The 142,393-nt window shown below is 45.0% G+C and overlaps 5 protein-coding genes and 1 non-coding gene across 8 annotated transcripts; 2 read left to right on the forward strand and 4 right to left on the reverse strand.

Annotated features, from left to right (window-relative positions):
* Window positions 1-625: 625 nt before the first annotated feature.
* On the reverse strand, window positions 626-46,727 carry IGF2BP1 (insulin like growth factor 2 mRNA binding protein 1). Of its 2 annotated transcripts, none has more exons than XM_019980658.2 (15): window positions 46,005-46,727; window positions 44,787-44,847; window positions 22,208-22,256; window positions 21,628-21,679; window positions 17,129-17,192; window positions 15,729-16,010; window positions 14,876-15,010; window positions 13,801-13,923; window positions 12,937-13,072; window positions 12,188-12,310; window positions 11,618-11,734; window positions 10,754-10,828; window positions 9,912-10,043; window positions 9,378-9,491; window positions 626-6,339 (listed from the first exon to the last, which is right to left on the reverse strand). In XM_019980658.2, the coding sequence occupies exons 1-15, from the start codon at window positions 46,177-46,179 to the stop codon at window positions 6,247-6,249; spliced, it is 1,731 nt and encodes a 576-aa protein (XP_019836217.2). In that variant the 5' UTR covers window positions 46,180-46,727; the 3' UTR covers window positions 626-6,246. The 2 variants fall into 2 exon arrangements, with proteins under 2 accessions (XP_019836217.2, XP_019836216.2); XM_019980657.2 differs by having other exon boundaries at window positions 11,618-11,737; window positions 46,005-46,726.
* Window positions 46,728-71,024: 24,297 nt separating this feature from the next.
* On the forward strand, window positions 71,025-74,275 carry GIP (gastric inhibitory polypeptide). Its single transcript, XM_019980913.2, has 4 exons — window positions 71,025-71,116; window positions 72,586-72,732; window positions 73,286-73,375; window positions 74,131-74,275. The coding sequence occupies exons 1-4, from the start codon at window positions 71,025-71,027 to the stop codon at window positions 74,273-74,275; spliced, it is 474 nt and encodes a 157-aa protein (XP_019836472.2).
* Window positions 74,276-89,875: 15,600 nt separating this feature from the next.
* SNF8 (SNF8 subunit of ESCRT-II) lies at window positions 89,876-97,775 on the forward strand. The gene is made up of 8 exons (XM_019981065.2): window positions 89,876-90,032; window positions 90,386-90,436; window positions 92,401-92,539; window positions 93,365-93,469; window positions 94,074-94,146; window positions 95,096-95,237; window positions 96,084-96,158; window positions 97,171-97,775. Exons 1-8 carry the CDS (start codon window positions 89,979-89,981, stop codon window positions 97,306-97,308), a joined length of 777 nt encoding a protein of 258 aa, XP_019836624.1. The 5' UTR covers window positions 89,876-89,978; the 3' UTR covers window positions 97,309-97,775.
* On the reverse strand, window positions 95,393-114,024 carry UBE2Z (ubiquitin conjugating enzyme E2 Z). Its single transcript, XM_019981064.2, has 7 exons — window positions 113,597-114,024; window positions 111,390-111,462; window positions 109,251-109,438; window positions 106,846-106,957; window positions 104,346-104,458; window positions 103,211-103,301; window positions 95,393-100,815 (listed from the first exon to the last, which is right to left on the reverse strand). Exons 1-7 carry the CDS (start codon window positions 113,917-113,919, stop codon window positions 100,645-100,647), a joined length of 1,071 nt encoding a protein of 356 aa, XP_019836623.1. The 5' UTR covers window positions 113,920-114,024; the 3' UTR covers window positions 95,393-100,644.
* A 7,179-nt stretch (window positions 114,025-121,203) lies between these two features.
* On the reverse strand, window positions 121,204-123,964 carry ATP5MC1 (ATP synthase membrane subunit c locus 1). 2 transcript variants are annotated; one of them, XM_019981066.2, is made up of 5 exons: window positions 123,816-123,964; window positions 123,254-123,302; window positions 122,282-122,359; window positions 121,726-121,904; window positions 121,204-121,425 (listed from the first exon to the last, which is right to left on the reverse strand). In XM_019981066.2, the coding sequence occupies exons 2-5, from the start codon at window positions 123,290-123,292 to the stop codon at window positions 121,311-121,313; spliced, it is 411 nt and encodes a 136-aa protein (XP_019836625.2). In that variant the 5' UTR covers window positions 123,293-123,302; window positions 123,816-123,964; the 3' UTR covers window positions 121,204-121,310. The 2 variants fall into 2 exon arrangements, with proteins under 2 accessions (XP_019836625.2, XP_019836626.2); XM_019981067.2 differs by having other exon boundaries at window positions 123,788-123,926.
* A 2,750-nt stretch (window positions 123,965-126,714) lies between these two features.
* On the reverse strand, window positions 126,715-126,995 carry LOC139177882 (small nucleolar RNA U89). Its single transcript, XR_011562347.1, has one exon. It is a non-coding gene; the product is annotated as a small nucleolar RNA U89 (small nucleolar RNA).
* Window positions 126,996-142,393: the final 15,398 nt, after the last annotated feature.

Genomic DNA, 142,393 nt, shown 5'->3' on the forward strand with positions numbered 1-142,393 from the left:
AGTCCCCCCTCCAGTCCCCACCAAGTTTTGCCTTCATAAAAATCACTTTCCACTTTCCTAAGTGATGTCTCAGGACTGAACATGATTCACTTTGCCTCAGGAGAAGGGACTCTCTTATTCTGGTTCCTGGGATCAGGATCAACATGTTGGAGTAAGGGGAGGATTCAAGTGGTGGTAGAGAATGTTTATTCCTCCTGCTAACTCATTATCTGCTGAAATTCATTCTGAACACCTTTACACTGCAGTAGGTTACAGAAACTTGACACAAAAGGGTTGCAAGTGCCCCCCGCCCTCGCCCCCACCCTCCACAGGTTGAAACGGTGAGTCCAGACTTCAGCACCGCCACACACACAAAGCCTTTGTTCCGTGGGGCTGAGTGAAGTCACCTGGCTGAGAAGCAACAGGGAGAGCACAGACAGGAACTCACTGACAGGAACAAGGTGCGGGGTGGGGCAAGCCAGGGGGGCAGACTGCAGAAGCTGTACCTGTTAGAATAGCACATTATCTTAGACCAGGTGCAGAAAATTGCCAAAGAGTGAAACTTATTTGTGGGGGAAAAAAAGAGAAATGTTTAGGGAATTAAAACAATCCAGCGGTCACTGGAAAATGTCTCCCTCTTAAGAACTTTTTTTTTTGGCTTTTTTTTTTTTTTTTTAATTTTTTGGAAAGTATTTTTAAGGTAATATTTTTTTTCCTTTGGAAAAAGAAATCTTTTTCCCCCCCTAATCTAAGCAAGTGGAGTTGCCACTACCTAATTTCTCTCTATTGTCTTGCTAAGAGGTAGATAAAACAAAAGTGAAATGGGGCTTCTATGAGGAGGTCCATTAGAGGGTGGGGAGGGGCTGGGATCGCCCAGTGGAACTCCCCGACTACAAAGGCTCCTGACGACCAGAGGACAGGCCCTCGGCCTCTCAGGATAAGGGATCCTGCTCCACCTCCAGAGCCCACCGTCCCTGTGAACACTGGGAAGGGGTAGAGAGGTGGAGAATCTCAGAGAAACCCTGTTGAAGACGTCTTAACTTCGGCTTCCCCAGGCTTCCTGGCTGTGGGGCTGAGTGGCGGGTTCCAGGCCAGGCCCCACATCACACCTCCTGGCAGCCTCCTCCGGTAGAAGACAGGAGGCTGCCCCGCTCTGGTAGGAGACAGGAGGCCCGTCCTCTCCGCCCCCTCTGGTGCAGCAAGATATGGCAGGTGAGAGCAGGGCAGGCTGCAGGGAAGAGGTGAAGCAAGGGTCCCCAGGCCGAAGAAGGCAGAAAGGGGGGCCTAATGACCAGTCCTCTCAACCCAACCAATGAGTATCTAGCAGGTATGCCTATTCCTCAAGGACAAACCTTCTGTGGCACAAGCCTCAGCTCACTCCTCCTGGCTGGGATCCACCCCCTCACTCACCAGTCCCAGCCCTCGTTCTAATCTCACTGTGAGGATTGAGGTAGTTAATCCATTTATACTCGTAGCATCCATCATCTGTGGTTACTCAAAACACATGCCCCGAGGAGCTTCCTGCTATTTCACTTAAGAAAAAAATTCTTTTGTCTCGTCCATCCAGATTCAACCAGACTAAGGCACCAGTAATGGTGCCATCAGACTGTGCCCCCAAGGAGGTGCACAGGGCTGAGGGTCAGGGCTGGGGCTCCGGCCCTCACCCTCTGAATCCACCTTCAGTCATGAGGCCTCCTCCCTGTCCTGTACCCCAATAGAGAAGCCTTATGTATCCAAAAGAAAGAAACTGCAGTTTTCAGCTGGTGTTGCCCTAAGTCTGAATACAAGAGAAAAGCCCTGCCTCTAAATCGCCAAGAGTTTGGAAGGGAAATGGCTTTCTGTCCCCTGGCACCGAGGGTCCTTCTTCCATCTTCCTGCAGTCACAGGGGCAGGCTGTGCTGTCTTCCTCCTACCGGTTTTCAACAAATAGGCTAAGCGAAAGTTGGCATGTTTTGAACATCAAAGCCTCTAGGATCTCCGCATCAACACTTCAGGGGAAGGAGGACCCCCACCCTTGAGTGAGAGAAAGGAGGGAAGGTGGAGTAGAGGCAGAAGCTCGGCGGTCCCTGGGGGCTCTGTGAGGTAGTTACGCGGCACCGCTGTTCCCAGTGTGGCAGAGAGCATGTCTGGGGTGGGAGGAGGGGAAGGCACCCTGGAGAGTTAACTGAGGCCCCTCCTCGTTGCCAGTCTGCCAGGCCTGAAGAGAACTCGCAGTGCTGTCTCTGCAGTGGGGGCGAGGGATGGAGCGCAGCCTCACAGGGAGGAGCCCCAAACCCCTCTCCTTCCCCAAAGTGCAACCGGAGCCAGTGGACCCCTTCTCAGCTCCCTGTGCCTTGGCACGTACCGCCCCCACATCCCCCAGGAGCCTCAGAAGGGAAGGGCCGGGTCTTTTAGCCCATACAGTTCCCAGGACCTCTCCCCCTCTCAGACAGCCCAGGTACGGGTTCAAAGGATGGTTATTGCTTTGATTCAGAGATGGCGTCTCTCACAGCCTGTCTTTGGCACAGGGGAAAATGGACACACAGAGCCAACTGGAGGGCTCCCCTCCAGTGTTCTCTGGGTTTTACATGGGGTCTCTTCTGCCAATCGTGAGGCATAACTTAACAGAATAGCCCCCACCGGGCCCAGAAGCGGAGAGCTCAGGGTAAAGGAAAAGAAGACTGAGAAAGGACCGAGAGGAGCGCAGGAAAGAGTAGAAGGTGATGAAACTCCCTGTCCCTAAAAACGGCTCTCTCCTCCCCAGGCCCCTCTGAGGAGCCAAGTCCACAACCCAAACCGCAAAAGGCAACCAGACCCTCACGGGCCATTGGGTGTCACTGTCAGATGCAGCTTCAAAGTCAGGGAATCAAACCATTTTGGTTTTTTCATGTGTTCCACAGAATTAAAAAATACATCCTAAAAGTGATGGTCTTTTCTTAAAAATATATATGTAGCTCACACACATATCAGAGCACAGAAGTTGTTTTTTAAAAGTCACTCTTTTCAGATCATCCAAATCTCTCAAGTGCATTTCACATTAACTTGTTATCTCACCAAGGATGGGGAAATGGAGGTGATGTGCAGGGGGCGGAGTTGCCCCAAGACCTTGCCCAGAGGTCAAAGGTGGAACCACCAAGACAAGCCCTTTATCCTGCTAAACCTTAACCACCAAACCATATTCCTTTGTTTTCCGGTAGCGTAACTTGCACAATTTTCCTGCTGGGCAAATATCAGCCATGCCGAATCCAGGTTTGACAGTCCCTTGCCACACTCCTGGTCTCTTCTGGGAGCTGAACCAGCCAGAGGGAAAGGATGTGGGCTGCAGGTGTGATGGGAGCAGGATCCCAAGGAAACTGAACACTGCAACAATCACATTTCAGGTACTGTGGGGGGTTTTATTCTGATGGCAGTTTTGAACCAGATATCAAAGCATGCTTGCTGCTGGAAATTCACCTTAAATCACTAAATGGCCGATGTCTGAAGTTATCTGCTTCATTTTGGAATAAAGCATATAGAGCCAGAAATATAAGTTGGGAGACCCTTTTCTGTGGTTTGGACAGGTGGGAAGCTTAATTAAACTGGCCTGGTATCATCTCTAAAGGCTTTCCTGCTTCCTCCTCTTTGGGGCAGATAGTTCTGGGGGTCTACAAAGGAACGTCATGGGAAGAAAGTAACAAGACACCAACGAGGCAGGAACCCGTCCCCAGCTACATTCCCAAATCCCTTGCCCCTCCTTGCCACCCACCATCCTAAATCAAGGATTTGTAAGTGTGGGTCCACTGTTAGAATCAATCATATCAATTGAAAGAAGATGAGGAGACAGAAGGGCCAGTTATCTGTTCGTCCCTTGGTCTACTGATAAAGACCAAAAATGGCAAGATGGGACTGAAATGAATTAAGTCACGATAAATGAAAAGCACTGCACGGCAAGCCGGGTGGACCTCTCTCAGGGCGAGAGGGTGGCTTTGTCTCTTCCACCAATGGAATCTTGGCTCCCATATTTTTAGAGAAGTATACATTTTTTTAAGGGTATGTTTTTTAGTTATTATTTCTCTCCTCGATAAAACGGAGGCAATACTTTAAAATATCTCAACAGCACCACTGGTGGGAAAAAACAACCGGGGTGCCCTTTAACCAAAGGGGGGAGGGGAGACCACAGGCCAGCTGTTGGAGGCTGTTGCTTCGCCCTTGGGGCCACAGCTCTGCTGGGCCTGTCAATCTCATCAGGCAAGGTCTTCCTGGGAGAGGTGGGTGGCTTAGAGATCAGAGCCTGGCCCTGGGCTCTCTCACGCCTGGGCCTTCCCTCTGGGCCCAGCCTCCCTCCAAGGGGCAGCGCCGGCTGCCTTTCCCACAGGGCCTGTTCTCCATAGAGACTTCCTAAAGAGTTACACTGGCTCATGTTGTAAGAAATTATGAAACATAACTTTCTCATTTTTTTCTTTTCATTAAAAAAATAAAATATTCAAGACTATCAGCTTCTCTTTTGCTTTGCTTTTCTTTTTTATATAAAATATCAGCAAGCCGCAAAGAAAAAAAAGATTAAAAAAAAAAAAGAGGTGGGGGGAACAAAAAGGAAAGTAATTGCTGAGGTAACTTCATACCTTGAGGTAGTTTACTTCGCGCACAGCATTACCTGACTGACTCCGCCCACATGTCATGGTTGTCTGGTTGTTACTGTTGTTGCAATGTTGCAAGGAGGGGAGTCCCGAGCATGGGCTCTTCCACACGCAGAGGCCTTCCTCCCTTCCCAGCACACTGGATAGCATTGTCCAAGGCAGCTAAAGTGCACCACCTGGCTAATATGCACTGACGATCAGCACACGAGGAGGGGAGGCCAAACCTCATTTAACTGACGGCTGCTGTCTTCCACGAGGGCTGAACTTAAAATGGGACCTTACTGAGCCTGGAAAATTAATAAATTAAGCTTGTTTACCCTTTTGTGCATAATGCTGCTGGTATTTTGAATTTTGTTTCTTTTAGGCACACATAACATCACACCGACGACTCGTGGAGGCAGAAACCATCAGTTAAATACGCCTCTAGGATAAACACAGAAGCAAATAGTCTCCGATTTACTGAATATTCATAATAGATGCCAAATGATGGACTTCAGCTTTTGCAGGAGCTCAGGGTCGGGTTGCACATCCCACCACCACCAAGGGAACAGTGCCGTGGTGGGGGAGTGCCCCGCAACCCCCGCTTCTGGGAGCCAGCCCTTAGGAAAGCACATGGCCAGCGTGAGGGCACAGTGGCAGCCTTTGGGGCCACTCAAGTCCTCCATGGAACTGAGACTTTATCAAGGGGAGTTAGGCTCCCCTTCCCAGTGCTCGTATCCAATCATTAAAATAGACTTTAAAAAAATATAAAATCTGCCTGAGAATGGCAGGAATCAGGGACAGTACAGTGGTCAGCCCCTGTCCCGCGGAGCAGTCAGTACCACCCATGCGCTCCTGGACACGACGTGGGACTTTCATGGTTAGAGGGACATGAACAGGGCAGGAATCTTGGTGGGGAAGCCCCGACCGTGCGGGCAATTTGAACTGCACCAGTTTCTTAAGGTGGTGATCTGGAATCCATCAGCCACAAGGGCACTCCTTTTAAACGTGGATTACTATATATTTTAATCATCTGTCTCTCCCATTCTTTATTACTCGCTGTTCCTATAGGTTGGTTAGGAAGGGACTGGAATTAATCTACAGATGCCGATGTGTCTTTTCCCTTCGAGTCAATAATATACACAAAGCAATGCATTGGTTCCCACTTTTGCCAGTAGCAGAAAGATGAGCTAACCAGTGTGAATACAGGAAGAGGTTATGTCAGGGCACGAGAATAGAGGTATTTTAATCAATAAACCAAGGAGGAGAAGGCTGGAAGGGCTTTAGGGTCAAGAAGTAAATCATCCTTTGAGATTGATTAAAACACCCCTCTGCATGTTTTAAAAACCTGAAGGAAATTTTATTTCTCTTCCCACTGGGGTCTGACCAACCCTCTCGATGAGACCTGGAGAACTTAAAACAATCCACGTTTAAAAGCACCCTGAGCTAGAATTTCCAAGGTGACACCCTCAGGGATGGGCAGTGTTGGGCCAATTGGTTGGGTGTTTGGGGCTGAGAGATCAGGGTTCCTCACTGGAACAACTTTCTCAAGCACGTGGGCAAACCTGATCTACATCCCGGCCCAAGTGTCCCTGATTCCCGCTCATTCTCAGGCCTGCGGGGGAGATCATGCTCTCGATTTCGGCCTGTTGTCCTTCAGCCGACATGATGGGGGTAGACGTGAAGGGGCTGGTCACTTCCTCCGGGCCTGGGCCTGGTTACTCTGTCCCTTTTGGTGCAGCTGTTTGACTTGGGCCAAGATGTCTCGTATCTTCCGCTGAGCCATCTGCACAGAGAACACGTGAGAGTGAGGACCTTCAAAGGTGGGGAGAGACAGCCCTACTGGGGAGACAGGCCACCGGGGTTTGGATCCTGGCAACAAAGAGATCACATGGGACTTAAAAGAAAGGTAAGAGAAGGCTGAGGGTTACAGTGACAGAAAGTTTCTTTGCCTCTGAGCAGACCCTGAGCACCCACTGGATTCATACAGGGGAATGGAGGAGAAAAGCAGTATAAAGTCATTCATCAGAATTTAAAACATGACCAAGCTGACACACGTTTCTGAACTCAAGGGGGCACTCCCTAAGTTTCCAGGAGTATGTGTTGTCAGGAGGTCAAAAATCAGAAGGCCTTGTCACCAATCACAACTCCACTATGCATTTAAATATCCTGGGAAAGGGGATGAAATGGAATAACCAAAAGGAAGTGAAGTAAGCTCCACCGTGACAGTGGAGAAAACAAAGGACCAGTATCTTTAACTCTTTGCTTCTTAAAAATTTCTTCCCTATGAACAAAAGTTTGGTGAGCGAAACCAACTGTCAACTGTGATTCACTTGACAGAAAAATACTAGAATGTCTGCTTTCCATAAGATGAGTGACTGATTTTCTTGGTTAAAGAGAAAAGTTGGTCTACGTTGGAGAACGAATGTGGAGTCGATATTTTTAAATGTTAATGCCTCCTGTCAGCCCTGTGCGTAATGTTTTACAAAGTTTTTCATTTAGTTCTCATTCTAACCAACAAAAAATACCCCCCTTCAGTATTTAATACATCCTGGCTCTTCTGCATCCCTGAATACATCATTTACTCTCTTAACCTCATGTTCCTCATTTGTACCATGAGGTTGTTATGAGGATGACATGAGTTAATAGAGACCACACAGAATGGTGCCTGGTGTGGCAGGAGCACCCACAAACCTTAAGATAGTTTTTGTGGCTATTCAGTTCAGTCGCTCAGTCGTGTCCGACTCTCTGCGACCCCATGAATCCCAGCACGCCAGGCCTCCCTGTCCATCACCAGCTCCTGGAGTTCACTCCAACTCATGTCCACTGAGTCCATTGAGTTGGTGATGCCATTCATCCTCTGTCGTCCCCTTCTCCTCCTGCCCCCAATCCCTCCCAGCATCAGGGTCTTTTCCAATGAGTCAACTCTTTGCATGAGGTGGCCAAAGTATTGGGAGTTTCAGCCTTAGCATCAGTCCTTCCAACGAACACCCAGGACTGATCTCCTTCAGGATGGACTGGTTGGATGTCCTTGCAGTCCAAGGGACTCTCAAGAGTCTTCTCCAACACCATAGTTCAAAAGCATCAATTCTTCGGCGCTCAGCTTCCTTCACAGTCCAACTCTCACATCCATACTGCTAAGTCACTTCAGTCATGTCCGACCCTGTGCGATCCCACAGACCGCAGCCCACCAGGCTCCCCCGTCCCTGGGATTCTCCAGGCAAGAACACTGGAGTGGGTTGCCATTTCCTTCTCCAATGAATGAAAGTGAAAACTGATAGTGAAGTCGCTCAGTCGTGTCCGATCCTCAGCGACCCCATGGACTGCAGCCCTCCAGGCTCCTCCGTCCATGGGATTTTCCAGGCAAGAGTACTGGAGTGGGTTGCCATTGCCTTCTCCATCACATCCATACATGACCACTGGAAAAACTATAGCCTTGACTAGATGGACCTTTGTTAGCAAAGTAATATCTCTGCTTTTCAATACACTATTTGGTCAGAACTTTTCTTCCAAGGAGTAAGTGTCTTTTAATTTCATAGCTGCAATCACCATCTGCAGTGATTTTGGAGCCCAAGAAAATAAAGTCAGCCACTGTTTCCACTGTTTCCCCATCTATTTCCCATGAAATGATGGGACCAGATGCCATGATCTTCGTTTTCTGAATGTTGAGCTTTAAGCCAACTTTTTCACTCTCCTCTTTCACTTTCAACAAGAGGCTTTTATTTCCTCTTCACTTTCTGCAATAAGGGTGGTATCACCTGCATATCTGAGGTTATTGATATTTCTCCCGGAAATCTTGATTCCAGCTTGTGCTTCCTCCAGCCCAGCATTTCCCATGATGTACTCTGCATAGAAGTTAAATAAGCAGGGTGACAATACACAGACTTGACGTACTCCTTTTCCTACTTGGAACCAGTCTGTTGTTCCATGTCCAGTTCTAACTGTTGCTTCCTGACCTGCATATAGGTTTCTATTAATGGCTCCCAAAGGACTGTCAGAGAAAGTTGCTACGCCACGCTGGGGTCTGGGTTCCTGTTTGGCCCTTGATTTCACAAGCAGCCTCAGGTGGGCCACAAACCTGCTGTGACAGGCTTATCCTCTGGAAATGGAAGCAGTGGCTTCCAATAGCCTTCACAGCCTTCCAGCTCCAACAATAGGGGGTTTTAGGAAAACCCCACTAGTTTCAATCATCCTGTAACCTGAATCTGATATTTGCCCTCCTTTCTAGACTCTGGGGTCAGTCCCAATGCTGGGCACTGCTGACAGGCTCACTGGAAGCAGCACAGAAATGGATGATGAGTGCCAGGATGAGACCAGGAGACTGGAAGAACTGGAAGCAAGGATGGAGCAGTGGTTCTGGGAAAGGTGAAGGAAATGCACTGGAAAAGGGCAACCCATGGTGTTACCCCACAAACAAGACTGGGCAGTGGCTAAGACCCATTTCTCTTCTCCAGTGCAAAAGAGAAGGACCACGTGGTTAGACGACAGCGAAGACTATCAACATATAACATACGACATGTAACGTTAACAGTTACTGTACATAACATATACCCACGAAAATAGTCAAATCATTGTCCCTACAGTCTTTTTTTTTTAATTTTATTTTATTTTTAAACTTTACAATATTGTATTAGTTTTGCCAAATATCGAAATGAATCCACCACAGGTATAAGTCCCTACAGTCTTAAGAGGGAATAAGACATCTACACATCACACCCTATACCTGGAAGAGAAGAGTGACCCAGGCCAGAGGCAGGCAGAGTCCTGCTCCTCTGATCCCCAGGTTCCTGCCACCCTCCTGTGATGGGGGAGTGCCATATGTACCTGGCTGGCATAGAAATGCCCAATTATCTTGACGATGACCTGGTCGTTCTCATCAGGGGTCTGGTCTCTTGGCACCACCACCTCAGCTGCTGTCAAATTTTGCAGCTCATTCACCTGGGGGCAGAGGCGGGAGCAGGACAGATCAGAGAGGTGCTTGAGTGCTGACGGTGTCAAACATGGATGGCAGTGGAGGGAGGGGAAAGAAGTTTAGTCACTAGCTGGTAGAAACTGCAGGATTCAGGAGCTGAGCTTGGAGAGTAGAATCAAGTAAAGGGGCAAAGGGCAAGAACTAAGATTGAGCAGACCTGGAAGATCCCCTGGAGAAGGGAATGGCCACCCACTCCAGTATTCTTTGTCTGGAGAATCTCACGGACAGAGGACCCTGGCACGCTACAGTCCATGTTGCAAAGAGTCAGCACAACCAAGTGATTCACACTCAGAGATCACTCAGGGTGGGGAAGTAGGGGGCCAGGGCAGAGCTTTCAGGTTCAGGGACTAACATCCAGAGCTTTCAACCTGACCCTCATGGCTCACCGTCTTGCCACCTTTGCCAATGACCCGGCCGGCTGCTGACGCTGGCACCCGGATATGGGTCTCCAGCTTTACTTCTTCCTTGGGACCAAAGAAGTTCTCCTCCTTGAGTTTTCCATAAATTCTTCCCTGAGCCTGGGCAAAGGAGGTCTTTGTTATGTTGGCAGTACACATATGTATGACAAAAGGGAAGCTCCCCACGCCCCACTCCCTCGTGAGGGGTAGATCACCACCTAGGACAGGTGACGTGAAAGGTCCACAGCCCTGACCTGTCAACACTCCTTCTGCTCACTTGTAACACTAGGAGGCCTGGGCAAAGTAACTGAATATGAATACATAACTCCCCAGGCGAATACAGTACCTAAATCACAAACCAGACCTAAGGGGTCTGGGAGGCTTGCATGGACTCAGACAAGCAGTGAATGGCAAGTCAAGCCCTGAGTGGCAGCTGGAGGAGTCACTCAGTGGCCGGCTGCTGGTCACTGTACACAGCCTAAGGCTGTCCCCATTCTCCATCCCTCCCTAGACCAGAACAAGTTACTTTATTAGCTCTTTGGCTGTCTGTCAGAAGTCCGAGACCCTAGGAACGTAGCAGGGACATAAAGGAGAGAAGAGCCTTCCTTAGTCATGACAGCAGAGGGCAAGGAGACGGCCTTCCTTTCCGTGTGCCTATTCACTCTCAGGAATCAGAGAGGGAAGGCAATAGAATGCAAGTTGGATGTCAGTCTGAAAGCAGCTGTGCAGCCCCGAATTTACAGGGAAGCTTAAAATCTGATGCAGATTTGCACTCCCACACAAACTTGATTCCCCTGGGTCCTACTCGAAAAAATAATAAAGATCAGAACCTTGAACTGGGCTTCTGGGGGTCCAGTGATGATGACCATACGAACTTTGGAGTCTGGAGTTTCAGGAGGAGCAATCTACAAAGCAAACACTGGTCACAGATAAGCCCTCTATCGCCCTCTCCTCCAGAACCCTACCAACACCCTGCTTCCACTTCCCACTTCTGATGGCCAAGAGAGTGAAGAACAAAGACCCCGCACCCAAGGCTATTGCCCCTGTGCCAAAACTCTTAGGAGGGCACAAGTGCATTTGTTTCTTGACGTTTTCTAAGTAGGGCCTCCCTGCTCACCACCCAGAGGGGTTCAGTTGAGTCCTGCCAAGAGGTACCCCTGGTGGTGGTGGCAGTACAGGGGAACAGACTGATCTCCTAGAGAATCTCTGGGAGCCCTTATTCACCAGAGAACATATACTCCATTTGACCAAAATCCTCAGACCACTAAAACCAGTGGCTTTAGACTTGTGAAATTTAACAAGTATTCGTTCAGGTTCTCCCTGACCAGGGAAGGTGGAAACAGCTAAAATTTACCCAGCAACCACTGTGCACCAAGCACCGAGCTGGGGGCTTTGGCTGCATCATCTCAGATCATTCTCATCACTACTATACTGATGGGGAAATGAAGGCTCAGGTACTACAGCTCAAAAACTGGGATTGAACCCAGGCAGTCTTGCCTGAACTGAAGCTCTCCTGTGCTACGATACCACTTCCTCCCTTAGTCTGAAAGTGAAGTCGAAAGCAAAAGGAACTGGGACCCCACAGGAGAGAGCCCTAACACTAGGCAAATGGGGTGTCTGAGAACAAAGGAGAGGGCGATGGGAGCAGAGCGCCCTCCCACCCTGGGAACCAGAAGGAGAACAGAGCTGGTCACCTTGATGGAGGCGCTGGCGAACCGGGAGAGCTGCTTGATGTGCTGCCCCTTCTTGCCGATGATGGCGCCCACCGCCTGGGCGGGAATGAACACCTGCACCATCTCCTGCTCTGGAGCCTGCTGCCAAGACAGGACATGTCATTAATGCAGCTCGAGTCAAGGGGCACAGCCCAGAAGCCCGTCCATGGCCCTGCCCTGCACTGTCAAGGAAGAAGGGGTGCAGCACCCAGACACCAGCCTGGGCGACATGGTCTGCAGCTCTCCCAAGGCCCCAGAGAGACAAACGGAAGAAGCTGGACCAGACGAAGAGGACGAGTGCCGCCAGCACCCGAGGCTGCTGCCCCCAGGGCTGAGGCTCTGGACGCTAGCACGAGTGGCCGGGAGCGCTTCCCTCTCCTGTGAGTTACCAGCTATCAGGCTCCCACGACCGCCCACAGGGCTGAGGCTCTGGACGCTAGCACGAGTGGCTGGGAGCGCTTCCCTCTCCCTGTGAATTACCAGCTATCAGGCTCCCATGAGGAGTTGAGCCCTAAGTGAGCTCACGGACAGCCCAGGGTCCCCTGCACCTACCATAAAGGAGCTGTAAGGTGCAGCTCCAGTGACGCTGCTGGGAGGTGGTGGGACTGCACTGGAGGAGGCTGGGAAAAGACCTACAGCTGCCAAGTTCAGTCCGGGGATGAGATGTGACTGCAGCTGGGGAAAAGAAGGCAAAGAGAAAGAGGTTGGCTCATTCGGATGGGGCCTGGTAGCTCTTGTACGTGGTGCTGGCTGAACAGGAGGGTGAATGGGCCAAAACAGGAGAATGGCATGCTCTTGCCCCAAACCTGCCTGCCCCTCTGGTATTCACAACACTCACATGTACACAAGGGTTCCCACCTCTGAGGTGAAGGGACACTGTTTTAGACCCTCAGACGTCCTTCTCCAGCGGTGCCCCCGCTCTGATGGAGGCAGACCTCAGACTCACAGCCCGTGACAAGGTGGGGGAGATGGGTCTCTAACTTCTAAAACTCACATTTTTGGTCATGTGACCCACATCCTCACTCACCTTTAAAAACCAGATGAAAACTAGGAACCCTCTCCCCCACTAACACATAGCACATAAACACAAAGCTTACAGGGGGACCACAGACCCAAGACTGGATCCCCACTTGCACCCAGGAATCAAATGAAGAACCCCTATTAATTCAGTGTTAAAAGGACTGATCAATCTTGAGGCCCAAAAGCAAAGTCAGTGTTCCCAGGACCCCACCATGTGAACGCCCACCCACTTGGAGACCCACTTCTGCTATGGCTCCGGCTCAAAGGCGTCCGACACTCACGCTCATGGCAGCCACGTCATTCTCATAGGCTTCCCGCACTTTCTTCATGATCTCCTGCTCGGCCCTGCAGCAGTTCTCGATGGCGCCCTTCACAGTGATGGTCCTCTCGGGGTTATAGAGGGTGAGATCCTGCAGCCTGGGGCAGGGAGCAGGTTAGCGTCAAGCTTCCACTGACAAGCCCGGACTGGGAAAAGAGCCTGGCTGAGGACATCACAGCCACGCCGTTTCCACAGGATGTTTAGTTTGGGGCAAATATGAACAGCTCTGTCTCTGGCTTTCAGCTCATCCCCAGAGCAAGGTTTCCCCACAGGGAGGTGAGGACATTGGGCACAGACTGTAAGCAAGGAGGGTGCTCCTGGCTGGGAATTCCCCAGTGGCACCAGCAATCCATTTTCTGAGCCCTCCTGAAGCAGAGCAGGTAATCTGCCCGCAAGTAAGTCTCTTGACACAGTCAAGAGACACAGTGTTCACAGAGGGGCTAACAGATTCCTCCTGAGAAGCAGGCCACCACAGAGCACCTGCTCAAGGCTCAGGTAAGCATCTGGGTCTGTCCTCTCCCTGTGGCCTGGCAGTGTGCCGGGAGACCCCCCGTCCTGGCCCCTGGCTGCAGGCTCTCTCCCCCAGAGGCAGAGTGAGAGAGACAGGATGCGGCAGCCAAGGACTGAAGAGGCAGCACCCTAACCACAGCGGTGATGGAAGGACTTCAGCCGTTACAGAAAAATGCTCTTCATTGCTGCTTTAACTATTCTTCGATAAGCAGAAACTGTATCTGACTTACGGGGCAGGTGTTAAGGACAGATAATGAAATATGCCACCCTGGGGGCCCAGGCATCCCACTCGCAGAGGGAAAGGAAAGTGCCTTACGAGGAAATGGTGATTTTTGTCTCCGTGTCCTGCTCCACCTTCTTCAGGTTGCGCCCTTCCTTGCCAATGAGTCGCCCCACAAAGTTATTATGGGCCAGGATCTTCAGGGGAACCTCGTCAGCCCTTGGAAAGAAGTGAGGCACAAGAGCTCCTTAGATGGTAGGCCGCTGCAGATGCGGGTTTCCGGGAAAGACGCCAGAACCAAATCATGTTTTCAAACAATCAGTGGGCGAGAAATGGGGAGTAGGGACCGGTGGCAAAGGCACGGGTCACGATGGGCGATGGGCACACTCCTTAACTGTGGTGATGGTTTTTGTAAATAGACTTGTATCAAAAGCTCATCCAAGGGTATACTCTCAAATGGGCATACTGTAGAATTTAGCTCCGTTGGTAAAGAATCCACCTGCAATGCAGGAGACCCCAGTTCGATTCCTAGGTCAGGAAGATCCGCTGGAGAAGGGAAAGGCTACCCACTCCAGTATTCTGGCCTAGAGAATTCCACGGACCATATAGTCCATGGGGTCGCAAAGAGTTGGGCATGACTGAGCACTTCCACTTTCACAGAATCCTGTGTACCTTTGGGCTAGTGGCTCAGTTGGTAAAGAATCCACCTGCAATGCAGGAGGATCCGGTTTCAATCCCAGGGTCGGGAAGAGCCCTTGGAGAAGGGAATGGCAACCCACTTCAGTATGCTTGCCTGGAGAACCCCAAGAACAGAGGAGCCTGGCAGTCCATGGGACTGCCCCGAGTCGGACACGACTGTGCAACTTTCTTTCACAGAGTTCTATGCAGCTAATCAAGAACAAGGTGATCCTATGTACTGATGCACAGCAGTGGAAAGAACAGACTGCGCGACAGTATGTTCACAATGATCCTACGTGTGCTAAAACACATGCATATACATACGTGTGCGCATGCCTACGAGGGCACAGCACTGCCAGGATACACAGGCCCTTATTTACAAGGAGGAGGACTCATTTTTCAGCTTTTACCCTGTTGTACAATTTCTGTGTCCCCTGTTTGTCTGTGTTAAGAGTTGAGGAGGCGACAGTGCCCAGAGAAGCTAACGCCTTACGTTTTGGTGTCCTTGGCCTCCTTGTGCATAATCTCCAGGATCATCTTACAAGCAGAAGAGCAGCCCTCAGGGGTCGAGTGGACACTGATGGCCTTCTCGGCAGCACCTGCATTCTCCTTCCTGTGTACGTCGATCCTAACAAGCACATGGATGGTTAGCTGTCCCTGGTGAATCTCCTCAAAACAGAGTACAGGCCCGCTCTTGGAACAAGGCCAAGTGTGGAACTGAGACAGGCAAGGAAAGGGCAGCCTGTTGCTATGGATTCTGTCTCAGTCAGGAGGCGGCAGCCGAGAACGATGGCATCTTTCATGGGAATCCAGGGCTGGGGATCAACAGCCCTCAGCTCTGAAGCTGCGTTTCCCCCTTGAAACAACTATAAAGGGACGGTACACTGTGTCAAATTAAAAGCAAACAATAAAAGGGTGCATTATGAATCAGAACACAAAATGACCTGTTCTGTTCCACAGATCAGCTATAAAGATTAGAGAAGAGCGGTGGCTATGTGCAATGGGAGAAGGTCAGAACTACGCCTCTCACTGAGGTCCCTGACTGGCCTGTCCTGCTGCCACCAATAACCAGTGTTGAGGTCACAGAGCACTAAGGAGGCTTTCTTCCCAAGACTAGCTTTGCTCCATGAGAAGCTCTACAAAGAAACCCTTCTTACAACTATAGTGTGTGGCCCAGCCACTGCCACCAAATGGCACATCCCAGGCCTATTCTATCTCCCAACATTTCCTAAGAGGTAAAGTTGAGTTGAAACCCCTCCGTGTGTTTCCAGGAGGGGGCCTCGCCTCCTGGGCACCAACCACTGTTTTCTGGCCCCACCGCTACTTCCCCTGCGGCCAAGACTCACTTGGACTGGGTCTGTTTTGTGATGTTGCGGATGGTGGCACCCTCCTTGCCAATGATGGCGCCCACATATTGAGTGGGCACCAGGAGCCGTAGGGGGATGTCCACTTGCTGCTGTTTGGCTGGGGCCCCAGCTGCCACAGGGGAGCCCTGGCGGGGCTGACCCCGAGAGCCAAAGCCACCTCGGCGCCCGTTCTCAGGACCCTGTGTGATCTGCTCGTCAGGAATGTAAGAGACCTTCAAGGCATGATTCTCTAGCTGGTGGCCGTTCAGCTTCAAGATGGCTCTGAGGACAGAGAGAAAATCTACTGGTCACTCCAATCCATGCAAATCACACCAAATGCTCTCCAGGTATAAAGCACTCAGCTGGGTTACAACATGGAACATTCCAGAAGAAAGGGAGATGACCACCTGCCCACACTCCCACCTTCACCTTAGAGACACCCAGTCTAAATAAGACATCAAATAAGGTAGTATAGCAAAAATAAGCTATTTCCATTGAATTTGGGGATTGGCTTGTTAATTTCAAGTTTCCAAGTAAACTCCATGGAAACAGAAGTGGAAACAGAACGGCTTGCAGAAGTTTAAGTCTATCTGGAATGTCTGCAAACCAGGACTAGTGAACACTGAAGGGAGGGGCCATGTGCCATCCATTCCCTGGGCTGGTTAGAAATGTTAACAAAGCAACAATATGCAGTAAGACGTAAGCAAGTGTGGACTTAAAACCAAGTTAAGGCCCATAGACTGGCCACAGGGACCTCCAGAAAATTCTGAGCCCAGTAGACACCTGAAAGAAAACTGAAGGTTTGAGAAAGTGGTACAGTTTTAAACTAGGTTGGAGGAAACAAATGGGATAGAGGCAACATGTTGAAGGAACGAGAAAGCCATCAAAAGCAAAATGTGGCAAAAGGCCTATAACAGAATATAAATGAAGACTATCAGTACCAATGGGGTGGGGCAGGGTGACTCAACCAAATGGCTAGGGAGCCAGAAATTGTGGATGTGATGGGACTCAAGGTGATTCCGGAGATATGAATAAAATGTCTGCTCCTGCCACATCACAAATCTTTTAGGTCTCAGTTCCTTCTCATCACCACTAGATGGCACCATCAACACAGCAAAGGATCCTATGGTCCGCAACCGGAAACCTATCAAAAACCAGGATCTTCTAAAAAGGATTTCCCACCTCCTCTGGGGAAGTCTTTGGGTCTTCAAAGTTTATCCTATCAACCCCAGGGAGGTTTCTGAACCTCTGAGATTCCTGAACCAAATGACAAGAGTCTGGCACTGGGTGCAACAAAATGAGAGGGCAGGCGGGGCCGGTGCCCACTCTTGTCAAAGCAGGGGCACCTGGCTCCCAACCTCCACAGAGACCCTCCCTATCCCACTTCAGGGTCCACTCACTGCCTGGTCTGTTCCCGGTTGGAATAGGTGACATTGACTACTGCCGTCTCACTCTCCGTGTTCACTGGGGGAGCAAAAAGAGAGATCAGGGTTAGAGCAGTGAGTCCTGGAGATGGCACCAATGATGTTCTTAAAAGGCTCATCTCTGAGGGCCATGCAGTCAAGAAGGAAACACTTGAATGACAAAGCAGAGCATTTCCTCTACAGGCCCCTTTCATCACAACTCCTGGAAAATTCAAATTAGCCTATCATTTTCCTTTAACTTTAATGTCTTCCTTCGATTTCCCTGCCAGCCCTCAAGAGAGCCAGGCATATACACGGATGTGCAGTCAACGTATCAGCAGTTATGCAGCAGAGAGCACTCACATACACATATACCCCAATCTGGAAATAAATTTATTCTTAGAAACAAATTTATACTAGTTAAAAATCACACACTGAGTGAGATTACACAAAGAAAAGGTCTGTAAGGACATCCCCGAAGAGATTTGAGAAAACACCTAAATCCATTTTAGAGTACCCTCAAGTATTCACTGATCAAATAAAAGTGTATCATTCACCTAGCTGAATAAGTTTACAAGAGTCTGCCATGGAGTCTGGAGGGGCAGGATTTGGGAATGGACTTGGGTTGGATGTTCCATGTGATCTGGCCACATAAGTCTTCCCCCATTTTGAATTAATAAAATTAACCTCTGCTTTATGTATCACTGTCTTGTGATTTTGGGTCCCCTAGACCTGCTCAAGAAAGCAGCGCTCTTTCTTAGGCTCAAAAATCACTGCAGATGGTGACTGCAGCCATGAAATTCAAAGATGCTTGCCCCTTGGGAAAAAAGCTATGGCCAACCTAGACAGCATATTAAAAAGGAGAGACATTACTTTGCTGACAAAGGTCCATCTAGTCAAAGCTATGGTTTTTCCAGTAGTCATGTATGGATGTGAGAGGTGGACCATAAAGAAAGCTGAGCACCAAAGAATTGATGCTTTTGAACTCTGGTGTTGGAGAAGACTCTTGAGAGTCCCTTGGACTGCAAGGAGATCAAACCAGTCCATTCTAAAGGAAATCAGTTCTAAATATTCATTGGAAGGACTGATGCTGAAGCTGAAGCTCCAATACTTGGCCCACCTGATATGAAAAACTGACTCACTGGAAAAGACCCTGATGCTGGGAAAGATTGAAGGCAGAGGAGAAGGGGACGATAGAGGATGAGATGGTTGGATGGCATCACCGACTCAAAATGAGTTTGAGGAAGCTCAGGGAGTTGGTGATGGACAGGGAAGCCTGGCATACTGCAGGCCACGGGTTCGCAAAGAGTCGGACACAACTGAGCGAATGAACTGAATTGAGACTGCTCAGCCCTGGCGTGGGGGACTTGGACCAAAAAAAAAAAAAAACCAAATCCACCCCTCCCTCTACAATACCAACGGCACTTATCACCACAAAACTGCAGTGCAGACCACTCTTGGCCCCTCTGGCCTGTCAGTAGAGCTCTCCCAACTCAGTGGAGAGGAAGATTCTGCAAGAATCTTCTAGCAGTTAAGTGGAAATACAGGAGTGAATCAAACAAAACCTCTGCTCTCACGGAGGTTAAACATACTAGTAAGAAGAGAAAGCAAAAAATATAATAAGCAAAGACTGTGAAAAGATGGTATGATAATAGACTATTACTCAACCATAAAAAAAAAAAAAAAAATAAATCTTGCCACTTTCAGAGATGTGGACGGACCAAGAGCATATTGCTGCTAAGTTGCTGCTAAGTCGCTTCAGTCGTGTCCGACTCTGTGTGACCCCACAGACGGCAGCCCACCAGGCTCCCCCGGCCCTGGGATTCTCCAGGCAAGAACACTGGAGTGGGTTGCCAGCATATTACACTTAGTGAAATGTCAAAGAAAGACAAATACTGTGTGATATCAGCCATATGGGAAATCTAAAAAATACAGATGAATATATACGCAAAACAGAAACACAGATACAGAAGACAAACTAGTGATTACTAAAAAAGGCGGGGGTGGGGGGCATCAAGGGTACGGGGTATGGACCGACAGATACAAACTACTACGTATCAAGTAAAATGACAGGAATTCCCTGGCAATCCTGAGGTTGGGACCCAGCGGTTTCACTGCCAAGGTTGGATCTCTGGTCAGGGAACTAAGATCCCACAAGCCAATAAATAAATAAGTAAACAAAACAGTCAAAGGATAAAAATAAATTGCACAGCACAGGGAGTTACAGACATTATCTTGTAATGACATTCAATGGAGTATAATCTTGAAAAATGCTGAATCACTATGGTGTGTAACTGAAACTAATATATTATAAATCAACCATACTTCAATTAAAAAAAAAATTCATGTTCTCCCTGCAAAAAAGTAGAAGGGGTTGAGTGCTATGGAGAAATACAAAGCACGGAAAAGGAGGTGGTGGTCAGGGGTATAATTTCACGTAGGGTGGACAGAAAGGGCATTGCTTAGTAAGCGGCGTTTGAGCAGACGAAGAGTTTATTGTTACAAAAGCAAACATTTGCCATTCTGTTTTCTCCAGGGAGCAGGCATCGCCCCCAGATTCGGTGTGTTATGGTTCTCTGGTGAGCCTCTGAACTAGCAGTGACCCCTGCTGGGCACCCCTAGTGAAGCTCTCCAACGTGCTCCCAAGCCACTGCTGTCTGTCCAGGAGTAACTGAGTCATCAGTCTAAGATGTAAGCAGGACTGGACAATGGTTATCAGGGACTGAGCAATGGTTATCAGTGCTTCCAGTTATGTCCTGGTGCTTATAGTAAAAGCAAGCTCCAGGGTCAGGGCAGAAGAGAACCTGTTCGACTGATTCAGCACCTCAGATTTTTGTGCAGGCGAGTATTTTAATCATTTGTAATGATTTACAGCTTGCCTATTTAGAATTTGGAGATGAATATTTTGTCTTGTCTAGGTTTCTTAAAGATCTGCAAACTCAAACCATTTTGTCTGCCTAATGACCAAGCTCTACTTTATGTCCAGCCCAAAACACTTCAAATTTTTATTCATTCATTCATTCACTTTTGGCTGAGCCGGGTCTTCATTGCTACACATGGGCTTTTTTCTAGTTGCATCGAGCAGGGACTACTCTCCATTACCATAGGCGGGCTTCTCATTGCTATGGCTCCTCTTGTTGCAGAGCGTGGGCCAGAGGCACAAGGGCTTCAGTAGTTGCAGCTCAAGGGCTCTAGACAGCCAGCTTCAGGAGCTGTGGCACCCAGGGCTCTGATGCACCATGCCCCATGGCATGTGGAATCTTCCCTCTTCCCAGATCAGATGAAATCCACATTCCCTGCATTGGCAGGTGGACTCTTAACCACTGGACCACCAAGCAAGTCCTCCAAATTTTATTTTAGCTCATTTCCTCTGAAAATAATTTATAATCTTAAGCAATTTGAGAAGAACTTAAGAAGTTTTTGGAGAAACTTCAAAAATCATAGCAAACTTTTCATGATCTAGAATTCTTTTTTATTATTTCTCCTTCTGCAAGGAGATCCAACCAGTCCATCCTAAAGGTAATCAGTCCTGGGTGTTCACTGGAAGGACTGATGTTGAAGCTGAAACTCCAATATTTTGGCCACCTGCTGTGAAGAGCTGACTCATCTGAAAAGACCCTGATGTTGGGAAAGATTGAAGGCAGGAGAAGGGGATGACAGAGGATGAGATGGTGGGATGGCATCACCAACTCAATGGACATAAGTTTGGATAAACTCCAGGAGGTGGTGATGGACAGGGAAGCCTGGCTTGCTACGGTTCATGGGGTAGCAAAGAGTGAGACATGACTGAGCGACTGAACTGAACTGTGGGCCTACTATTTTTTTTTTTGGCTGCGCCAGGTCCTAGCTGTGGCATGTGGGATCTAGTTCTCTGACTAGGGATTGAGCCCAAGCCCCCTGCATTGCGAGACGGAATCTTAGCCACTGGACCACCAGGGACGTTCCCGTGGGCCCAGTCTTGAGAAAGATTTTGCCTGCCCATCAATATGTGCAAAAGTGATTCTCTGCCTTTTTTTTTTTTAATTAACCAAAGACATGTAGCTGATAATCAGTTTCTACCCTCTCTGCCCACCGCCCCAAAAAAAGACAACCTGTTGATTATTTCAGACAAAAACCAAGAGTTATGAAGCTTTTAAAGTAAAAGGGCTACAGATTTACTTAGCTTGCACGCACAGCTTCCATTCTTAACCTATTTCTAAAATCCAGGGAACCTCTGTTTCTACCTTGGCTGGCCCATGGAGACTCCATGCTGGGAATGAGTGATTTGCTGATTCTCTTTTTAACCAGAGGAGAAGCCAGTTCCAGAGAAGTAGCAGAGCCAGAGCTGGGACACTCCACTCTACCTCCCTCCACGGTACCCTCTGGGCTGTCTTTGGTGTTCCAGAGAGATGTGGCACCAGAAAAGGAAGCAGAGCAGATTTCCGCCCTTCCGCCCCACAACTCCTCCAACAGCCATCTACCCCTACCCCACTACCGCCGCCTCTATCCACTCTTACCTTGCTCGCAGTTCTCCACTGTACCATACTGAGCCAGCAAGCTGTCCAGTACCTGAGAGCAGGGGAAGGGAGCACGGCTAACCTGAGTACCCCAGGAACTCACCAAGTCATCACTGGGCACACCCCTCACCCCAAAGCACTGGGAAACCCTTTGGTGGGGACTCAACATGTTACCTGCTTGGGTTGCCCTTTCTTAGGTACTAATGCTGGCGGTAAGCCATCAGAATTTCTTCACAGAATGTGCTCAAAAAGCGGGTGTGGAACTTAAGGTCCTTTTTGGAAGCAGACCTGTAGCACCTGGTCTCCAGCCGGTCCTCTGTCATCACTAAGCTTGGGGTTCAGGGAACACCCTTCCCGCCTCCCTGATGCCTCTCACCAGAGGGAATGCCCAAGAACTCATGCTGCAAGTCTTAGGCTGAGGATGCAATCCAACTGTCCACCCCGCCACCCCCTCCCTCAGACTCTCTGGCCTAGCACCAAGCCCCCAGGACACCTCCCAGTCATCTCTGCCACCTCAGGCTAACCAAGACTCCCCTCCCAGTCTCCATGACCCCACTAACAATTTCCCCTAATCACTTACTTCCCATCGAAGCTGGGGTGGAATATTTCGGATCTGTATTTTTCGACTCCTGAAATTAGAGAGAAAACATCAGTGACAGCTCTGGATACTCTAGGGGCCTGTGACCTTGCAGGTTTTAGTCCTCATTCCAGTCTATCTTCCTACCTTCTACTCAACACCAAAGACTTAAGAGTCTAAGAATGATAACCTTTGGGAATGGAAAGCTGGCCTCTTTTTAGAGAGCGAAATACAGTGCGACCACAGATAGGAAAGCCAAAACCAGGTGCCCTAAGCACTAGGATAACATAATCCCCCCAGTCATACCTGCTTTGTTCATCTCTCCTAGGTTCCTCACTCATTATATCTTACTCAGTAACCATCTATTACCACCCACCATGTCTCAGACTCTAGGAATACAGAGCTAACTATGCGAATTATTGTATGAATCATTCACCTGATACCTTTCTAGTCGGTGTCTACTTCATGCTGGATGACTTTGTTCTACATGCTGGGGACACAACTGATAGAACAAAGTGCCTGGCCTCAAGCTGCTCACAATTATTAGGGGAAACATATACGCAAACAAATTGCAGCAGGATAGTTGGCAGTAGCTAAGCTCTTTCTTTGATACAGATTTAAACTTGCGCTCCACTTAGCACTGATCTTTAAAAGGTTATTTAACTCGAGGCTCAGTTTTCTCCTTTGTAAAACAGGGATAATACCTATTCACAGGGAGGTATAAAGTGATGTTAGATAATATTATCAAGAGCTTAGCAAAGGGTTTGGAGTAAGCATCGTACTTAAAATGTAATAATAGACACACGTGTGAATACTAAGGTGGAGTGATTAACACACACAATCCAGCATCATAATCACCCCCTTCCCTCCTCCCAGTTTATTATAGTTCCTCCTTCCCATCTTTCAAACGCCTCTTAAAAATGTAATTTTCCCTGAGGAAGGCTTTCAGGTTCAAGGTTGATGCCCAGGGCAATTAATTGCTCACCACCCAAATCAATGCCCTAATCCCTGGGCTTAAAACATTTCAATTGACTTGATCTGCATTGGTCAATTGTCACTTGTCTTTGTGTATCCTTGATTACAAAACTCTCAGTTTCAGGACATGGTCCAACGAAATTCCAGTGGCACGAGGGAAAAATGAGAGCAGGAAGCAAGAAAGTCCGGTTCTAGCCCCTCAACTGCCCCCGACTGGCTGTCCTGACTAAGCCACTCAAGTTTTAGGCCCTGTGTTCCTGGCTGACATGCAACAGGGCCCAGTCAGTTCTTGCCAAGTTGGGGGAAATCATGCTCAAAACACACAAGAGTGGGACTTCCTAGGTGGTCCAGACTCCACGCTTCCAATGCAAGGGGCATGGGTTCCACCCCTGGTGGGGGAACTAAGATCCCACATGCCATGTGGCGTGGACAAGAAAATATAAAAAACAAAACCCTACACACACATGAGGGCAAGGGAAGGGATGCTAAACTCTAACTGTAAATGTTTTGATCTTGGCTCTCTGCCCTCGGCCAGCTCACTCATTTCACCCGTGACCAAGTCTTTAGATGTAGAACGGAAACAGAAGGGTCTTTAAGACCCCTTCTAGCTCTGCAGTTTTGAGGATAGAGAGTCTTTATCAATGACATACACTAACGAAATCTCTTCTGGGGTTGAAACAGCTTAAGGGAAATGTGCCATAATGGTTCTTTACTTTGGTTTGGTTCATGAACCTGATCTAAGGAGGTTAGATCATAGCCGGACAAAAGAACAAGCATCAGAAACAAGCCCACTTCCAGGGCCTCGAGTCCCACACCAGGCCAGCTTCTTGGGATCCAATTCAATGGCCAAGAGTGAGCTTCACGGTATCTGCATCACATGCCCTATGGGATTTCCCATAAACAACTCATTTTGTGATGAAATGGGCAAAGAAAACGCAGGAGCTCTCACAGGAGGAAAGTCAAATTCCTGGCGAACTGAAGAGGTGATTTATACCATTAGAAGATGGAGAACACTGATCTACCTTAATGCTAGTGACAGGGGTCCCCCAAGCTGAGTGAGGACCTCTCTCAAGCAAATGCTTCTGGAAGGACCAAAGGGGATGGGCGGCTGCCAGCCTGGAGTTCAAACCAGTAAGGGCTTAAAGCAGCCCCCTATGGAAGTTTAGTTTTAAGAGCACACTTTCAGGATGGTCCCTTACTATAATCTCAGGTCAAGGGTCAAAAATACCCTCTTCAAAAAAAAAAAAAAAAAAAAAATACCCTCTTCTTCCTCAAACTCCCTCTTTTAGGGGCTTTCTTTTCAGGGTAGGGAAGAGTTGGGAGGGGATGGGGAGGTGAAATCAAATCTCAGTTTGGGATGTTAATCCATATCCTGAAAGCAATGGCAGTCTGGAATGTCTGGAATGTTTCAGGAGAAGGAGGGGGGAGGAGGGCAGGGATACCCAACCAATGAAAGAAAAGACATCCTGCAGCCCTCCCCCACCCCCAAAAGGCACGGCTCACCCACCTCTCCAGGGCACACACACCCAATCCTGGGAACCCACACAAGGCCACTTCAGGCCTCCAAACCTGGCCAGCAAGGCAAACCCTGAAAAAAACAGAGACCAAGAGCTTTTGTCTTTTAAGCCCTTGGCCTGGTTTGTATTAAGTATGGTGCTACCTAATTTCTTTCAGGCCCAAGGCACATGGGGCCATGTTGAGAACTGGACCAGGAACCCATGGCTAACTCATTAGCCATGTAGGGTGCTAATAATGCCTGTAGGGTGCTACAGGCATTTCCGCTTGCCCAGTACAAGCTGGGCCAGGGCAGGGTGCTGAGGGCTTGGAGGATCAGGATGGAAGTTAAGAAGCCCTGACTTCTTTACTCAGTACCTTAGTTTCCTCCTGTGGAAAACGGATAGGGCTTTTGTGAGGACTTAGAACAGGCAGGAGGCCTGCTAAGTCATGGCCCCGTCCAGGTGCTCTGTCCCAGTCCCAATTCGAGTCCCCAGGACACTAGCATGGGAAGAGGCTACAAGTCTGACAAGGATGGCTACCTGTGATAGTAAAACAGTTAGGCTTCTGCACTGATGGGGAAATAGCGGGAAATATCACAGCCCACACCCCCACCTCCTGTGACAACCAAAGGGCCCCAATCCAGCATTTGACTGATAGACAGGCTTCCACTAGCTCAGAATGGAGCTTCTGCACTACAGGCAACGGGGCACTGCACACTGAGCAGGACCCTGAACTCCAATACCGACTGTTCAGAAAAGCAAGAGGACTCCCCAAGGTTCAGGAGCCACCACCTGTCCTGGAGCTGATAAACTTGTGAAGTGAAAGAGTGACGCCTCCAGCCCCTGGCAATGAAGGCAATGGGTGCACGAGTCAAATTATTTCCCTGGATGCCAACACCCTGAGGCCTCTGACCCCCTCTGCCTGCCCTAACCAGCAGGGCCCTGGGGCAGCTCCCCAGACACAGAGTCATAGGGGGTGCTCCTTTCTGATGTGGTTGGGGGCAAGCAGGGGACACCAGGGCCACAGGGACCAAGTGACCTCCTTCGAGCCCAGGGGAGATTCCAGGAGAGACCAGAGGGAGAGCATCTGAGCAACCACTAAGGAGATAGTAGGAAAACAAGAGATTCAGGAAGAACAGGAGCTGGGCACCTGGAAGTATGACTGGAAGCCCCCGCCCCGGGGCAGGGAGCTCTGGCCCTATTAACCTTTTTAAAGACATGTCATTGACCTTGAATGGGAAGGAAAAGAGTTCATTAAGGAAGACACGAACATTTCAGGAGTGCTTACCAGTCGCCAGGTGCAGATTCTACACCTCCAAGAAGCCTCCCACTATCCATGCCCATGGTAACTGTGGCTCCACTTTACAGACTGAGGCCCTGAGATTGAGGGGTTGAGTATCTGCCAAGTCAGATACCCAGAGTCAGAGTCAGTACTGAAACACAGAGGCTGTCTGGTTCCAGGCTCTTCCAGGCTCGTCCCCTTGTGCTGCCTTTCTGATGACAGAAAGGAAACAAAAGTCTTTGCCAAAATACAGGAAAGGTTTGGCTTGAGGACAGATTTATAACACTCATAGAGTTCAAGCATCAGAGTGAAGAGCAGACATGCTGAGTGGGTACTGCTCTCCAGGAGTCAAAACGCCCCACCTGTAACTTCTGGAGAATCTGACTTAATCCTAGTTCTCTGAAGAGATGAAAGCCTTGATTTGATTCTGATAGGGGGCTCTGGGGGTTGGGGCCCCAAGCCTGAACAGTTTTCCAAAACCTACTATTGCCTCTCTCCCCACAACTGGCTTGCTCCACCTAGATGCAAAGGGAGTCTTCCCACTAGGGGAAGATGAGGTCGCTAAAAGTGATTCTATGGTTTTTGAACACTGACTAGATATTTGATAATATTAGAACAGGCTTTGGTAACCAAATGTTTGTTTTCGGTATCTGTGAGTCTTATTTGTTTTGTATACAGGTTCATTTGTACCATTTTTGAAAAAATTAGATTCTTAAAAAGTCAGGGAATCCCTGGCAGTCCAGTGCTTAGAGGGTTTGCAGGTGGCAAAGTGGAAAAGGTTCCGCCTGCCAATGCAGGAGATGCAAGAGACATGGGTTCAATCTCTGGGTGGGGAAGATCCCCTGCGGTAGGAAATAGCAACCGACTCCAGTGTTCTTGCCTGGAAAATCCCATGGACAGAGGAGCCTGGAGGGCTACAGCCCATGCGATGGGAAAGAGTCAGACACAACTGAGAAAGACAGCACGTAGGCACGCACACCAGCAGTTAGGACTCTGGGCAGCTCTCACCGTCAGAGGTCAAGAGTTCAATCCCTGGTAAGCTAAGATTCCACAAGCCTCAAGGCATGGCCAAAAAGATAAAATATTGATTTTTAGAAATACATACTGAAATAGTTACAGATAAAATGTCATGTCTAGGTTTACTTTAAAGTAACCAGGGGGAAAATTAATACAGATCAAATATGATTTGGTAATTTTTGGTGATGGGTACATGGGGGAATTATTTAATTATCCTTTCTACTTTTCAAAATACTTTTTTCCATAACAAAAACTTTTTAAAAAAGATAATTCTAGCTCACCCAATTTTAATGTCATCACAGATTCAAAATTAATGAGTCTAAGCCAATGAAGTTTTCTTATTTTATTTTTATTAGCAAGAATCCAGGCCCTGGTGAGGAGCCTCATGGGGGCAGGGAGGACGGGTCTGAGGTCCAGTGGAGAGACAAGCAGATGCACAGACAGAACACTTTCAGAAGGGGGTCTCCCCAGATGACAGAATGCACACCTGGACAGAACACACCCTGAGAAGTTTTTAGGTCTTCTGGAGGACAGCTAAAAACTGCCTGCCCCAAGAAGTGTTCTTTTTCTAACTCCTGCAGACAAACCACCTCCTTCCTCCTTCCACCCCCATGTCCAGAGGGTAGGATGCGACCTTCAATTATGCTAGCGACCTCATCTTCCCCTAGTGGGAAGACTCCCTTTACATCTAGGTGGAGCAAGCCAGTTGTGGGGAGAGAGGCAATAGTAGGTTTTGGAAAACTGTTCAGGCTTGGGGCCCCAACCCCCAGAGCCCCCTATCAGAATCAAATCAAGGCTTTCATCTCTCCAGAGAACTAGGATTAAGTCAGATTCTCCAGATTAGACCCTCATCTCCACCTCTCCCCAAGGTCATGGTTCTCTGACTAGCAGGCTGCATGCCCTTGAGCAAGTCAGGCCTTCAACTCTCCAGACCTCAGTTTCTCACATCACAGAAACAAGGATTAGGATTAGCCCATTTTACTGGATCTTGTGTTCCCAGATAGAGATCAACCCTGTCCACCTATAGTAATACGCTTTCTTTCTTTTTTTTTTAATGTATTTGGCTGTGCCAAATATTTATTTAGTTGTGGCATGCAGGATCTCCACTGTGGCATCTTTGCTGTGGAATGCGGGATCTTAGTTCCCTGATCAGGTATCAAACCACTCTACATTGGGAGCATGGAGTTCTAACCACTGGATCACTAATTTTAAAAGTTCCTACACCTTTTTAATTAGAGTGATTTTTTTGTGTCTTAATGGTCTAAATAAGTGGTTGTGAACCGATTTTTCCCCTGGAGATTCCCATTAGGAAATATGATAAAAGGTAAGAACACTCTTCACCAGAAAGATGCAAACATTCTGCACACAATTTAAAGATTTCATGGGTTAATGAAAGCTTTGGAATCCATCCATAGCCCAAAGTTAAGACACTCTCTCACACATCCACACTTAACTTCATCCCCAGTGATACCCAAATTCACTCCAGCCTCCAGGCATCTCCTCGAAAAAGTGGGAAGAAACAAGCCCAGGGCAATTAGAAAACTAAGCTTGCCTGGTGATGGGGTTGGGGTTATTACCTGGCTATTTTAAAAGAGTGAGCAACTAATTAAGATTTTTCAAACTTGCAATAACACCATGTTCTTTTCATTCTAATCAGCAGTCAAGGTCATTACCATTTTCTTAAGGTTTCTGGTGTCCAGCTGCTGGAGTCATTCACTCCAGACTTTCTTGGCACCTGCTATGCACTGAACCTGTGTTATCCACACTGCAGTAGCCATTAGTCTAGTCATATGTGGTTACTGAGCACTTCAAATTAGCAATTGAATTTTTTCTTTAAAATAAAAGTTTTATATAATTTAACTTTTTCTTCTCTAAATTTTATGAACTCTAAATACAGATGAAATGCGTCCAATGAAAATTTATCATATGAATTAGAACAGGCTCTAACAGTAAAATAAAATACACATTGGGTTCCTAAGACTTCATGCTCATCATGATCAGTTATTCAGTTATGTCCGACTCTTTCTGAACCTGCAACCCAGCACGCTCCTCCGTCCATGGGATTTCCCAGGCAAAGAATACTGGAGTGGGTTGCCATTTCCTTCTCCAGGGGATATTCCTGACCCAGGGACCAAACCTGGGTCTCGTGCATTACAGGCGGATTCTTTACTGCCAAGCCACCAGGGAAGGTAGTATCCCCCAAAATTAATAATAATAATAACAAAGTAGTAAAAGTATGCTTTTACAGATTGCATGCTGACAATAATCTTTGAATAAATTTTAAAAATAATTTGCTGAGTTAAACTTCTACATTAATTTCACTTTTTTTGAACTTCCCTGGTGGTCCAGCGGTTAAGAAGCCACCTGCCAATGCAGGGAACATGAGTTCGATCCCTGTCCAGGAAGATTCCTCATACCTCAGAGCAACTAAGCCCGTGACCACAACTAGTGAGGCCATGTTACGCACAAGAGAAGCCACCGAAACGAGGAAGCCCTCAAACAGTGAAGACCCAGCACAGCCAAAATTAAATTTTTTCCACTTTTTCTCAATGTGGCTATTAGAAAATTCACACTTAGAGATGTGCCTTGCCTCACGTTTCTATTGGACAGTGAAGGCACTGTGCTGCAGTAGAGCATGGAGGGATGAGGAAGCTAGGCAAGCTCCTGCTTTGCGTTTACAGTCCAGCAGGACACCCTAGCTTGGTTAGGGATGGGAGAAGGGAACAGACAAGGCTGACTGCATTGAGGGGGTGGGCTGGGCAGAGTAACCCTTCAGAAGTGGGTGATACTGTCGACTCCTCAACAAGAGAGTCCCATGCAGCTGACACCAGAGAAGAGGCACTGCCCCCCTCCCAAAGCTGGCTCCCATCCCAGTTGCTTTGCCCAACTGAAAAATCACACATAAAAGATGTCCTAATGTGCCAACCTCTGCCCTTTCCATAAGATCACCATTGACCCAGTCCTTCCTCCCGACCCTGCCTCCTTACCCCTGTAGAGTGGAGAGGTGGAGAAAAAAATAATCGTGGAGGAAAGCTTCTGAAGGGGGCGGACCTGGCACGCTCCAAGCATGGCAGTAGCTGAGAAAGGGGGCGGGGCTGGGGAGGGGAGGAGAAGCTGGCCCAATGCCCAGGGCTCTGTGCCAGGCTGATCCAGAGGTAGGGCAGCCAGACAGGCAGGCAGCCGGGTGGGTTGACGGGCAGGGTAGGGGCTGGAAAGGAAAACACGGACCTGCTGGAAAATGCAGGACCAGGCAGAGCAGATGCCACCACCAAGGGGTTGAAGTACTGGGGGAACTGGGCAGCAGGGACACCACTGGAATGTATCTCTGGTCCCTCGAACATGGTCTTTTAAAGGTATGCAGCACACACACACGGTCCCGTGTGCTCCTGAACTAATGCTGAGGACAGGAAGCAAATTCTGGGGAGAAACTCTGAGACAAATCATATTCCCTCTTTGGAAGGCTCTTGTACTGTGTTTAAAGTGCCCCTGGCCCGCCTGGAATCAGGGAAGAAGAGGGGGATTCATTAAGCTTCTCAGATGACCAAGGACATACATACATCATTAACCCAGCAATAGGAAGTTCCAGTTGAAGAAAATCAGATTCCTACACCGAGGAAATCAGATGTAGACACTGAGGTCCAACAGAGTCCTAAATAGTCACTCTCATTTTATAGAAGGAGAAACCGAGGCACAGGAAAAGGAAAGAGACTTGGAAACTGAGGTAGGACTAGAACTCAGCTCTCCTCCCAGGCTGGTTTCTGCTCATCTCACCAAACTTCGGTTCTTTCTCTCTGACAAGAAGTGTTAACACAGCAGAAGCTTGTATAGCCCCAATGTCAGCAGCAGGAAAAATGCCCATATTCTGTATGGCTAAGTGCGTGCCAACTGGCTTTTATTGCATGCGGCTCCAATTTGGGCACAGGATTTAACTTGCAGAAGAGCTAACTACACTATAATACGGCTGGATGATTGTCAGAGAGATTTGTTAGCAGGGAAAAAATATAGTCACCAAATATTGTCTTGCAAAATTTCATCTTGGTTTGGGATAGGCAGGAGTGCAGAAGTGACAGGCAGTTGGGAAGGCGCTACCTGGTGTTGGAGAGCAAGCAAAGGAGGAATAAATCCTCTGCTCAATTTACTCATCTCGGAAATACATGGTTTGACTAGAGAGCCCACTTTTTTTTTTCCTTGCCCATCTGGGCAGTGCCAAAGGAAGCCAAAACAGAAGCTGAGACAGTGAAGCTCTTTCGAGACAAATTCCAAGTCGGCCTGGGCCAACTGCCACTCCCTCCCTCCCTCCACAGTGCTCTCTCTGCCTAGAATCCATGCTCTTTCACCTGAGGGCTGCCTAGAGCCAGAGCTGGCCTCCCAAGCTCTACAGTGTGAAGTGTGAGGTGTGAAGGAGCCATGCACTAAACCGAATGCATGGAGACAAACAGCAGAGGTGCCCACTGTGAGCAGCGCAACCCTGCAGGTGGAGGGAGCGACGCTGTGGGTAAGAAATGAACCACTGGGGACAGTGCTCACCTTCATTCTCTGGCTGGTAATGGGAAGCGTTTCCAGGATCTTCCCTCAGAGTGGGGGAGGCTAATACACTCTGACAGAGGGAAAGGTAAAGGGGGCTAGAAAGACCTCACGGAGAGATAGATTTAGCCTTCATCCCCTCAGTGGAGGTATCAGCACCTCTCGAAGATGCTTTAGAGCCAGAAGGTCTGGCTCAGGGGCCAGAGACCTGGCTGAGGGTGGAGTGGACACTCAGGGGAAGGCACTACCAGGGTGAGCCTCAGAAATGAAGCAGGGGGGTGGTGGGGGGAGGGGGGGGGAGGTCTCCCCTCATGAGGGACCAGCAGCTCCAGGCTAAGATTTTGAGGCAGAGAAGCAAACAAATGGAAACTAGACCAGTCTTAAGAGAAACCTTCTCTTCTGCAACTCACAATTTGCACTGAGAAAGAAAGACCTTGGTGTCATCTGGGCGCTTCTTGGAATTGCTAGTGTTTCAGGATGGTGAAAACCATCTCGCATGACGTTGATGGGACGCCTTGGCAGAGTCTGGGACTGGGGAGAAAGGCCTTTAACAGAGAGGGAATGGGAATGTATGCCAGGAGACGTTGAAAAACACAATTCACCCTGTTGGTGAGAAGGCGCTCTGGTTGTGTTCCTCCAACAGGAGGTTAACAACCTCAAGGAATTCTCTCCTCCAGCTGCCAACACAGACCTGTTGGTGGTGGAAAACTTCAGGAACTGCTGTTTCTTTCTTTCTAGTGGGTAGTGCATCAAAACAACTCTCCTCTGCCACGGACGCGCAGCCCTGAGTTCTGCCCCGGCTTGTGCGGGAGCCACATGCCCTCTCTGTTAAAGGCCTTTCTCCCCAGTCCCAGACTCTGCCAGGGCGTCCCATCAGCGTCATGCGAGATGGTTCTCACCATCCTGGGCCAGGAGCAGGGGCAAGGGCTTGAAGAGCCCAAGGAACCCAGGGCGGGGAGGACAACGGGGAGCAGGCGCGGCAAGGCAAAGGAGAAAGAGGTGCCTGGGAAGGGCGGCAGCAGCTGAGGGTGGGGGAGGGCTGGCAGCAGCTGGGGGGGAGGAGGGGAGTCCTCATGAACGGGCAATTGAGAAGGGCCGAGCAGCTGAGCGGCCGGGCTGGCGTCGCCGGGCCTGTGCCCCACGTGGGCTGGCCCCTTCCCCCAGCCCCTCTCACCTCACCCGGGGGAAGCCGAGCGCTCAGCCCCCCAACCCGGCTGCTGGGTGGGCCGAGTTGGCAGAGCACAAGGAGGGGGACAGAGGGTGTGCCCGGGGCCCGTGGGGACCGGGCGGTCTAGAACGTTCTGCCGCCAGAACCCCCTCGGCTTCCCGACTCGCCACAGCCGGTCCCACCCGGCCCAGGGGGCCCCGGGCTACCCGCGCAGGGCCCGGAGGGGGAGGGGACAGCCGCCGGGGGGCTGCCGGGTGGGGGTGGGGACCAGGACTTTGCCCTTTGTCTCTCTCTCCAGAGCCACCGGCCGAAACCCGACCCCATCAGCGAGTCAGGCAGCCAGCGAGGGGCAGGCTCCCCCTCTGGGGTCCTTTAGTAAATCCAGACCCGACCTCCCTGTGGTCAGGGCTGTGACTGAGGTGGTCCTGTGGGGGAGGGGGCTTCCCGCCTGCAAACAGGCCTGCAAGCATTTAAGTGGGAACCGGTTGGGGGTAGGGGGCTGGAAGTGGGGCCGCAGAAGCAGGAGGGGAGAAAATGGCCCGGGAGGCGGCATTCCTTAGAGACCTCGGCTGGGCTGTGGGAGGAGGCAGGACCCGGGCCGGGAGGCCTCCCACTGAGAAGGCAGGAACTGAGGCCTGGGAGTGGGGTGGGCTGGGGGCGCGGAACCAAGAGGCCTTCCGGGCCTCGAGAAAAAAAGACCCTCCTCCCTGGGCCTTCTGGGAGCCACTATAGAAAATTTATAATCAAAGAGTCACACCTCCACGTAGAGTAGGGCATTTGTCTGGGGGTGCGAATGACATTCTTTTGTCCGCCCTCTTGGGGTGTCATCAGTTAAAGATAGTCTTATTAATAACTCACGTTTACACAGTACTTCAGCAAAGAGGCAGACACAACTGAGCCACTAACACTTTAGGGTTTACAATTCACTCTCTCCTATGAGCCTAGAACACAAGAGGTTGATTTGAGCCTCTAAACCACAGAATATTGAGAATATTTTTATTTTCATTCTGCAGCTCAAAAACAGGCTCAGAGGTTGAGTGCCTAGTCCCAAGTTGACACTAGCCCGCAAGTGTCACCACACCATGGAGCCTGCTCCTGCTCATCAGGAAAAGGTAACTGGGTTCTCGCTCCTCAAAAACATGTATGAGCTATGAATTATGATTCTGTAGGCTTGTAACAATGGTTAACTCTTTGTCCTTTCCTGCTAGGAGGAGGCAGGGTAGGAGGGGAAGCCACTTGGGCCCTGCCCTTCCCCCCAGCCTCCCATTTTCCCCAGGTTCCCATTTGAACCTAAACAAAAGGAAAAGGCAAAGAAAAACAAAATTAGCCCAAAGCTCCAGTCCTGGCACCTCCAAGAATGCCAAAGGATGGAAGCTCTTAGAACTCAAAATACATACGTACCCAGTTTATTTTCCGGGTTTAGGAGATGGGTAGGTTTCAGATGGCAGGAGGCCCAAGAAAATATTGACCCCAGATCCCACAGTGTACCCACATCTGGCCAAAGGGCAAGCTGAGATAGACATCTGAATCCTAAACCACTCAAGTCCTTCTCCAATTCATTCAATTCCCTTTCTGTAGGTTTTTCATTACGAGAAGAATTCCTATTTCCTATCACAGCTGCCCAGACACAGGGAGAACATTCTTAGTTTTCTTCAACCAGTCAAGATTGCCTGAAAATCCCAGTGATGAGAAGAAAATACAATGCAAAGCAAGTATAAAGCATCTACAGAGTCAGGAGGCTCAGAACACGGGAAAAATTAATGTCAGGCATGTTTTTTTTTTTTTTGCTAACCTTATGCTCTCCCCCCCAAAAAACATTCAACTTCTCTTAAAGGATCAGCTGCTCCGACCTTCTAAGAGAGCTCAGCCTTGAAGGTACAAAGGTCTGAGTTTGAATCCCAGCACTCCTTATTCAAGGTATAACCTTGACTAAGCTACCACAACCACTCAGAGGTTCAGCTTCTTCTGTGGAATGAAGACTAATGCCTGCAGGGTTCTTAGTAGGAACAATGCCTATCTGAGTAGGGACTCAATAAATGCTTATCATTGCAAAAGGCACTCATCTTTTGACCTACAGCACAAAGAAGATGCTCAATAGGGGAAATAACAGTGACACATTCGGTATCTACCTGGAGGGGGGCTCTGCTCTCCCCACTAGGATACCACCACTCTCTTCCAGAAGAGTTATCACCCCACAAACATCTCGCTGCCTGCCCACAGTTTTCTCCCAAATCCATTCCTATTTTTTCTGCCCATCCTTTGAAACACAGCTTACACTCACTCAAAGCCTACCTCCTGCTAGTTCCTGAGGTTGAGTGCCTCCCATTGCAGTCTCTTGGCTTCTGTGGTCCCACAGCTTTTCTTGGATCTAAAGTGAAAATGCTGGGGGGCAGGAATGTTATCTTGCACCTTTTTTGTGCAGCTCCTTCTCCCTATGTCTCCATTCCCTGCCCTGAAAAAGACCAAATAATGCTAGATAAAAACCAATGAATAATCAAATGTTTAATTCAGGAGAAGGGTCAGGCAAAGACTCCCATTTTATATAAAATGGGGAGGCAAACACCATGTAAGAAAATCAAAACCGATGATGCAAATACGGCTGAGGGAGGTAGGAATGGGGTGTTACTGTTTATGGGGTACAGAGTTTCAATCTTGCAAGATAAAAGGATTTCTAGAGATAAGTAGAGAGGATGGCTGCACACCAATGTGAATATTCTTAGTACACCTGAACTGTATACTTAAAAATGGTCAATTTTATGCTCTCTATATTTTACTTCATAAAATTGTTTTAATTATTGCTTAATTTTAATTTTTAATATAAAATTTATTTTTTAAATTTAAAATTAATTTTACTATGCCACACAGCTTATCCAAAAAAAAAAAAAAAAAACACACAAGGATAGAGGAGGAAACCTAAAAGCTTCAGGAGAAAAATGATCTGATAAAGTGTATTTCCTTCCATCTCCACACTAAAGACTAAAGTCTGTCTTTGTATTACATCTTGTTCTTTGTATTTCTGGTACCTGGCAGAGGGCATGTCAATAGCAGACTCTAAACAGATAAAAATAAGTGCATGCATGGATACATGCATGAATAGAGGTATCAAGCTTTGGAGCAATATGCAAACTATCAGATGTCTAGTTAAATATTTTCTTACGTGATTTAGTTGTAAATATGTATTTTTAAAATTATACCCCACTTCAACCCCTAAAATGGATGATGACTAAGTGGCAAGACCCCCACACACTCAGACTCAAGTGGCTGACTGTGTGGTGTTTTAGAGGAGAAGAGAAGAACTTGGGCCTGGACAGGCATTATTCTTCTTCTAGTTAGAAGTTCAGGGAATTCCCTAGGGGTCAGGTGGTTAAGACTCTACACTTTCAATGTACAGGGCAGGTGTTCCATCCCCGGTTAAGGAACTAAGATCCCACACACCATGGGGCACCGCCAAAAAAAAAGAAGTTTAAAGGGAACTACCCAAGATGGTCAGGGGCAAGGGTGGGAAAGTAAAATAAAGATGATCTGAGAGATCTGTGAGGTTGTGAGGTTTGTGAAATCATTTTATTCCCCCTCCTGCCTCCCACAGCTTATTCTGGACTTAAATCATTCCAGCCTATTCTAAAAAGTCAGCAGAAGCAGCTTTGAATCAAATGGTAATAAACATTGGGAGGAAACCCCTCTATATAAAATGAAACTTCAGCCAGCTAGATTTTCCCTTCTTCCACATTAAATAAAAGGTTGCCGGAGTGGACACTCCAGAAAAGAAGTGAAAAAGATTATTCTTCTGAACCCTGCTGTCTCCCCAGCCAACATCTTATTTACATCCAGTCCTCGCTCAGAACAAACTGGCTGCAGCCACCAACAGCCACGTCTGTAAAGGATCGTCTTTGCCCTTTAATTTAGGGTTCCGTCTCCAAATCCTGCCAAGGCAACTGCTCTCTATTACAGTTGGACCTCTCCTCCCAAGCAACTTAGAGACCTGGAGGAGGAAGTGGCATAAATGTCTAATTCTGAATAGATAGCCCCAACAAGTTTACTCCACCCAACAGCCCCCACTTTAGTTCCTGTCTCCCCTCATTTTCTCCTCCTCAAGAGTACCTCATGGAAAGTTGACAAGCCCCAAGCAATCCCAAATGCCACTCCAGAAAAGAGGCAATACACATCATTCCACATAAACTAATTGTAAAACCCTTTATAGTAACTGATTAAAGTCACAAGCCTGTTAAATGGTCAAAAACCACATCCGGGTTGAAAGCCCTACCCCTCTCCACCCCACTAAGAGAAGAGTCAATCCTCACTCTCTGCACAGAGATGTGGAAAGGGACTCTAAGTCTGTGGGTAGGTATGTTTGTACCTTTTGAGCACAAAGGGCTGAAGAAAGGAAATGGACATGAAGGTGGGTCCAGAGTACACCTTTGGAGACTATTTCCAGACCAGGGAAACAGACTGAGACCACCACGGCTTTGCCATCTAAGAGGGCACAGGGAGGGGAGCCATGGATGCAGTCACTACCTCTGAATCCAAGGGACCCCAACTCCTGAATGCCTACTTTCTTAGCTTAAGAGGAGAACTTCAAGACAAACATGCCCATCTCCTACCAGGTAGAGGAAGCTGCTTATTTCTTCCTTCCTCAGACCTTCTAGAGGACTTAAGAGTCCCCTTCACCCGGAATTCTCACAGCACCTACCTCATCTGCAGAATTAGGGGAACTCTCCTCTCATCAGTTTCCCTACCCTACAAGCACCTTTGACAGTATTACCAGAGTGAAATTTCAGTGAGGAACCTGGTCCAGGCTGAGAGCATCAACAATGGAAAATATGCTCTATTCTCCTAAAAGGATGGTTAAGAGACAATGGCAGGGCCCATATCTAGGGGTTCTTGGCAGTTGCCCTGATGAGCTTCATCTCTATCTCCCAAAAGGTGGCCTTTCCTTTTAGCACACAGGTTATCAAAAGCATCCTACACACAAATCCCCTTCAATATACCTATCCATCATTGTTCCACATAAAATGCACACCATATTCACAGAAGTGGACTTGAACACCCTACCTACTGCCATAGGAAAACAGCCCAATGGTTACACCCAGTCCAAAGACAGGAGGCACAAGCCCATATGGAAAACAAAGAATAGGAATAGCTAATGTGTGGTAGCACCAGTTTACAATTAAGGTAATGGTGGCTCAAGGAGATTAATTAACTTTCCCAGTTTCCCAGTCACTGCCTGACTCTAAAACTCTTAGGAGGTCTCTGGAGACACCTGGAAAGGTGTCCACACTTCTGTAGGACTGAGTGAGGGACCTAGGAAAGGTCATGAGACTCTGACCTAATATTAGTGCTTCCTCTCTCCTTGAGCCTCAAGAATTCTGAAAATGATTCCTGTCCTCCCTGCTCCTGTTGCCAAAGAACTCAGACTCCATAAACAACCTTTACACAAAACAATCTTTTAAAAATTTCTAAATTCTCTCATTTCTCCTCTTAAAGATTCTAACTATATCCAATTAACTAAATTAAACCATCCAATCAAACTTCACTCAGACTTAACATTTTCCATCCCAAGTGGCCAAAACATCTGGATGAAAAACTAATTTTTTAACTGAAACTAACTCAAAATGAGTAAAAATGAAGCCTTCCTTAACCCACTGTTCCTAAGGAAATGCTAAAAGGATTGACTAACATCCACAAAACAGATATGCTGTAGAGGGAAAGAGAAAATGAAAAGGGATCCTTCACTTCTGTCTCCTCTCTAACAGGGATCTTCTCCACAACCTCCCACCTACACTATGGACAAAGTTCCCACCCATCCTGACCGATCCTGACCTTATATATGCCTTTAGCCACCAAAATGCCCCTTGTCTAATAAATCAGACTTGTCCTTAGGGGTTATGAAAATATCTGGACAATCTAGTGAAAATTTTTTTTACTCTTCCAGTTATTTGCTCTGTATTTCACACAAAAGCAGTTTACTGGTGGCTCGCCATGCTCTCTGCCACACGACCAGAACATCAGATCCTGGAAGCCTGGACTTCTGCACTAGAACTGCTTTTCTGGTGGTGTTTGTTCTGTATACAGTTACATTTCAGCGTTTCGCAATCAAGTTTTCTCCAACTATATTAAAATGATGAGGTCCAGACCTACTCTTCTCCTGTGATTTACCCATAATCAACACACATCTTATTTCAGCAGTCTGCATTTAGGGTGAAAGCTTGTTCAAGCTTCTTCTTCCTTCACTCCACGCCTCCTTATTGCAAACCTACTGGCTGCAAAGGAGAAGCTGGTCTTAGAAAGCTGACTCTGCTTGTTCAATACTAGGATGACCCCTTGGACCTGCTAAAAAGTACAGAGCCCCCTGTGAACAAACTCCAGGTTCTTCTACTAGAACGCAGTTAACAAACCAAGGACTGGACATCTCCCTGTTAGTGCTGCTATCACAGGCGCCCTCCTGGATGATTGTTTTCCAGCCAAATCAAATCAATTACCAAAAAAGCATACATTTCGATCCCACGTTTTTTCAAGGACAGACCTTTTATTTCTTTTGACAGACATTTTAAAAGGTATGGACTGGACACAAGTGGAAATGGTATGCAAATCTGATATTAACATGGAGTCAAACACTTGGTTGATCTCCACAGCCTCACCAGTGGCCAACTGAAAGACCTGTTGTCAATCACTTACAACTAAATAAAACCCATGGTAAATCCTCTGGTTACTATTACTCCCTTTGTTATTGTTTCAGTCAGCCTTTGGGAGGTGGGGACACACAGTCCATCTACTAAAGAGTAAATATTATCCCACTCTGTTAACTCTTCAAGGTTCTATGCCCCATGGCTAAGGGCCTCAGGTCTATGGGACAGGGCAGCAACTAGAGGCACTTCCATTTTCTCTCCACCTCTCTCATCCTCTTTTTCCCCTGACTCGCTCTTTTCCTGTCTCCTCTGCCTCTTCACTCCACATTCACCCACCAGCCTTTAGCTTTTGCCTTAGAATGGAAAGGTCTTGAGACAGCGCGGGCGCTGGAAGGTCTGCACCATGGGGCCTGAGACCTCTCCCCGTGTGGAAGCCCGGGTAAGCCGCCGCGAGGTTTGGGATCTGGGGGCTCCCAGGACCAAGACGAGGCTGTGGGCCGACGACTCGCAGCCAGGGGTCTCAGGGACCCTGGGAAAGGAAGCCCTCCTCGGAGACCCAGGCCTGCGTCTGTTCCCGGGCAGGGGCTGGCTCACAGGCAGGCGGGGGCCCCTGCGCGGAGCGGGCAGAGATTGCGAGGCCGGGGCTGGGCTGGGGCTGCGGCGGGCGGGGAAGGGTTAGGGCAGCGGGGCCGGCGCGGGCTCTCCAGGAAGCGCCTCCAGCGCCGCCTCGACTTTCTCTGCTTTTTGAAAAAGCGAAGGGAAGGCAGGCAACTCCGAAAGCAAAAATCGCCTTGCCCTGGGCTGAATCTAACACCGTCTTCTAAACCTGGTGCCTGAGAGCCCCTCTCCCGTCGGTCGCTGTGCGCCTCCGGCCGCTCCTCTTTAAAAGGGAAGCGGGCAATCCACCCCAACCCCCATCTCTCTTTCTTTTTTTTCCCCGTCTGGAATTTCCAACCCAGGACTAACTCGTCTGATTTTTCCAGTCTCCCCTGCTGCTTTTTTCCTCCCCTTTTCTCTCCCAAACACTCCCATCCCAAAATCTAAGCTGCACTTTCTGGAAGGCATTAGCCACATTTTAAGAATCTTTTAAGAGGATGGGGAGCGAACAAGAGGGAATTTAAATTCTAACAGTTGGCAAAATGTCTGTTCTTCAAACGCCTTTGCTTCATACATTTATTCTAATGACAACATGACCAACACCAACACCACCCCCCCACACACACACAACACAAATCAACACACGTATAACCAGTCTATATCTCTTCATCACAAAAACCCTTAAACGTCTACAAATAGCACTTAGGTCTCCTTCTTTTCACTTTAAACCAGATCTGGAAAAAAAAATTAGTTTAAAAATTTTATACTCACAAGCCTATCTCAATGGTATCTTTGTCAACTGACTTGTTACACATTATAGAATAAATAAGCTCAAAAAAACGAGGCTTAAAAGTACTCAAACACATAAAGTATGATTCAAATGACATATATTAAGGTAATTTTAAAAGATTAGACGCTCTGAAGCTTTGAATTAAGATTCTTCCAATGGTTAACGTAACAATGTTTTGCTCTTGTTCCAGCAAAGTCTATGCCATTACAATTTTACATTTGGAGCAGTTAACTATACTTTGAATAAATCAGTGATGGGAATTACAATTCTTCCACCTCTTTACGCAAAAGTTCTCCATCTGGGAAACCATTAAAATTTCATCTACTTTGGGTTAGAAAGCCAAGGGTTCTGGAAACCTACAGCTCTTCCAAAGGACAGTCTTATACCACTGTCTTTAGGAAAGTCATTTTCAAATACCGAGCACTAAACGCTAAGTTAAGGATTTCTCTAGCAGTGAAAAAAATTAATTTGCAAACATTTACTTTCTAGGTGACAATTAAAATGCAAAGAGTGAATTGCTTTCCACCTTTCCTCCAAACAGTGCAGAAAAATTAAGAATCAACTGATTTTTTTCAACTTATTTAAAACTCAAAAAAACTGCTATTAGTTAAGAAAACCTTTTTACTAAAAGTGTCAAACTATTTCTACTTTCAACTTACTTGTTGAAGACCTGGTCAAATGTACCTTTCAGCTATAACCACTATGGCAAAAGTGCCTGCAAATACTCCCAACGCTAGTACTTTTCCTCCTTTGAAGTTATTTTTCTTTTTAAGACATTCCCTTGTTTCTCTTATAATTCATTTCAGCCCATAAGAACAATTTTCCTTAAAGGCAAACCCATTCCTGAAGGCAAAATTTTTGTCTGTTTTGAATACATTCAGTGATCCAATTATTTCTTCAGCATCTCCACAAATCACTTAAAAATATTTGTTGCCATTCACAAGCCATCCCTTTACAGAGATTTTTAAAGCAACCAACTTTTAAAAATTAAACTGTAAAATCAGAATAAAGTTTGAATACATACTCTTCTGAGAGTTCTCACACTTCATTTGGCTGGAAGACCATTTTTTGTGTGTTTTTTGGTAGTTAGAAATATAAGGGAAAGTATTCAATTAGCCCACCTCATTTTAAGTCAGAAAAAACAACACTAACCTGCCTAATAAAATCAAAGTCTTCATCTTGAACACATTTCACCTATAGAAATGGAGTACATCTTTTCTTTTTTTTTCCTTAACAACACCTTTTATTTTGATGACACCAGTTGACAGGAGGTATGCTATCTTTAGGCCACATTCCTCTAGAAAAAGTCACACACAGTGGTCAATTAAACAAAAATTTAATTCCCTTAAAAAATTAAGGAATTTTCTTCCAAAATACCCAAGTCTCATTAGGATGATACCCTTTTACCTTCACTACTCAAGTGTCTCAAATTTAAAAATAAATAAATACAAATGCTTTCCACAATTGTTTCTAAAATGCTTTTGCTTTCCCTCCTTTGTCTTAACACTTGGCAGTAAATTTATATAAATTCTCAACAATAAGCTGAAACTCTTGACTAAAATTCCAACACTGACTTAGAGGTCATTTGGAAAGGTGATCTCAAGAGAAATTTAATGCCATTCATCTAAAAAATTCAATTTAATGTTTTCAGTTTAAATGTATAGCGTTCATTCTCTTGAGTTCTTAAAAAGGAACAAACTGTATTTATCAAATAGATACAAGATTAAAACAAAATATATTAACACTTCAAAATCAGTTACTCAGAGGGAACTGCTAAAAAATATTGTATCTTTTGCTTGCTAAACCCCACCCTCTAAAAACAAAAACAAAACAAAACCCAAAAAACCCCAGGAACTAGGTTGGGAGGTTTTTATGAATCTCTTGGAAATCTTTAAAGCCATAGTTCATTTGGAACTGAGTACATCAAGAAGAGTTTTCCTCTATTTTTAAACTGTGAAAACAATATATATATACACACACACAAACACACACACACACCACATATATATATATGCACCATTGTTCATTTTGCTTAAAATACATTCCGTCATAGTTAATTAACTAGTTCCTGTCCTATACATCCACAAAACTAAAAAAGCCAGGAACAAACCAACTGAAGAAATAACTTTTCAGACAGACTGAAAACACATACCACAACATGCCTCCTCAAAGAACACAAAATGATAGAGCAAACCGACTTCAGGAAAACAAACCTTTTTTTAAATCCTAAAACTTCAAAAATTGATTCATTCTAGAAAAATGAAGTGCCTTACCACCACTCAGAGGAACAAAACACAACTGACTCAATGTTTGTGCTCAAAAATTGTTTCAGGAAGGGGGGAGAACACACAAAACTTTGAATATGGGTGTGGAAAGAAGATTTTGTACCCAGTCCTCACAAACCCCACCCTTTCCCAACTCAAAGAAGCCCTCAGTAATACATTTTGGAGGGAACAAGAAGCAGCCTAAAAATGGCTTTAAAGCAAGCAGATGGCTTAGGAGAAAAGATCCATAAAATACAGAGCACCATGAAAATTAAAATATAAATGTTTGGGGTTCCATTTCATCACATTTTGCTATTTTTCTTGCTTTTCACTTCATTCCCTTTAAAATTTAAACCATCCTTTAAAGCAAAAGGAAAAATTCCACATATTTCAGAATTCCAGTTATTCTGGTTATTTCCCATCAACAAGTTTCAAACACTCAGCTTTCAGTTCAAAAATCCACTATCTTCTCAGTAAATCTACTGATGTCAGTGTACATACTTCTCTTAATCCCATCTCCAGGAAATGCTTCCAAATAATAAATAACACTTCTTTTTCTTTCTTCTGATTTTATTGCCTCTTTATTCCTTAACCCTAATTGCCTTTCCAATAACAGAGTATTTCAAGCACTGGAGATTAAATCACAAGTTCTATAAACATAGTTACAAGTCATATTGATCATCTATAGATACAATAGTTCCATGTTACTTAAATATCTCAAGCTAAAGCACTGAACAGATTTTTCTCACATTAAACTTTGTAGATCCTCTTAACTGCCTTCAAAAAAGCACAGTCACCCACCTCCACCCTCCCACCCAGAAAAAGCCAGGGACTATCCTGAAATGCAGCAAGTTTCCAGTTGAAATGACGGGGGGAAAAGATCAAAGATTTACTGGGGACTGCAACACGAGAGAAAATTCTGCACTGTCAACACGTTTAAAGTGAGGTTTGCAGAAAGACTCTGCCCTTATACTTCCCAGCCAGAGTTCAGTGAAAGATATGAACCATGAATCAGTTTTGGGGATAACATGACAGACGTACCCCCTTTGCTAAAGAGAGAACAGGAAGGTACTGGAACAGTCTCTTTCTTACACACTTACACACACACACACCCATTCATCCAGGGAGTTCTAGACCCTCCAAAGAGCCCCAGCTCACAGCCTGAACACAAAGCTCTCACCCCAGATGGTCCCCTTGTAACAATGGACTGAAGGAGTGGGGGTGGGGGGCTCAGAAAGGATAGTACAGCCAAAGCGTATTTGCAAAATCCAGTTGGAAGGGGAGGACTAGGTCTGAGGGGAGGGACTAGAGATAGGGGTCTGTGAAAAAAAAATTATGCCTTTGCCTGTTGCAGAAATATAAAGCACAAGCATAGAATTCTTTAGGGGCCAGGAACTCATTCCACTTCCCTTAGGAAGTCAAAGGGGACCCCTCTCCCAATTCACTTAAAAATTATGGTGAGAAGGGTGGAAAAAACAGGCCTGCTAAAAAGTTGCTGAATGGCCATGAGTCTAAACTCTTTTTAAAAGATTTTTAGCTTCCCTACAAAAATAGCCCCACACACCCGAACAAACTCCACAAGGTTTCTCCCCCATTGATCTTTTCCCCCTTTACTTCTCCAAGTAACATCTCCTAGTCCACCCCAGCCCCAGCTTTTTTTTTTTTACAAGCTGTAAACCACCCATTACAAGATCTTAGCCAATCTTCCCTCCCTGCCCCCAACATCCGGAGTTGGGGGTGGGAAGGCCAGTAAAGGGTTTCTTCCCCTGGAGACAGGATGGACCCCTAAACACAGCCTCTCAGCATCCCCAGGCTGACCCCTCCCCAGAGAAGAGCTCATTCCTACCTTTGTTTTTTGGGGACGGAGTGTTCAATCTCTAGGCGTTTTCCTTGCAGCTCCACTTTCCCTACAGATTAAATTGAAAAAGACAATATGAGGGCTTGGACAGGGGGTAGGGGGCGGGAAAAGGAAGGAGAAAGACACTAGGGTGATTCAGGGGTTACTGGGATTTGAGATTTTCCTAGGAATCCAGGTAGTGGGTTCCGCAGCCGGATGTGAGAAGGTCGCTGGAGGAATGGTGGACTCTATAAATTCATTATCGTGTTTTCTGAATTTGTGTTTTGTTCTCTCATTGAAGCTAGCTGAGTAGTGGACGGCTCTGGGAGCCGGATTTGGGAGAGATGCGAGGGCGTCCGTGTGGGCCGGCTACCTTTACAGCTCCCAGATGTGGGGAGAGGGGGCCGAGAAAGGGCTCCCCGTTTCTCCTAAAGTGTGTGGCGGGGGGTGGGGAGATGGGGTGCAGAATGAAACTTTATTTTCCTGCCTAGCCAGGGAGAAGGGCTTCGGGTGGCGGGGCGGTCACCTGTCGGGACCGGCCCGGAGGCGAGGCCTGGGGGAGCGGAGCGGGGCCCCGCGGGAGGGTCCCCGGCGGCCGCGGCGCGCGCCTCTCGGCCCAGCCTGGGTCTCGGGAAGCAGCATGGCGACCCGCCGCCGCCACCGCGCCACCCCGCTCACGCCCCACTTTCAAATCAAAATGGCTCAAGCCCCGGGCCCTGGGCGGGAGGCGGGACCCCGCCGCTCTCAGGTCGAGCCCGAAAGCTGCAGTCCCCACGGAAACCCTGGAGATCAGGAGCCGAGCGAGGACCCTTCCCCGCCCGGAAAGGCCTAGGGCGGAGGAAGGGGAGGGAGTGCTGGGGCGGGCGGGGGCGGGGGGGCGGTGTCCAGCCTCGGACACCGAGGGCCTGACTTAGAAGGACGCCCACGCGGGGGTCGTCCTGGTGGCGAGTCCCCCCTCCCCTCCTGCCAACGGGGGCTCCCGCCCCGTCGGTGGAGGGGTAAAGGGATCACCTCACTAAAACCTCCAGCTCTTCATCTCGGGCTGGGAGGGACCGGCGAGGGGTCAAAAGGGGAACCGAGAGGGCGTCGGAGGAGGTGGGTGGAAGTCGGTACCCAGGCCAAGCCCCGCAGGCCGGGAGCAAAGAGGAGTTGGCGGGCAGGGGAAGAGGAGGAGCAGGTCCCCGTTGTTCAGGCGGTGCTTTCTCCGGGGAGGGGGTGGACTCTTACCCGAGAAAGTTTCGATGGCCTTCATCGCCCAGTGCTCGTCGGGGCAGTCCACGAAGGCATAGCCGGATTTGACCAAGAACTGGCCGCTGTAGGAGATCTTGTGCTCCGCAAACACTTTCTCCAAGTCCGCAGGGGTCACGCTCTCGTTGAGATTGCCGATGTACAGCTTGTTCATGGTGGCGGTCTCGGGCAGGACGCGGTCCCGGGCAAGGCCGAGCGGACGGGCGCGGGCGGCGAGCCTCCTAGGCCGAGGCGGGAGGCGGCGGCAGCAGACACAAACTTTCTTTGCACCCCACCCCTCAAGTTGTCCGGAGCCGGGGCGGGGAGGGCGGCCGGAGGGCGCGCAGAGGTCGCGGGAGAGTTCGGGGAGGCCCGGGAGAAGTGCCCGCGGCGCGCTGGGAGGCGGACGACGCGGCGCGGCTCCTTCCCTTCTGTCCGAAACCCCTCCGAGCGGGCTGGTGTGTCACGTTTCTCCGCGGCCGCCCTGGCGCCGCCTCTAAATAAAATCGACTTGAAAAAAAATGGAGCGGAAAAAAAAAAAAAAAGGCAAAGCCACGTGGTGAAAGCCCCCACCCACCCTGCAGGGGAAGACCCCCGACGCCTCAGGGCCCTTGGGCCCTCCAATCCAGCCCAGCCCACCAAACTCCCACCCGGGGGGGGTGGGCTCTCAACTCACCCCCCGGGTAAGCTGAGTAGGAGGGGGCTGCTTTCGTGTAGCTCTACTTGCCCCCTCCCCCTTCCAAGAATCTGGCCCCTAGGGAGGCGCCCCGCCCCCCACACACACCCATCCCCCTACCCGGGCCCTAGCTGGGGGAGGGTGGTCCAGCCCAAAATCTCCCTCCTCTTACGACGTTGGGTAAAATGTGCGGTTATTTTTCATTCAAGTGGTCTGGGCTGGGGGGGAGTTTGCCCACCCTACCCCAGCTAACTGCTAGCGACTGACAGGCGGGGGACGGCCGAGAGAGACAAAGAGAACGAGGACTCTGGGGTCTTCAGGAGGGGGTCGCGCGAGCCGGTGATTTCAAAAGAAAGGCGCTTTTCCCCTAGATCTTTAATAAGTGTGTGTGCGGGGCGGGGGGGGTGGGGTGGGTGGTTCTCGGCCTCCCCTACCCCAGCTCTAGGAGACTCCCTCGCCTCGGGGAGTCCGGGACTGAGGGGCCCCGAGAGCGCGGGACTGGGAAGCTGGAAAACACGGGGGATCGCAGCTGGAAACCAGGGATCCGCAGAAAATCGTGTTTCGGGATTCCCTCGGGAGAAAGGATGGCTCACACTCGGGGTTCGGCTGTTGAACTCTAACGTCTCGGGGTCCTGGGGGAAAGCGCGGCTCCGGCCCAAGATGACCCCGAGAGAGAGGGAGGGGTGGAGAGAAGGAAGAGGAGTGGTCGCACGAGCGGACCCGGGCTAACCGAAGGGGGAGGTCTCAGGGAGGGAGTGACAGGGTGGAGATCCGAAGGATCCCCTTCTCGCTCCCAGATACGGGGGCAGACAGGTGGAGTCCCCTCCGCCCGTCCCTCTCGCGACAGCGACGGCAGCTTTCCCAGCTCCGGGTTCGGGTCTCGGAACTTTTCTAGGGTGCGGGATTTGGATCCTGGCTGGAAGGCGGGAGAAGGGCCGAGGGGCGGGGGGGGGGGGGGGGCCGAGCGCTAAGCCCCGCCCACGTCCCCAGGTCAGGCCCGCGGGGGGAGGGGGTAATTTCCGCTCGGCGCTCGGGGAAGCGAGGGGCGGGAGCTCAGCTCGGAGGAGGGGGCGGCGGCGCCTTCCCCGCCCGCCTGGGGAGGGGGAAGCGGATCCGCCCTGGTCCCTTCCCTCGCCTTTGACCAACTCGTTCCGGATCCTCTGGCCCCGGGAGCCCGAGGGACGGACCCGACTGGGCGAGGGGCGACACGTGGGCGGTCGCACCCCGTCTCGGCGGTGGGGGAGGGGGCGGTTGGCCGCGCGTCTCGGAGTCCCGGGTGCGCGGCGCAGAGCCGGGCGTGCGGTCCACGCGCAGCCGGGATCCCAGGCCGAGGGGCGAGCGAGGCCAACGAGTTTCCAGCGGCGGGGGCTGGGACGGCGCCAGCGGGTGGTGGAGAACACGGCCCTGGGACCCTGGAGCCCCTTTACCCAGCGAACCAGGGCAAGAGGGGGGTGGACCCCCAGTAATGCCGGAGTCTCCCCGAACTGGGCGGAAGCTGGGGGTTTGCTCCTGGTTCTGCGAGAGGGAGAAATAATTTTGTCGGGGGCACGCATGCTGCGAGGGCAGGTGAGGAAGGGGGTCACTCTCCCTTTCCCGGTCCCCGACCCCATTGTCTCAGTCGCCGGCGGCCCGGGCCGACTCCGCAACACGTGTTAGCTGCACCGATATGAATGCCTTGGATTTTTTTTTTTTTTCCTTGTTATTATTTGGTGTTTGCAGAGTCAGTGAGCCGGCTGCGACTTCGGCGCACCGCCCTTCTGGCAGACGATTTTCCACCGTTCAAAAGTCGGGAGTTAAAGGACCGCACGCTGCACCTTTGTCCCCCACCCCGTTTTCCCCGCGCACTGAAAAGAAATGGGGTGGGGGAGGGCTTCCAACTCGGTTTCTCCATCTCCACTACCTTCCAAACCCACCCTCCAAATCCGCGTTTTGTTCTTGCCAGCCACGTGTTTCTCGAATTTTTACTTCTGTGATTTTTTTTCCCCCATGGATCTACAGAAATCTGAATACTATAAGCCATCAGTTGCTGAGTAGACAAAAAATGTTTTCTATCCAAGAAGGTGGGCGATATCTGTATTCCACCCCCTAATTCCTCCGACCCTGTCTCTTTCAGACTCTTTAATACTTGGCTCTTGACATAAACAATTTTAAACAAACCAACGAGTTTCCACTGCCTGCCACATAGTAGGCATTCAATAAATAATCTCTCTTAAGTGAAAAGCAAGCTAATACAAGCTGTAGAGCGAAGAAAATTAAGAGGAAAATTAGGAGGCTAGGGGGGAAAAATTATCTTGTGGGTCTGTTGCCCGGGGACTCTTCTTGGTGCTGTGTGCTTACTTTTGAAAGGGCTAAAAGATGGTCTCAGAAAGGCTGTTGTGTTCCTTGGCCTTTCCCTAAATAGGAACCCAGCTTCCTGAAACCTTTTCTGTTACATTGGGGAACAAGGAAGAGGGTACTCGGCGGGGCATTCCAGGTCCCAGAAACCTTAAGTGCTGTTTCCCTCATTTAATTTAAATCTTCAGGAATTAATAGAAGCACCTCTCAGGTTTTCTCCCTGGGGAACATATCCACTACTCTATCTCTTTATTCCTAAAACAAAGGCCAGTTACACCCCACAAAAATCTCCATTCAACTCTCTAAATGCCTGTAAAATGCAGCCCACATTTTCCTATCCTAAATTCAAAGGGAAACAAATTTCAGTTAATAATTGAATATTATTCAGTTTGCTTTTAGCTTGATTTTTTCTATTTAAAAGAATAATAGAAGTGTAAAGGTTAGCTGAAATTACTCAGTTTTTCAGATGTTTTAAAATGACAAAGGAAAAAGTATAAATATATTAAACAAAAAATTTACCAAATGCTGATAAACTGATCAGTACTTTTTAAAAATCAGCTGTTTCACTGAATTCTAACCCTCCCCCACCCCCCACCACCAAGAGCTTCTGTGTGTAGTCAGAGGCTGCAAGAACACAAGGGAAAGGAGACAGCTGGGTGAGATGCAGACCTTTTTAGCCCCCCAAATCAGTTTTGCCTCAGTGACCTGGCTATTTTAGGCTGAGGTTGGGGGTACTGAATGATGTTGATTGGTGCTTCATCTTTTCCTCTGAGTGGGTCTAGCTCTAAAATTAACCTAAGAGAGGGGTTATTTCTTGTCAAGACTCACTCCCAGGTTAGGAATAGGGGTGGGAAGACTTGGGATGCCATCATTTGTCATCATTCTTTTTTTTGGCTTTTTTAAAAATTAAAGACAACTAGTAAACATTGTATTTGTTACATTTTTTTCCCTTACATCACTTCTGTGGGAAAATTTAATCTTCAGTGCAGAGTTAAATTTACTTTGTGAGAGTTTAAAAGAATAGCTGCAGGGTAAATTATCTTGAGAATAATGATTTTTAAAAATATTACCATACTTTTTGTTCTCCTCCTCTTCCTCCTTTATTTTTCCTGAAGAAGTGTTTGGTCTAGTTACATAATTCAGTTTTCTGAATTCAGAAACACTGAAACTTGACTCCATTTTAAAGATGGGGGTTCTGATCCATTTTCCTTCAGTGCAAACATACAAATACTTGGAGAGAGAAAAAAATTTAAGAGGATAATACAGCTTAAAAAATTTTAATATAAAAATAATTAAATATAAAGTGAAAAAAATCAGCATTTCCACAAATTAATTTTAATATTTTTTCAGTTTTTTATTTGTAATAATTTTATATTTTTTATTTTGTCATCTTATTTGTATATCTTGATTTTTTTACTCACTCTTGTACCATAAGTATTTTCCTATGCTGCCCCAAGCTTTGATAATGACCATTTTTAGCCAAAATGTTATATTTAGCCCAATAGATGTGTTAATCATGAATCATTATTCTTAGGTATATAAGTTACATCAAATCTTTTACTTTTGTTAGTAGTGCTGACTAGGTATTTGAGGGCATATAACTTTTTCCTCTTTTAAATTAGCTCCTTTGGATAAATCCCCAGAATGTATACTGCATTTTAAATCTAAAAGTTATCAATGGCTTTCTATTTCAAAAACTTAACATGCTTTACAAAAAAGAGGACACAAATTGGAAAGCACTTAAAAGGAAAATACATTAAAATAGAATTTTTACAATTTTTGTTTTCTAATGAATCATAATCACTATTGAAATACACTTATGGTTTCTATGAAACACAGAAAAAGAAGACTGCACATTTCCTGACATTTGGCCACTTTGACTTCAAACTTTTTGAAAGAATTTGTCTTTTGTTTGCTTGGTTTTTGTTTATTTTGTTGTTGTTTGCTTGTTTTTCATTGTTACTGTCTTGAGATATTTTATTTCTTCCTGCAACTTGAAGTTTTAGTGTGGTTCTTTTAAATGCCTACAAACTTTGAAAAAGTGTAAATTTGTCCCACTATTAAAGCACATTCAGCATTTTCTCCTGTCAATAAGGATAATTATATGATTAAGATAACTCACAAAATGTAAGAGAATTATAAGCAGAAAAGGAAATTTCCTCCTTCAAATTATTATTTAAGTGTTCAGTATTTAAAGCCTTGAAAAGAAATGTGTTTATTCCAGAGATAGAAGAGATTCATGGAGGGGGAAAAAAACTTTAAGAACAGTCATTTGTTTTTCTATGGGTCACACAATGTGTATGACAAAAACTGCTTAACTTTTGGTTTTGGCTCAGGTTTACAATGTAGAAACTTTTAGATAAGGGAGAGAATAATTTATTTAATTAACTTTTTAAAAAATAAATGCTTCCAAATTCAATTTGTTAGTCAATTAAACTTCACCACACTAACCCCTATTCACACATGTAAAAGAAATGGTGATAACATTCCTCAGATTACACAAGTTTTTTTTTTACAGCAAAATCATTTGGTTAAAAGACAATAAACAACTTTATTTAGTCATTATTTTGCACAAAATGTAAAATAGATAGTTGGTATGTTTGGGGCAAAATTGTACAACTGAATATAAGACAAGGAAATAAATGTTATTTTTTGAAGTAAATGTTATTTTCCCAAATAAATTATAACAAGCAACAAAAGTGAGGGAATGCATACATGGATATTATTTAAGTGGGAATAGTAATAAGACAATTTTTTACTTGAAAGCTACATGTCTTCTAAGTAAATGATTTTAAGTTACAACATTAAATTGAATGGAGTTAATTTGATTTTATCTGCATAACCTTTATGCTTTTCAAGACTAAAAGAATTTTTCTATCTGGAACTCAAACTATTTTTGTTTTCTTCATTAAAAGTTTACTTCTGATGATAAAATTAATTTACCTTACTCCAGTTTCTAGTTGGACCCTTTTTTTCAGGAGGTGTCTTGAATGTTTAAATGTTTCTGAGTGCTTAAAAGGGATACTTTTAAAAATATATTTAAGATGAAAAAATTAATACATATACTATTTCACTGATAGTTCATCAGCGAAATACTCATTAAAAACACTTCAATCTGTCTTTGTAAAACAAACTTTTTCTTTGTAAAAGAAAAAGGACCCAGCCTAATAGTACATTGTTGTTTTTTTTTTGTTTTTTTTTTTAAATGGTTGTTTAACTAAACTGAGACACAATTCTAAAAGTTATTTCAGTTTTCATGGGTTAACAGTCTAGAGTTTTGGTCCATCCACTCCTCCCATAAATACTAAAAAATTTTTAAGAATTTTTATTAGCACAACTTCCAGTTTTAAACATAACCTGAAAGTATTTGATGAGCATGTGTGTGATAAATGATTGAATACCTTTTATGAATTTCTTTTCATTTCTAAAATGTGCTTACAAAGTGTGTAGGAAACAAATACTAGAGTTGTTTCTAAATTGCTTTGAAATGAGGTTCAGGATCTCTATCTTCCTCTTCCTCCCCGCCCCTCCCCCCACCCCTCCTCTTTTTCTTCCCCCTCCTCTCCTTTTGTTCCTCCATTTTTCCTCCTACTCCCGACACTGCCAATTCCTTTCCTCCTCCCCCTTTACCTTTACCCTCTTTTCAGTTTTTCTTTTTTCTTTGTTACTTCTCTTCCCCCTTTTATTATTCTCTGAGTCTTATGCCCCTCAACCCATTCCTTTCCTCTTTTTAATCAGTACACCTATTCAAACTTTCTTTGCTTTTCTTCATTCCTTCCCGCTTCCTCTCCCACTATCATTGACGTGTCATTTAAACTGTTATTTCCAGTGAAGTGGAAGGACACAGAGATGCTTGAATTATTTTATACACCAAAATGGGAAACTTATTAAATTTTTGAAAACTCCAGGGTTATTCAGACCCCAGAGCTGCTTCACCCCTGTACCCCCAGTGTGTTTTGTCTGAACATTACCTAGACACTTTTCCTTCTTTGTATCATTTTCCTGTGTCTTGTGTTGCTTATAACTAATTTGGTTATTAGCATTTTCTGCATCAAATCCTTGACAGCAAAGACTGTTACCCAGGGAGTGGGACACAGTGCTAACAGGTGTCTGACATATATATATACACAGATATATGTATATATAAAATAAGTGTCTTTTGATGCTACCTGAGAAGAAGATGAACTCAATGCAATCAGATAAAATGCTGTATTCAGCTTATAAGTGCATTTTCTTTCCTTCCTTCCTCCCTCTTTCCCTCCCTCCCTTCTTTCCTTCTTTTCATTTCCCTTACCTTCCCCTCCTCTTTTCTTTTTTAAATACAATACTCAACAATCATCAGTTGAAGTACAAGTAAATGCAGCCATCCAAAAAAACTGATTCGCCTGCATCAAGAATAGCAACCAAATGGCATCTCTGGGCTTTTCACTCCCTAGTCTTGTGCCATGACAGTGCCCAATGCCCAATGTGGAGCATCCTCTTTCCATGTCTGGTCCAAAGAATAGTCTTGAAATTATTCTCAACTCAGAGTTTCAGGCAGTCATTGGCAACCAACAGAGCTGGCCAGTCTCTTTACTATCTTGATCTCCCTTGATGCCACACAACCAGCATGACAATCCCTATCTACATACACCTCCTGCCAAGATCCCTCTTTGGGTCTTTCCTCTGGAATGTAGGCAGCTCCCATTAACCATCATCCAAAGCAAAAATGTCATTCCAGGACAGCCCTCCCATCTTGATGATTCTCAGAATGTCTGGAATAGTCACCCAACAATAGCAGATGTTTTTTAAACATTCTAGCTATCAGTACAGGCTTCCCACGTGGTGCAGTGGTAAAGAATCTGCTTACCAATGCGGGAGAACCCAAGAGATGCAGGTTCAATCCCTGGTTCAGGAAAGATCTCCTAGAGTAGGAAATTTCAACCCACTCTGGTATTCCTGCCTGAAAAATTCCATGGACAGAGGAGCCTGGCAGACTACAGTCCATGGAGTAGCAAAGAGTCAGACAGGTCTGAGCACAGACACACAGGTATCAGTACAGCCATAAACACTCAAGGAGAAGGCAAACATATTTGAATAGCAGGTTAAATAAGGAAAAAAATAAAGCCAGTTATGAAAACAGCAAAATGATTTGTTTGGTTTTTAATTTATACTCATTACTAGCAAGAATATAGGGAAATAGAACATTCCATGTAACTGGAGGAGAAGTTTAAAACAACAAACACTTTTAAAAATTCATACCATTTGACTAAGAAATTGCACTTTGAGAACATTTCTACCAAAAGTCCAGTATATAGAGTGTTTTATTCAGCCTTAAAAAGAAGTGAATTTCTGATAACTGCTACAATATAGATGAACCTTAAAAACATTACACCAAGTAAAATAAGCCAGATACAACAGGACAAATATATGACTCCACTTACCTGAGATACCTAGAGTGAATTCAGAGACAGAAAGTACCAAGATTTGGGAGAAAAAGGTGGGGTGGGTAGTTGCTGTTTTGAGGGTGCAGAATTTCAACTTAAGAGGACAGGAACGTTCTGGAAACAGTGCAATGATTGCACAACACTATAAATGTACTTAATACCACTGAATCTTAAAATGGTTAAAATTATAAATTTTATGTTATATATATTTTACCGTGATTAACAAAGGCAAAAAAGGTAGATTCCCCAGTGGTCCAGTGGACTGGTGGTCCAGTCCAGTTAGGACTCTGCTTCCACTGCAAGAGGCATGGGTTCAATCTCTGGTTTGGAAACTAAGATCTCACATGCTGTGCAGTGCGCCGCTTCCCCCCAAAAAAATTTTTAAAGGCAAAAAACTTAATGAAAATTTCAAAAGGAAAAAAAAAAAGATAATGAATAAGGATATGTTATGTATCTGTCATATAAATGCTTTAAAACACAGAACTGTTCAAGTAACTTTATTAGTAAAATATTATGTAGTCATTAAAAATTATGTTCACACAAGGCCAGTGGGACTTGTTTGGAGGAACTGGAAGGATGCTGGAAACAGCAACTCTGCTCTTAAAGAATGTGTGCAAAGTCTCACATACTCTGAATCACGTTCTTGATTAGGGTGGTGATTTCCTGCGTCTATACATGTGTCAAAGCTTATCAAATTGTATACTTGACCTATATCTTATCTTTCCTACCATCCTTCACAGTAAACTGTCAAGAGTTCCAGATCAAGCCTGAACATACAATGTAGAGGGAGAACTGTGGTTTACATTGAGTTTAAAATTAAAGTTATAAATAGACAATTTTTAAATAAGAATTTGTGAAATTATTAAGTTTGATCAGTTTTTCATTAAGTGATATGAAAATGAGATTCCATAGATCATCAATGATGACTGTGATTAGAGAGGCATAAACCTACTTCATGGTACTTTCTGCTTAGACAGCTCAAGAAACTGGCCACAGGAGTATGTTGTTTCCTTAACTAAGTACAGAAGAGGTAATATCATTTCAAAGTGTAACCTCAGTAATATTAGTTTTACTGCCAAAACAGATACTTTAGCATTTGTCATAGAGTTAAATTTGGGAAGATTGTTTGGAGTCAGTATTTTGTATAAAATTCCTTGAATACATAAGTCCTACAATTTTGAATTTTCTTCTTTATCTTATCTGAGTATACAAATTCTTAACTCAGTTACTAGCATAAATCTTATTAAAATAAAACTGCATTTGTGTTAAAACAAAAAAAAAATTATGTTTAGAGTTTAGAAAAACTTAGGGGAAGTTTACCCAAAAATGTATGTCGCAAAACAGTATTTGTGCTTATGTAGTCTGTATGATTGAAAATAAAAATTACATGTGCATAAAGGACTAGAAATTACCTTATAGAAACTCTTGTACATGGAGATCCAGAGACATGTACAAGAATATTTACATCAGCATTGTTTATAATAACAAAACCTAGAAACCCTACAAATGTTCATTGATAGGAGAATGGGTAAGTAAAACCAGGTATAGTTATGCAATGGAATACTAGTGAGCAATGACAATGAACAAATTTCAGCAATGTGTCATCATGGATGAATTTCATAATTTGATTTTAAAAAGAAAAACCAGAGACTGAGTAATATACACATTATGGTTCCATTTATCTAAGTTCAAAAAATATGCATAACTAAACAGTGTGTAGGGAGACTCAGGATACTTCAAAGATTGGGAATGGATGTCCTAGTTCTTAATCTAAGTCATGGCTTCGTAAGTATTTGTTTTATTATTGTTGAAACTCTATGTGTATAGTTTGCATTATTTTTGTTAAGTATAATTATTTAATAAAAATTAATGGAAATAATAAAGCTTGGAAAACTATTGTTAACAATGGTTTTTTCTTTCAGTTTTAATAAGCTATAGTTGATATACAGCATTGTATAAGTTTGTGTACAGTGTAATGAGTTGACAAGTATATCATGAAATGATTACAGTAAGTTTAGTGACCATCATCTTATATAGATACAAAATTAAAGAAGTAGAAATAAATAGTTTTTCCTTGTGATGAGAACTCAGGATGTACTCTCTTAATAACTGTCATATATAACATACAGAAGTGTTATATTAATCATTTTGTTCTGTACATTCCTAGTACTTATTTATCTGATAACTTGGAGTTGGTAGCTTTTGATCACCTTCATCCAGTTCCCCCTCCCCTCACCACCCCCATCTCTAGTAACCACAAATCTGATCTCTTTCTGTTTGTTTGTTTGAAGTAATGACCTACAACACTATGTTAGCTCCTGAGGCAGAACACAGTGATTTGATATTTCTATACATTTCAGTATTATCACCATTAACAATAACTCTTTGGTTTTAAGACTATTAGTGAATTTCCTTCTGTTCCCCCTCCTTGTTTCTCTCTCTCTCTCCCCACTGTCCATTTCTCTCTCTTTGCTATATTTTTCAGGGTTTCCCAACTATTACATTCTTGTAACAAACTTTTTTTAAAAGGTAAAATGGATATTTAAATTAATCATCCCAAAATATCTTTACAAGCCAAATCATGGATGTGGCTTGACTTTAGCTAAAGGTCTGATTAATTATACATGTATTCATAATAAACTGAGATGGTCTGTGCTGAAACTTAGGACCAGCTGGTGAATAATAGGAAGCAAGCACCCAGATTCACACCTGCCCAGTCTATCCTAGATCTTGCAGATGCATTTCATTGGCATCACTGGAAACCCATAGGGTGAAGCTTATTTCTTTCTCATTAGTTTGGGAGTTTCTTGCTGAGGGATCATGTCCTTCAATACATTGGAAACCGCATGGCAGGATCCATGTTGTTTCCTTTCTCTGAGTGGCTTCATTATTTTTACCACCTAAGATCTCCTTTATTATTTCCCTATAAGCCCAATATTCTGAAAACCATTGCCTATCAAAAAATTCCATTGATCAAGTGAGAAATTCCCTATGGTTTAGCAGCAAAGAATCTGCCTGCAATGCAGGAGGCATAAGAGACATGGGTTCAGTCCCCAGGTTGGGAAGATCCCCAGGAGAAAGAAATGGCAACCCACTCGTTTTCTTTCCTGGAAAAGTCCATGGACAGAGGAGTCTGGCGGGACTATAGTCCACGGGGTCACAAAGAGTCAGACATGACTGAACATGCTTGCATATATAAGCCCAACATTTTTCAAAATGTTGCCTTAACAAAAAATTCCATTGATCAAGTAATAACAAATGAGTGGCTAAGCCTTGATGCTGGGAAAGATTGAGGGCATGAGGAGAAGGGGGCAACAGAGGATGAGATGGTTGGATGGCATCATCAACTCAATGGACAAGTTGTAGCAAACTCCAGAAGATAGTGAAGGATCGGGAAGCCTGGCATGCTGCAGTCCACAAGGTTGTAAAGAGCTGCACACAACTGAGCGAATAAACAACAAAGCAGAGCTTCTACACAAGTGGCAAGAGGTTACACTATTTCCACCAAAAGCAGAGGGACTTGGCATTGGAATTTACCCATACAGCTGTGCCTAAATAATTTGTATTTGATGTCTGGTGTGCGTGCATGCTTAGTCGCTCAGTCAGGTCTGACTCTTCGCAACCTTTTGAACTGTAGCCTGCAAGGCTCCTCTGTCCTTGGGACTTTTCAGGCAAGAATACTGGAATGGTTGCCATTTCCTCCTCCAGAGGATCTTCCTGACCCAGGGTTTGAACCTGTGTCTCCTGTGTCTCCTGCATTGCAGGCAGATTCTTTACCCACTGAATCATGCTGAAAATAGCTCATGGATAACACTATACCCATTCCACCTTCCCTCCTTCCTTCTTAGAGTCCTGGATCTGAGGACTCTAGAGTTTGAGAACCATTAGTCAGGACCAGCTTTCCTAATTCCAGTACTTTGCCTGGGAGGAGAGCAGAAGAGGAAAGAAGAGATGCACAAAGAACAATGGAAAATGTGGTAAACACCGTGAGGTGGTTGTATCATTGTTTCTACTCTATAGGTCAACTATGCCACAGATAGACCAGGAGTCTACCCAGGTATGCTTAGACAGAAGTCCTTGCGCTTGCTATTCTATCAGTGGAGCATTTAAAAATCCCACTGTAGCCCACATATACATCACAATTCATTTCATACAAATGTGTAAAGACAACTCAATGGGGAAAGGATAATCTTTTCAACAAATGGTGCTGGAACAGTTAAATACCCACATGCAAAAAATAAATATCCTTTCATACCCCATCCTATATACAAAAGTTAACTCAATCGTATACCTAAATCTAATCACTTGAGTCATATAATTAACTGAAAAACCCAAAACTATAAGACTTCTAAGAGAAAAATCTTTGCAACCTTGGGTTAGACAAAGCTTTGGTCTGACACTAAAAACAAAATTCACAAAAAAGCCTAATTGATAAAGCGGACTTCATCAAAATTTAAAAATGCTTCTCAAAAGATATTGTTAAGACAATGAAAAGACAAGTCACAGTGGTGAGTATCCTATAGAAACACTGTGTCGTGTACTTGGAACTAATACAGTGTTGTATTGTAGGTCAATTATGCTTTGAACAAACAGACATAGAAAAAGGTCAGATTTGTAGTACTAGAGAGGATGGGTGAGGGGAGGGTGAAGGCAGTCAAGTTACAAACTTCTAGTTATACATAAGCACTCGGAATATGATGTACAACATGAATACTATACTCAACGATGCTGGTGCTATATATGAAACTTGTTAGGAGAGTAAATCCTAAGAGTCTCATCATAATAACATTTTTTTTCTCCTTTTAAAATTTTCATAGATGTCTGCTAAACACCCTGGTAATCATTTCACAATGTAGGTAGAAGTCCAATCATCATGCTGATTGGATATATAGTGCTGTATGTCAATGATACCTCTAAACTGGAAGAGAAAAATAAAAAATAAAAATGCAAAATAAAAAGAGACTCATCATAGACTGGGAGAAGAGTTTTGTAAATCATATATCTGACAAAGGACTCGCATCCAAAGAACTCTCAAAATTCAATAACAAGAAAACAAACAACCACCCCTCCTCCCTAATAGTCAAAAAATGTGAGCAGACATTTCACCAAAGTAGATATACAGATAGCAAATAAACCCATAAAAAAGCTACTAACATTATTAGCCATTAGAGAAATGCAAATTAAAATCACAATGAGATACCATATCTATTAAAATGACTAAAATTTAAAAGTGACCAAATTCAGTTTTGGCAAAAAGGTAGAAGAACTTTCATACAGCTTGTAGAAATGTAAAATGTTACAATCACTTCAAAAACACCTTGGCAGTTTCTTAAAAAGCCAAATATACCCCAATCCTAGGTATTGTTCTTTTATATGTCCATACAAATAAAAGTATATGTCCCTACAAAGACTTGTCCACAAGTATTCACAGTAGTTTTATTTGTAATAGCCAAAAGCTGGAAATAATCTAAATGCCCACCAACAGATGAATGGATAAACTAATATATCCATACGATGGAAGAATATTACATAGCAATAAAAAAGAATGGACAGTGTGCCACGATGTGATTGAATCTCAAGTACGCTAAATGAAAGAAGCCAGCCCAAAAGAATACATACTGTGTGATTCCATGCATGTAAAATTCAAGAAAATACCAACAAATCTACAGTGACAGAAAGAAGATTGGTGATGGGAGGGGTAAGTCATAAGAGAGAGGGGCTCCAGGAAACTTTGGGAGACAGCAGTTATGTTCTCTGCCTTAAGTGGAGTGATGATTTCACGGGAGGAGACACATGTCAAAACATTGCATTGTACACTTTAAATACGTGCAGTTAAGTATGTGTCAGTTATACCTCAACAGTGCCATTTTTAAAAATCCCAATACTGAGGAAGGAGTGGTGAATTGGAAAAATAACCATTTTCCATCATCATAGTAGAGATAAGTTCAGGCAAGAATCATCAAAAGTTGTTAAATAAGTCTGAGGGTGGGGGAATTCTGATGAAGAAATGGGGATGTGCATTGTCCTAAAGTGTCTCCATGTACATTGCTTATTAGTTATAAGGAGAACTGTACCGTGGGAAAATCCAACTGCAGGTGATCAAAATTATCATCAGTCATGGGAAGGCAGACACCTTGTTCCTCCAGGTGCAATACCTTGAAAAAGAGACACATTTTCATTTTCCAATGTTCTGGTCAGGATGTATAACCCGAATCTAATCTAGAAGAAACATCAGACAAAACCAAATGGGGAAACATTCTATAACATAACTGGCTTATACTCTTAAAAATGTCAGTATCATTAAAGAAAGAAAGACTGAGAAACTGATTAAAGGAGAATAAAGAGACATAACAATGAAAGGCAGTACACAATCCTGGACTGGATCTATGAACAGAGGAGAAATACCTGAAAGGACTTTAGCAGGATAATCGAAAAAAATTCTAATATAGACTATATGTTTATCAGTTCAGTTCAGTTCAGTCGCTCAGTCATGTCCGACTCTTTGCCACCCCATGAATCGCAGCACACCAGGCCTCCCTGTCCATCACCAACTCCGGGAGTTCACTGAGACTCACGTCCATCGAGTCAGTGATGCCATCCAGCCATCTCATCCTCTGTCATCCCCTTCTCCTCCTGCCCCCAATCCCTCCCAGCATCAGAGTCTTTTCCAATGAGTCAACTCTTCGCATGAGGTGGCCAAAGTACTGGAGTTTCAGCTTTAGCATCATTCCTTCCAAAGAAATCCCAGGGCTGATCTCCTTCAGAATGGACTGGTTGGATCTCCTTGCAGTCCAAGGGACTCTCAAGAGTCTTCTCCAACACCACAGTTCAAAAGCATCAATTCTTCGGCACTCAGCCTTCTTCACAGTCCAACTCTCACATCCATACATGACCACAGGAAAAACCATATCAACGTTAAATGTCTCACATTTCATAATTGTACTTATTGTGGTTAGATAAGTGAATATCCTTGTTTGTAGGAAATATGCTTGAAAATATTAACTGGTAAAGGAGCATGATGTACATAATCTACTCTCAATTTAAAAGATAGATAACAGAGTGATGGAAGAAAAGTGGCAAACGTTGAATGCTGTGTGTATATTGGAGTTCTCCATATTATTTTTACAACTTCCCTGTAAGTTTTAACATATTTCAAAACAGAAGGTTTTAAAAATCTCCAGACAAATGACACACAGAGTCTCTGGGAATGACACTGAGGCACTAGGATTTTTAAAATCTTGGGGAAGTTCAGGTTGCCGTATCTGGCAAGTAACAGCACAGGATGCTCAGTTAAATCAGAATTTCAGATAAACAACCATGTTAAAACACTTTTATTACAAACACATCCCGTGCAGGATTTGCTGCCTACCCAAGCAAGTACCCTCTTGGAATGCAATTCATTCTGCTATCTGTCCTCTGCTGGTCTTCGATATCTAAAATCATCTCCATTTCCACTCTTGCAGAGAGATCAGGACTGGGAGATACTAAGTGGAGAGATAGGGATAGGGAGATATTAAATGGCCAGAATTTATGATGATGAAAAGAAACGAATCTAGCATTTTCTATAACAGTGGAAACAGTGGTTAACATTTTTTTAGTACTGATTATGCATACGATATTGTTGTTGTTCAGTCACCAAGTTATATCTGACTTCTTCATGGACTGCAGCACGTCAGGCTTCCCTGTCCTCACCATCTCCCAGAGTTTGCCCAAGTTCATGTCCATTGAATCGGTGATGCCATCCAACCATTTCATCCTCTGTCACCCTCTTGCCCTCAATCTTTCCCAGCATCAGGGTCTTTTCCAATGTGTTAGTGCTTCGAATCAGGTGGCCAAAGTATTGGAGCTTCAGCTTCAGTATCAGTCCTTCCAAAGAGTATTCAGGGTTGATTTCTTTTAAGATTGACTGGTTTGATCCCCTTGCTTTCCAAGGGACTCTCAACAGTCTTCTCCAGCACCACAGTTTAAAAGCATCAATTCTTCAACGCTCTGTCTTCTTTACTGTCCAGTTCTCACATCTGTACATGACTACTGGAAAGACCATAGCCTTGACAATATAGACCTTTGTCAGCGAAGTGATATCTTTGATTTTTAACACACTGTCTAGGTTTGTCACAACTTTCCTGCCAAGAAGCAATCATTTTCTAATTTCACGGATGCAGTCACCATTCTCAGTTACAAGCAGGAGATGGCAAGTGTAAACATCAACATCTTAGGAATCAGTGAATTAAAATGGACGGGAATGGGTGAATTTAATTCAGATGACCACTATAATTACTACTGTGGGCAGGAATCACATAAAAGAAGTGGAGTAGCCCTCATAATTAATAAAAGAGTCCAAAATGCAGTACTTGGCTGCAACCTTAAAAACAACAGAATGATCCTGGTTCATTTCCAAGACAAAACATTCAATATCACAGTAATTCAAGTCTATGCCCCAACCACCAGAGCCGAAGAAGCTGAAGTTGATCAGTTCTATGAAGACCCAGAAGAGCTCCAAAAACTAACACCAAGAAAGATGTCCTATTCTTGGTCCCCACAATCACGGTGGATGGTGGCTGCAGCAATGAAATTAAAAGACACTTGCTCCTTGGAAGAAAAACAATGACAAAACTAGACAGCATATTAAAAAGCAGAGACATTACTTTGCCTACAAAGGTCCATATAGTCAAAGCTATGGTTTTTCCAGAAGTCATGTACGGATGTGAGAGTTGGACAATAAAAAAGGCTGAGCATCGAAGAATTGATGCCTTTGAACTGTGGTGCTGGAGAAGACTCTGGAGAGTCCCTTGGATAGCAAGGAGATCAAACCAGTCAATCCTAAAGGAAATCAACCTTGTATATTAATTGGTAGGACTGATGCTGAAGCTGAAGCTCCAATACTTTGGCCACCTGATGCAAAGAGCCAAGTCACTGGAAAACATCCTGATGCTGGGAAAGATTAAGGGCAGGAGGAGAGGGAGATGACAGAGGATGAGATGGTTAGATGGCATTACCAACTCAATGGACATGAGTTTGAGTAAACTCCGGGAGATGGTGAGGACAGGGAATCCTGAAGTGTTGCATTCCATGTGATCACAAAGAGTTGGATATGACTGAGTGACTGAAGAGCAAATTCATCATAGGGGACTGGAATGCAAAAGTAGGAAGTCAAGAGATACCTGGAGTAACAGGCAAGTTTGGCCTTGGAGTACAAAATGAAGCAGGGCAAAGGCTAACAGAATTCTGCCAAGAGAACACATTGGTGATAGCAAACACCCTTTTTCAAAATATGAGAGATGACTTGACACATGGACATCACCAAATGATCAATACCAAAATCAGATTGATTGCATTCTTTGTAGCCGAAAATGGAGAAGCTATATACAGTCAGCAAAAACAAGACCTATAGCTGACTGTGGCTCAGATCATCAGCTCCTCATAGCAAAATTCAGGCTTAAACTAAAGAAAGTGGGGAGACCACTAGGCCAGTCAGGTACAACTTAAATAATATCCCCTATGAATATGCACTGGAGGTGACCAATAGATTCAAGGGATTAGATCTAGTACACAGCGCCTGAAGAACTGTAGACAGAGGTCCGTAATATTGTATAGGAGGCAACGAACAAAACCATCCCAAAGGAAAAGAAATGCAAGAGGGCCAGGTGGCTGTCTGAAGAGACTTTAAAATAGCTGTGGAAAGAAGAGAAGTGAAAAGCAAGGGAGAAAGGAAAAGGTCAGTCAGTTCAGTTCAGTCGCTCAGTCGTGTCCGACTCTTTGCAACCCCATGAATCACAGCACACCAGGCCTCCCTGTCCATCACCAACTCCTGGAGTTCACCCAGACTCATGTCCATCGAGTCAGTGATGCCATCCAGCCATCTCATCCTCTGTCGTCCCCTTCTCTTCCTGCCCCCAATCCCTCCCAGCATCAGGGTCTTTTCCAATGAGTCAACTCTTCGCATGAGGTGGCCAAAGTATTGGAGTTTCAGCTTTAGCATCATTCCTTCCAAAGAAATCCCAGGGCTGATCTCCTTCAGAATGGACTGGTTGGATCTCCTTGCAGTCCAAGGGACTCTCAAGAGTCTTCTCCAACACCACAGTTCAAAAGCATCAATTCTTCGGCACTCAGCCTTCTTCACAGTCCAACTCTCACATCCATACATGACCACAGGAAAAACCATAGCCTTGACTAGATGGACCTTTGTTGGCAAAGTAATGTCTCTGCTTTTGAATATGCTATCTAGGTTGGTCATAACTTTCCTTCCAAGGAGTAAGCGTCTTTTAATTTCATGGCTGCAATCACCATCTGTAGTGATTTTGGAGCCCCCCAAAATAAAGTCTGACACCGTTTCCACTGTTTCCCCATCTATTTCCCAGGAAGTGATGGGACCAGATGCCATGATCTTCGTTTTCTGAATGTTGAGCTTTAAGCCAACTTTTTCACTCTCCACTTTCACTTTCATCAAGAGGCTTTTTAGTTCCTCTTCATTTTCTGCCATAAGGATGGTGTCATTTGCATATCTGAGGTTATTGATATTTCTCCCGGCAATCTTGATTCCAGCTTGTGTTTCTTCCAGTCCAGCGTTTCTCATGATGTACTCTGCATAGAAGTTAAATAAGCAGGGTGACAATATACAGCCTTGACGTATTCCTTTTCCTATTTGGAACCAGTCTGTTGTTCCGTGTCCATTTCTAGCTGTTGCTTCCTGACCTGCATACACATTTCTCAAGAGGCAGGTCAGGTGGTCTGGTATTCCCGTATCTTTCAGAATTTTCCACAGTTTATAGTGATCCACACAGTCAAAAGTTTTGGCAGTCAATAAGGCAGAAATAGATGTTTTTCTGGAACTCTCTTGCTTTTTCCATGATCCAGCGGATGTTGGCAATTTGATCTCTGGTTCCTCTGCCTTTTCTAAAACCAGCTTGAACATCAGGAAGTTCACGGTTGCTGAAGCCTGGTTTGGAGAATTTTGAGCATAGGGAAAGGTACACCCAACTAAATGCTGAGTACCGGAGCAAGGAGAGACAAGAAGGCCTGCTTCAGTTTGCCTAAGATGGCCAGTCTCTAAGGCGGCCTCCAATGACCCTGCCTCCTGGTAGCCACAGACGTGGAGTCCCTCCCACATTGTGCTAATGCTGGTCCCTGTGACAATAGCGTACAGGTTACCTGATGATATGTGGTATGTCACTTCCGGGTTTAGGTGTTAAGACACTTGGGCTTTCATCTTAGGCGCATGCCCTGCCTCTGGGGGAAAGAAGCCACGCAGTGAGAACCCTTGTGAAGACATCCACGTAGTGAGGAACTAACGCCTTCAGCCTAGAGTCATGGAGTGAACCTGGAAGGTGACCTTCAGCCCCAGATGAGTCTTCTGAGACTACAGCTCAGCTGACAGGAGAGACTCTAAGCCAGAACCACCCAGCTAAGTCTCTCTCACATCAGTGATCCTCAGAAATCGTGAGAAATAAATGTTCGTTGCTTTAAACTGCTAAAATTTGGAGTAATTTGATAAACAGCATAAGATACCTAATGCATCAAGATATAATGTAACATAATGCATTTTCTAAGTATAATACTTTCCAAACCAATGCTCTGAAGCAGGAACTATTACATTCCTCATTTTGTCGGAAGGTAAACCAAAGCACAAGAAGGACACATTACTCCAAATCACCCTTATAGGTGGACCTGTCTCCAAAGCCTTCAGCCCTCCTTGGCAATTTCAGCATCTTCTATGTTTTGGGTGCTGGACTGAACCAACCTGGACTTATTATTTCATCTTATTTAAGTCTCATGATAGAGTGAGGTAAATAAGGTCATTCCAGAGAAAACCACCAGCCAACACTGGCAAGAAGCCCTCAAATTAACAAAACAAGTATTTCACACTTCCCATAAGCTAGGCAGAGCAGATTTTGTTTTCTGGTCCCCAGCTTAGAAACAATGAAGCTAAGGCTCTGTGTGGGTAAAGCCTTCAAGGAAACAAAGCCAAACAACCCCTGGAGTGGTGAGAGGGTGGAGCTGGACCTTGAATCCTTCTACTCCTCTCTTTCCATCCTACCAGGCTACTCCCTAATCTAACTAAAACTTCATGTTTTCTGAAGTTGCAGAAGGCTCTCCCCATATCCATTGCAGGAAAGTGTGTGTGTTGTATTGATGGGAGGATGGGGGGCACTCCCTGGGGACCCTGAAAATCACTTCATCCTTCATGTTCCCCATACAAGGAAAAGGAAGGGAAAGCCCTCACTTCCTACCCCTCTTGTTCTTTCACTGGGATGTGCTCCTACACAGGAGAGTGAGAGGCTCAGGAAGGCTGTTCTCTCTGGGAGGGCCAGCTCTTTGACCTTTTATTACCTAAATCCCAATTCTTTCAGTCCCTGAAACTGAGAACCTATGGCCACCCCCTCCCAATTCTAATTCCTCACCGCTCTTCTCCTGCAACTACTAAGGACTGAGCCCTTTTCTCAACAAACCAAAGCAGACAAAAACAAAACAAGAAACCCTCCCAAAACAAACAAAAAATCCCACACCTTTGAAAACAGCAAGAAGGACTGGAGTTAGAGGGAAGAAAGTGAGTGTTAGTCACTCAGTCGTGTCTGACTCTTTGCAACCCCATGGACTGTAGCTCACCACGCTCCTCTGTCCATGGAATTCTCCAGGCAAGAATACTGGAGTGGGTTGCCATTCCCTGCTCCAGGGGATCTTCCCGACCCAGGGATCAAACCTGAGCCTCCTGCATTGCAGACAGATTCTTTACTATCTGAGCCACCAGAGGGAACTTCCAAACTAATCCCCTAGAGCAGATGGTCAAGAGAAGCTATAGGTAGTATATATTTTCTTTAAGATCTTTCTGAAAAGTATCTTGATCTGAATGGCAGTGGAGGCTAAGTGGGAAAAAATGTCTGGGACTATGCCTGTGTTTGTGATGTGACTCAAGGGTAAAGCTCTAGGTAATCCTTCCAGCAATCACGATAGACCAGATGACTCAGCAGAGTTTGTCAGGGTTCCCAGTCACCTCTTGTCTCCTCTTCAGGAGGAGAATAAAATCTGCCACCTGGTGTAAGGAAGCTCCAAGAGGGATGGCTACTTCCTGAGTCAGCTGGTAAGCTTGAAGATCGAGAGAATTTCTAGAACAGCATCCACGGCAGGGAGGCTGCAGCCAGCCCTCTGAGTCACCTTGGCTTGGCTTCAGAGCCAGGCCTGGAACATCTGTGATGTCCCTTCGGGCCTCATGGGGGGCGAGAGTGAGTCACCTCCATGAGCTGGAAGAGCCAGGAAGCCCCCAAAGCTTTTTTGCTGCTCCAGCCCCCAGCGCCTCAATCAAGATGCCAGGAGGATCGGGGAAGCAGGATGCTGGGTTCTCTTGCAACAGAACTGCCATCACCCTCCCCTCCCCACTCTGATTCCTTGACTTGATTCCTCAGATACCCCCAGATCCACAGACCTTCTCCACCTGTCTGGGCCTTTGTGTCTGGGCTCCCAACCAGTGGGGCGTGTCTTCCTGCCTCTCCATCCCCTGTGTCCTCTCTGATCCCTCACATCCTAGAAATTCTCCACAGTAGAATTCTTTGCTCCCTCCTGAGCCTCTCTGCCCCACCCCCACTCCTGCACTGCACTGCTGTGGATTCTGCACACCAGGGCACTGCCCATCATGGCATTGACAGGCTGACTGGGTTGCCAGTTGGGTTTACTGAACTATTTTTTCAATGTTTATTTTATTCATTTGGCTGCACTGGATCTCTCTTTCAGCATGGGGGATCTATGGCACTCTCACTTGTGGCGTGTGGGATCCAGTTCCCCAGCAGGGATTGAACTTGAGCCTCCTGCACTGGGAGTGTGCAGTCTTAGCCACTGGAGGGAAGTCCCTATTTAACTATTTTGATTAAGTTCAGCAGGCCCTTCTGATCCCCAGAAACTTCCCAAAGTCATCTTTCCCATTCTCTGGCCTCCCAATATACCAGGAAGGGAGAGGGGCCTGTGGGCTCCCCTTGGAGTCTGGCATCTTCTCCGATCTTCTTCTCCAGGACCCAGGCTACATTTCTCCCTAATCTGTCCATTGCTGGGCATGAGAGCCCCAAATCAAAGGGAAAAAGGGAGGAGGGCTTCATAAAGGTCAGTGCCAAGAGCGGGTAAGGTAGGGACAAAAAGCACAGCTGGTCTTCCAAGCAATCCTGCACCTCCACTCCAAATGAGTCCCCAGGGTACCCGGCAGGGGCTCAGGACTGCTGGGACCCATTCCAGAACCTTCCTTGATTTCAGTTGGGCATGAGACGTAAGGGTCCCAGGGAACTATGTCCACCCTTTTTGGATAAGCTGTGCCTCCAGCAGAGGCCCAGGTTTGGACATCAACCCTTCTGAGCCCATTTACTGTGTTGCTCACCAGGAAGCAGGATCACAAGCAGCCCCCACACCCTCCTTGGAGGCCAAATTTGAACTGATGTCTAATCTCTGCCCTTTGATAGCTAGGAGATGGAATTTGCAGAGCTTGCCCAGAGAGAAGTTTTCTGAGATGGTGGGAAATGGGTAGTGGGTAGGCGAGGTTTCTAGGAAGCAGAAGTAAGTGGCTGTCCCAGTCAGTTCCCCCTCATCCCACACAAGCACTTAATTTCATGCTGGACCTGTTCCCAGGCTGGGGAGTTGACCTGGAAAGGAAAGTGGCCTTTACTCGGCCCTGCAGCTAGCAGGGCTGTTTAGGGTTCAAAGTACCCACAGCAAGTGGAGAAGGGACAGCCTGGGCAGGAGGCCTTGGGGGTCGGCCAAATGTGCAGGCTGTGCCCTGTCCCTTCTGGACTGAGAGCCCATGCGGACAGAGCCATGCACTAAGTGCTTGCAGAAAGAAAAGGGCGCCTCTCAACAAGTCTCCAGTCCAAGGATCAGATACCACCCTTAACCTGAGGAAGCCTCCGTGCGATGGGGCACACAGCCTGGCTCCCAGTGCTGAGCTTAGAGCCCAGGGTCTGATGGAGGAGAGCAGGGCCTCAGGGGCCCCACTCCCATAGCAAAGACAGGGGCATATACTTCTCTCTTAGAGGAGAGCAGAGCATTTGAGGAGAGAGATTTGGAGCTCATAAATCTCTCCAGTTAGGAACGAGTTGTAGCTGGCCCGCTTTGCTCTGCGTCCTCACGGTGTCCATGATCCTCTTTTCCCAACTCTGCCTGCCCCTCAGCAGGAAGGTAGCTCAAGTGGAAGTTCTCAGTTCACAGCTCTCACCAGGAAACCCCCATCCTTCATGGGGGTTTAACCCTCTGCCCATCACTCTCCGCCCTTTCCCCAGCCAGCTGGACCCCCTCCTAGACATCTAGATGGAGACACTGCCGCACTGACTAAGCCTTAGGCCACTGTGGCCCCACGCCCTCCAACCCAGGAGTAGCCTGATGCTGGTAGGAGTGACCCCACTCCAGTTAGTGCCACCCTACGTGCATCTGCCCTCACCAGGGGCATCCTTCTAAGCGAGAGCACCTATAAAGGAAGTGGGGGGATACTGGGGCCCAGAAGGGGAAGGGGAGAAGAAAAGGGGCACTTAAGGTACCCTGCCCACAGGTCAAGCCCAGACAGCAGCTGGAGATCCCCAAATGTTAATCACCAATTAGCACAGTCCAAGTGGAAAGGACAACTTTATTACATGTAAAATGGACTTAATGTGGCGGTAGCTGTGGGCTTAATTTCTTGAGATAAGATGCTTTTAGGCTAATCAGCAGATCAGTGATGCCTGGATATAAAGGAGCCAGGGCAAACTTTCCTGAGGCTCTGAAAGGCCAGGAGGGAGGAGGAGAAGACCCCTGCCCTGTCCCTCTGGGTGAGCTGGAAAGGAAGCCTGGTAGGAGAGCAGCTGGGAAGGGGTGGCCGTGGACGAGATGCTGGGGGTGGGTCTCGGCACCTAGCACTTTTCTTCTATGCAGGTAATAAGAAGGTGGCTTTAAGGGCTCCTTTAATACCCAGGTGACGAGGCAGGAAGGCAGGGTCTTGCAGCCGACACATCTCTAGAGCTAGCTTTGGTGCTCAAGGCTTGGAAGGAAAGTTCTGCTGAAGATGCCCTGCGGAAATGGGGCTCGCCCTAGGCAGAAGCATCAGACGTCCCTGAGTGGGGACAGTGAAGTCTGAGAAATGGAGAGGGCTTCTATTTGCGATTTTCACTTTGGGCCAGAGGGCTGCGATGATTTAGGTGACAGCCAACTTAAGAGCTGGAGACTCTGGAGGTGAAAATCTTGCCAGTTCACATGCCCATGATGTCTAGCCATGGGGGCCAGGAAGGGGGCCATCCAGACATACAAGCCTTCACTGCTTTCTCCTGCCAGGAAGGCTCCCTGCTGCCCTCCTTCCTCCCTGCTTAGACTCCTCCTAAAACCCCCAAAACAGGTTCACTCTTGGCCAGGTTCCATGTGCCTTCTAATGTCCCTTCTAGCTGTAATGCCAGCACCCCTCACCATCCCCAAGGTATTTCTCCAGGGTCTTAGAAAAGCTCTAACTCCCAAGGCCTGGCCCCCAGCTTCCAGATTCCCCACAGGCTCCAGGGCTCCTAAGTGCACCACCATACTGGCTATCCCCTCAGCACAGGGCTTCTTCTCACCCTTGTCCTTTTCTCTCTTATCACAGGAAAGAACCCTTGGAAGATGCTGGCCATGAAGACCTTCTCCCTGCTGGTGGTGTCCCTGCTCCTGGCAGTGGTGCTGGGGGAGAAAGAAGAGGATCACTCCAAGCTGGGGTGAGAAGGAGGGGTCAGGTGGCTGAGGGGATGACTGGGTTCTTATTTTCAAGAGACAGGTAAGAAAGGGAGGAATCCCAGGCCAAGAAGAAAGATGCTCGAGGGAAAACCTTACAGTAATAGGGGTGCAGAACGAGGCTAGAACCAGGGAGTATTTTTACCAGCTACTGTTGCAGCTGGAGAGATTGCAGTTAAATCTCCGGAAGGACTTCCCAGCAGTGAAGTGGCTGAAGTAGGTGAAAGTATCTCCCTGATGAAAGCCTTAACTGCTCATTTGTTTGTGCATTTGATCAGATTTTATAGGCAGCTTCCTGTGTGCTCGGCACAAGGGATACACATGAAGAGCGGTCCGCAAATGCCACCTGTCCTCATGGAGCATATAGATCCAAGGGGAAGACAAAGACCCATCTAAGCAAACTTCAAACTGTCATGAGTGCTGTGAGGAGAGTCAGAGAAGGTTATGAGTGAATATAATAGGGGGAAATATAGTGAAGGGCAGGGAAGCCTGGTCTGCTGCAGTCCATGGGGTTGCAAAGAGTCAGACACGACTTAGCAACTGAACACACACACACACAGTAGGGGACTCTGTTTGTGTGTTGGGGAGACCAAGAGAGACACGTCTGAGTAGAGTTAGGCCTTCTCAGATGCAAGGACAAGCCATATGGCCCTATCAACTTGGCCGTGGAAGTTTGAGACAACATCGTGTAGAAGTTAAAGACCGTAGACCTGGACCCAGACTAGCTGAGGGTCAGCCCTGCTCACGCTTGCGCTAAATTAATCTCTCTGCTTCGTGGTTGCCTCACTCGCCAAAGACATGTAGTGTCTACCTCCTACACAATGAATTTATGTTTTAAAGGACTTGTACAGGACCTGACTCATATTAAGTCCTGTTTTATAAGAGCTCACTCTTATTAGGAAAAGTGAAAGTGAAGTCACCCAGTCATGTCCGACTCTTTATGACCCCATGGACTGTAGCCTACCAGGCTCCTCCATTCATGGAATTCTCCAGGCAAGACTACTGAAATGGGTTGCCATTTCTTTCCCCAGGGGATCTTCCTGACCCAGGGATCGAACTCAGGTCTCCTGCATTGCAGGCAGACGCTTTACCGTCTGAGCCACCAGGGAAGCCCATTATTAGGAAACTGAGAACCGAATAACTGAATTGGGTGGCACCAGGACAAAAGGAGCGAAGGAGGGAACTCTGATTCAGTCCTTGGGGACGAGGGGAACCTCTGATCTTTGCCCAGAAGCCAGAGCCTCACATAGTGAGGATGCAGGAAGTGGGCTCTTGAGTTAAGGATAAAGTCCCAGGGGCGTGATGCATGGACAAAAGGGTGACTCCATAAAAACTGACTCCCAAGAAATGGGTTGCTTCCTTTTCAGATGGTGGTGACAATCATTTATTGTTGCGCTCTCTGCTCCTTCTGTGGCACCTCGGTTTCCCTCTCTCTCCCCTCCCTGCCTCTCAGATTCCACTCTAAGGCCAGTGGCTCCCAGCCTCGAGCAACCAGGTATGCTGAGGGCACCTTCATCAGTGACTACAGTATCGCCATGGACAAGATCCGCCAACAAGACTTTGTGAACTGGCTACTGGCGCAGAAGGGGAAGAAGAGCGAGTGAGTCACGTGCACCCCCAACCCCTGCTCCCTGTGCTCTGTGTGATGCACAAGCCCAATGTCGTCTTTCACTTAGGTGCTGATCGGGAGCTGAATTGCACGGCAGTCCTGCCTGGGCTCCTGGCTCAGGCAGCAGTCCGGTCTGAGGGCAGGACGTGGGCAATTTTCCAATCCTTTGCTTCTAAGGGGAGGGGTCAGGGAAGGTGTTTTGGGCTCTGAGAGGATCCCTAGGGGGCTGGGGATGAAGGCAGAGGAGCTGAACTGCTGCCAATGACTCTTCAGTGGTGGCAGCTTCAGACTTTGGAAATAAGATGAGCTGATCTCGGTCTTCTCTTTGCAAAGTCTCTCTCCCTGACTTTGCTGTTTGACCTGCGTGGTAGCTTTTGAAAAGCTTTTCACTGGCAGCTGAAGACAAGCAGTTGGGAGGTTGACTGAAGAAAGAGGTACCCTCTGCTCCTTGGGTTGAGGTACCAAATGGTTGGAGCTTCTTTGGGCTGGAGAATATCTGGAATCGCCCCTGGCCCTACCTATTCCCTAATCTTTATTTTACCAGCTGGATACACAACATCACCCAGAGGGAGGCTGGGGCCCTAGAGCTGGCCCATCAGTCTAACAGGAAGGAGGAGGCAAAGGAGGAGCAGGGGTGAGTCTGCCTGCAAGGGAAGGGGTGGGGGTGGGGCCTCCGACTCACTCCCACCTCATTGTTCCCTTTCCCAGACCGGAGCAGGGCTAGGCCCCAGACAAGCATCCTCTTCTACCCAGAATTCAAAGAGGGGTCTTCACAGAGCTCCTGGAGATCAGCCCAAGCCTAAGGGAATAGCCTAGGAGGAATGGGGATGGGGGTCCTGGGAGGGGATTTGGGGCTAGAGTTTCTAAGATTGATGACTTAATGTGCAGAGTCACCAAGTCCAGGAGAGACTCAAGTCCAGGAGCTCAAGGCTCCAGGAGGGACTTCAGAAACTGGCTTCTCCCTTTTGTCTGCTAAACTTCAGGAAGGCTTTTATGGAACAAGGACCCTCCCAAGGCCAGTCCCCTGAAATCAGTTACCCTGTCTCTGTAGGAAGCTGAGGAATTGACACAGATCATTCTAAAGAGTGAACATTCCCAAAGTAATCTCTGCGGGGCTGGAATACACTCTGGGAAAACTGTAGAGGTGGGTGGGTGGGATGTCTCCCACCAGAATTGTTTGTCTGCCTGTATGGAAGAGCCTATATTCCCTGGCCGACAGATCTGGGCGGAGCTTTGAAAGCTGAGACAACTGAGAGGCAGCTGTGTTGACTCGCACCCCCCACCCCCGCCCCACCTTGTCCCACCACGCCGGAGTCCCAGCCCCAGTGTTTACTCTCTCTGGGTGGGGCCTGGGCTTAAGGGGCCTGCCAGAGGCTTTCTTCTTTGTAGCTCCCTGCCCAAGAACCCCAGTGATGAAGATTTGCTAAAGCATTTACTGATTCGAGAGCTGCTGGCCTGGATGGTGGATCAGATGGAGCTCTGCAGGCTCAGGTGGGAGTTTAGCAGCTTTGGGCATATTGCATATTGGCTGTGAGCTCTCACTCTGGAGTCAGACGTGGGTTCAGATCTTCACCCCAAAACAGGCTGCCAAATTACTTACACTCTCTGAAACTTGAGACTTCTCAGGTGGCTCAGACAGTAAAGCGTCTGCTTGCAATGCAGAAGACCCGGGTTCAACCCCTGGGTTGGGAAGATCCCCTGGAGAAGGAAATGGCAACCCACTCCAGTACTCTTGCCTGGAAAATCCCATGGACAGAGGAGCCTGGTAGCTACAGTCCATGGGGTCGCAAAGAGGCATTTTTGTGAAAGTCAGGGTTATTTAAACCACTTCATAGGATTTGGTGGGGTTTGAATGAGATAATGCTAGGAAAAGGGTGACAGCAACATCTGCAGAGTATTAAGAGTTTGGCAATGTTGACAGATATTCGTACCACTTTCACTTCTTCCTCAGTTTCCTCCAGGTGAGACGCTGCTCTCACCTGCCCTATCCACCCAAGACCATAGCATCCTCAGCTTTCCCTCAGTACCCTTGTGCCATGGCAGCTTCTCAGTGATGAAACCCCTAGAGTTGGAGGAACGTTGCCCTTCTCTGTAGCTCCAGCTGGTCTCAATAATCCTTGAATCCTCCTCCTCAGCTAGGAAGTCTTTCAGTTTATTAATATCATGTCTTAGAAGCAAAGGGATGACTCAAAACCATGGAGAGATCCAGCCACTCGAACAGTGAGACAGGACATTCATTCAAGATGCAGACGCCAAGGTGCAGAAACCAAAACAAATTCAGACCGGTGATGGGAAGTTGAGGGATTGAGGGAACAAATCTGGAATGGCTTCCTGTAAGAGGGTTAGAAGGACCCTATGTGGCCAGAACAATGGAGAAAAAAGTATGAGAAAATCTCCTTGGTAAAGTGGGTAACAGTCTATGCACTTTTTGGAATAATTACCATTAGAAAGGTAATTTGGAGGTAGGAGGAGTTGAACTATGGCTGGGTGCCAGAATACACTTACTTTGCTGACTCTAAGCCGATATTCCCCTCCTCTCTCCACTCTGCACAGATTTCAGTGACTCTGACCAAACCCAAGCTCAGAACTGGACTCTGCCCTTCATTTACTCAGCTCTTGCTTCAGCTCCACTCCAAGATACTCCAAAGAAATCAAACTAAGTTTAAGCTGAAATAAATGTTTGTGCTCATTGTCAAAACTTATGTGTCTACTGATGACTAACTGGACGTTTGTCTGTGTGTGCACTACTCAGTGAAAAGGAGGTATGGCTCTTACCTATCTGTTAATTCATCTATTGTTTCCATGAACACTTATTGGAAACCTAACACAGGCAGGGATTATGCTTAACACTGCGTATACAGCAATGATGGAAACAGACACAATCATTGTCCCCAAGGGTTTTACAGTCTAGTGATGGAGACGTACCTTAATCTTTATACAAACTGGGACTTCCCTGGTGGTCCAATGGCTAAGACTCTGCACTCCCAAAGCAGGGGGCCCAGGTTTGATCCCTAGTCAGGGAACTAGATCCCACAGCTGAAGATTTCTGCATGCAACAGAGAACCCATAGATGGAGTAGGCAATCAGGAGGGCCTCTCTGAGAAAATGACGTTTAAGCTGAATGAGATTTTTTAAAAATGTTTATTTCTTTTTGGCTATGCTGGGTCTTCCTTGCTGTGTGGGCTTTTCTCTAGTTGCTGTGAGTGGGGGCTACTCTGTAGTTGTGACTTACTGGCTTCTCATCGTGGTGACATCTTTGGTTGTGGAGCACAGCCTCTAGGGTGCTCAGGCTTCAGTAGCTGTGGCACGTGGGCTCTAGAGCTCATGTGCTCAGTTGCTTCGCAGCATGTGGGATCTTCCTAGACTAGGGATGGAACCCATGTTTCATGCATTGACAGGTGGATTCTTTACCACCGAACCACCAGGGAAACCCTAAGCTGAGTGAGATCTGAAGGATAAAATGGCCAACTGGTGAAGAGAGACAATAAATATTAGCCGGTAGTATTGTTCTATGGCAAAACGGGCAATGGGGTGGAGAGAAGAGCACAAGTGGAGACTGGGCAGATGGGCAGAAGCAGGGCCTCAAAGGCCACATTAAAGCTTTGGGATTTTATCCTTAGTGTAAGGGCAGGTCCTTGAAGGAGTGTGAGCAGGGGGAAGTTAGAGAAGATCTATTGCATCTCCAATTATACTGATGATGGTGAGAATTATATTGAGATGAAGAGGAATGAACATGAAATGCCTCTTGCAGGATTCCAGATTTCACACTACGGAGATGGCAGGGAAGGTGAAGCAAAGTGGGAGAACTCAGTGTGTCCAAAAGTCAATACCTCTTTCTTTCTGCATTTCAAGACTTTCCCACCTTGGTGTGCTGCCTTCTCTCACTGCCCTGCATCCACAGAAAGCAAGGCTGTCTCTCCTTCCCACTTAGTTATTTTTGCTAATGTCCCCCTCAGAGAAGGCAATGGCACCCCACTCCAGTACTCTTGCCTGGAAAATCCCACGGACCGAGGAGCCTGTTAGGCTGCAGTCCATGGGGTCCCTAAGAGTCAGACACGACTGAGCAACTTCACTTTCACTTTTCACTTTCATGCATTGGAGAAGGAAATGGCAACCCACTCCAGTGTTCTTGCCTGGAGAATCCCAGGGATAGGGGAGCCTGGTGGGCTGCCATCTATGGGGTCGCACAGAGTCGGACACAACTGAAGTGACTTAGCATAGCAATGTCCCCCTATCCCCTTGATCTAGTCACGTTTTAGCAAACTATAGTCAAACACACCTAGATTCAAATCACTCTCTAGGTCTGTGACTTGGCAGTTAGTTCCTCCCTCTCTCTGATGCTCAGTTTCTTGTCTGTAAAAAGATTAAAAAGTACTCACTTCATAGAGTTGAAGAATTTTAAGATAATGCTTGGCACAAAGTAACTTTTGTTATTATTCTTCACACATGAAGCATCAATTTAAAAACATGGGGTGGGGGTATTAGGACTTCTCTGGTGGTCCAGTGGTTAAGACTGCCCTTCTGGCTTCTGGTTCAAGATAGTCGAGTAGAAGGACGTGCACTCATCCCTAAAAAAAAAGCAACAAAATTGCAACTAGTTGCTGAACAACCATGGACAGGAGGACGCTGGATCCACCAAAAAAGATACCCCACATCCAAAGACAAAGAAGAAGCCACAAAGAGATGGTAGCAGGGTCACAATCACGATAAAATCAAATCCCATACTCGGCCAAGTGGGTGACCCACAAACTGGAGAACAATAATATCAAAGAAAATCTCCCACTGTTGTGAAGGTTCTGAGCCCCACGTAAGGCTTCCCAGCTTAGGGATCCAGCAAAGGGACTGGGAATTCCCAGGGAATCTGACTTTGAAGGACAGCCACATTTGATTACAGGACTTCTACAGGACTAGGGGAAACAGAGACTCAACTCTTGAAGGGCACAAACAACATCTGTGTGCACCAAGACCCGAGGGAAACACATGTATACCTGTGGTGGACTCATTTCGATATTTGGCAAAACCAATTAAGAAAAAAAAGCCCAGAGGGAAAGGAACAGTGACCCCACAGGAGACTGAACCAGACCTATTTGCTAGTGTTGGAGGGCCTCCTGTGGATGCATGGGTTGGCAGTGATTCACCACAGGGATGGGGCCTTGGCAGCAGCAGTCCTGAGGCCCATGGCTTAAGTCTTCTTGGAGTTCACCATTAACCCTACCATAGAGCCCAGAGACCCCAAGGCTGGGTGGCCTCAAGCCAAGCAACTTAAAGGGAGGGATCAACTTCACCCATCAAGAGATAATTGGATTAAAGCTTTACTGAGCAAGGCCCTACCCACCAGAACAAGACACAGTTTTCCCCACATAGTCCCTCCCATCAGGAAACTTACACAAGCCTCATTCACCAAAGGGCAGACAGAAGAAGTAAGAAGAATCACCATCTCACAGCAGTTAGAATGAAAATCACACCACAGAAAGTTAATCAGGATGAAAAAGCAGAGAGGTATGTCCCAGATGAAGGGACCTGATAAGACCCCAGAAAAACAACTAAATAAATGGAGATAGGCAACCTTCCAGAAAAAGAATTCAGAATGATAGTGAGGATGATCCAGGATCTTGGAAACAGAATGGAGAAGATACAAGAAATTTTTATCAAAGACCTAGAAGAACGGTTCCCTGGTTGTTCAGACAGTAAAGAATCTGCCTGCAATGCAAGAGACTCAAATTTAATCCACTAGGTTGGGAACATCCTCTGGAGAAGGAAATGGCTACCCACTCCAGTATTCTTGCCTGGAGAATTTCACAGACAGAGGAGCCTGGTGGTCTACAGTCCATGGAGTCGCATGGACTGTAGTCCACGGGGTTGGGTCGCAAAGGGTAGGACATGACTAAATGACTAACACTCAGAAGAACTAAAAAACAAACAGAAATGAACAATATATTAGAAGGCATCAATAGAAGAATAAATGAGGCAGAAGAACAGTTAAGTGATCTGAAGAAAAGGATGGTGGGAATCATTACTGCAGAACAGAATATAGAAAAAAGAATGAAAAAAAAAAAAAAAAAAAGAAGACAGCCTAAGAGACCTCTGGGACAACATTAAAGGCACCAACATTTGCATTATAGGGTTCCAGAAGGAAAAGAGAGAGAGAAAGGACCTGAGAAAATATTTGAAGAGATATTAGCTGAAAGCTTTCCTAATATGGGAAAGGAAATAGTCAACCAAGTCCAGGAAGCACAGAGAGTCCCAGGCAGGACAAACCCAAGGAGGAACACACCAAGACACATGGTAATCAAACTGACAAAAAGTGAAGACAAAGATAAAACACTAAAAGCAACAAGGGAAAAACAACAAATAAAAAGAAACTCCTGTAAGTTATCAGCTAATTTCTCAACAGAAACACTACAAGCCAGAGGGAATAGCAAGATTATTTAAAGTATTGAAAGGGAAGAACCTACAACCAAGAATACTCCACTCAGCAAGGAAAACTTTCCAGACAAGCAAAAGTTAAGAGAATTCAGCATCACCAAATCAGCTTTACAACAAATGATAAAGGAACTTCTCAAGGCAGGAAACACAAGAGAAGGAAAAGACCAACACAAAACAAACCCAAACAATTAACAAAATGATAATGTGCATGCTAAGTCACTTCAGTACAAGAGTACGATTCTTTGCAACCCCTCAGCCTCCTCTGCCCATGGGATTCTTCAAGCAAGAATACTGGTGTGGGTTGCCATGTCCTCCTCCAGGGGATCTTCCCGAGCCAGGGATCAAACACACATCTCTTAAATCTCCTGCATTGGTAAGATGGTTTTTTACCCCTAATGCCACCCAGAGGACCATGTTGCTGCTGCTGCTAAGTCACTTCAGTCGTGTCTGACTCCGTGCGACTCCATAGATGGCAGTCCACCAGGCTCCCCCACCCCTGGGATTCTCCAGGCAAGAATACTGGAGTGGGTTGCCATTTCCTTCTCCACCCAGAGGACCATACATACCTATAATTACCTTAAGTGTAAATGGATTAAATGTACCAGTCAAAAGACATAGACTGGCTGGCTGGATGAAAATATGTACATGTATGCACTTCCACTTACAACACTTTACTTAACCCCCCAAATTGTATGTAACTATTTTATATTGTTAGGTTAATCATGTTTCCATTATGGCTTGCAACTGTAATTATCTTTTCTTTTTTGCCTGACTATTGATTGTGAAAGTTGATAAGCATCTTTTACTATTATAATTATGTAACTATTATTCACTTAATAGCATTGTATCATGACTGGCCAACAGAAAATGATAGAATTCTAAATCACTAAAACTACTGTTTAATAGAAAAACCTGCAATCACTTTTTAAAATTCAGATGCATATCAGAATTATCTCGGACTTTTTTGAAAAATACAAATGCCCAGGTATTGCTTTTTTTCCTCCGAAGATCCAGATGTGTTTCTAATGAGCAGCTATGTTTAAAAACAATTAGACTATATGAAGATTTTTTACTTTTATCTAGTTTGTTTCACTTTTTCTATTTCTTTTTTTTTCACTTTTTCTATTTCATATTCAGTGTTCCCATTTAATTTAGCTTATGTTTTCCAATTTCTCCATCTTTTTTTTTTATGTTCTTTCTCAAGCCTTTATCAAGCATACTAGAAAAGTTTTTGTATTCATCAGTCAGTCAGTTCAATTCAGTCGCTCAGTCATGTCCTACTCTTTGCACCCCCGAGGACTCCAGCACACCAGGTTTCCCTGTCCAACACCAACTCCCAGAGTTTACTCAAACTCATGTCTATCGCATCAGTGATGCCATCCAACCATCTCATCCTCTGTCATTCCCTTCTCCTCCCGCCTTCAATCTTTCCCAGCATCAGGGTCTTTTCCAATGAGTCAGTTCTTCGAATCAGGTGGCCAAAGTATCGGAGTTTCAGCTTCAGCATCAATCCTTCCAATGCATATTCAGGACTGATTTCCTTTAGGATGAACTGCTTGGATCTCCTTGTGGTCTAGTTCGGTTCAGTTTAGTCGCTCAGTTGTGTCCGACTCTTTGCGACCCCATGAATCACAGCACACAGGCCTCCCTGTCCATCACCAACTCCTGGAGTTCACTCAAACTCATGTCCATCAAGTCGGTGATGCCATCCAGCCATCTCATCCTCCGTCGTCCCCTTCTCCTCCTGCCCACAATCCCTCCCAGCATTGGGGTCTTTTCCAATGAGTCAACTCTTCACATGAGGTGGCCAAAGTATTGGAGTTTCAGCTTTAGCATCAGTTCTTCCAACAAACACCCAGGACTGATCTCCTTTAGGATGGACTGGTTAGACCTCCTTGCAATCCAAGGGACTCTCAAGAGTCTTCTCCAACAACACAGTTCAAAAGCATCAATTCTTTGGCGCTCAGCTTTCTTCATAGTCCAACTCTCACATCCATACATGACCACTGGAAAAAACATAGCCTTGACTAGATGTACCTTTGTTGGCAAAGTAATGTCTCTGCTTTTGAATATGCTATCTAGGTTGGTCATAACTTTGCTTCCAAGGAGTAAGCGTCTTTTAATTTCATGGCTGCAGTCATCATCTGCACTGATTTTGGAGCCCCCCAAAAATAAAGTCTGACACTGTTTCCACTGTTTCCCCATCTATTTCCCAGGAAGTGATGGGACCAGATGCCATGCTCTTCGTTTTCTGAATGTTGAGCTTTAAGCCAACTTTTTCACTCTCCTCTTTCACTTTCCTCAAGAGGCGTTTTAGTTCCTCTTCACTTTCTGCCATAAGGGTGGTGTCATCTGCATATCTGAGGATTTTTGTCCCGGCAATCTTGATTCCAGCTTGTGCTTCTTCCAGCCCAGCATTTCTCATGACGTACTCTGCATATAAGTTAAATAAGCAATAATAAGTGACAATATACAGCCATGACGTACTCTTTTTCCTACTTGGAACCAGTCTGTTGTTCCATGTCCAGTTCTGTCACTTCCTGACCTGCATACAGGTTTCTGAAGAGGCAAGTCAGGTGGTCTGGTATTTCCATCTCTTTCATAATTTCCCACAGTTTATTGTGATCCACACAGTCAAAGGCTTTGGCATAGTCAATAAAGCAGAAATATATGTTTTTCTGAAACTCTCTTGCTTTTTCAATGATCCAGCGGATGTTGGCAATTTGATCTCTGGTTCTTCTGCCTTTTCTAAAACCAGCTTGAACATCTGGAAGTTCATGGTTCACATATTGGTGAAGCCTGGCTTGGAGAATTTTGAGCATTACTTTACTAGCGTGTGAGATGAGTGCAATTGGTTTGAGCATTCTTTGGCATTGCCTTTCTTTGGGATTGGAACAAAAACTGACCTTTTCCAGTTCTGTGGCCACTGCTGAGTTTTCCAAATTTGCTGGCATATTGAGTGCAGCACTTCCACAGCATCATCTTTCAGGATTTGAAATAGCTCAACTGGAATTCCATCACCTCCACTAGCTTTGTTCATAGTGATGCTTTCTAAGGCCCACTTGACTTCACATTCCAGGATGTCTGGCTCTAGGTGAGTGATCACACCATCATGATTATCTGGGTCGTGAAGATCTCTTTTGTATAGTTCTTCTGTGTATTCTTGCCACCTCTTCTTAAAATCTTCTGCTTCTGTTAGGTCCCTACCATTTCTGTCCTTTATCGAGCCCATCTTTGCATGGAATGTTCCCTTGGTATCTCTAATTTTCTTGAAGAGATCTCTAGTCTTTCCCATCCTGTTGTTTTCCTCTATTTCTTTGCACTGATCGCTGAGGAAGGCTTTCTTATCTCTCCTTGCTATTCTTTGGAACTCTACATTCAGATGCTTATATCTTTCCTTTTCTCCTTTGCTTTTCGCTTCTCTTCTTTTCACAGCTATTTGTAAGGCTTCCCCAGACAGCCATTTTGCCCTTTTGCATTTCTTTTCCATGGGGATGGTCTTGATCCTTGTCTCCTGTACAATGTTACGAACCTCCATCCATAGTTCATCAGGCACTCTGTCTATCAGATCTAGTCCCTTAAATCTATTTCTCACTTCCACTGTATAATCATAAGGGATTTGATTTAGGTCATACCTGAATGGTCTAGTGGTTTTCCCCACTTTCTTCAATTTCAGTCTGAATTTGGCAATAAGGAGTTCATGATCTGAGCCACAGTCAGCTCCTGGTCTTGTTTTTGCTGACTGTATAGAGCTTCTCCATCGGTCCAAGGGACTCTCAGAAGTCTTCTCCAATACCACAGTTCAAAACCATCAATTCTTTGGTGCTCAGCTTTCTTTATAGTCCAACTCTCACATTTATACATGACTACTTGAAAAACCATAGCTTTGACTAGATGGATCTTTTTAGTAAAGTAATGTCTCTGTTTTTTAATATGCTGTGTTGGTTGGTCGGAGCTTTTCTTCCAAGGAGCAAGCGTCTTTTAATTTCATGGCTGCAGTCACCATCTGCAGTGATTTTGGAGCCCAAAAAAATAAAGTCTGTCACTGTTTCCATTGTTTTCCCGTCTATTTGCCATGAAGTGATGGGACCAGATGCCATGATCTTAGTTTTCTGAATATTGAGTTTTAAGGCAACTTTTTCACTCTCCACTTTCACTTTCATCAAGAGGCTTTTTATTTCCTCTTCACTTTCTGCCATAAGGGTGGTGTCATCTGCCTATCTGAGGTTATTGATATTTCTCCCGGCCATCTTGACTCCAGCTTGTGCTTCATCTAGCACGGCATTTCGCATGATGTATTCTGCATGTACGTTAAATAAGCAGGGTGACAATATACAGCCTTGACGTACTCCTTTTCCTATTTGGAACCAGTCTGTTGTTCCATGTCCAGTTCTAACTGTTGCTTCCTGACCTGCATACAGATTTCTCAAGAGGCAGGTCAGGTGGTCTGGTATTCCCGTCTCTTTCAGAATTTTCCACAGTTTATAGTGATCCACACAGTCAAAGATTTTGGCAGTCAATAAAGCAGAAATAGATGTTTTTCTGGAACTCTCTTGCTTTTTCCATGATCCAGCGGATGTTGGCAATTTGATCTCTGGTTCCTCTGCCTTTTCTAAAACCAGCTTGAATATCAGGAAGTTCACGGTTCACGTACTGTTGAAGCCTGGCTTGGAGAATTTTGAGTATTACTTTGCTAGTGTGTGAGATGAGTGCAATTGTGCCGTAGTTTGAACGTTCTTTGGCATTGCCTTTCTTTGGGATTGGGATGAAAACTGACATATTCCAGTCCTGTGGCCACCTCTGAGTTTTCCAGATTTGGTCGCGTATTGAGTGCAACACTTTCACAGCATCATCTTTTAGGATTTGAAATAGCTCCACTGGAATTCCATCACCTCCACTAGCTTTGTTCTTAGTGATTCAAGTGGGTTTCCTAAGGCCACTTGACTTCACATTCCAGGATGTCTGGCTCTAGGTGAGTGATCACACCATCGTGGTTATCTGGGTCATCTTTTTTGTATAGTTCTTCTGTGTATTCATATGTATACATAAAAAATATATATAATATACATTTTGGAAAACTTACAATCTTTGACTAGCTAAACAATTTATGACATTTTGATTCTACTTGTTTGACTTAATATGAATAGAATGCTAGATTTCTAATTTATATTCACTCAAAACTTTGATATAGTTTCATGTATTTTGGTATCTAGTAGTATTACCGATTAAAGTCTGGAAAGTTTATTATCTTACTGATTTTAAAAAAAATTTTGAATGAGGCTTGAAACTTCGAATCTAATGCAGAGAATATAAAGAAATACTATGTTGCAAAAAAAAAAGAAAAATGGGAATTTAGACCATCAAGTTTTTGCACTTGGTCTTATGTCCCTGGATATTTTCCTGTGTTTCCTAGTTTTTAGTCTATGGGAACTTGAATAGAACTTGTATCCTACTCTTGTGTGAAAACTGTATAAATCTTAATTATGTTGAACTGGTTCATAATGCTTTTCAGGTCTACTATATCCTTCTACTTCTCTGTATATTCATTTTATTAATTCTTGAGAGTTTGATATTAAAACTCCAACTAAAAATCTTAATTTATCTACTTAAAAACTAATTTCAATATATAGTGGATCTATATGTAACCTTGTTCTGTATTTTCCAAGTCTCCTGTATGTATTATCATATTTTCATAATTAAAAAAACAAAACAAAAAATACTGTGCTTCCACTGCAGAGGTAAATGGTTTTATCCCTGCACAGTGAAGTTTTTCATGCTGCATGTAGGGGCGAAAAAAAAAAACCAAAAACCTTAAAGTTATTAGTTTAAATTCAGGGACTGGGAAACTGGATTGGCTGAATGGCTGGGCTGGTAAACCAAATAAGCTAAGTGCTGCTACTGCTAAGTCACTTCAGTCGTGTCCGACCCTGTGTGACCCCATAGACCGCAGCCCACCAGGCTCCCCGGTCCCTGGGATTCTCCAGGCAAGAACACTGGAGTGGGTTGCCATTTCCTTCTCCAATGCATGAAAGTGAAAAGTGAAAGTGAAGTCGCTCAGTCATGTCCGACTCTTAGCGACCCCATGGACTGCAGCCTACCAGGCTTCTCCGTCCGTGGGATTTTCCAGGCAAGAGTACTGGAGTGGGGTGCCATTGCCTTCTCCGAAGCTAAGAGAGGACCCTGTAAAACAAGGGGAAAGATTGGGACTGTGAAAATGGGAAAGAAATGTGACCCTAAAGGCATTCTGATGACCAAATAAAACTCCCTGGAGAACTGAATTTGCCTGAGGGCTGCCAGTTTGCAATCTCTTCCAGTTGTAACATTTTGGGTTTCCTTTCCTTTAACCTCCTTGAGTTCTAAAAGTATGCATCACACAATTTAGAGCATGCCTTTATTCAGAGGATATATTTTAGTGATTCTCCATGATAGAGCTGACTGCATTGAGGAGGAGTTTGGATCTGTATTTCTGCAATCTTGGGTGTCTCTGTGAGTCAATGAATCTGAAAGGGTTATTTTAAAAAGTTTTGTACAACTGTCTTACAAATGCCAGACATTTGTGCTCAGGACTTTTAAACATCTTTTTTTTCAACTTTTGGTGTTTTTTTTACTCTTGTTTTTGTTCATACTTGTAAATATCAGTTTTTAAAAATCATGGTGATCTCATTTAATTTAAAGCCTCATCACAATCCTTCAAGATAATGGTAATGTAATAGCTGTTAACTACGCACTATACTGCCTCCATGAGGCAGAGAATTATAAGCCCATGCTCTAAGCCATTTTGCAGTAAGACCCAGACTCACTAGTCACTTAAAGCAAGTGAGGGCATCTGGGTTGGTCAGCATTCATTGGTGTACTGAACCAAAGTGCTTCTAAGAGCATTGTGAAATTGGCAGTAATTTTGTGAGCAGGTTGCAAAAGCATTGATAACTTGAAACAATAGCTTGAAAGGGCATACTTAGAGTATTTACACTATGGAAATTGGCAAATGCTATAAATCAGATCACCTCTCTTCCAACCTAGAGAGGTGATTATTTACCAGCACATTATTGGTCAACAAACTTTCTCTTATAGAGGAGAACAAATGTATATGAAGAAGGAATAAGCATGTCTGCTCATGGGTGCCAATGAAGTTTATCAAGGGCCAATGTGTGTACTTCAAGAAGCATGCGTGCATTTGAAGGTGCGGGCGTGCTAAGTCTCTTCAGTCGTGTATGACTCTTTGTGACCCTATGGACTGTAGCCCGTCAGGCTCATCTGCCCATGGGGATTCTCCAGGCAAGAATATTGGAGTGGGTTGCCATGCCCTCCTCAGGGTATCTTCCCAACCCAGGGTTCACTTCAGTTCAGTCACTCAGTCGTGTCCGACTCGGCAACCCCATGAACCGCAGCACACCAGGCCTCCCTGTCTATCACCAACTGCTGGAGTCTACCCAAACCCATGTCCATTGAGTTGGTGATACCATCCAACCATCTCATCCTCTGTCGTCCCCTTTTCTTGCCCTCAATCCTTCCCAGCATCAGGGTCTTTTCAAATGAGTCAGCTCTTTGCAACAGGTGGCCAAAGTATTGGAGTTTCAGCTTCAGTATCAGTCCTTCCAATGAACACCCAGGACTGATCTCCTTTAGGATGGACTGGTTGGATCTCCTTGCAGTCCAAGGGATTCTCAAGAGTCTTCTCCAACACCACAGTTCTCTGAAGTAATGAGTGTGAGTGAGGGGGTCAGTTTGTACATGTTAAGGAGTCACAGAGTGAAAAATGAGGTCAGTGTGTCTAGATGGCATCAGTGAGGATCTAAAGGACTGAGTCTTTTGTGTTAAGCAGTGGTATAGTAAGAGTATGAAAATATGAGCTCAAAATCAATGTGTGTATGTATGAGGTTAGCGTGTTTTTCATAGTCAGGGGTGGGTAGGTACAATGGAGGATTGCGTGTATATGAAAGAGTGTCAAATATATGTGTTGGAGGGGACAAATCTGTGTTTGTGAAAGTAAGTTTGTGTTTAAGGGGGCTTATGTTATCTATGTTCAGTATCTGAGGGTATGCATCAGAATGAACCTAAAGGTATGACTATGATAGCCTGAATAACTGTTTCAGCCTTAGTCCTTGAACCCATTAACATTACATTCTGCTTCAAAAGAGACGAAAATACAAAATAACAGTGCTGAATATTTTTAGCACGATAGAGCATTATTTCTCTACGTAGAAGCAGGTAGCCTAGGGCTGGTGTGACAGCTTGTCCCATAAAATCCTCAGGGACCTAGACTCTTTGGGCTCATGCTCCACCATCCCTCAAGGCCCCAAATGCCAACTAAATATCCTGTCACCTATCTCTGCTCCCATCCTCTTTGTTTCCTGAGGCTGTGCCTTGTGGCACACACAATCTTAGTTCCCCCATCTGTGCCCCCTGAATTGGGAGCACAGGGTCTTAACCACTGGACCGCCAGGGAAGTCCCTGCTCCCATCCTCTTTTTTTTTTTTTTTGCTGCTCTGGGTCTTCACTGTGGCACCATGGGCTTCTTTTGTTAAAAGGCTTAGTGGCTCTGCAGCATCTAGGATCTTAGTTCCTGAACAGGGATGGACCTGCATCCTCCTCTTTACAAGGTGGATTCCTAACCACTAGACCACCAAGGAAGTCCCTCAGGTCCTCTTTTTATCCTTTTACTTGAAAACACTCTGGTAACATTAGTCACATTCATGGTTTTGCCTTGACCTATAGCCCAGCCCATATCTTTGCGCAGAACTTCAAATTCTGTCAGTCTATCTGACAGAATATTCAGTATATCTGAATATCAGTATATTCAGTATATATCAGAATATCAGATATTCAGTGTATCTGAATGACAATTGGCCATCTCTCCTGTGATGTCACACAAACCTCAATTTCAGCATTTTCAAAACCACTCAGTTATTTTCTCAACTTCATCTTGTATTCTGTTTTACCTCTCTGAATGGCACCACCCTGTTGCCTAAGCCAGGAAGTTGAACATCCTGCTAAGTTTTCCCACCCACTCTGCCCCCATCTCAGGCTTCCCTGGTAGCTTAGCTGGTAAAGAATCTGCCTGTTAATGCGGGAGACCTGGATTCGATCCCTGGTTTGGGAAGATCCCCTGGAGAAGGGAACAGCTACCCACTCCAGTATTCTGGCCTGGAGAATTCCACAGACTGTATAGTCCGTGGGGGTCACAAGGAATCAGACACGACTGAGCAACTTTCACTCGGTGCCCCCATCTCATCAGTTTTACCATCCCACCTTAATATGTCCTGAATTTGTCCCATTCTCGCTATCCTTAAGGCCACCATCTTAGTTCCCCCCTTACCATTTCTTCTTTGGACTGCTACAACTGACTCAAAAATTAAGTCTAGGTTGCCACTAATTTTCCTGTAACAAAAATTTATTACTACTCTCTGATTTAAGAAACCTCCATTGGCTCCTCCAAACCTCTACTGGCTCCTCCTTTGCAAGACTCAATAATGTTATGGAAATCACCTACTTTAAAAAAAAAAAGTGAAAGTGTTAGTCGCTTAGTCCTGTCTCCCTCTGCAATCTCAAGAACTGTAGCCCGCCAGGCTCTTCTGTCTATGAGATTTTCCAGGCAAGCACACTGGAATGGATAGCAATTCCCTTCTCCAGGGGATCTTCCTGACCCAGGGATCAAACTCAGGTCTCCTGCATTGCAGGCAGATTCTTTACCATCTGAGCCACAAGGAAAGCCCTTGGAAATCACATATGGAGCTTTCTAAACACACAGAAAACTGATTGTATCACAGACCTGATGAATAACAAACACAGCTGATATTCATGAGCTTTGTTCTTTATTTTCTGGCTTATTTCTCATAACTTCATGAGTAGGTATTACTCTTTCACAACTGTGGATGGAACACAAGTGATTAAGGTATTTGCCTGAAGTTCCCTGGTGGCTCAGCGATAAAGAATCCGCCTGCCAATGCAAGAGACACGAGTTCCATCTCTGGGTGGGGAAGATTCACCTGGAGAAGAAAATGGCAACCCACTCCAGTAAATCCCTTGGACAGAGGAGGCTGGCCGGCTATGGTCCATGGGGTCTTGCGAGTAGCACACAACTTGCGGCTCAGACGGTAAAGCGTCTTGCCTGCAGTACGGGAGACCCGGGTTCGATCCCTGGGTTGGGAAGATCCCCTGGAGAAGGAAATGGCAACCCACTCCAGTATTCTTGCCTGGAAAATTACATGGACTGAGGAGCCTGGTAGGCTACAGTCCATGGGGTCGCAAAGAGTCGGACACGACTGAGCGACTTCACTTCACTTAAAGAGACTAAACAACTGGATCATATGTAGTGGAAGCTACGAGCTAGATAAACTAATTTCAGAGTCCAAATTCTTAACTGTAAGGCATTCCCCAGTCAGAAGCTCTGAATGATTCCAAAAGGTAAACCCTATTAGCATAGAATGGATTGCTGTATGCTTGATACGGAATCCTTGGTATCCAACTCAGCGTACGGCACTCGGCAGACATCCAGTGAGCAGTGGCGGACCTCCACCTGGAAGCTGGGGTGGCAGTTGAGGACGGCCACAGGAAGTTAAGAGGATCCGAGGAGTACACGTGGGTGGGAACACCCGGCCGCAGTTTTGCAGCTCCTTCTCGGCGCAAGAGGCGGGGCCGCTAGGCCCCTGGCGGTGGGCGATATCAGCCCCGCAGCCGGAAGTCGGGACGTAACTTCCGTCGCGCGAAGATGACGTACGACACGCGCTTCCGCGTCGGGGAGCCGGTGGCGGATCCCGGGAAGTGGAGACCCGGGGTCCCGGCAGCGGGGCGGCCCGCGGGCCACGGCGGGGATGCACCGTCGTGGGGTGGGAGCTGGCGCCATCGCCAAGAAGAAGCTTGCCGAGGTGAGGGGAAGAAGGCGGACCCACAGCCACCCCTGACTCGCGAGAGACAAATCTCTCCGAGCAGAGCTCTATACCCTCAAATAGCCTCCCGAAAGAATTTGACGCGGGCTTCTCGGATCCCGGGGAGCTGAGTTTCTCCAGCTTCCGGTGGATTGGAATGGCACCATCCCCAGACCCATCAGTCCTTTTCCCCACGCCCCTCAATTTGATTACAAGGGAGTCGTCTGTTCCCTCCTCTCCCTAAGAAAAACCATTTGCGAGACCCTCCTCTTTTCATACTTCTGCGGAAGCGATACAAGTGGGAGCCCCCAGCATCCATTCTCTCAACTCATCCTGGTCTCTTTGCCTGACAGGCCAAGTACAAGGAGCGAGGGACTGTCTTGGCTGAGGACCAGCTGGCCCAGGTGAGTAGGTTGGAGGGCTCCAGGTAGCAAGAGAGATCCCACGAGGCTGGGCAGGACCCCTCTGATATAAACCAGAGTGTCTGAATCAACCAAAAATAGAGTATTTGGCAAATCCTGATTTCTGTGCTGCTCAGATCATTTAGGTGACTTGCTAATAACAACGATACCTGACATCTTTGAATGATTACCTACTTTCAGCATCCCAGGCATATGTCCATTTTCTTTAGGTACGCTGTCTTTTTCATTCCTCTTGACAGTTCTATCAAGAAAGAACTCTGTTCTTTGCAGTTTAGAATTGAGGGCGCTGAGGTGTTAAGTGCTTTATCCAAGGTTACATAGATAGTAAGTGGTAGAAGATTTCACTTGGTAAGTAAGTGGTAGAAAACTTAAGCCATGTCAGTGGCTGAAGATTTCCTATTGTGTGAATGCTTCAAATTTGATTATTAGGCGCGTCTTTGATTTGGGTCTTTTGAGTTTTTACTTTAAATGCCAAAGAATAACATGGAAATATTGCCTAACCTCTGGCACCCACCACCATCACATCTAGGTGTGTACCAGAAGTGTGTGACAGTGATGAGGGTGTGGTTCCTACAGTTTCCTTCTCTAGTATTTCCTTCTCTGTACATGCTCTCTAGTGTACTCATTTATTTTTCCTGGTGAAGAAAAGGAGGCAGTAAGGCAGGGAAATGGGGCCCTTGAACTGAGGAAAGTAGGTAGACACAGGCTGTGCTCTTCAAAAAGTCCCAGTCATAGAGGGAGATCAACTGGAAATGGTGACTATAACAACATACACATTTTTAATAGGAGAAAATGAGAGGAGATGCTGGGCCAGGAGTGGTTATTCTTGGTGGGTTGAAGATAGGCTTTGTTAATTAGGGAAAGAGGAGTAATGCAAATAGGAAATCAGAATAGCCCCTGAAGCTAAAAAGAATGTAGCTTTAGAATGTAATGTGGTAGACTGTAGACTCAAAACCCTTCCTCAGAGATTCTTTATCCAGGGTTATCCTCAAGGAGGTCCTTGACCCAGAGATTCAACAACATGTTGATTCATGCCAGGCTTGCTTACTCCCCTATCTAGCTTTTCTGTCAGTTGCTGAAGATTTCCCACTGTGTGAAGGCTGCAAAATTGATTATTAGGTGCATCTTCAATTAATTTCATTAGATTTTTTAAAATGATTTTATTTTATATTGGCATATAGTTGATTTACAATGTTCTGTTAGTTTCAAATGTACAGCATGTTGAGTCAGTTACACAATATCTATTCTTTTTCAGATTCTTTTCCCATATAGGTCATTATAGAATATTGAGTAGAGTTCCTTATGCTATACAGTAGGTCCTCGTTTGTAGGTCCTTCAGTTTAATAACATTCCCCACCCCCCCCGGGAAAAGGAAAAGCACTTACAACATATTATATAATGAGTTGTTAAGAGAGTAAATCCTAAGAGTTCTTATCACAAGGAAGAACGTTTTTTTTCTATTTCTTTAATTTTGTGTCTGTATGAGATGATGGATGTTCACTAAACTTAACTGTGATCATTTCATGATGTATGTGAGTCAGATAATTATGCCGTATAATGCCATATATACAGTGCTATAAGTCAATTTTATCTCAATAAAACTGGAAGAAAGTGAACGAATGAGTAAATACGAAATTTTTTAAAAAAGAAAGAATGGGAAAGAAAAAATTGTTAGATGCATACTGACTTTAGAACAGAAACACGTAGGGAAAAAAAATGTGTATTTTAGAATTGAAGCAACGTTACAGCATCTTGTTTCTGTTATAGCAGAACTGTGAAGGAGAGGCAGGAAAAAAAAGGAAGGGAACAGTTAACAGTATAATGGTAGTCCTGAAGACAGTAGGTTATTTCAGCCTTTGCTGTGCCACTGGCCCGGGGACCTACTCTTGGCATTTAGTTATCATTTGGTTGGGTTGCCCCTAACCTTCCCTTTGTTCATCCTGCAGATGTCAAAGCAGTTGGACATGTTCAAGACCAACCTGGAAGAATTTGCCAGCAAACACAAGCAGGAGATCCGGAAGAATCCTGAGTTCCGGGTGCAGTTTCAAGACATGTGTGCCACCATTGGCGTGGATCCTCTGGCCTGTAAGGAATCTGTAGGGGTACAGTGTTCTAGGGTTGCTAAGGGACAGAGCTCACCTAGTTGTCATCACTGTTGCTGGAACATCTTCTGTAAAGGCTTACAGGGAGATCCTAGCAGGATAGGGAGTACCTAGCAGGATAACTGAATGTCCAGTTTGATGGGAACGATGGAGAGGTTGGAGTGCAGGCTGAGTGGACAGTGTACATGATCTTCCCTGGAATGACGTGCTCTAAAACTTTTTTATGACTTTTTTCCCTTTATTAAAAAAAATTTTAGTTTTGATAAAAGTGGTATGTGTTTCAGTCAACAAAGAAAATAAAAGAAAATGAGAAAGAAGTCTTTTGACCCTGCCTGTTATTGCAGAGATAAAGTATGGTTAAGGTATATTTACTTTCTAGACATAGAAAGTAAATCATATTCACTTCATCATATTTATAAATTATTTTTTAAAGATATATGGGATTATGCTGTAATTACTACTTTATAACCTGCATTTTTTACTCAATAAAATATCTCCAGTGGACTTTCGAATACCAGGTCTGCTTATACTCTTAGCTTTGTCTAGACCATATATCCCATTGTATTTGACTCTGAGCCAGAGATATCAGCCAAATAGAACTGCTTTTTAGATTGCCCACCTTTAAAACTTTCTGAACCTGTTGTTTAGTAGGAATAACCAAGAGTCAGATGGTGTTGAGTATCCTGAGTCCAGAAGGGCTTAACACTGGGCAGAGAAGACTGCTCATATAGTAGATGTTTTAATCTAGCTTTGAAAGAAAAAGTTGTTAACTAATGAATAACCTAGCTGTTGTTTTTCTGTCTTTTAGCTGGAAAAGGATTTTGGTCTGAGATGCTAGGCGTGGGAGACTTCTATTACGAGCTGGGTGTCCAGATTATTGAAGTGTGCCTGGCCCTGAAGCACCGGAATGGAGGTGAGGGTGGTTGAATGGAGTCCTGTGGACTGGGCTTTGGGTTTCTCTGAGAAAGAAAAAAAAGTCTTGAAAAATGATCTTTCCAGTCTGGCAGTCTGCAGGCCAATAAGGTCTTGAGAAGCTGTTTGGTCCTGAGAAGCACATTAGTGCTTCATGCAGTTGAATTCATGGCTGGTCTCCATGGCCAGCGGTAAACATCAAGGATTCTCTGTATTCTCCAAAGGTCTTTGGTCAGGAAAGCTTAGCTCCTAGTTGTTACAGAACATATAGGGAGGTAGAAAATAGGCCTTTCCTCCTGATAGATGATATGTCTGGATTATGATTTTCTCATTAGTAACCATAGGCCTGCTCTGCTTCTCCAAGGTGTGGTGATGTCAACGGAGTCTCTGTGCTACCCAAAATGTGACCTTCAAAATGGTCATCCAGTGGTGTCATCTTAATAAGCATACTGAATGGTCTTAAAGCTTAAAACCAGTTAGAAATCACTGGCTGTAGACACAGCCCTGGTGTCAAGAGAACATTTATAGTTTTTCAGATATGATGCTGACTTTTTTAAGTCATAAAGGTAATCCTTCAACTGCTTTCTGTCCCCCCTCTCCAATAGGTCTGATAACTTTGGAGGAACTGCATCAACAGGTGTTAAAAGGAAGGGGCAAATTCGCCCAGGATGTCAGCCAGTAGGTTTTGTCTTCCAACCTCTTGGAGTATAGAAAGGTCTTTAAAAATCAGGTGGAAATCTTTTCTCCTTACTGTTTGTAGATCTAGGTTAGTTTAGAAATCTTTTATTCCTCTTTATGATCAGAAGAAACATTTTTATTTTAGAAAACTGAAAAGAGATATAAAAAAAACCAAACCACCCATTGTTTCTCAGCTGAGAGATTATAACTATCAAACATTTTGACAGATTTCCTTCTAAGCATGCATAAATATGTCAATGTGTGTGTATGCACACACATTTTTTTTAATAAACATACTTGAGGGAGTGTATACTCTTGACATTATTTGTGGTCAAGGAGATTAGAGCAGGCACTGAGAAAGGCTGGGGAAAGGAGTTGAGCTCAGAAGATGGGGTCTAAATGGCCCTGGTTCACTAGCCTTTATACATGACTCCAATTTGAGAAAAGGTGAAAAAAGCTAATCAGTATGTAGACTGCATATGTGGTCTGCACATTTTCAGACGTGGGTTATCTTTTCTAATTTCAGTTAATTGTCAACTAAGAAATCAGAAAATCGAACACTGCTGGGTCTGAATTTCCAGATGGCAGTAATCAGCTGGGTTGCCCCCTTTCAAATGGATAAGCATTCTGTATTTTGCCATGGTTCACACTACTCCCTATTAAGTTCAGCTCGCTTATTCACATGTCCTGATGGGCTCCTGGAAGCATGTTTTTTTACCTCTGGTGTTGGAATGGCTTGCTGAATGGAAAGCCTGACTCCTCTACCATCTCCCTTGAATGTCCAGGCACCATTTGGTGCACTTTAACCCTGCCTTTTTACCAATGTAGTTAAATGTTGTACAGACATGTGAGTCTTCCATCAGGGTATCCTGCCTAGGGCAGAGCTGAAACTGCATTGTTGCTAGGTCTGGTCTGCCAGGGATCTTTATGCAGCTCTTCCTCACCTCAGAGACGACCTGATCAGGGCCATCAAGAAACTAAAGGCACTCGGCACTGGCTTCAGCATCATCCCTGTGGGTGGCACTTACCTCATTCAGTCTGTTCCTGCTGAGCTCAATATGGATCACACTGTGGTGCTGCAGCTGGCAGAGGTACTAGTGCGCCTTCTGAGAGAGTGTGTGTGAGTGTGCGCATGCATGTGCATGTGTGTGCATGACAGTCTAGGAAGGTATTTTCTGATCTCCTCCCCACCATCACTCATGCGTTTGCTGAAACTGTCTAACGGATGCACTACTCAGACCTGTGCTTATTTAGCAGATGTTTATTGAGCAGCTACAGTGCAAAGCACTGGGCCAGGCTGGAGGGGCAAATAAAGATGGGTACCACATAGTTCCTGCTCTCAAAGAGCTCACATTCTAGTGGAGTAGTGGACAGACATGCAAACAACTAACTGAATATCCTTGGTGAACAGATTTTTTTGATGTCTTTGTCCTGTTCCTTAATAGTGCCTTAAGCTGTACCATCTTCCTTCAGATCCTTATCATGTGTTTAGGGAAGACACGTTTTCAGTGCTATAATGGAGACTAGAACTGAACAAGGGAGGGGGCTTTTCTGGGTTGGGGAATGGTTCGGGTGAGGCTGGACAAGGGCTGAATTCTTAATTATTTTCAGTTATGATCAGTTTTGATGATCATCATTCCTATCAGTTAATCATTCTGAATCTTTGCCATACTCTCGAGTTTGCTGATAAAAGTCTACATTAATATTTAGTACCAGGGATTCTACTTAAGACTGAGCACTTCAGTCTGCCTACCTCTCTCATCCTGAAAATCACTTCTTACTCTCTGCTGGGACCTCTAAACATTCTTTTCTGTGCTCCCTTAGGCTTTACCCAAGGGCAGGTCCCCCTACTGTCTGGATAAATTACTTGTCCCTGGGCAGATGCTGGATTCTAAGGGAAAGCACACACTTAACTCAGTCCCCATTCCTTCCTTCAGAAAAATGGCTATGTGACTGTCAGTGCTATCAAGGCCAGTCTTAAATGGGAGACGGAGCGAGCGCGGCAAGTGCTGGTACGTGACTTTTGGAATGGTTGAGAAAAGATGGGCCCCAGACGGGAGGAGGTGGGTAGACAGGTACCACTCAGGCAAGGGCTGCAGCTTCTTTCTGCTAACTTCTTGCCTTGAAGGCTGTTGCTACCACACAGAAGTAATCCCAGTGTTTCTCTGCAGATGGCACAGAGAGGTAGAACTCACAAAGGGGCTTCGAACACTGGCACACAGGTACAACCAGCCTGCCACTGCCACTGGGGAGTCACCAACACCTTCTCTCATGACCTGTAGAGCCTGGTCAGATGGTTAATGTGGTTTGACTAAAATTAGCAGTGGATACAGAGTGAAGGGAATTATTAACTAATGATATTAGATTTCTGTAATTAGTACATTTATATATAGTTTTATATATACAAGTTTCCTGGTACTAACCAAAGACTAGTGTGAAGAGAGAGTAGCATGAACATGTAGGAGCCCTGGCTTTCAGTATCCTTACCCAGGCAGTTAAATTAAAGACTTAACTTCATCTGTGAAGTGGGGATGACATAAACATTTAATAATATTGGGTCAAACCAACCCATCTGGAGCATATTTCCAGTTACAGGAACTATGAGTCCATTCTAATGCAGACTTTCCATTAACTTTTCCAAAAGGGTTTCCCTGTCTTGTAGCTGTCTGTTACCCTGTAAGTTAACTGAAAGTTAGTGATCTCCATTTGTTTTAGGGAATGGAGTTAGTGATTTACTCAAGGCCATGTAGCAAATGTTTCTGTGGCCCTACCTTCCTTCCACAACATCCCCCTTTGTCATGATCCTCTTTCCCAGCAGCACAGATTAAGCAACTTGGTAGTATTTCTCACACAGGGGGAAAAGATCTAGGTACACATCATTCCAGTTTGGCTGTGTGGATATGTGAAGGCACTCTTGTAGATTTAGTTTGAAAACCCTACTGAAGCCAAGATAGGTTTGAGGGTTATATACCCTACTTTGTGGAAACTCCCCTTTCTCAACTGACTTTTTCCTTTTTCCACCAGGAACACCTGCTGAAGGAAGGGCTGGCTTGGCTGGACCTGCAGGCCCCAGGGGAGGCCCACTACTGGCTGCCAGCTCTTTTCACTGACCTCTACTCCCAGGAGATTACAGCAGAGGAGGCCAGAGAAGCGCTCCCTTGACTGGGAATGAAGTGGGCACAGCATCAGGCAGGGAGAAGAGGGAGGAGCTGGTGGTGAATAAAACCTGGACAACTTTGTTTTAAAAAAGAACCAAAAAAAACCCCCCAAAAAATTCCAAGTTTTTTTCTTCCCCTAATATTCTTCATTTATTACTTTATTATTTTTTTAAAGTGCCTTCACATTGCATTTTTATTGGAGAAAACCTTGTTTATCCACTAAGGATAACCTGAGTAACAGAAAACAGTGAGCACATATAAAATGACTTGCACAGGTCATTTACTATAAGGTCACGGTAGAGCCGGGCCTAGAATGAAGGCTGTCTTGTCTCCTGGCTAAGACAGTCTAGTCTCTGTAGCCCTGAAACATAAATTCTAGTCTGTTAATTCCAACCCCTTCCTCATAAGATGTTCCTTATCTCAAATGAGCAGACCCTAATAGGCCAATAAACATTCACTTTCCCTCTTCCAGCTTCATCTGTAGAAGTTCCAGCTTATGGCCGCAGACTCGGCTGTGAGTGTTAAGGAAACACAGGTCAATGGTTGTTAGAGGAAAGAAAATGGAATTTGAGGGGAATCAACCAATAGTGGATACAGTATGTCTCAAATTCCCGACTGACTTTCCCTTCTATACTGATCACCAGGTCCCTCTAGCGTTATTGGTGGGAATCACTTATTGAACACCCGTGAGACACCCAGTTTTATATACCTTTTATATAGTCCTCACAATGGTAAATGTCAAATAGGTGCCCTAACCTTTCAGGTGAGGAATCTTAATTGACAGGGGCCACCTACCACCTTAAGCAGAGCTCAAGTTAGAGCCTAGGCCAACTAACCCCAGAGCCCACACTTGCCTTTATCTAGCTTTGCATGGCACAGGTTAATAGATTTTATATTTAATGTCTTCCTATACAGATGGTCAATCCAGAGAAGCCTCTGTACCAGAAAGCAAGAGCCTTCCATAGCGAATAGAGAAGGTGATGAGCTGGGTGGCCAAAGTTAAGCTCTGTCTTCATGGTCTTTAATTCTAAATTCCCCAGGGTTGGTTTGCTGTCAGAAAACTGAAAACCCAATGGTTTGGGATATCCACATTGACACACCTTTCCCTTACCAAGGGGATATATAGTCTGAGCCTGTCTCTAGCTCTGCCTGTCCTTTAGGACATGTTCACTTCCAGAATAGGTATTTCTTTGGAAGCAACTGAGACCAAGGTGGCATTCCTCTCCTTGCCTGCCAAAGTTACAGCCTCAAAAAAAGGACTGTATTTCTGATGGATGGAAACTTCTTGTCATTAGCAGTCCTGCTTCCACACCATATCACGTAACCCAAGTTTCTGGCTTCCGATGAGCACTATCTTTATCCGACAGTTTCAGGCCTAGGTGAAAAGTTTGTCAAAATGATCACATTCTTCCTTTTACACAAACCCTCCCACACCCACAGGCGCTTCCTCCTTCTGCCAAAACAAACTTTATTGCACCAAAAAGGAAAAAAAAAAAAAATTCATTTATGTACAGTCAGATTATAAAGACATCTCTTTGACTCCTGTGCATATATATTCCTCAACTCAAGATTTAGGGCGTAAAAGTCAGGCTGGTATGCCAGACATGCTCTGCTCATGGCAGGGCCAAGGAGGATTGTCACTTGAAAGTGGGAACACTTAAATGGATGACAGATGACACTGGACCAACAGACCAAGGGCATTCTTCCAAGCCCTGTACTAGCGCTGGGAATGGAAGAGGGAAAATTGGAAGCAGGGTCCCTTTTTGAGTCTCCTTGTGAAAAGACCCAGCCTTTAGGTACTAAGCTAAACCTCCATCCCCCAAGCCCACTTACTGTCCAGTTTTTCTTCCTGCCCTCCCAAGTAGGACATTCTCCATTGTGCCCACCCTCCCACCCCCCACCCCTGGGAGGTCCCATGATCCACAAGGCAGAGGCCTCCCTAGCAGCGGGCAGAGCAGGTACGAATTACCAGTATCCTCCCCTTTACATGTGGCTGGATACTGACTGAGGCCCTGTGTCATGCGGCTCACTGTTAGCCCACTGGGAGCCCTAACAGTAAGAATCTGGAAAGTACAGGAGAATACATCAAAACCGGGAAGGATGGGTTCCCTTGATGCCCAGTATCACAGGGCACCTAAAGCACATTTTTCTGAGCCAACCAGCTAAAGGATCACTGCAGCTAAATACAGATAAGAGAAGCAACACAGCCAGGGAAACACCCATCAGTCAGTGACAGAGCAGCTGGAGGTGAGGGGGGTGGAGAAGGGGAGGAGTCTTCAGAGTCCCAGCCCCCATCCCCTCTGCCATTGGCTACCCTCGTTCCCCACAACTCCCTGGGCTTTGAAGTGAGGAGGTGAGACTACAGGCTGAAGTGAGAATACACAAGGACAGCCAAACAAAATACAACAGGACTAGCATCAGCCTCCTCTCTGTATCCCACCCCCTGGAGAAATACCCTCATTGTGACTAGTATTTATGAAAAATCTGTTAAAGAGACTATTTTACGTAGTGGCTCTAATCCCATACACACAGCAGCTGCTTGTGTTGGGGACTTTTCTAATCAGTGATTGTGGGAACAAATGGCATTTTCAGCTTCTTACGGTGCCTGTGCAGGCTTTACCACGACCTTGGTTCAGTCCCAGTCACATTTGCCTTCTGTCTTAAATCTAAAATGGGTGAGGGAATGGGGGACACAGGAGAAAGGTGCTCAGGTGCTAGGTAAAGCTTACTCATCAGCAGCCTAGACTCCACCACTGTTCCTTCTCTTTGGTCTGTCTAGAACAGTGACTATAAATTAGGAAAAACTTTTATGCTGGCCCATGGGAAATAGTGGGGGTAGAGGCAGGGAGGAAAAGGGTACTGGGGAGCCCTGCTTCAAGACTGCAGACAGACAGACAGACAACCACCCAGACTGCTGAAGTGTCACAGACAGCCCCCCACCCCAAGCTCCCTTCCAGATATCCCCATAAATCTTTTGGGAACACTCCCTCTAGGAATTGCAATTTCCATCTCCCACCTGTCCCTAAGGAGCTGGCCCTGTGGAGAGGTGTGTTGGTTTTGTTTTTTTTGCCAGAGGCCCTCGCCCTAGGTGCTTCTGCATAGGTACCTTGGCCCCTGATTCGGGATGAACACAGTCCCAGATGCTCGAGAGCCAAGGAGGTCAGATCAGAAACAGCCTCCCCTCTCCCACACCCTGGGATCCGAGCTTGCTTGGTTCTTGCCATCTTGCAGGATGGCGTCACATTTGGAGGGAGATACACAGTGCCTCTCCATCTCTGGGGTGGGGGAAAGGGACTTTGCTGGGACTCTCGAGTTGGGGGAGGGGAGAGGGAAGCAGGGTCTAAACCCTCAGGCTCCCGTGCAGGTCTGTCTCTGTCCCAGATGAGCTGCTATCAGAGTCCATTTCGGTGTTCTCATTATGGAGCCTCTCCAGCACTTTCTGACGAATCAGTCCCAGGCGCATCAAGAGGGACTGGTAGTCAAAGTGGCCCCGTTTCTCTCCAAAAGGGTCCTGTGGGGGGGAAAGGAGACAATCGGGAAGGAAGATTCAAGTCTGGGTGGCTCACCCTAGAGAGACAGCTTTAGGCCCACATGAAGTACACACTCAACTTCTGAGCATGGGGAAAGAGGAAGGAATATTGTGGCATGTTCAACAACCAGACAGGTCTGGCTTGGGCTAACATTAAAACGTGTTTGCATTCCCCAAAAGCAAGCAAACATGCAAAAGGGGGACACACTAACAGGAGGAGAGAAGAGAAATTCAAGACGAGGACTGAATCATTAAGTATGGCGATGTTTTCAATTAACCTCATAAAACTATGAGAGGTTCTCTGTGGCTTAGATGGTAGAGTCCGCCTGTAATGCAGGAGACCTGGGTTCGATCTCTGGGTCAGATGATCCCCTGGAGAAGAAAATCGCAACCCACTCCAGTATTGTTTGGGAAATCCCATGGACAGAAAAGCCTGGTGGGCTACAGTCCATGGGGGTCGCAGAGTTGGACCGAGTGACTAACACTTCACTTTCATACAAACTATACAAGGGAAAAACTGTCCTTCATTCCCTATACTCAAAAGGGAAATTTACTTTTCTAAGATCACAGGCAGGTAGAGAACTCAGGAATTCTGACTTCTGGATAAGAACCTGCCCTCCTCCCCAGGGATTAGTCACCATGTTCCTGTCCAGACTTTTGGGCATCACTCCAGTCCTTGTCCAGGGAATGCAATGGCAACCCACTCCAGTACTCTTGCCTGGAAAATCCCATGGATGGAGGAGCCTGGTAGGCTGAAGTCCATGTGGTCGCTAAGAGTCGGGCACGACTGAGCGACTTCACTTTCACTTTCATGCATTGGAGAAGGAAATGGCAACCCACTTCAGTGTTCTTGCCTGGAGAATCCCAGGGACGGCGGAGCCTGGTAGGCTGCCGTCTATGGGGTCGCACAGAGTCGGACATGACTAAAGCAACTTAGCAGCAGCAGCCAGTCCTTGTCATTCAAGATCAAAGATCACCAAACATCATGTGGAAAGGGGATAACTGTCCTTAAAGTCTCAAAAATAACTATGGATGGGGTGGAGAATATAAAAAAGGAATTAAAAATGCTAAATAGGGATTATGGCAGCAATGTAGCTGGGCCAAAGTTTACACAAATGGAGACCTCTTTCCTTGGCAGTTACAAAAAAGTATATGCTCCTTCCTCTCACATAACGCCTGCCTCTCCCACATAAACTCCGGCCACACTTCTGTACACACACTACCCTCACGATTGGGGCCAGTGGATGGAAAGCACAGTCTCGAGACTACAGCTTGCATTTTCCACATGTGAGGGTTATGGTCCCCAGAGGCTGAACTTCACACAATCTGGAGCTGTCAATTTCTCAAATCTTCCTCCTTTCATCACTGGCTCCATTTCCACCCACTCTCCTCTTCCCCAGATGCTGTTTTTCCTGCCCTTCCCTCATCAGAAATTGTTTTTCCTTCACAGACTATTAGAAATACTGCTAGATGCCAGCAAAGAGAATTCTTGATGGGGAACAAGCTACAGCATGCAGTATCCTCAGTGTACTCTTAGAAAAGTTTCAGGAACAAGTCAACCTTGAACTTGCCCTGTCTTCTGAGTTTAAATGGGGCAGGCAGGGAGGAAGTCCTTGAAGGAAATATAGGGAAACTACCATCTCTGAGGAGCACCTGAGGAAACAGGACATTTACTCCCATGGCTGGTGGTGTTGGGTGTGTGGAAACACAGACCAGAAAGAACTGGAAAAAACCTGATGACATCTTAGTCACTTAGCCAAGTCACCACTTTTCTATAGCAAGTAAAGGATCCAAAAAACACAGGACTGGTCCTTCAGGACAGGAGGATTCTCAACCTATTGCTTATATTTGAGTCTATTTACAACTTAGTTTAATAAGAACCTCTTCCTTTAAACAAGCCTGAATTCTACATTCTTACTGGAAGCAGAAGCACATTTCTGGCAGAGAATGAACAACTGGTTACCATCCTTGTAACAGGAATCTTTCAACAATAACAACTGCACACTCCATGTTTCCCTAACCATCCTTTCTCTTGGCACCCCTCTGAACTAGGGATGAAATTCCAATAACTGACTCTATGATCCCTAAATTCGGAGAGGGCTGATATTCTTAGTTTGAAAAGACTGCTCACCAAGATTGGAAGGAGTTCCAGGATAGAAAGTAGAATGATTCAGATTCTACTCAGGAGCACCTACTTTAGGCCAGGAACCTAGAACTAACTCCAGGTGGCTTCACTCTCTTTGGGTCTCAGTGACTCAAATGCATCAGGTTCCTTTTGGTTCTGAATGCTATGACGATGTGGACATCACCCTTGTTGGGGGGTTTAAATGGTCTGTTGTAAGGTCTCCGGAGCTAGCAGCAGGGGCTCTGTTGTTACCTGCATAGTCTGGCCTTGAAGGTGCAGGCGATCTTTGCAGGCCACCTCATAGAAGTCATAATACTCCAGGAAGGACTTCTCCATCACCCCTCTAGAAAACAAGCAGAGAAGTTGAAGTCAGGCACAAGAGGGGAAGGCACCACCGCTTCACCATCTAACTTTAATGCCAAATTAAGCAGCTAGAGTTCCCATGACCAGATTTGGTTTCCTACAAAAATCTTTGAATAGAAAATAGAGATTACTTTCTCTATTTTCCACTGACTGCCCATGGTTTATTTCCCTTAGATTTTAAGGATTTTAAGATGGGAGTGACTGTTAATACTGATCACCTGAACCCCAACCTCAACTCATGACTTGCCCAATCGTTTTCCAGAGGCCATCCCTAATCCCAAAGCTTATTCAAAATTCTCCTAGATACACCTGAAACACTGTACATGAACCCTGCTGCTGCTGCTAAGTCGCTTGAGTCGTGTCCGACTCTGTGCGACCCCATAGACGGCAGCCCACCAGGCTCCCCTGTCCCTGGGATTCTCCAGGCAGAACACTGGAGTGGGTTGCCATTTCTTTCTCCAACGCATGAAAGTGAAAAGTGAAAGTGAAGTCGCTCTGTCGTGCCCGAGTCTTAGCAACCCCATGGAGTGCAGCCTACCAGGCTCCTCCGTCCATGGGATTTTCCAGGCAAGAGTACTGGAGTGGGTTGCCACATGAACCCTATATCAACCTAAAAAAAATAAAAGTAGCCCCTTCAAATCTTAGAAAAGTTTGTTTCATTAACTCTTTGTTCATCTAGTTTTAACACCTAGAAGTAGACATGAACACTAAGAAATGGGTTTATTATGAAGTCCTCTACATCTCATTTGGCTGTGTAACAGTCACATGTCTTTAATATGTCCAGGTCCTCATCAAACAAGGGTTCCCCGAGGGCATGGACTACATCTTTCCCATCAGGCCTGGCACTCTCTCAAAACTGAGACTCTTTGAACTTCCTTTTAGATAACCCTTTGGTCACTTGCTCTTTAAAGGCATGAACCACATCTTTCCTTTTAATCTCCCACTGGACTTTGCCCCAAAGGTATGAACAAGCTAAATCTCCAAAAGGAATACCAAGTATCAAGTGGGCTCTCTTTACACATACCTTAAGGGTTCAGGGCAGGGACATTTTCCTTCCATCATATCACAGACTGCCACTCTGATGGTCTCATGCCGAATACATTCATTGTAATTTTTGCTGTCTCCTGGATGTCTCTCCTATAATGTGACAGATAGCACAGTATCCAAGTATAAAATTCAGGTAAAAAGAAAACCCAATGGGAAGAGACTTTAGATTAGTATACGGTATATGAACCAAGCAAATTAACTATGAGGATACCTTTCCCACTACATGGCAGACATGAGGAGCAACTAAGTACGTGAGACCACTCACCTCTCCCCATGCATACCCAACACCCATCCTCTGCTATGGATCACTTGACTATAAGTAGCAAACCAGATGCATCGAATTTCCCTAAGCTTGAAATGAACAGCCCTGCAGAAAGGATTAAGTGGGAAATAACCATATGTAAGAATAATGGTGGGACAAAAAGTTATAAATGACGCTAGGAGTCTCAACCTGAAAAACCTATAGATAGCAGGATGCTTCCTGGTTAACTCCTTTACATGCTTGTTGGTGCCACCATCATTGAATCAACTGTTATCTATCAGACGTAGAACTTGAAATTTTCAAAAGAAAAACTCCAAACTTGGTTTAGAGAGCTGACATGAAAATGTGAGAGCATGGTATCCCAACCTTTAACTCTTCCCTTGTTGCTCCCTCCTACCACCATCAATCAATGAGAGCCTTGGCCCTGATCAAAACATAAAATGAACAGGAAAGAGAAACGTGCTTTCAGCCTACTATCTCAGTTCCCAATGTGCATCAGAGAAAAATCACAAGGGCAATGTGGGATACTGTAAACTTTTTGAGGAAAACAAGAGTATTCAACACTTGTGCAAACTCCATGCTAACTATTACCCTGAGGTAGCAGTTCAGTTTTAATACTGACCTGTATTACATTCCTGTTGATGACATACTATTTTTGTGAAGCTGGATTTTCAGTCTCTACTTTGATAAATAGCAAGTACCATAAGAAAACAGGAGGGAAGAGAAATGAGGGTGGTGGCTGTGATCTGATTCCATGATTTTAAAAGTTGTGTGGCACTCAACAGGTGTACACATCCTATTATTAAGTCACTGTAGTCATCGGAGAAGGAAGTAAGTGATTTGGACCTAACTATTTAACAAATGGAAGAGTCTGGCATTTCTTTCTGCCTGGGAAACTGAAAAACCATCAAGACAAGAGGGTTCAATGAACCAAGAATGTTTGGTAGACTTAAGAATAAAAGTCACACACACACACAAAAAGAATAAAAGTCACGTCTTGAAAGTGACATGGGCTTCCTAGTGGCGCTAGTGGTAAAGAACCTGCCTGCCAATGCAGGAGAAATAAGAGATGCAGGTTTGATCTCTGGGTTGGGAAGATCCCCTGGAGGAGAGCACAGCAACCCACTCCAGTCTTGCCTGGAGAATCCCATGAACAGAGGAGCCTGGCAGGCTACAGTCCATAGGGTTGCAAAGAGTTGGACACGACTGAAGCGACTTAGCACGCATGTCTTGAATTTCCAAACAATACGTAAAAATAAGCTCCTTGGTTAGCCAATGGGGTCCATTTCCATTTCTACTACTCCTGAAATTGCATTCGCTATATGTTTGAAAGGATGGCTTAGGGCATAATTTTTGTTCATTCTTAAAGGGTATTTCCCTTTGTTTAGGTCTCCAAGGAATCACCAATGTTAACATTATCTCAAATAGTTTCAAAATGAATTAAGCTGTTTTAATCACCTAAACTGAATTATTTCCTTTGAGATATCAGTGGAATTCTTTTCCTGTGCTCACGAGTAACCCTGGAAGGGTCTCTGGAATAATGTAAAACTTTGGGCTCTTGGGACTACATCCTGATCTGTGCATCCTTGTGAAAGTTAACTAACTTCTCTGAGTCACAACTACCTCAGCTGAAGATGGGGATAACATTTATTTTGCAAAGGTAGTATGAGGATTAAGTGAGAAGTTACATATAAATGTTTGGCAGTGGCTGGCATACGGTACCCCCTTTGGAAAACATGAGTTTCCTCCACCTTTTCTTTGGCAGCACTGACTAAAATATTCTTGCTCTAGCCAACAACTGCTCCTTTGGCTCTGTAGGTAACAGTACTTCAGGATTCCAGAAGGAAGTCTGGCTCAGCAGCAGTCACTTGGGAGCACCTTAAAGGGATACTGGAGAATGGAGGCATACAGAAGAACCCACTGGCTGCAACCTTCCAAGGAAGATGTGGAAATCAATTTCCAAATGACTCCACTAACTTCCACATGGTAGATTAATCCAAGTCAATGGAAATAACTTGATAATGTTATTGTAATTTAGTAAGAAAAAAAATTCATTATTAAGACACACACATGCCAGTTCCAACAGTGACAAGTTTAATACACTGGACTGAGCCAGGTCAAAAATGAAACAAAAACCCTCAAGCAGAGCTTTCAGATCTCTTAAAACCCTATATTCAACATTCTGCACTGCAGAGCTGGGCCCACCTGGCCTTACCTGCTCAAAGCCAGGTTCGTTGTGATAGGGGTTCTCGGTCATCAGGGATTGGATGGAGATGAGCACAGAAGAGATGCTCTGGGCTGGGCTCCAGGCAGGGCCGGTCCACGTACTGCAAAACACAGCAGAGGGGAGGGGAGCACGTGAGGCAGAGAGACGGGAAAGGCCACACAGAAAGACCAGTGTACAAGTGCCCTGGGGCCTGGCAGCACCATCGTGAGTGACTCACTTTCTCCTTCACTATGAATACTCTGGAATTTCCCAGCCTCCATCTCCTCTCATTCACCAGAAATCAGTCAACTGACTAATCCTCTTATCAAGTGGCACAAAAGAGGGTAAAGCAAGCATGGTAACTTTGAAGGGATTTTCTCAGGGCTAGGAGAGAAACAGTAGACAGGGGAGGTTCCCTTCATCAAAATGAAAGAAATAAGGTAAGAGAACAACTCCAAAGACAGTCTAAATGTTAACCTCTATGGATCTCAAAGGGCTTGCTTATTTATTTATGGGTGGTGATGGAGTCAGAGGAGAGAGAAGTTGAGCACAGAGGCAGAGAAGGGAGTGAAGCCATCGGTTAGATAGAGGCCATGTGATGGGACTGATGATTGGGGATCCAGTCTCTTTCAAGCCCCCAAAGATCGTCAAATTCTCTGAAGACTACATAACTCTGACAAAGGACGAAAGGAAATAAAGGACACTCTGAGAGCGTGGAGGATTTGAAAGTAATACATGAATAACATCTTCAACAACAGAGAAACACCAAAATTACTGCTCTTTCATAAACCTGATGGAATGGTGGGAGAAGGAGGGAAGCTTGGACATAAAGACATTTATGTTTTAGCTCAATTAATAGAAGAGATGGCACCTGAGCTGGAAGCTGAACATAACCTAAAACAGTACTGGCTTGTTCAAGTTAACTGGCCACTTCCTTCTCCCTGCTGGTCTTGAGAAAAGGCCAGTAAGTGATGAGGAATAGTGCCTCTCAACTTCTCTTCTCAGCTTTGCTCCCCCAGGAACCCTAGACATCACACTCTTTGAAGCTTCTAGTATGTGGGAACTGAAGTCAACAGGGTAAACTTTCAATGTCTTTTGTAAGTCAGCCCAATATTTTTTATAGTTAAGGAGGAAAGGAATGATGGTGATAAAGTGAATGGACAACTAAGTATGCATGGGAATATTCTCCTCTGATTCTCGACGGCAAATTTTCAAATTCAGAGTAGCTGCTTTTCCTTTCCATCCAATACTGTGTCACTTTTACTCCACACCCTCTTACTTCCCCCGTTTCTACTGTGAGCTGATGTTTGCTCAAAATAGTTTTATACTGGCCTAATGAAGGAAAACTTAATACAAACACATGCTCAAGAACAGCTTCTATACAGAAGCAACAACTAAATCGCCTTACCACTATGGGACACACATATCACCATCTTTCCAGCACAGACAATTCTCTAATGAGATAAAGGACTTCTTTAAAGACAATCTCCTTTAAAGGACTTTCTCACTGCCACAATCATGGAACATATCCCTACATTTGAGAGAAATGGGGATGAGGACAAGTTTGTTTCAGCTGCCTTTTCCCTACACAAACCTAAAAAGTACTGGAGTGGACAGGAAGAAAGAGAACAGTATCACCAGTCTGGGCAACTTTTTTAACTTCAGTTTTTACTTGTTCTCTGACTCAGGGAAATTCAGATCACACTAAAAAGACCAATCCAGAATATGCTAGAAGATATTTTCTTTCTGAATTTTTAACCCCCAAAGGTGATTAAAAGGGAATGGATGAGAACTACATGAAACAAAATCTTGGCATCACCTAGAAACAAAAATGTACTCGAAACTTATTTCATATCTGGTATGATTTCCAATCTAACATTTTTTATTCAGTTGTTAAAATATAATAATCATCATCACCACCACCACTTCCTCCAAAGCCACTCACGAGAAACTCAGAAATAAGACATTCACACCCTTGAATGGCACAGGATCTGCAGCCTTTCTCAACCTGCTCAGAAAAGAATTAAGCCCTGATGCCCTAAGGTAGTGGTTCTCCAGCAGTCTGCACCAGAATCACCTGGAGAGCCTGTAAGACACACTGCTGGCCCTACCCTCAGAGCTTTTGATATATTAAGTCTAGGGTGGGGCCCAGATTCTGTACGGCTATAAATTTCCAGGTGTTACTGCTGCTCGGGGTGAACCACTTCACTAAGGCATCCATTGTACATCATAAATTCTGTTTTTTCCATCTAGAATGATAATAATCAAGTACCATCCAGGGAAGAATTGAGGAAACAGTCATTCCAATTATTTTCCATGTTCTGTGATTCAGATGAGAAACCCTGGTTGATAAAGGCTGGCCTAGAGTAGTATTTGCTGACAACCAACTTGGCCACTTAGGAGTCTCCTCTTACCCTAGAATACTCAAGCAGACTTTCCCATTGCGGTAGAAGTTGGGGTTAAACCTCACTGTGTTATTGCCCGTTGTCATCAGTTTGACCCGAGGTGGGTGGATGGGATAGTCGGGCGGACACCGAAACACGAACAGGAAGAAACCCCCTTCATAAGGAGTGTCAAATGGGCCTGTGATCAATGCATGAATCTGCAAAATAAAACCCCATCTCAAAATTGTGAGGTGATGTCCCATCCCAAACCCTCCTGACTTCCACTTGCTACCCACACCAGAAGCAGGACCTTCATCTGAATCCATATTTCATATCCTCACCATGCAGAATCAATGGCCTGTGCTCACTCACACTAATATTTTTGGAATTTTACGAACCCCCACTACAGTGGAGTGGCATCTTACTCAGGGGTTACATTCTAAAGTTAGAGCCCAGGGTGAACATTGGATCTAGCCAAAAATCACCCTTGAGTGTCCCTTAAAGTATGTTTTCCATTTGGACTTTGCTGATCAGCATTTTATGTAACGAATAGAACATCAACATACAAAATATCACACACACCTGTAAAATATTATCCTAGCAATGTTTAAGAAATCAATACTTCTTTTTAACTGAGTACGAATATTTGGATTTGCCTAGGTTAAACGTGTACGATGCAACTCCACCCTCCAGTTATGCAGCACAAAGGGGAGGTAGATGAGCAGAAAAGAGGAAAGGGATCGGAGGCCACAACAACAGCGCCAATCACAGGGCAGAGCTGAGGTTTGTGATGGGGGCCTATGGTATCTGTTTCCTCTGCAGAGGATCAAACCTACTGTAGAGGATGTGGCTCAGGCAGCATCCAGCTGTGTGAAAGATACAAAGAAAAATGGGGAAACTCAGGGTCCACTCAGAGCCACAGACTATCCCCAGAACTTCCCCCAAAACCATAGGTTAAATAATAATAATAAAAATCAGCACTTAGAACTAAATTCTCTTCCTCCAGCTGTGATTATCAAACAAGATTTCTCTTCTCCAAGGGAGGAAAACCTTAACTGACTCAGTTATATTTCTTCATCTGCAAAGGCTCCTAGGCACTTAAGTCTGCTCAGAATTTAAACAGCAAAAGGAAAAAGAACCTGCAATCCAATGCCTCCATCTATAGTCCCCACCTTGTCCTGGTGGCATCCTTTGTTATCTTTTAGCCTTCAGTTCTTCGGAATAGCAAGCTCAAATGGTATCAACATGACATCAACTCTGGGGTCCCAGGGACTAGTATATAACACTGATATTTGACTAAGGACAAGATGTCCCAAGAAAAAATTTCCAACCACATAAAAAGGAAAATCTCAATTTAAAGGGAAACCTATTTAAAACAAAAGAGACACACAAAAAATACCAAATCTGAATTTTTACTCTAATTTCTTACAGTAAGAAATTTGGACTTGCCTAGGTTAAACATGTGGAAACTTCTATACTAGGAAATTTCTATGATACTTTATATGATAGAATTTTCATTTAAACAACACAAGATTTAGGTAATCCAATTTCTTCCTAGTATCAGTTTAAGTGAAAATTCATCTCTAAGATAGAGTAATCAGTGACAGAGAAGTCTAGGTATCTATGCCAGAGGAATTTAAGCTTTCTCTGTGTTTGTGTGTGGACAAGACAGGAATGGTCTTTGGGGTGGAAGGGATATTCAAAAGGATCAGTAAGGACAGGAGCCTAAACAAGGCCCTGCAACTACAAACACTGCTCACTCAAGCTTGCCCCATCCCCAACCATCTTTTCATCTGATTTACAGCACCACCCTTAAAGGTCAAGAATGGCAGGATAGGGGAGAGTTGGGTGGTACAATAGGATGTTCATATAATTTATCACCCAAACTGGACCATTTTTGAGGGAAAGACAGCCCTATTAATAGTTAGGCTTGGACAATAGGCATAAACTGGGATTTTCCAAGCCAACTAGAACCCTTTGGCACCCCAAAAACAAATAACCTATTCAAGGCTCTGCTCCACCTCACTGTGTGACCTTGGGCAAGCCACTTAACTCTCTTGCAGTTTTGATTTATTCACCTGTATAATCAAAGATGTGAACTGGATATTCTCTTTCAGGCTCTTTCAACTTTATGGCCCCAACTTCCCCAAACCCCACCAAGGTACATACCTTTGTCATGTCAACAGTATCAGGTACAACGAACATTCCTGGAGGAGGCTCCTTATAAATGGACATGATATCCCTGTATAACACCAAGAGGAAGTGGAAGGGAGTGAGGGAGAGGAGAGAAAAGGGGAATCCCTTGAGCAGGACAGTTGTCACCTCAATGAGGCCAGGGTTTGAGAAGGTGGTGCTTGGTACCACAAATGTTTGCACTGTCTTGTTGGCTGAGAAATCTCAGCTGAGGGAGTACTTGTCAGGCAAGCAGAGAGCAAATTATCATCAAAGGGGCATTGTTTCCTCAGGGGGAGGGTAGTGAGAGGGGGGAAAAAAATTCAGAGATCCCGATGGCATCAGATGTCACCCTGGAAAAGCCACATCCCATTTACTCTCACATCCTCCCACATGGCACTTCATTCACTCCCCACCTCCGAGATTCCCAGGTACTACTCCTGAATGCTAAATGAAGACTTTTCAGTTACTAGGAAGGCTTAATCAATTCCATTAAAAATCCAATTCTATAAACCACATAGTAGATCGTTGTTGGCATGTGGATTACATGAAGCAAGTGAGCTAACAGGGAGCAATAACGGCCTTTTTGCCCAGGAGACTAATAGGGTACAAATGTCTTCAGGCTGGGGAAGGGATCCTCTGAAATTGCTGAGAATCGCAAATGTGGAAGAGGACATGTAACCATTACTACATAAGATGAGAAAACTTCTAGGTCATAACTCATGAACTAGAATGGATCAGTTGTGAGCAACGGTCTATCTACAGAAGGACGTTCTAGTTGGAAAGTTTAGGGACTTGCTCTTGCAATGAGTTTGAGCAAGCTCCTGGAGTTGGTGATGGACAGGGAAGCCTGGCGTGCTGCAATCCATGGGGTCACAAAGAGTCAGGACATGAGTGAGTGACTGGACTGGACTGAACTGAACTGAGGATACACAGGGACATTAAAAAGTGCAAATAAGCAACAGAATAAAGGAAAAGAAGTATTGGTAGAACTGAGAGGTATGTTAGGATTGGAAGGCTGAAAATGGCCAAAGGAGTACAGGAGTTGAATGCTGAATTTAAGTTAGTGGTGGCAACCTCGATGGAGTTGGCAAACTGTGTCAGGCACTGGGCCAGGTACTTTACACACAGTATGCTCTTTAATTTTCAGAACAATCAGTAGGTAGAAACATCTGAAGGAACTTGGAATGTGGGGAATGTGATTACCCAGATGAGGATGACTGTGATGGGGGCATGGGGAGAGAATCTGGTTGTCAGCAAACAGGTTTCAGGATTGACAGTAACTAAAAAGCATTCCCTTTTCCTCTGTGATAGGTACTATACGCTAAACAATTTCGCAAAAACATTATCTATTAAATGATATGATCTAAGACCAGTCACCCAAGAAATAAGCACAGAAGGGACATGGACCTTTGTTCCTATATTTGAATTGGGTATATTGGCTTCAGAAAGTAAATCACATGACTCAGGGGAAAGACTACAGAAAACAAAAGTCTTGAGTGGGATATTACAAGCCAAAGTGAGACTAGGGGTGGGGGCTGGGTGTGAAGGAAGCTTGAGTTCCTGGAACAGGTGTGAGAGCAGACAGTTCTGGGATTCTAGAAAAGTGGTTCAAGGGAAGGCTGCGGGCATATGGGGGAACAGACCTAGACTTGGGGAGGGGACTCTGAGGAGGGGGTTTGAGGAGGCCGGGAAGAAAAACCCAGACTGGCCTGGAGTCTCAGCCCGGGCAAAGCAAGCTGTGTGTGTATTACAAACGGGGCTCGGGAGGAGACGACGCAGGGGACCGCTGGGTGGGGCCTCCCGGCAGCATCTAGCAAGGCTCGGGTGGGGAAGAGGGGAGTGAGGCGGTACAGAGGGCGGGAGGGGGTGTTACTGAAGCGCGAAAGGGTCGGGTTTCGGGCGGGAGGTCGGGTGGTGTGGGGGAGGGTGTCCGGACTGGAGACCAAGGGCTCAAGAGAGGTTACTGAGGGGCGGGGTCGGACCTGGACAGGCTAGGAGGGGCTTGGTGCTTGTGGGGCGGGGGGAAAGAGGACTTGGATCCCGAAGCTCCAGGTAAGCAAGACGTGGGCCTTGGAGTTGGGCCACCGCGAGGGCAGCGCGGAGGAGGCGGAGGTTGAGGGGGTGGTAGTGGGAAAAGGTGGGGGGGCGGGGAAGGTCGAGTCCCGGAGCTCGGGGCTGGGGGAGGAAAAACCCCGGCTCACCGCTTGATCCGGAGTAGACATTGCGGCGCGGTTCGCTCGCCGTCCCAGTCGGAGCTGAGTGTGGGGTCCCAGTGGCTAAGGAGCGCGGCCCCGTGGGCAGCGGCCGAGGGCGGGAGCCCCGGCAGCGGAGCCAGGCCGCTCCCCGGCCCCCCGGCCCCGCCCGCTGCCGCCGCCGCCGCCCACACATCCGGCAGGAAAGGCGGCCCGAACCCGCCGCCGCTGCCGCTAACACCAACAACACCGGTAACGCCGCTTGCCCCAGGGCCCGCCGCCCCGGCGCCTGCTGTCGCCGTCGCCGCCTCTTCAGTCGGACTCTCCGCCATCGCTCCTTCGCTTCCGGGACTGCTAGGCAGCACGTCCGCCGACCAGAGCGGCCGCTGCTCCCTCCCGCTCCTGCACCACCGAGAGCGGGGACAGAGTGTCCCCACCCCTCGCTTCCCTGGCCCGGGCGGCGCTGGCTCCGCCCCTCCCCTCCCAGAGCAGCGAGAAGCGCTCTGCAAGAGCGTCCACCCACAGTCCTCCAGAGAGGGTGGGGGTCTGAGCTCGCCAGGCAAGAGTGTGTACTGGGCCTGCGCGCATCCCGCGCTTTGGGAGAGTAGGTCCTGAGGCCGGTTGGAACTCCTAGGTGTGGGTTGGGTGCCCAACTCTGAGGAATGTTTTGTTTTCAATCGTTGAAAGGGGAAGAGAGGAGGACCATTTACCACATTTAGGAACGCTACCCTCAGACCTGCGCAAGGGGGAGGATTGAGGCTCCAGCTTCTTTGTGGGGAGGCGCTGAATAGAGGAGTTGACTCGCTTAGGGCCCTTCCTGTCCGAAAGTCTGTGATTTATCCTTCCTGCACCCTCACTCACGGAGGGCGGGCTGCCATTGCCCCCTGCCTGCAACACAAGCAAGAGGAAGGAAGAAAGGAATCAGAAACTGCGAGTGGAAAAACTACCTCGTTTTAGAATTTATTCGATCTATATTTATGAAGGGCCTGCTAAATGCCAGGCACTTTTGCTAGGCGTTGCCATAGGGATATTGAAACAGACCTAGAGAAGCTTGGTTAAAAAAAAAAAAAAAAAATCAAGCCTCCTGACTCCACGCTCAGCATTTCTTCCCACAAGTCTTTGAATATGCAGGACTCAAGGGGATGTGAGTTTAAATCCTGGAAGGATTTCTCAGGACTTTATTGAGATATGTAAGCTGAAAAAACACATGGGCTAAGGAACACAAGCTATCAAGAAAAAAAAGCCTTCCCTTTTCTTCCTAGCAAGAGTACAGGATCATAATCTAACACTCCTAGCGGGACCTGGGGCAGCACTGAGTAACCATACTGATATTTCTGCCGGAAAGCACATGAATATTCATACTAGTTGGTAATTTATGAATATTCATACTAAAACGAATAGCTTCACTTTATATTTTTGCCGCCAAATTTGTTTGTAAAAAGGAAGTCCTGTCTTCACAGTTTTGTGAATTTTCCAACAAGGGACTGTGAAGCTGAATGATAATAGCCAGCATTTATTGGGAATTAAAATGTTGTGTTAACATTTACTGAGTAAAAAGAAAAAAGAAAAAAAAAACATTTATTGAGTGCCTAATATGTGCCAAGGGCTTTTTATACTTTGTTTTCTTTATTCCTTTCAACAAACTTGTGAAGTGAGTATTGTTATTAGTCCCTTCTGATAGGTGGCATATTGTTATAGCTTGGAACTCTCTCACACTATCACATTGTACCTTGTACTAATTATGGTATATAAAGGTACGACTAATTTGATACCTGTTGCTTTCTACTCCCCACCCCTGTTTCTTGGGACTTTAGATCATGTATTATCTATGAATCTAGCAGGGGCCCTGTCATAAACTTAGGTACTTAACAGGAAGCAAAATGAATTGATACGCTATACAGATTTTGTGTTTTGTTGGTATAGTGTTTTACCTCTCTATAATAAAAATGCCCAAATATCTGTGAAAGGATTCTCAAGAAACTGGCAACAGTGGTTGCCGCTTGATGATTTGGTTGCAACATACATACGTACACACACATATTCACACACTTGTACCTTTTATATGTGCTGTGTGTCTATTGCCTATTCAAAGTATACATTTCATTTGTTTTTAAAGGATTCCAGAATTTTTCTTGGTTATTACTTAGATGATCAAAAGTCAACTCACAGGGTAACCTCACACAAAGAAAAACACTACTCCATACCTTCTCCAGGGCTACAGACTGCAGAGGCCCATGGGTGAGAGTCTCTTCCCTCTCACCCTCAGTGAGTCTCTTCCTTATTACTGGGACATTGTTTTCAAGTATAAGGTCCATTAGCAATGGGACAATGACAGAAAACACAACCTTAGAGAAGAATGAGGTTCAACCTTTGATCTGTAGCACTCTGCAAATATCCTCTTTTAGCCAATTTCTGCATCCGTAGAATGGTGATAAATTATTACCTCTCAGGGTTTTTCTGAAGATTAAGTATGGCCCGTTAAGATGTGTTTTGCAAAGTGGTAAGCATTGTCTAAATAGTGGGCACCACACTTGCCCATGTACCTTTTCTGAGCCTGTGCTCATGATTTTCTCTACCTGGAATACTCTTTCCCTTCATTAGGCAAAATCCTAGTTATTTAAACTATGCTTCTATTCCTCATCAGTAATATTGATAAAGTAACGGCAGCTATAAAGAAGAGATAATGTGATAACGAATGTACATAATACCTGGCCAGAGTAAGTGTTCAGTAATTATTAATTTTTATTATTCTTACTCATTGTCAAGGCTGGCTGTAATATTACTTTCTCTTCCAAGCTTTAATACCCTCAGGCATATTATTAATATTATTATTAATTAGCCATTTAAAATGACTCCATCCTCTGAAGTAACTCAGATTTTTGTTACAGCACATACTGCTTTTTATTTTGGTGGTTTGGTTACTCATCTGTCCAGTTACTGCATGACATTCTCTGGGATGTAAGCATGGAGTAACCTTCATCTCCAGGACTTGACAGTCCGTGATTATTGAAGAAATGGTGAACAGAATGGAAATTAAGACATGGTAGCCAGTTGCTCTTCCCCTTATCATGGATCACTTCCTTTTCCTCAGAAATGCCTGTTTTCTTTCCAAAGGGCTGGCCAGCCTTGTACAAAGACTCACCACCTAAGGCCTGAAGGGCTGCAACTGCTTAAAGGACCAGCTCACTAACTCCCAAGGGAACTCCAGAAGGCCTATAAACTGGGAAGAAGAAGGACCAGGGAGAGGCTAGCAGGACTTTGCTTGGTCCAGCGCTACTTTTTTCAAGGCAGTACCTGGCGCTTTTCCCTGGCAGCTTGGCCAGAGGGCAAGAGTGCTTTCTGGAGCCAGTCCCATGGCCTCTGGGGATAGATGACACAACCAAGCAGTCTCCATGGGAGAACTGGGAGATGGGAACTTGGCTCCAAGCCTCTCTCCTCCCCAACACACTGGACTGCACTGAGCCATCTCTTAGGGCAGCAGTTTGGTAGCACCTTACTTATGGCAACCTGGCAAACTCTTCCCCAGGACAGAGGCCAGCAAGTACCCTGGAGTTTAGGTCACTGCTGTGCCTCAACCCTCTCTAAATCGATACGTCGTGAAGATGGTCCTTCCCCAGGGTCCTGTGTCCCACTGCTGTCTGGCGTGCCTCTCCTCCCCAGTGCCTAGCCTTTTGTCTTGGGGTGCCAGGAACAGATGAAGAACTCCCACCCAGGTTGTAAATTGGGGACTAAACAGAAAAATCAGCTTGGACTGGGTATCTTGAGATTTCTGATTATAGGTAATAATAGCTAAATTAAAAATTTTAAAGAAAATATGTATTGTTATTACATATATCAATACATCTTTATATTACATTTATTAATACTGTACATGTATATTAAAAATCTGTACATGTATATATTACATGTATTATCATTTGCATATGTGAGTGAGTGATAGTTGCTCAGTTGTGTCCAGCTCTTTGTGACCCCATTGACTGTAGCCTTCCAGGGTTGCCATTTCCTTCTGCAAAAGGTGATATTTTTGACATCTTAATAAAGGTCTTTGTAGATTCCTTCTAGAGGCCAATGTTAGTCACTCAGTCCTGTTCGACTCTTTGCGACCCCATGGTCTGTCCATGGAATTCTCCAGGCAAGTGGGATTGCCTGGGTTGCCATTCCCTTCTCCAGGGAATCTTCCCAACCCAGGGATTGAACCCGGATCTCCTGCATTGCAGGCAGATTCTTTGCCATCTGAGCTACCAGGGAAACCCAATATTTTCCTGTATTATCTTACTTTGTTGTCACAACCACCATGAATTGTTCTCATCCCCATTTTAGAGCTGAGAAAATCAAGACTCAGGAGAGCAAATTAACTTCATAGGAAATGGCAGGGCTGAGATTTGCACTCCCTTCTAACTCGCAAGTCCGTGCTCTTTGCCACCATGCTTAAGGCAGTGGTTACTCAATGTCATTATTCCTCTGAGAATATAATGAAAACAAAGGACCCTGTCCCAAGAACGATGTACCCTTGTCTCCACTCAAATATTTTGCCGTAAGCAAAATGATCCTACCCATGGGCCATAGACCTTAGATAAAGAACCTCAACAGTAATGGACTATTCGCCTGGCTCAGGCTAGGAGCACATTCTCTCTTGACTCTAAGGTTCCATGGGCTCACGAACCACATTCCCAGTCCTGCTGTTTTGGATCTGAAACCCCAGCAGTTTCAAAGCTGATTGGAACCCATGATGAAAGGAAATTCTTACCAGCCCCTTGGGAAAAAATAGGTTCCCAGAACTTTACAGGAAGGAAAAGGCAACCATCTTCCCTAAGGGCTGCTCCTTGATTACTGCCCGAGGGTAGTGACCTGGCAAGGATGCCAGCCTGACATCCCAAAAGGTTACTGTATTCCATTTCCACAACAGCATTACCAGTTGATCAGTTGCTCCCTTGATAATACCTGAGCTACCACTTCAACCTGTCTGGTTCTTTCTCTTTGGCCCTGAAATTCCTGGGCTCTGCTTTAGGTTCTATCACTGGGTTGCTGTGGACAATCTTGTTACATAAGGGGAAAAGGCTAAGAGTACAAGCAGCAGATTATGGTAGACCAATAGTTCTCAACTGGGAGTGATTTTGTCCCCTAACTAGAAGACATTTGTCAATATCTGACATTTTGCAGTTGGCTGTCACCATCGGGGAGGGGATGGTTGTCACTGGCATCTAGCGGTAGAGACTAAGGATGTTACTAAACATCTTCATACAATGAATTATCTGACCTCCAATGTGCCAGGTGAGCAAACCTGTGGGAGAAGACCATGATTATTGAATGTTAGGTAGTCTAGGATTGAAACTGTTGGTCTGCTATATGACCTTGAGCATGTCACTAACCTTAGATGAGTCAGCACAGTGATTGGAATACAGGTTCTGGAGTTTGAATGACCAGCTGAATGACCTTCATAGGATTCCTTAGCTCTGTGCCTCCCTCATTTTCCTTACCAATAGAGCGACTTATTTCCTAGGGATGTTAAAGTTATTATTTGAGAATGCTTATCACCATGCCTGTCATGCTATATCCAACCTAGACAACATATTAAAAAGCAGACATTACTTTGCCGACAAAGGTCCGCCTAGTCAAAGCTATGGTTTTTCCAGTAGTCATGTATGGATGTGAGAGGTGGACTATAAAGAAAGCTGAGTGCCAAAGAATTGATGCTTTTGAACTGTGGTGTTGGAAAAGACTCTTGAGAGTCCCCTGGACTGCAAGGAGATCAAACAAGTCAATCTTAAATCAGTTCTGCATACTCATTGGAAGGACTGACGCTGAAGCTGAAACTCCAATACTTTGGCCACCTGATGTGAAGAACTGACTCTTTGGAAAAGACCCTGATGCTGGGAAGGACTGAAGAGAGAAGGGGATGACAGTGGATGAGATGGTTGGATGGCATCACCAACTCGATGGACAAGTTTGATCAAGCTCTGGGAGTTGGTGATGGACAGGGAAGCCTGGCGTGCTGCAGTCCATAGGGTCGCAGAGTCAAGACACGAGTGAGCGATTGAACTGATGCCTGTCATGAAGCTTCCCTGATGGCTCAGATGGTAAAGAATCTGCCTGCAATGCAAGAGACCCAGATTTGATCCCTGGGTGGGGAAGATCCCTTGGAGAAGGAAATGGCAACTCACTCTACTATTCTTGCCTGGAGAATTCCATGGACAGAGGAGCCTGGTGGGGCTACAGTCCATGGAGTCATAAAGTCAGACATGACTGAGCGATTAACACACACATATATGCCTGTCATGCAAGTGCCCAAATGTTAGCTGATTTTATTACAACCAACACTTGCCTCCTTGCTTTCCCTCTTCTTCAGCACATAGCTTGTCTACCCACAGAGCCGATAATTTGTGGCCTTGTTCAGTATTGTTTCCACTCTGTTGGTTTTCACCATTCCCCCAAACTCCTAGAATGCTTAACACCTAAATACCTGCATGACTGTATTTAAATTGCATGTAAATTGAATTCATTCTTATTGACTCACATTTTTTTTTTGGTGTTTTAACCTTTGCTAGCTGCCCTTCAGCTGGAAGGTGTTAATTATTGTTTCTAGTTCACAGTTTTACAGTATATTTAAGTACCACTTTCAAAAAGTGGGTCTCATATTTGAGGCAGGTCATGTCTACCAGCACCCTTGAGTTCATTCTGTGGATATATCAGCTTAGCTTTCTTTTACCTGGGTTATAAGTCCACTTCGGCTAAGTGTGGGACACTGGCTGAACAGACTGAGACCACAGGAAGATACTGTGAGGAGGTCTGTAAGCAGTTTGTTCACCCACGCACTCAGCCAGTTCAGTCGCTCAGTCGTGTCCGACTCTGCGACCCCATGGACTGCAACACGCCAGGCTTCCCTGTCCATCACCAACTCCCGGAGCCTGCTCACCCCGCACTGGCTCCTGCCAAAAGATCCTTTTCATCAGCAGAGCTAAGATTTTAAATTCTCCAGGAACACAGACCATGTCCCTCATCAGCTTTATTCAAGAACATTTAGGCACTCTAAATGTTCTAATTGAGAATGGAAATGAAACAGTGGAGCCAAATGCTGGCAGATGGAGGCCCACCTCTAAGGTGGTATACAACTTCTTTAGGACAGTTTCCCTGTCTGTGCCACCTTAATTGTGTGGCCAAAATGAAAATAGATGGGACAACACAGCAGATAAAGGCTTAAGCTGGCCTGAGGTGGGAATCCCTAATTCTGCCACTTACCAGCTCTGAGATGATGAACAAGTTATCTTGTTTCCCTAAGCCTCAGTTCCCTCATTTGCAAAACAGGTATAATCACTACACTTATAATTCATAGGGTTGCTGAGATAAGAAATGCAAAACATTCTGTAAAGAGCTTGGTGCAAATTAAGCCCCTCAAAAATGTTACATATTATTACACTAAATTTGAAAAATCACCAATCATCATTAGACAAATCCATGTTCTCTCCTCTGGGAGATGTTATTACAGTCACAGCAGTGCTACTTCTCAGCCCTGAGGAATTTTAACCACCAGTGGCTGCCCCAATCCTACTTCCTTGTCTCACCTTTCTATTAATATATGAAGGCCCTCCCCAAGGGCAAAGGACTGAGGCATTGGCATATGAGTTTAGAGAAACATTGTGTTTAATGGTAAAGGTTAGCACACTCCAGCACCGGGCATGGCCTGGAGTCGAAGCAGCAGGGGTGGGTAGGTGACTTCCACGGAGCCTCACATGGCGAAGAGGATGAGGAAGGCGACCATCAAACAGAAGAGCCCCATAGCCTCAGACAGGGCAAAGCCCAGAATGGCATAGGAGAAGAGCTGCTGCTTCAGAGACGGGTTCCTGTCAGACACAGAGACAGGGAAAGAAAAGGGTGAGGGCATGGCTCATGGGTGGTGGTGAAAGACTCAAGTAGTTTAGGTGAATAGGGGGTGCTGAATGGGAGAGGGCCCAGCTTGCATATATCCTGGGGACTGGACAGGCAAGCAGAGTATCAGCATGGTAAGTTTTAAGGGAGCCAAGTTGGAAACATTTAAATTCTGAGAAAATAGGAGGTAGATGAAATCAACACAAAGCTAGAAGGATCTTTTGCTGAAGGTGGAATTTACAGTAGGAGATGCTCTAGACCACCCTGGACCTTACCTGGCATAGCCAATGATCAAGCTGCCAAACACTGTTCCAATACCAGCCCCTGAACCCGCCACACCAACTGTGGCAGCCCCAGCGCCAATAAACTTGGCCGCTGTGTCAATGTCCCGGGAGACAACACTGGTCTGGAATTCCCGCCGGGCCACCTGCAGTGGGCCACTGCTGTAGGAAGGCTAGAAGGAGGGGGAACAGAGGGAAGTAGGGAAGGAGAGAGAAGGAGATAGTGAGGCTCAAGGACAGGTGGCTGACTCCGCCCCTCACTCCACCCACCTGAGCTCGGAAATTGTTGGAAGGCTGCTTAGCAAGTACAGAATGCTCAGACTGCAGGGTGTGATTAGAATTAGTCTTAAGGTCCATTTCCAGACAGGGCTAGGGAAATTTCATGAAAACTCAATTTCAGTTTTCCTAGTTTCACCTACAATGTTCACTTTGTGGGTACTTAGAACTATTAAAGCACCCGGTTCTCTGACTGTCCTCCCACTTTGCCTTAAAGGCAAACTTAAAGGAACCTAGTCTGGGGACATTCTTTAGAGGGCCCATTCTCCTTTACCTGTACAGATTGGATCTCTGGCCTACTCAGGAAGGAGGCAGACACAGGCCTGATCAGACCCCTGGTACAAGAACGGATCTATAAAATCAGAAACACATTCCTCCAAATCAGGCAAGACAAAAGAAAAAACCCCTCTAACTGCTGAGCTTCTGTCAAAAAAGATTACAAATATTATAAATAAAACAAGTCCAAGGTATTTCAAGGTCAATCAATGCATTACTGTTTCTATCAGACATGGCTGTACCAGAGACACTGGTGCAGTCAGCAGTGGAAATCTTTCTGTTTAAAACTGGGTAACAAAGTTCACTTCTATGGGCACAGTCCTTAATCAGTATCCCAGAATAGAAAAAACAAAACAAAAACACACTAACATCAAATCAAGTACAGGAAGGGTTTGTATCCAGACCACCAAAGGAATCGGAAAGGGAAAATCTTATTTTGCTAAAAATGTAGTCACTGTTACACACCCTGAATGGAGTGGGCCAGTAAGCCTGGTGAGGCTCCTGAAACAGTCACCTAAGCAGAGACTCCTGTAACAAAGCTTTCTTGAGTTACTTTAATATAATGTGGCAGTTTTCAAACTTGGTTGAACATTATAATCACCTCAGTTCTAAAAAAAAAATACAGATGCATGAATTTCATCCCCATAGGGTGCAGCCTGGGCATCAAGTGTTTTTTAAAGCTCCCCATATGATTCCAACGTGCAGCCAAGGTTGAGAATCACTGTTTTAGAGGGCAATCTTGCTGTGGCCAAGCTAGACTGGGGGTACACGCCAGATCCAGACTCTGACCACATTCCAAAGCCAAGATAGCTTGGTTTACATGCACAAATAATCAGGGGTTAACTGCATCCATCTTACTGCTTTGCTAAAGGAGCAACATCATCAGGATGCAAGCTCCTCTCAGTTCATTCATTAAACACGAATGGCTCCCACACCTGGTGCTACAGAGAACCCAGGAGCCGCAGCTTACCAGAGCAGGAGAAATGAGTAGTGCCCCGGTGGTCTGCATTTTTTTCAGTCTGCAGAGGGGGGGAAAAAAAAATCCATTGACAGCCTGGTTGTTTGCTTACAGTTGCGACCTTCGGTCGTCCCCTTCACCCCGCCCGTCCTCCCTGGACCACGCTCTTCCTCGAACCATGCCCCAGCCGAGAAGAACATTAGAGGTCAGAGGGACAGCGCAAACTCCCGTTCCACCTCTTTCAGCGCGACAGGTCTGTAAAGAAAGGTCATGGAGATTGGAAGTAAAAGAAGAAGGCCCGAGCCCAGCAGGGAAATGATGTTCAACGAGGATGATCTCCGGGATAGACTGGGGAGGTAGGAACTAGACAGATGCCGTTCAGGGTCCTGCCCATTTCAAACAGCACTCCACCGCCCGCCTCAGCTGGGACAATTAATCGCTCATTACCGTTGGTAATTAAGATTAATTGTTAAGGTTACAGATACCCATCGCTTTTCCCCGCCCTACGGACAAATGCCCCTCCATACAACCCAGCCATATCCTTGCCGATTGCTGGCTTTCGGTTTCAAGTCACCTGTACTCCCACTGCCCTGCTGCCCCTGCTCAGACCACAGCGCTCGCCCGGCTCAAGGTGACTGACTCACGTCCCGGCTTTAGCTCTAGGACTCGGCACACTGCTCCCGGACCCACGTGTCCCGGGGTTCCCCAACTCTCATTGGCCGCAATCCCCCCGCGCCTTCATTGGTTAACACCCTCTAGTCCTCCTTTCTTATTGGTCTTGCGGAACTTCTTTCTCTCTCTCCACAGGAGCTTCGTGGCAGTTCCCGCCTCCATGAGGGCAAAGGCGGGGTTTTCCTTTGAGATCTGGCTTCCGATTGGCCGGTTTCTGAAGTGCTCGACCATAGTCTGCTGGACTAAGAGGTTTCATAACCTTCCCCACAAAATGGCGGCCAAGGTGCAAAGCTGAAGAAAAAGGCATGGGAGCGAGGCCGGACGGCTTACGCAGACAAACACATGACCTTGGACCTTAGCCTTCATTCGAGCGCTCGGGCCCTGAGGCGCGTTGTCTTTTGGGATTTGTAGTCGCTTCAGAGGCCCCAAAGGTGGTTGAGATCCCGCGAGACTCCCAGGCTGGGCGAGCCAACGCCTTTGCAGCAATTCCCGCCCTCAAGATTTGTGGGCGGCTTGCTTCCGCAATGAAGCATAAAGGCCGGCTGACTAGTTGTAAGTTCGCTAGTGGGCTGGCGCAGCTTTGTGGACCACTGCCAACGTTGAGCAGTCATGGACTAGCAACTGGTTGTTTGTTTAAAGTATTTTCGTATTGTAAAAAGAACATTACAAGGATAAAACACTTAACATCCTGATAGGAAAACGATGGGAACAGGCAGAAAGAAATATAAATTGAAGGAAAAGTATCTTGAATTAAACCATACAAAGAAGTAGAAGTTTAAATGCAACTTTTCTCACTAATCAAAAGTGCAGAGTTCTTTTTACTAATGTGAGCCAGGTACTTGTGTACTTGCTGGTGAGAATATATGAATTAGAACATTTCTTGAAAGCTATTTGGCAATATTTGTTGACAGACTTTGAATGGCCCATCTTTGACCCCGAAATTCTCGAGGAACTGAGAGCCTTTAAACTCTCCATCCCTTTACCCAGGAATATCACTCATAGAAATCTATCTTGAAGGAAAAAATCAGAAATGCAAAGATTCTCTTCAAAGGATGTTGAAGAATTTATTGAAATTGGAAACAAGTAAATGGTTAAATAAATTGCCATATTTTCACTTGATGAAATAAGCAGATATTTTAAATTATGTTTCTTTCTTTTCCTTTCAGTTTAATAAAAATTTATTTAGAATTCCTTGGATGGGGGACCCAATGCGAGGGGCCCAGTTTCCATCCCTGGTCCAGGATCCAGATCCCGCATCCTGCAAAAAGATCAAAGATCCTGTGTGCCACAACTAAGACCTGGCACAGCCGAATAAACAAATGAACAACAACAACAAAAAAAAACCCTAGGATAGTGGTTGTGGGCACCCAGCCTCTAGAGGAGCGAGCGCTAGGAGATCACTGAGAAATCACACAGTCCCAACATCCCTGGCCCACATAAGGAGGAAAAGTTGTTTCTCTGAAAATGGGTCGGTCCTCATTCATCCAAGAAGGACTGGGAGGACAGATGCTAGGGGAGCCATCAAATGTTGCTAGGGGGAAGGAGGGGGGTGTGCTGGACCCCAAACTGTCTCCTCAAAAATCGGGGGGCAAAACAGATCCACTTCTCTGGAGGCCAAGTTCTGGGTCACCAGGCTCATTTCTTACCCTTGATGTCACTTCCCTGGGTGAAATTTTCATGGTGTAAGTTCAGCACAAGGTTGTCGGCAGTGAGGTAGGTATGTTAGTGTGATGTGGCAATTGTCTTGGAGATGTTCTGGGCTGCCTAGATCTTGTGCAGTTTTGATGTAGCCTGGGTTCTTGCTCACTCCTCCGAGATAAGCAGGGTGGGTTCAAAAAGACAAAGTCTCAATCCCTGGCCCCATGCTTACAACTCCTGTTGCTGGCCAAAATCTTGACTTTCTCTGCCCACTGAAGCCGAATAAACATTACAGAGACAGGGTTTGGAGGAAATAGAAAGGCTACTTTAATTCTCAGCTGGCAGAGAAGGAAACAAAGTAGACTCATGCCTCAAGAACTGTGCCACCCTCCATGAGGGGTATAGGGGCTTATATAAGATGATGGCTTGCAGTCAGGAGTTGGTGATGAGGGACAAAGGTGTTAGGATCTTCTCAAAAATTGTTGCAGGCTGGTGTCAGTAACCCAGTAATTGAGTCTCGCAGTTTGGTGCTCTGTGGCCTTTTTTCTGATATTAACTACAAGGGGAAGGGTGTTGTAAGGGTAAACACCAGATACAGGATGCATTTAGCATAGAGTCAAAGGAAAATAGGTGCGAAGTGTAGTTCCTGCAGGGATAGGGGGCAGAAAAGCAAACTTAGTTACATGCATTCAGAGTTAAGAGCTACTGCTGCTGCTGCTGCTAAGTCGCTTCAGTCGTGTCCAACTCTGTGCGACCCCATAGAGGGCAGCCCACCAGGCTCCGCAGTCCCTGGGATTCTCCAGGCAAGAACACTGGAGTGGGTTGCCATTTCCTTCTCCAATGCATGAAAGTGAAAAGTGAAAGTGAAGTCGCTCAGTCGTGTCCAACTCTTAGCGGCCCCATGGACTGCAGCCTACCAGGCTTCTCCACCCATGGGATTTTCCAGGCAAGAGTACTGGAGTGGGTTGCCATTGCCTTCTCCGGAGTTAAGAGCTAGGAGCAGTTAAAGTTAAAAAAAAAAAAAACTAGGAATGTTCAGGCCTGCTCACTGTTCTTTTTATTTTTATTTATTTTTTTTGTTCTCAGGAAAGGGAAAGAAAGAAGCTCATTCCTCTCTTTTTCTTTCCGCTGCAACACTCCACTTTCCCAGCCTTCCTCTGGGCTCTCAGATCCAGGGTTGCATTAAGATAGCTCCTGCCTAGCTCTACTTCGGGTCCTCTGTGAACCCTCCCTGTGGGCAGCTGCCAGGAAGAAGGAGGCAGCATCAAAAATTGAGGCAAGGCCAGTAAAATCATGTTTCTGGTTTTACATTTTATATTGAGAAAATCTAGATGATGTAAGACAAATTTTAAGGATGTACATGCAGAGTTGTATAGCATTGTGAAGAAAAACAAGAAAAAGATTAAAAAGAAAAGAAAACAATATTAATAGTTGTTTCTGGATGGTGTAATAAAGTTGATTTATATTTTTATGAGTTCAGTTCAGTCCCTCAGTCATGTCTGACTCTTTGCGACCCCATGAACTGCAGCATGCCAGGCCTCCCTGTCCATCACCAGCTCCCGGAGTTTAACCAGACTCATGTCCATTGAGTTGGTGATGCCATCCAACCATCTCATCCTCTGTCATCCCCTTCTCCTCTTACCTTCAATCTTTCCCAGCATCAGGGTCTTTTCAAATGAATCAGTTCTTCACAGCAGGTGGCCAAAGTATTGGAGTTTCAGCTTCAGCATCAGTCCTTCCAATGAACACTCAGAACTGATCTCCTTTAGAATGGACTGGTTGGATCTCCTTGTAGTCCAAAGGACTCTCAAAAGTCTTCTCCAACACCATAGTTCAAAAGCATCAATTCTTCAGCTTTCTTTATAGTCCACCTCTCACATCCATACATGACTACTGGAAAAACCATAGCCTTGACTAGATGGACCTTTGTTGGCAAAGTAATGTCTCTGCTTTTGAATATGCTATCTAGGTTGGTCATAACTTTCCTTCCAAGGAGTAAGCGTCTTTTAATTTCATGGCTGCAGTCACCATCTGCAGTGATTTTGGAGCCCAGAAAAATAAAGTCTAACACTGTTCCACTGTTTCCCCATCTATCTGCCATGAAGTGATGGGACCAGATGCCATGCTCTTCGTTTTCTGAATGTTGAGATTTAAGCCAACTTTTTCACTCTCCTCTTTCACTTTCATCAGGAGACTCTTCAGTCCTTCTTCACTTTCTGCCATAAGGATGGTGTCATCTGCATTTCTGAGGTTATTGATATTTCTCCCGGCAATCTTGATTCCAGCTTGTGCTTCATCCAGCCCAGCATTTCTCATGATGTACTCTGCATAAAAGTTAAATACGCAGGGTGACAATATACAGCCTTGACGTACTCCTTTTTCTATTTGGAACTAGTCTGTTGTTCCATGTCCATTTCTAACTGTTGCTTCCTGACCTGCATACAGATTTCTCAAGAGGCAGGTCAGGTGGTCTGGTATTCCCATCTCTTTCAGAATTCTCCACAGTTTATTGTGATCCACACAGTCAAAGGCTTTGGCATAGTCAATAAAACAGGAATAGATGTTTTTCTGGAACTCTCTTGCTTTCTCCATCATCCAGCAGGTGTTGGCAATTTGATTGTATGTATTAACAATTATGCCAGTCCAGAAAGTCAGAACTCTGGACTCTTAGAAAAAATATTTTAAGATTGAGATTTGAGATTTAAGATATCCTGCCAAAATGGTACAATGGAAAGAATATGGAGTTTTGAAATCACACAGACTTGAGTTCCCATCATGGCTATATCATATAACTAGATATGTCTCTCTCTAAGCAGATTACCAAATCTCTTTTGGCTTTAGTGTAATAAGCTACTGTTTACTGAGGCCTCACCATATAGCAAGCATTGGGTTAGGTGCATTCACCCATTATATGATTTAATATTTACAACATCCCTTTAAGTGGATATTATGATCTCCATTTTACAGATTACCCCCATGTTACAGAGCATCATTTTTTCCAGTTTGGCATATTTGGTAAGAGGTAAAGTCAGTATGTGGGTCCAGGTAGGTCTGGGTCCAAAGCACTTAATCATTAGTTCTTGAACCTCCCTGAAACTGGAGAACCTATAAAACAGTGTTAATACTATTCACCTTTTAGAAATGTGAGATAAAACAAATCCCAGGCATAGGTTGATATTTGGTGAATGTTCCCTTTCTGTTACTACTCTAGGACAAGTTATAGTTTCATGAGGAAATCCCTAACTTTGCATGTATTTTTTTTTTCCACATCCAGATTTGTTACATAGCTCTACTCATAGCTTAACTTCAACACTGTCAAGTTTATCCTGTGGCCTGCTGGAAATCAGATATTTCATTACTATGCTTAGACATGAGATTTGGGGTTGAATAAGCAAGAGTTCCAGAAAAACATCTATTTCTGCTTTATTGACTATGCCAAAGCCTTTGACTGTGTGGATCACAATAAACTGTGGAAAATTCTGAAAGAGATGGGAATACCAGACCACCTGACCTGCCTCTTGAGAAATTTGTATGCAGGTCAGGAAGCAACAGTTAGAAATGGACATGGAACAACAGACTAGTTCCAAATAGAAAAAGGAGTACGTCAAGGCTGTATATTGTCACCCTGCTTATTTAACTTCTATGCAGAGTACATCATGAGAAATGCTGGGCTGGATGAAGCACAAGCTGGAATCAAGACTGCTGGGAAAAATATCAATAACCTCAGATATGCAGATGACCCCACCCTTATGGCAGAAAGTGAAGAGGAACTCAAAAGCCTCTTGATGAAGGTGAAAGAGGAGAGTGAAAAAGTTGGCTTAAAACTCAACACTCAGAAAATGAAGAGCATGGCATCTGGTCCCATCACTTCATGGGAAATAGATGAGGAATCAGTGGAAACAGTGTCAGACTTTATTCTTCTGGGCTCCAAAATCACTGCAGATGGTGACTGCAGCCATGAAATTAAAAGACGCTTACTCCTTGGAAGGAAAGTTATGACCAACCTAGATAGCATATTCAAAAGCAGAGACATTACTTTGCCAACAAAGGTCCATCTAGTCAAGGCTATGGTTTTTCCAGTGGTCATGTATGGATGTGAGAGTTGGACTGTGAAGAAAGCTGAGCGCCAAAGAATTGATGCTTTTGAACTGTGATGTTGGAGAAGACTCTTGAGAGTCCCTTGGACTGCAAGGAGATCCAACCAGTCCATTCTGAAGGAGATCAGCCCTGGGATTTCTTTGGAAGGAATGATGCTAAAGCTGAAGCTCCAGTACTTTGGCCACCTCACAGGAAGAGTTGACTCATTGGAAAAGACTCTGATGCTGGGAGGGATTGGGGGCAGGAGGAGAAGGGGGCGACAGAGGATGAGATGGCTGGATGGCATCACTGACTCGATGGACGTGAGTCTGAGTGAACTCCGGGAGTTGGTGATGGACAGGGAGGCCTGGCATGCTGCGATTCATGGGGTCACAAAGAGTCGGACACGACTGAGCAGCTGAACTGAACTGAACTGAAGCAGTAGTCCTAGCACTGCCACTTACTGCCTTGTGGTTTGGGACAAGGCTCTTAACCTCTCTAAGGCTCTGTCATCATCTATAAAAGAATTGTTATGAGTAAATGAGGTAGTACATGTAGAGGTGCTCATTTAATTTTTGAAGTAAAAAGTACTGGTAAGCTAGGAGAAGCTATAGGAAGTGGAAGGTAGTTAGGGAAGCTCAAATTCAGACCTGACATCTCAGGATTGTACCAGCTGACTTGGAGGGAGCCCAAAAACTTCTTTGGGAACTCTGAGAGGTAAGAGGATTCCATTGTAGGCAAAAAAGCTTTTTTTTAATGGCTACAAAGTGATTTATTAGAAAAAAATTTAATTGAAATATAGTTGATTCACAATGCTGTGTTAATTTCAGGTGTATAGCACAATGATTGATTCAGTTTTATAAAAAATATATATATATCTTTTACAGATTCTTTTCCTTATTACAAAATATTGGCTATACAAGATTTTGTATTGTATAGCACCTACTGTGCTATACGGTAAGTCCTTGTTGGTTATCTCTTCTGGTGTGTGTATGTTAATCCTAAACTTCTAATTTATCCCTCCTCCCCGCCCCCAACTTTCCCCTTTGGTAGCCATAGTTTGTTTTCTATGTCTGTAGATCTCTACTTTGTAAATAAGTTCATTTGTATGGCAAAAAAAAGCTTTAGATGACAGTGACAAAGGGCAAACTAATGCATAACAATACCAGCAGTTCCCTCTTTCTTTTTCTTTTTTTCAGGTCCCTCTTTCTAAAGACATTTTTGACTCTTCAAAACCTACCTCTTCCACCCAGAATCTTATCTCAGATCATCTTTCTTTTCCTTCCAATCCAGTTTCACTTTTCCTTTAGGAATTCAGCGTAACAAACATTTTAAAGCACTTAACAGCTTCAAGTGGTGCACTGTGCCAGAATACATGGATGAATAGAACCAGTTTGCACATTAAGTAGTGTCCGACTCTTTGTGACCCCATGGAGTGTAGCATGCTAGGCTCTTCTCTCCTCCACTATCTCACAGGGTTTGCTCAAATTCATGTCCATTGAGTCCGTGATGCTGTCTAACCATCTAGTCTTCTGCCACTCCCGTCTCCTTTTCCCTTCAATCTTTCCCAGCATCAAGGTCTTTTCCAATGAATCGGAGCTTTGCATCAGGCAGCCAAAATGTATTGGAGCTTCAGTTTCAGCATCAGTCCTTCCAATGATTAGCAGAAATCTCAGAATTAGCAAGAAAATACATAGGCAAATAAATACTAAATACTAGTATCTTAATGAGCGTCACAAGAAAACTACTTGCAAAATACAACGAAGGGAGGGAAGAACTTCATTTGGAGAGAACCAAGGAAGACCTTTCTGAAAAAAAAAAAAATTCTGGCTGAGCTTTTCTTTAAACGTATATATAATTTTATTTAGTTAGTGCTGGTTGTGCTGGGTCTTGGTTGCTGCATGGATTTTTCTCTAGTTGTGGAAAGTGGGGGTGACTCTAATTGCCGTGCGCTGGCTTTCCCACGTGCTCTGTGACATGTGGGATCTTCCCAGATCAGGAACTGAACCCGTGTCTCCTGCATTGACAGGTGGATTCTTTACCACCCAGCCACCAGGGAAGCCTTGGACTAGCTTTGAGGATAAAATAGGTTACCTAGATATGTCAAGGAAGAGAGTGAGAATGGATGAAGATACTCCAGCCAGAGTGAACAATATGTGTAGAAACCCAGGAGAGTTGGTGTAGCCAAACTTAGACTAATCAGTCATGGTCTTGGGACAGCAGAAATATGACTGCTACTGCTAAGTCACTTCAGTCGTGTCCGACTCTGTGCGACCCCATAGACGGCAGCCCACCAGGCTACCCCGTCCCTGGGATTCTCCAGGCAAGAACACTGGAGTGGGTTGCCATTTCCTTCTCCAATGCACGAAAGTATAAAGTGAAAGGGAAGTTGCTCAGTCGTGTCCGACTCTTAGCGACCCCATGGACTGCAGCCTACCAGGCTCCTCCGTCCATGGGATTTTCCAGGCAAGAGTACTGGAGTGGGGTGCCACTGCCACACTCCAATTCTGGCAATATGGCCAGATTAAGTATTCTGAAAATTCTCTTGCTATGAGATCTAAAAACACTACATAAAATATAACACATATATTGCATAGACTTGTTTTTTAAAAATCTTTATTTGTTTATTTTTGGCTGTTCTGGGTCTTCATTGCTGCACCAGGGCTTTCTCTAGTTGCAGTGAGCGGGGGTATCTCTAGTTTCGGTGCTTGGGCTTTTCACTGTGGTTACGTTATTTGCTTGTTGCTGAGCACGGGCTCTAGAATGAGGGCTTAGTTGTGGTGCACAGGCTTAGTTACTGTGAGGCATGTGGCATCTTCCTGGACCAGGGATCGAACCTGTGTCCCCTGCATTGGCAGGCAGATTCTTAACCACTGGACCACCAGGGAAGTCCCATAACCTTGTTTTTGACAGTTAAAAGAAAATACATTCTATATTGTATCCAAATTGCTAATTTCCCACAGCCTGAAAAAAAAAAATACCTCCTTTGTCAAATGACCCAGCTGGTGATGATATATTCTGTGACAACAATAGTAACGAATATAAAAGGATTTTTTTGGGGGGAGGGGAGTAGTTAGGCGAGAGACGATTCATGGTGATAAATGCTAGCTTTTAAATGCATAGCTGAGCTCACAAGAAATTAAGGAGCATGCTTAAAGACCCTAAAGAGAGAGAAAACAAATTAGAGCCGTAAACATGTATACTAAACTGAAGCTGCCATGTCTGGAAATATGGTGGAATAGAGAAAGGGGTATCAGTTATAGAAATTAACTGGCTTGAGTTTTAATTCCCCATGGGGAGAAAAGGATTTGGAGTCTGTATAAAAGGAGTTAGAATTGAAATTTCCAAATAAACCTAAGATCATCAAAGGGCTACACCCTTTGAAGGGTGGACTTAAATGTGGACTACCATCCACAGGGAGGTGACAAAGAAGCTTGTCTGCCTCTTCCTGGCTCTCAGTGGGGAAAAACAAAAAAGTAAAACTAGGGACTTCCCTGGTGGCCCAGGGCTAAGGTTCTGTTCTCCCGGGGCAGGGTTTGACCCCTGGTCAGGGAGTTAGATCCCACATGCTGCAACTAAGACCTGGCATCGAAGAATAAATAAATAATATTTTTTTTTAAACTAAAACTTTCCTGAGAATTTATAACTACAAGATTATACTTTATGTTGGTTTTGGATTCAGATATATACCCTGGGTCCAGGAATGCTCAAGCTAAGGAATTGACATCAAAAGTTATTCTAGGCTGGGGGTGTCCCTGGTATGAGACAACATAAAACTCCTTTGAACCTGTGTAAGGTTCTCATGATAACTGAAAAGTAATCTCCGTTAAGAAACAATCCACAATGAGCAAGGATCAGCAAACATTAAAAAACAGCAAGAATTTCAGATAACGCAATATTCAGATGACAACTCAACTATAGAAGAGGCAGTAAAGTGCAGTGATTAAGAGTATAAACTCTAAAGCCAGACTACCGGCCATTCTAGTCCAGGCATTCTACTTACTATCCAGGTTTTCTTGGGTGAGTTGATTAAATTCTCTATGCCTGCATTTCCTTATATGGGATTGTTATGAGGATCAAATGAATTAATATTTATAAAGTACCTAGAACAGTACTTGGCACATAGTATCACAAATGTGTTTATTATTATTTAAAACTAAGTATGTTTACAATGATCAAGGACACAGGAAAAAAGTCAAGATGGTATAAAAAAGAACTTGCAGATTTGAAAAAGAAATAAATGGTGGTGGTGTGTAAATTAGGGGTTTGGGTGGGCTTCCCTGGTGGCTCTGTGGTAAAAAGAATCTGCCTGCCAATGCAGGAGACTTGGGTTTGATCCCAGTGTTGGGAAGATCCCCTGGAGAAGGAATGGCAACCCCTCCAGTATTCTTACCTGGGAAATCCCATGAAAAGAGGAGCCTGGTGGGCTACAGTCCATGGAATCACAAAAGCATAGGACATGATTTAGAGACTAAACAACACAATTGAATCACTGTGTGGAACACCAGAAATTAAGACAACATTGTAAATCAACTACACGCCAATAAAAAGCAAAATAAATAAGAAATGAACAATTAAAGAAAAACAAAAAATGAAATACAAAGTGAAAAATATAGTAATTGAAATTAAGAAAATAACCTGATGGATAGGTTAAACAAAAGGTTGATGACAGCTTGAAGGAAAAGTTAACACACTGGAAGATAGGTCTGAGAAAATTATCCAGATTGAAGTACAAAGAAGTAAAAGATCAAAAATATGAAAAGGAAGTTAAGGGACATGGAGGGCAAAATGAGAGCTGACATCCACATAATTAGAATATTAGGAGGAGAGAATAGAGAGAATGGGAAAGAATCACTATTTGAAAAGATAATAGCTGAGAGGTTTACACACTGATGAAAAACATGAATCTTCTGGTTTAGTAATCTCAACAAAACCCAAATAGGATTTTATAAAATGAGAAAAATCCACGATTCCCATGTTAGTCAAACAATAGACCACTCTACACAGAGAAGATATTAAAATTTACCACAAAGAAAGAACAATTTATGTACAATAGAAAGTTTCTGAGAAGGTAAGATTTGAACAAAATCTTGAAAGAGGGAAAGGTATGAGGATATATGGGGAGGACATATTCCATGCAGAAAGAACAGAAGGTGGAAAGGCCATTATTAATACATCCCAGGAATAAAAATAAACCAGTTTGAACAGAGAGGAGGGATCAAGAGGGAGTATCATTGGAGATGCAGTTAGAAAGATAATGATGGTGGGCGTGGGGGTAGAAGAGGAAGCTCTGTAAATATTAGCTTTATAAGAATTTTGACTTTTACTCCGAGTGAAATGGTGGCTCATTAGAGGGTTTTGAGTAGAGGAGTGACATAGTCTGACATACATTTTGAAAGGGTAATTCAGAGAAAATAATACTGACAAGGACAGGCAGGGACCCCAGTTGGAGGTTACTGTCATAATCTAGATGAAAAATGATGTAGCTGGAACCAAGATGGTAGCAGTGGAAGTGGTAAGAAATGATAGGGTTCTGGTTTTATTTTAAAAGTAGAGACAACACATTAATGGACGAGGATGAGAGAAAGAGAGGAATTAAAGATGACTCCAAGGTTTCTGCCTTGAATAGCTGGAATAATGGAGTTGCCATGAACTGAGATAAGGTTTGACCATATTTAGAGTAGATTTCTTTTTCTGAAGGTGGAATTAGGATTTCAATTTAAGATATTAATTTGAGGTGACTGTTACACACTGAAGTGAGGACAACAGTCAGCGTTTGACTATATGAATCTGGGGTCCAGAAGAAGTCTGGGCTTGAAATATATATTTGGGAGTTATCAGTAAATAGTTGTTATTTAACACCCTGAGACTGGATGAGGTGATCAAAGAAAGAGTATATCACATCTAGACACATCAGAGCCAAATTGTCAAAAGACAAAGAGAAACTTCAAAAGAGGAAGAGGAAAGTGACTAATTATGGACAAGGGAATCCTCAATAAAATTAACAGCTGATTTCTTACTATAAACTGTGGAGGCCAGAAGGCAGTGAGAGGACACATTGAAAGTGCGGAAAGAAAAGAACTGTCAGCCAGGATCTGTTTATGGCAAATACACCCTTTGAAAATTATCGGAGAAATTAAGACGTTCCCAGATAAACAAAGACTAAGAAAATTCACCACTAGCAGAATCGCCCTACAAGAAATTCTAAAGACAGCTTCCCTGGAGGCTCAGTGGTAAAGAATGTGCCTGCCAATTTAGGAGACATGGGTTTGGTCCCTGGTCCGGGAAGATCCTACATGATATAGAACAGTTAAGCCTGTGTGCCACAGCTATTGAACCTGGGTTCTAGAGCCTGGGAGCTGCAGCTATTGAGCCACATGCAGTAACTGCTGAAGCCAGTGCACCCTAGACCTGTGCTCTGCAGCAAGAGAAGACACAGCAGTGAGAAGCCTGTGTATCACAACTACAGAGTAGCCCCAGCTCGCTACAGTGAAGACTTAGGGCAGCCAAAAATAAATAAATAAAATTAAGAAAAAAAGAAATGCTATAGAGAGCCCTTGAGGTGGAAATGATAGGACATTAGACAGTAATTCAAATACACATGAAGAAATACATAGCATTAGCAAATGTAAATGCATAAGTAAATATAAAAGACAATGTAAGGATGGATTTCCCTGGCGGCCCAGTGGTTAAAACTCTATACTTCCAATGTAGGGGCATGGGTTCAGTCCTTGGTTGGGGAAGTTCTACATGCTCTTTTCCTCTCCTACCCGATCTGAGACCATTACATAGAGCAGCAGTTATAAAGTTGTGTTAATGAGGTTTATAATATAGTAAATCCCCTACATACTAACCTTCAAGTTGGGAACTTTCAAGTATTCGAATATGTGTTCCATCATCATCAGCTGTGAGTGAAATTGCAGCTTGTCCTCTGAATCCTATTGCTGATGATCTTTCAGCTCTAGCATGTCCCCCATCCTCTCCTTCCTCCAGTAGGTAACTCTTCTTGCCTGGTTACTCAGTGCTAGCCCCTGTATGCCAGCTATTGTACTGAACCACTGTACTTTTCAAGGTACTGTACTATAAGATTAAAAATTTTTCTTTATCTTTTGTGTTTGTTTTTAATGTATTATTTGTGTGAAAAGTATTATAAACCTATTACAATCCAACCAGTCAATCTTAAAGGAAATTGGTCCTGAATATTCATTGGAAGAACTGATGCTGAAGCTGAAACTCCAATACTTTGGCCACCTGATTCAAAGAACCGACTCTTTGGAAAAGACCCTGATGCTGGGAAAGATTGAAGGCAGGAGGAGAAAGGGACGACAGAGGATGAGATGGTTGGATGGCATCACCGACTCAATGGATGAGTTTGAGTAGGCTCCGGGAGTTGGTGATGGACAGGGAAGCCTGGCGTGCTGCAGTCCATTGGGTCGCAAAGAGTCAGACATGACTGAGTGACTTAACTGAGCTGATACAGCCAGTTGTGTTAGTTGAGTGTCTAAGCTAACTTTGCTGCACTTATGGGCAAACTGGATTTATGAATGCTTTCTCTTAACAGAACTTGTTCATATGTAGGGAATTTACTTTATTTACATCTAAAGATGTAATTTGGAGCTCCCAGCTAGCTCAGTTGGTACAGCATGAGACTCTTGAAGATGTAATGTTATTGTATGATAACTATTGTATGATAGCTATTGTATGATAACAGTAGCACAAAGGAGAGGAGAGGGAATTAAGATATACTGAAGTACAGTTTTTACAAACTATTGAAATTAATTTAGAATTAATCTGAAGTACCACGTGCCACAACTAACTGAAGGCCACATGCTCTAGAGCCTGTGCTCCGCAAACAGAAGCCAACTCAGTGAGGAGCCCACAGATTGCAACTAGAGAGTAACCCTTGACTGTCACAATTAGAGAAAGCCCATGTAGCAATGAAGACCCTGTACTGCTAAAAATAAATAATTAAATAAATAAAAAAAATTTTCTAAGTTCAACAGTTGTGGCAGAACCCAGAGCAATACATGAAAATCAATTGTATTTCCACACACTAGTAATGAATAACCAAAAATGAAATTAAGAAAATTTTATTTACAATAGCATCAAAAAGAATAAAATTATCAGGAACAAATATAGCAAAGTAATTAATTATAAGGCTTGTGTGCTGAAAAATAGAAATATTATTGAAAGAAAGAAGACATCCCAGGTTCTTGTGCTGGAAGACACAACATTTTAAAATTGAAAATACTCTCCAAGTTGATCTACAGATTCAGTGCAAACTCTATCAAAATCCCACCTGGCTTTTTTTGGTAGCAATTGAAGAGCTGAGGCTAAAATTCAAGTGAAAATTCAAGGTTCCCAGAACAACAAAAATAATCTCAAAAAAGAAGAACAAAGTCTGAGGATTAACATCTCCCAATTTCAAAACTTCTGTAAACTATAGGAATTAAGACAGTGTGGTACCAGCATATGGTTAGACAGTAATAGATCAGTGTAATAGAATTAAGAGTCCAGAAATAAATCCTTATATTTACAGTCAATTTATTTTAAACACGAGACCTAAGATAACTCAACTTGGGGAGGGGGGCAGAGAAGAATACTAGTGTCAACAGATTGTGCTGGAAAAACTGGATATCCACATGCAAAAGAATGAAGTTGGACCCCTACCTCACACCATGTACAAAACTTAATTCAAAATGGGTGACAAACCTAAATATAAGAGCTAAAACTATAATTCTCTTAAAAGAAAAAGAGGCATTCATTTTCATGACCATGTCTTAGACTAATTGTTTTTACATATTTTACCAAAAATGCAAGTAACAAAGCATACCAGATAAATTGGATATAATCAATGACAGTTAGATGTCATTTCAAAGGATGACATCAAGTGAAACAGTCCACAAAATGCAAAAACATTTTTGCAAATCATATATTTGATGAGACATATCTAGAATACATGAAGAGTGCTTACTACTCAATAATAAAAAACAAATAACCAATTTTAAAATGGACAAAATATCTGATGAGACATTGTTCAAAAAAGATATATAAATGGGGAAATTCTGGCAGTCCAGTGGTTAGACTGGACTTGACTTGAGCTTCCAGTGCTGAGGCATGGATTCTGTCCCTGGTTGGGGAACTAAGATCTTGCACACGGGGCAGCCAAAACCAACCAACCAAACAAACAAAATTAAAAATATATATACAGGGACTTCCCTGTTGGTCCAGTGGTTAAGAATTCGCCTGCCAATGCAGGGGACACAGTTTGGATCCCTGATCTGGGAAGATCCCACATGCCTCAGATCAGCTAGTCCCGAGCACTACAACTAGAGTCTGTGCTCTAGAGCAGGGGAGCGGCAACTACTGAAGCCCATGTGCCCTAGAGCCCATGTTCCACAACAAGAGAATCCAGAGAGTAGCCCCCACTTGCTGCAAGTAGAGAAAGCCTGAGCACAGCAACGAAGACCTAGCACAGCCTAAATAAATAAATAAAATTCAAAAGTAAATAAAACACAAATGGTCAGTAAGCACATGAAAATATGCTCAATCTTTAGCCATCAGAGAAACACAAATCAAAACTGTAATAAGCTACCACGCAGATAACACCACGCTTATGGCAGAAAGTGAAGAGGAACTAAAGAGCCTCTTGATGAAAGTGAAAGAGGAGAGTGGCAAAGTTGGCTTAAAGCTCAACATTCAGAAAATGAAGATCATGGCATCCGGTCCCATCACTTCATGGCAAATAGATGGGGAAACAGTGGAAAGAATGGCTGACTTTATTTTTTGGGCTCCAAAATCACTGCAGATGGTGACTGCAGCCATGAAATTAAAAGACGCTTGCTCCTTCGAAGAAAAGTTATGATCAACCTAGATAGCATATTAAAAAGCAGAGACATTACTTTGCCAACAAAAGTCCATCTAGTCAAGGCTATGGTTTTTCCAGTAGTCATGTATGGATGTGAGAGTTGGACTATAAAGAAAGCTGAGTGCCGAAGAATTGATGCTTTTGAACTGTGGTGTTGGAGAAGACTCTTGAGAGTCCCTTGGACTGCAAGGAGATCCAACTGGTCTATCCTAAAGGAGATCATTCCTGAGTGTTCATTGGAAGGACTGATGTTGAAGCTGAAACTCCAATACTTTGGCCACCTGATGTGAAGAGCTGACTCATTGGAAATGACCCTGATGCTGGGAAAGATTGAGGGCAGGAGGAGAAGGGGACGACAGAGGATGAGATGGTTGGATGGCATCACCAACTCAATGGACATGAGTTTGGGTAAACTCTGGGCATTGGTGATGGACAGGGAGGCCTGGTGTGCTGCAGTCCATGGGGTCGCAAAGAGTGGGACACGACTGAGCGACTGAACTGAATTGAACTCATACCCACTCTGATGGTTATACTTGAGAAGACAAATAATAAGTGTTGGTGAAGATGTGGAGGATTACAATCCTCATGAACTACTGGTAGGAATATAAAATGCCACAGCCACTTTGGAAAAGAGTTTGGCCATTTCTCAGAACACAGAATTATCATATGACCTAGCAACTTCACTTTAGGTATACACCCAGAATGAAAGAGAAATCACAATATATGTCTATAGAAAGACTCGTTCATGAATATTCATAGCAACTTTATTCATAATAGCCTGAAAGTAGAACCAACCCAAATTTCCCTCAACTAATGAATGGATAAATGAAATACGGCACATCCGTAGACTAGAATATTATTTGGTCATAAAAAGGAATGATGTACTGATAAATTTTACAATATGGATGAGCTTTGAAAATGTTACGCTTACGGACAGAAGCCAGGCCCAAAAGCCACATATTATGTGATTCTTTTTGTATAGAATTTTTCCAGAACATTCAGATCTTTAGAGGCAGAATCTGTAGCGGTTGCCAAGTGGTGGGGGGATGAAGGTGTGATGGCTAATGGGTATCAGGTTTCTTTCAGAAGAATGAAAATGTTCTTTTTTTTCCCCATGCCCCTCAGCAAGATGGATCTTAGTTCTCCGACTAGGAATCAAAGCCACGCCCCTTGCTTTGGAAGCACAGAGACTTAACCACTGGACTGCCAGGGAATTCTAGCAAATGTTCTAAACTTGACTGGTGCTGACTGCAGAACTCTGAATAAACTAAAACCTTTGAATTGTACACTTCAAGTGGGTGAATCGTATAGTTATTGAACTATGAAAAAATTTTAAGAGATTTAAAAATATATTTTAGGCTGCACAACAATGTGAATTTACTCAGTGTCACTAATTTGTATATTTTTAAATGATTAAAATGGTTATCTTTGTTATGTATATTTTACCACAATTAAAAATACATATGTGCAAAATTTTGTTTTTCTAAAAATTGTGTATCACACAACACACACACTACAAGATGGAGGAAAATATATCCAAGTGATATGTAAATAGTTATAAATTGTTTTTAACGGCTACCCGCTCCAGTATTTTTGTCTGGAGAATTCCATGGACAGAGGAGCCTGGCGAGCTACAGTTCATGGAGTCCCTAAGAGTGGGACACGATTGATCGACTAAGATACATATATTTTTGGCCAAGCCTTGTGGCTCTCGGGATCTTAGTTCCCCAACCAGAGATTGAACCCAAACCATCACCCTTAGCAGTGAAAGCACAGAGTCATAACCACTGGTTATTGTTTAGTCGTCAAGTCATGTCCAGTTCTTTTGCGACCCCATGGACCGTAGCCCGCCAGGCTCCTCTGTCCATGAGATTTCCTAGGCAAGAATACTGGAGTGGGTTGCCATTGCCTTCTCCAGGGGCTCTTCCCAACCCAGAGATCGAACTAGTCTTCTGCTTGGCAGGTGGATTCTTTATCACTGAGCCACCTGGGAAGCCCCCAACTACTGGACTTGCCAGGGAATTTCTATAAATACTTTTTAATGGCCTGTCACAACTTCTAGACAGAGAACCGAATAATCTGAAAAATACGTCTGTTAACAATGATTGCCTGTGGATTTTTAGGTTATAAGCAACAGAGGCCTTAATCTTTTTTTTAAAAACTTTTAATTGTATATAATGAACATACATACATTTACTTTGAAAAATCAAATATATGAATTAGCAATGAAAACATACCTTTTGGTTCAAAGTTGAAAGAGAATGAGTATAGATAGAGGAGATCAATCTTAAGAGGTCAGGGAAACGAGGGGAGCTAGTAAAGGAGTCTGAGAAGGAATGGCTAGGGCAGTAGGAGGATAATTAGGCAGAGTGATGGCTTGAAAGTCAAATGAAGAACACGTTTCAAGGTGGGAGTGATCCACTGTCTCAACAGGTGCTGATGGGTCAATCAGAGGAGAGCTAGACTTGAATTCTGGATGGAGCAACTTGGAGGTCATCTGTGAACTTAAGGGATGTTTTGTGGATTGGTGGGAGTGAAAGATGATTTAGAGTGGGTTTAAGAACATAGTTATTTGTCATCATTTTAAATGACCATTTAACTAAAATGTACTTTGAAAATTGGTAATTAAAGGAAAATAAATGAGCACTGGTCTTGCCTTTACAGTAGGAACAGTATTTTAGGATAATCAAATAGATTCAGTTGATAAAGAAAAACCTTCCTGAATAATCTAGAATTTCAGCATCGTCATTTTGGAAACTCTATGAAATTACTGATTCTGTCAAAGATTATGAATTGATTTAAAACCATCAGGAGAAGGAGCAGATAGGAATTGGACATTGTGCAGTGCCAAAGTCACAACACACAGCTTACTTTCTAGTTACATTGGGGAAATCTAA

This window comes from Bos indicus, chromosome 19 (genome assembly GCF_029378745.1).
Source record: "Bos indicus isolate NIAB-ARS_2022 breed Sahiwal x Tharparkar chromosome 19, NIAB-ARS_B.indTharparkar_mat_pri_1.0, whole genome shotgun sequence".
Classification (NCBI taxonomy): Eukaryota; Metazoa; Chordata; class Mammalia; order Artiodactyla; family Bovidae; genus Bos; species Bos indicus.

What these genes read in the sequence shown, in the direction of transcription:
- IGF2BP1 (XM_019980657.2), bottom strand. Translation starts at nt 46,179, where the DNA reads ATGAACAAGCTGTACATCGGCAATCTCAACGAGAGCGTGACCCCTGCG. An exon ending in AGTGGAGAACTGCGAGCAAG is followed by an intron (nt 17,193 to 21,627) that starts GTAAGAGTGGAT and finishes TTGCTCCCCCAG; the next exon opens with TGAACACGGAGAGTGAGACG. An exon ending in TCGCCAGCGCCTCCATCAAG is followed by an intron (nt 10,829 to 11,617) that starts GTGACCAGCTCT and finishes TTTGCTTTGTAG; the next exon opens with ATTGCTCCTCCTGAAACTCC.
- GIP (XM_019980913.2), top strand. Translation starts at nt 71,025, where the DNA reads ATGCTGGCCATGAAGACCTTCTCCCTGCTGGTGGTGTCCCTGCTCCTG. An exon ending in GAGGATCACTCCAAGCTGGG is followed by an intron (nt 71,117 to 72,585) that starts GTGAGAAGGAGG and finishes CCTGCCTCTCAG; the next exon opens with ATTCCACTCTAAGGCCAGTG. An exon ending in GAGGCAAAGGAGGAGCAGGG is followed by an intron (nt 73,376 to 74,130) that starts GTGAGTCTGCCT and finishes TCTTCTTTGTAG; the next exon opens with CTCCCTGCCCAAGAACCCCA.
- SNF8 (XM_019981065.2), top strand. Translation starts at nt 89,979, where the DNA reads ATGCACCGTCGTGGGGTGGGAGCTGGCGCCATCGCCAAGAAGAAGCTT. An exon ending in CCTGAAGCACCGGAATGGAG is followed by an intron (nt 93,470 to 94,073) that starts GTGAGGGTGGTT and finishes CCTCTCCAATAG; the next exon opens with GTCTGATAACTTTGGAGGAA. An exon ending in TTCGCCCAGGATGTCAGCCA is followed by an intron (nt 94,147 to 95,095) that starts GTAGGTTTTGTC and finishes TCCTCACCTCAG; the next exon opens with AGACGACCTGATCAGGGCCA.
- UBE2Z (XM_019981064.2), bottom strand. Translation starts at nt 113,919, where the DNA reads ATGGCGGAGAGTCCGACTGAAGAGGCGGCGACGGCGACAGCAGGCGCC. An exon ending in TGTCTACTCCGGATCAAGCG is followed by an intron (nt 111,463 to 113,596) that starts GTGAGCCGGGGT and finishes GGTGTTATACAG; the next exon opens with GGATATCATGTCCATTTATA. An exon ending in GTCTGCTTGAGTATTCTAGG is followed by an intron (nt 106,958 to 109,250) that starts GTAAGAGGAGAC and finishes TGTGTTTTGCAG; the next exon opens with TACGTGGACCGGCCCTGCCT.
- ATP5MC1 (XM_019981066.2), bottom strand. Translation starts at nt 123,292, where the DNA reads ATGCAGACCACCGGGGCACTACTCATTTCTCCTGCTCTG. An exon ending in TACTCATTTCTCCTGCTCTG is followed by an intron (nt 122,360 to 123,253) that starts GTAAGCTGCGGC and finishes CTGATTTTATAG; the next exon opens with ATCCGTTCTTGTACCAGGGG. An exon ending in TTGATCATTGGCTATGCCAG is followed by an intron (nt 121,426 to 121,725) that starts GTAAGGTCCAGG and finishes TGTGTCTGACAG; the next exon opens with GAACCCGTCTCTGAAGCAGC.